Below are 112996 nucleotides of genomic sequence, written 5' to 3'. Positions count from 1 at the left end.
CAAAATCCTGGAAACACTTTGACTGGTACTCCACCCACCATCATAAAAATGTCTTAGACAATAGACAATAGACAATGGACAATAGATGCAGGAGTAGGCCATTTGGCCCTTCGAGCCAGCACCGCCATTCAATGTGATCATGGCTGATCATCCACAATCAGTACCCCGCTCCTGCCTTCTCCCCATATCCCTTGACTCCGCTATTTTTATCTAACTCTCTCTTGAAAGCATCCAACGAACCAGCCTCCACTGCCCTCTGAGGCAGATAATTCCACAGACTCACAACTCTTTGTGTGAAAAAGTATTTCCTCATCTCCGTTCTAAATGGCTTACCCTTTATTCTTAAACTGTGGCCCCTGATTCTGGATTCCCCAACATCGGGAACATGTTTCCTGCCTCTAGCGTGTCCAGTAATATTTTATGTTTCAATAAGATCTCGTCTCATCCTTCTAAATTCCAGTGTATACAAACCCACCCACTCCATTCTCTCAGCATATGACAGTCCCGTCATACCGGGAATTAACCTCGTGAACCTACGCTGCACTCCCTCAATAGCAAGAATGTCCTTCCTCAAATTTGGAGAGCAAAACTTCACACAATATTCCAGGTGTGGTCTCACTAGGGCCCTGTACAACTGCAGAAGGATCTCTTTGCTCCTATACTCAACTCCTATGGCTATGAAGACCAACATGCCATTTGCTTTCTTCGCTGCCTGCTGCACCTGCATGCTTCCCTCCACCATGAGCACATCATGGCTGCAGTGTGAGTTATCACATGCAGGCCGATGTGATCAGTTTAACTTGGCATTATGTTCGGTGCAAACAGTGTGGGCCAAAGGACCCATTCCTGAGCTGTACTGTTCTATGCATCAGTTACTTACCTGGGTTACTCCTACTGCAGCTCCCAAACCTGTGGCAGGCACCTTAAAGACAAGGGTGGCACTTACAGTGGAACACCAAGTGTCGACTAGCTGTGCACCATGCTGGCTTGGAAATAATTGTCTATTCATTCACCGCTGCTGTGTCCACATCCTGGAAAACCCCATCCAACCATATCATGGGAGAGTTGTCATCAGCAGGGCTGCAATAAGTATGACTCATCGACATCTGCCAAAGGGTAATTAGAGAGGGGAATCATTGTTAAATAAATAATGTATGTATATAAAGAGAAAGAATGAAAAACAAAGGCAGAAATTAATGTTATGTGCAGTCCCATATTGTAGGATAAACTAGTGATAAACACATCACAGCAAGCTAATTGCCAGGCTGTACCAGACAATATTAAATTAATTTTGTCATTCTAATCGAATCAGGTTTGTGTTTATTTTCCATACTATATTATTTTTTTCCTTTTTTTAGCAGTTCTCGGCCTCACGCTTTTGCAAGTGTGTGTGACCTTAGGAATATGTGGAGGACGTTTACGGGAAGTGTACGGTAACTGTTGTTGGTGTTGACGCTTTTAGACTCACTGTGAGCTCATTTCTTCCATAAAGCTCTTCCAAAGGTCACTTTGTATGGCTGGACTATGGAAAGCAGCTCAAATCCCCTTCTGCTGGGTCAACATTGCAACAGCAAGTGGCTGGAGATTAGTGCAACAAGGACTAAACTGCCTTTGGCACCAGTTAATTAATATTCATATCTCCCTATAAATCTCTTTCTGGTGCATTTGTGCAGTGGTGACTCATTGGGCGACTCTGGGCCGAAGCTTCAAACCTGGCTTCCAGCCCTGTGGAAAATTCAAACCACACAGACGAGAAAAAACAAACAAACAAAGTAACCCAATGCATCATTGGAGTTGCTCTAAGAACCTTAATAATGCTGTGAGGGGTTGCTCCCACCAACCTGGGATTGCAAAACCTTCATGAAAACTAGTAGAATTCTGCCAAATGATCATGTCCACCAATTGGCCAGAGATTTTTAAGCACACGACTGTGCCTGATCAGTTAGGCCAACATTTTGCTCTCTTCATAATCACTTGCATGTCTTGGCCGGTATTGCTCCACCAGGAATCCGCAGATCAGTTGCTGGTAGAGCTGAACATAGTAGGCAAGTTGGGGACACCCGCCATTCCTGGAACTCCCATAACCAGCCCCAAAACGGCTGAAGTCGAGGAAGAGCTTCCTTCACACAGTCCAGCCACTGTCACAGTCTCCTCATGCAACCAGACTAGCCTTGTGGGAAAAGAAACGCAGTGAAAACCGCCAGCACGTAAAGATGCCAATCCCAACCAAGGAACAGCTACCACCTGGTCACAGGTGTGACTGGAAGGCCTGGAAGTCCCTCAATAGGCTTCATACAGGGATGGGCCGATGCAAGATCAATATGAGCAAATGGGGCTTCGCGGATGCGGCAGACACAGAATGTGAATGTGTAACATCTGTACAATCCATGCCACACCCACTAAGATGCCCACTTCTTGGTGAACAATGCTGCCTGGAATCAACATGTATTTCCGAAATCAAACAATATCTATGATTAGAAACTGAAATCTGGGAAGCAAATGCTTGTCTTTGCTTGATGACTCACCATGATAACAAGTGTAAACTTAACTAGAATAATAAACTGGTCAGACATTAATAGTAAGATTAAACGTGAACTTACCAGTTTGAAGTTTGATCTGTATTTTATGTGGAGTTACGATGAGGGATTACGTGAAGACCCCGTCCAGCACATACTTCATGCGCGACATACTTCAAAGCAGCGGTGTGGAATCACAGAAACAACACAATAATTGAAATAAACATAATAAAGATAAGGAGAACTAAGTTACCAGGTGATCTCTATAATTGAGGGTGGGAGCAGAGGGCACATAATCCCTCATCGTAACTCCTCATAAAATACAGATCAAACTTCAAACTGGTAAGTTCACGTTTAATCTTACTATTTTACTTCGGAGTCACGTGAGTGACTACGTGAAGATTTTAAAGCTCTGTGATTTCAAACCGTGTAACAGTTCATACTTCACTCGCTGCCGAAGTCATCCAAGGGAGGAAGTATGTTATCGTAATCAACCATGAATCTGTTTGTAAAACAATAATGGTATTTATTTGAAACAATAACAAAAATAAAATAATGCTCCCCCGGGCTTAAATTATATGTTTGCAGTCCAAAATTCTTTCTGCAAATAAAACAGGTTCTGCTAACGGCTTGTCGTAGAACATTTGGAATGTTCTCTCCATGGACCATCCCGCTGTTGCCAGGATGTGGTCTAATGGGACGTCCATCCTTTTAGCCGCCGACGTGGATGCTGCCCTGGTGGAGTGAGATGTATAAATGTCAGTATCCACTCCCGCAGCTCCCAGTACCTGTTTGAGCCATCTGGAGATGGTTTGGCTCGACACCCGACCATGTAGTTTCTTGTGGCTGACCCATAAAGCTTTCTCTCTCCCTCGGGAATCTTTAGTTGTGTTGATGTATAACAGCAAATGAGTCATGACACATAAACGGGGGTCAGGTGGGTACGCCCGGAATTCCATAACAAGGCCTGAAGTTCCTGGTCTGCTCTGTTTTACCAGCTCCTGAATGGTGAAAGTTATTTGGTCTGGTGTTATGACCATGTTGTCCAGTCTGAGTAAATGGAGGGACTGGACCCTTTGTGCTGAGACTAGCGCCATCAGCATGACCGTTTTCAGGGTTAGTTGTTCCATAGTGAGGGATCTGGCTGGTGACCATCCCCTTAGGTATGTCAGGACAACACTGACATCCCAGATCTTAGTATACCTAGGTCTTGGGGGGTTTGTATTGTAGATCCCTCTCATTAATTTGATCACCAGCGGATGAGACGCTATGGCCTGTTGTCCTGGTGCCTGCCTTAGGTAGGCTGACAGTGCACTCCTAGCACAATTGACAGCACTATAGCTCAGTCCTTCATCGTGGTGAAGGCTGGCCAGGAACTCCAGTGCGTTTGTTACGGTGGTTGTTGTGTAGGTTGTCCCAGTTCTTGAGCAGTATGTTTCCCATTTTCTTATGCTCGAGAGGTATTGTTTTCTGGTGGAAATATGGTGGGACGCTGTCATCGTGTCCATGGTCCTGCTAGATAATCCCAGGTCCAGTAAAGGTCTTTTCAGAATCTGCAACCCAGTAGGTTAATTCTATCATGGCATGGATGACTTTTGCCTGACACCGGGTGAATCAGTAGATCTGGGCTACTGGGAATGGTCATTGGTGTTTCGATGACCCTGTCAAGGACCACTAGGAACCATGTCAGGTACTACCAAAATGCCTGAGGCAGAATCCATCTGTATTTTGCCTAGTACCCGACTGAAAGGCATAGAAAAATAGTTCCCCCAGTTCAGCGTGAATGCATCTATCGCTGCTGCCTCAGGGTCTGGTTCCCAAGCGACATACATTGGTACCTGGTGATTCAGTCAGGATGCAAAGAGATCGATATCTGGTGTGCCATATTGCTTTGTAATTTAAGCAAATACTTTGGGGTTTAACATCCATTCGGTGTTATCATTAAACTTGCGTGACCTGGTGTCTGCCACTGTATTTAGCTTACCTGGTAGGTAAGTTGCTGATAGCCAAATATGTTTATCGACACACCATTGCCAGATTGTGTTGGCCAAATTATCACATGATATCGATTTTATCCCGCCCATATGGTTAATATAGGCCACCACTGTGGTATTGTCAATCTGCAAACGAACATGCAAATGGTGCATATTTGTACAATATGCTTTTAAACCATAGAACGCACCCAACATTTCCAAATAGTTTATGCCCAGTGTCTGTAGTAGTGATGATTCTAGGTTAGTCCATCTACCACCTGTGCTGGATATAGTATTAGTTGCTCCCCAGCCTTGAGCACTGGCATCTGTTTGTATAGTTAACGTTGGGTTATTGATGATAATAGGACTGGAACTATGCCAAATGTTCTTTATCCACCATTGTAACTCTGATATTACTTCAATGGGCAATTTCATGGTTCGGTCAAAATGACCTGCATGTCGTTTTAACGCTTGCACCTTTGCTCTTTGTAAGTTTTGATAGTGCAAAGATCCAAACTGGGCAGCTGGAAATGCTGCTACCATTTTCCCAATTATTCTTGCCACTTGTCGAATGGTTGGTCGATTGTTAACCATTAATGTGTTGCAGGTTTGTGCCAATTCTGTTGATTTCTCTTTTGGCAACGTTACAGACATGTGGACTGAGTTAATTGTGAATCCCAGATAATCCATAGTTGTGGATGGCGTCAACTTAGATTTATCTGGATGTATGACAAATCCCAAGATTTCAAAGAAATGTTTAGTAGCTACCACAGTTGAGTTAGCTAATTCCATGGTTTTGCCTATTATCAAAATATCATCAAGATATGCCATGACAATATGTTTTTGTTTTCTTAGTATTGCCAAGGCTGGTTTTAATATCTTGGTAAACAATCTTGGGGCTGATGTTAGATCATTAGGCAACGACTTGAACTGCCATTTTGCCCCATTCAGGTAAATTTTAGGTATCTACGATGATCCTTGTGAATAGGTACTGAATAGTAGGCATCTTTTAAGTCGATGCTAGCCATAAAGTATCCTTTGGAAATCAGTTGTTTGGCAGTCACAAATGTTTCCATTTTAAAGTGTATATACTTAACGAAAGTATTCAATGACGTTAAGTCAATGATGATGCGACATCCACCATCTTTTCTGGTTTTAGTGAATATATTTGAGACAAATTCCAAAGGTTCATGTTCAGATTTTTCAATGATACCCTTTGTAAGTAACCTCACCAGTTCTGCTTGTCCCTCCAGTTTTTCTTTTAGTGAGAGGGTAAAATCCCTTTGGGGTGCATGCTGAACTGGTATAACTATATATAACTATCAAGTGTGATAGTCCTCCATGCTTCCATGAACAGGTGCAGTCTCCCCCCTGTTAGTACAGTTCCCCCACTTTTTATATGCTGGTAGGAACCAGACCCACCTACCTCCATTGTTATTGGTGTATTCACTTCTTGTGTTTCTGGTTCTTCGTTTGTCGGGGTGGTGCTGGGTGGGGGTGGCGCATTTTCCATGGGGCCCGCTCTGGGCCCTGGCCTAAAAAAGGCCTCCGGGGATGGTGTGCGGGCCCCGAGCTTTCACCAGTCCCATGGGATTGACGTCGACTGGTGGATGCGATGGGGTACTGCCGTCTGGGTTGAGTGGTTCTGCTCGTCCCGGGTCCTGCCCTCATGAGGCCAAATGCTTTTGATTCCTCATCCAGGTCTTTGACTTGTTTGGGCAAGTCTTTGCCGAATAGCAGGATCTGCGGTTCTGAGGCTGGTGTTCTGCACAGTCCTGCAAATTTCGAATTGAGGGCAGGCCTTATTGCTTCCTTGCGGAGGTTATTGATCTCATACTGTGTGTTACACAGTAGTGCCAGGGTATCTTGCTGATTTGTAGTCATGTCTACCCCGTCCACGGAACGAGCATAGGATGTAATTGCTGACGTCAGGAGCTTCAGTATACGCTGCAGTTTTAATTCCTGGGTTCTGATACCCTGCCCAATGTACCCCCAGATTTGACTGTTGACGGCAGGTACATTGAGCGAAACGCAGTTCTCTGGAGGCGAGTAGAGGTCCAACGCCTCATTGACTACCTGTTCTTGCAGTGGTTTAAATGACAGGTAGTCAATGCTGGCCGCCAGCTTGGGCTGCAACGGCCGCCCCGCTCGTGGTGTAGCCACGTAGCGGTTCACGACTCCCAGCAGCTCTTCCTGTTCCTGTACCCTGTGCATATTCCCGATATCTTCGGCCAGTGACCCCTGTTCCTGACCAGCCCAGTCCTGGTCGCCAACGCTCCCCTGTGCTGATGGAGATGCGATGGCCAGTGCATGGTATTGCACTGGAGCGGGAGTGCCTGTGCTCCTTTGGCGAGCTTGCCCCATCTCTCGGAGCAAATCTCGCTGGAGCATTTGCTCCATGAACCTCTCCATCCGGCTCAAGCGGCCACCTTTGCCGCTCCCGTGCGGCGAGTCTTCCTCGTCGGACTTGTCCGAGAAAACCGGCCGGTCCGATTTCCTTTTTGCCTTACCTCCAGCCCGCTGCTGTTGTTCAGGCTGCGCTAGCGGCGCTGGGCTCGGCTCGGGATTGCTGTCGATGACTGTGGACCGCAGCGTGTGCGGTCCAGGTGCCGCCTGTCGCCCCCCCACTGATGGAACTCTCCTGTTCCGTCAGAGTCAAACGGGGAACGACCTTTTTCCCTTGTTTTGCCTTGTTCATCCTGTAGTATATAAACGAGAACAAGGTATACCAAAAACCACGACCTCAGAGTAAGTTACTTACCTGAAGGTCCCGTTTTTAAACTTGTAGCGGGAGCTCCTGTACTCCCGTTCGTCGCTGTTGCACTGCGTGAGACGCTATGTCGCGCATGCGTGCTGGACGGGGTCTTCACGTAGTCACTCACGTGACTCCGAAGTAAAATCATACAACGTGGAGCTCTGGAGGTACTTCAATTACCATTGTGGACCAAAGCAAGTTCTGCTGTTCTGGAAGTAACATCTCCAGAGATGTAATAGGCATCCTTCTTGCCACTTACATCTCCAGCAATAACGTGAAGGTGGCACAAAGTAATCTCCATTAACATTTGATATTGCCATTCTGGGAAAAAGATAATCAAATCTGAATGCTCGCAGATACTACAACAAGTGTATATGAAGACCTAATGTTGAGGTGAACAGTTTCAGATCATAACCACTGTACCCAAACTTTGAAATGACAGCGGCTGGTAATGTTCCTGCTGCAACGTTTCCTCTGGCCTCATGACCACTGCAGCCTAGCAAGACTGACCAGCAGCTGCATGGGAACACCATCAGTGGCATCAAACTCTCCAACTGCTCACCATGCCAGCCTGGAAGTAAATCACCATCCACATACATAGGCATTGCATCTAAATCCTGAAACTTGCCCACCCAGCTGCACAGTGGCAGCTCACCATCACCTTCTCCAGCAACATTTGTGGTGGACAATTTGCTATATATGCACTGCAAAAATTAATTACAAAAATGTTCATTCTATTTTTGTTTCCTTACTTGATCCAATATCACCTTCCTTCATCTTGTATCTTATATCCATTATCCCTTTTGTTAACAAATGTCTTCTATTTTTTTTATCCTATCACAAACATTCTCATTGGCTCTTTTCTCTTCCCCCACATATTCACTTCATCTGTATTTGAATAAATCTTGTTCTGTTTACCATCTTTTTCCCCAACTGATGAAACCCCGTTGAGCTTAAATATTCTCTCTGATTGTGCAACACAAGTCTATCTGATTGTGCAATGTCCCAAACAATTTATAGCTGATGGAGTATTTTTTGAAGTGTGGTCTCTTTTGGAATATAGTATAGGAAGTACAGCAGTTATTTGCTCTCAACACATTCCCAGAAACAACAATGTGTTAATAGTTAAACCATCTGTCCTGTGGTGATGGTGGTTAAAGTATACATTTTATCCAGAACACTTCAGAGGTTTCCTTTGTTCTTCTTTGCTCGCAAGCACAGGGTAATTGGCCACTGTAAGTTGCTCCTGGCATGCAGGTGAGTGGTAAGTTGTGGAGGAGTTGATGGGAGTGTGGAAAGAATATAATGCGATCGGTGTGGATTTGGAGTGAATGGGTGCTTGATGGTGGGCGTGGTCTCATTGGGCTGAAGGCTCGGTTTCTGTGCTTTATCTCCTGGTGGTAGTATGATTTCTTCAAAATAGGCTGTTCGGGATTGCTAAAGATTCACCTGGGAGTACTGGCAGTGTAGACCTCTGTCAGCGTAGTACTGTGCAGTGGTGTCAGTCAATGGGTGCTACAGGTAACTAGAGAGCTGCTATCTCCAGCTCACACTGCTACATTGATCTAAGTATTAACTCTATCATGTGGTTCCCACCCTCGAGAGCAACAGGGTATCTTGCTGTCTGAAGAAGGGTCTCAACCCAAAATGTCACCCTTTCCTTCTCTCCAGAGATGCTGCCTGTGCCGCTGAGTTACTCCAGTTTTTGTATCTATCTTCGGTTTAAACCAGCATCTGCAGTTGCTTCTGACATACAAGCTATCTAGGCAGGCAGGTTCCAATTCTCTGTCTTTAGCTGTGCGCTTGCATCCTCCAGGCATGGCTGCCCGATTTACTCTGTTCTGGCGCTGATCATAAAACATAGTTTTGAGGAAGGCACTGGAGAAGGTGCAAAACAATTACCATCATGAACTGAGGTTAAACGTCAAAGGAATATGTTAGGCGCTTCCCCCTCCTGGTGAATGCAATGTACTTACCTTTCTCTGTTTCTCTCCCAAGTGCAGGCCTCGTGGCTGTGAGTTTGGAATCGAGGGGTTAAAGGCTCCTGTACCCGATTGGCCAAGCTGCGTCAGGTGACGGGTGACTCATTTGAAGTATAAATACCAGAGCTTCCCAGGATTCTCTCTCTTCTTCGTCGACCCTGACTGATGAGCAGACTGCTGGTGTGGGCCGAGGAAAGCCTGACCACATGGCATAGAACTTGGTGTACTTTCACCATTCCTTGTTAACAGATATTGAATTGGGACGGATAAGGGCTGACCTTAGAGTTTTCGTGTATTTTGGTTTCAGGGTTGTATCTCTTTGGGCAGGTTTTGGAGTCTCCGGTTCGACGGCCCATTGCGTGGCTGGCTGGAGCATTGTTAAATTGTTTGTCAGTTTATCCATATCCCTGACTGGGTTGTTTAAATCAGGTTTGGGTTTTGTGTTCCAATGAATAATTAAAACTGTTTTTGAACCTGAACCTGGTTTTTGACTTGTGTTACGCGGCTCTGAAGTACTTGCATTCGGGAGTCGTAACAAAATGGGGGCTCGTCCTAAGTTTTGAGGACCCTAGACGTTTTTAGGGGGGTTTTTTGGTAGGCTTCTGGACTGAGGAAGTCTGTGTGTTGTGAGGGAATTTTTTCTTCCCTGTTTGTGGTAGCATTAGTGCCCAAGTTTTAGCTGGTGGTTTGGTGCTACATTAGAAATGGAATTTAAGGTGAAAGAATTTGTTGAGGCTCCTAGTCGGGAGTTGTTTGATAGATGTACGAAGGAGCATTTGATTTTGCTGGCTGAGAACTATGCCGTGACTATTGACAAGCATTCAAAGAAACACTCCATTAAATCGGAGTTGTAGGCTGCGTTGGTGGAGGGTGGGGTTTTGCCTGGTGGTGCAGACAGTCCCCCACCTTCTGTTCAGCCAGTTCAGAACATGGAGGCCGTCATTAAACTGAAGGAGATGGAGCTTGAGTCACAGAGAATTGCCTCTTTGTTAAAAGAGAAAGAGCTCATGCATGTTCTTGAAATGAAACGGCTTGAGCTTGAGGAGGAAACCAAAAGGGCTGAATTTCAGCTGCGGGAAAAAGAAATAGATAATTCCCGGGTTTCTTCTAGGGAACGGGAGTTTGATATGAGCAAGAACATCCGCCTGGTTCCCCCGTTTCGTGAGAAGGATGTGGACAAGTATTTCACAGTGTTTGAACGGGTGGCTTTGTCCTTGAAGTGGCCTAGGGACGTGTGGACCTTGCTATTGCAGTGTGTCCTTGTGGGTTAAGCACGGGAGGTGTACTCGTCTTTATCTGTTGAAAGCAGTCTGGACTATGAGTGTGTGAAGTCTACAGTATTAAGGGCTTATGAATTAGTTCCAGAGGCGTACCGGCAGAAGTTCCGGCGCTTTAGGAAGTTTGATAGTCAGACTTATGTGGAGTTTGCTAGGGAGAAGGAGGCACTTTTTGACAGGTGGTGCGCTTCTCAAGGAGTGAAGGATTTTGAGCTACTGCAGGCCTTGATGATTATGGAAGACTTTAAGAACTGTCTCCCTGAGAGGGTTACTACTTACCTTAATGAGCAGAAGGTGAATGAGGTGTCTAAGGCTGCGGTGTTGGCAGATGAGTATGTATTGACTCATAAATCTGATTTTGTTGGGCGATCCTATAGTTTTGGTGCACGGCCGGTTGATCGTGGTGGTGTCGCCAGTGGCAGTGTCAAAGCTGTTTCTGTGCCTGCAAGTGGCAGCACGTTGATACAGGGGGAGGTCCGAGCTGATAAGGTTGACGGAAATGTGAGGACTAATGAAGGTCCTGTGTGCTACTATTGTAGAAGGAGAGGGCACATGTTAAAGTCGTGTCCCGTTCTGAAGCAGAAAAATGCAAAGCCTGTGGCTTTGGTGGGTGCACAGGAGGCACCTGTCGTACCTGAGGTGCCTGAGTCTGATGAGTGTAGGAATTATTCTGCGTTCATCATGAATGGTTTTGTTTCTCTAGAGGATGGGGGTGATAGAGTTCCAGTATCCATCTTGCGTGATACTGGTGCAACTCAGTCCTTTATATTGGATGGTGTACTGCCGTTTTCTGGGGAATCATCGGTTGGGTCAAGTGTCCCAGTGGTAGGATTCGGGATGGATGACATGGTAGTGCCTTTGCATACCGTGCGTCTCGAGTCCGAGTTGGTTTCAGGCCGGGTAACTGTTGGGTTACGGCCGTGTTTTCCCGTTGGGGGAGTTTCTGTGATTTTGGGGAATGACTTGGCAGGAGGTAGAGTTTTAGTCACTCCTGAGGTGACGGCTGTTCCGATGGTGCAGAGTCCTGATAGATTGGCTATGCAGCATCCAAAGGTCTTCGCAGCTTGTGCTGTCACGAGGGCTATGGCTAAGAGCCAGGCGAAGTTTGAGGATGTGGTGGACCTGAGTGAGAGCATTTTTGGGGATCAGGATGATAGATCCTGTGTTGTGAAGGGTGTTTCTCCATCTCAAGATGGGATAGTGTCTGGAAATGTGCCGGTGTCACTGTCACGTGACCGGCTGGTTGAGGAGCAAAAGAGTGATCCAGGTTTATCTGATCTGTTCGACTGCGCAGTGCCTGAGGGGGATATGGATTCCACAGCAAAGGGGTATTTTCTAAGGGATGGCTTACTGATGCGAAAGTGGTCTCCCTTGGATATATCTGGGCATGATGATTGGAGCGTGGTTGATCAGATTGTGATGCCTCGTCGGTATAGGGACGAGATACTCTGTTTGGCTCATGATGGTCCTCTGGGTGGACATTTGGGGGTCAATAAGACGTATGACCGCATCTTACGGAATTTTTTTTGGCCAGGGTTGAAAAAGGACGTGAAACAGCACTGCAGGTGTTGTCACATTTGCCAGGTGGCAGGAAAGCCGAACCAATCGATTGTTCCTGCGCCTTTATATCCAATCCCTGTGGTCGGTGAGCTGTTTGAGCGGATTCTAGTTGATTGTGTGGGCCCTCTACCTCGGACAAGGGTGGGCAACAAGTTTTTATTAACTATTATGTGTGCGACTACCCGCTTTCCGGAGGTGGTCCCTTTGCGTAGAATTACTGCCCCTGCAATTGTTAAGTCTCTCACTAAGTTTTTTTCGTTGTTCGGTTTGCCCAAGGTTGTGCAGAGTGCCCAAGGTACCAACTTCATGTCGAAGGTTTTTGGTCAGGTAATGAAGTTGTTAGATATTAAGCATTGTTACTCCAGTGCGTATCATCCTGAGAGCCAGGGAGCTCTCGAGAGGTTTCACCAGACTTTGAAATCTATGTTGAGGACTTACTGCCTGGAGTTTGAAAAAGACTGGGATGAGGGAGTTCATCTAGTTATGTTTGCGGTGCGTGAGGTCGAGCAGGAGTCTTTAGGGTTCAGTCCTGCTGACCTGGTGTTCACGCATACTGTACGTGGTCCGTTGAGGGTCCTGAAGGAGAAATGGTTGCAGGAGGATACAAAACGTAGTATTTTAGACCACGTCTGTACTTTTCGCTCTAGACTGAGGAGGGCATGCGAACTGGCAATGGGTAATCTTGCCTCTGCTCAGTCTAGGATGAAGGACTGGTTCGACAGGAAGGCTTCTAGTAGGAATTTTTCTCCAGGTGACAAGGTCCTGGTGTTGTTGCCTATTCCTGGTTCCAGTCTGCAGGCTCGGTATAGCGGTCCCTATCAGGTGGTTAAGAAGGTTGGTGAGAGGAATTACGTTATTGGTACCCCTGATCGGAGGCGTAAGACTCAGCTCTGTCATGTCAACATGATGAAACAGTACCATGAGCAGGAGCCTGTGGAGGTTGATGGGTCGGAGCTATGTCCTTCTAAGCCTGTTTTGGCTGCAGTGGTGCTGCCCCCTGACACGGGTGGTGATGTGGGGGAGGCACGGTTGTCTGTGGCAGTAACGCAGGGAAAGCTGAGTAACTCTGAGGCTTTGGAGACGCTTCCCTTGCGGTTGTCTCTTTTGACTGGCATATCCGTGGCAAGGATAATGTATTGGCTGATGCATTGTCGCGCCAGTGATGTCTGTGCTACTGAATAGTTGCTGAAATTTGGTGGTGTTTTTTAGTTCATTTTCAGAAACTTATTCAGTATCTTTGGGTGGGGGTGTTAGGCGCTTCCCCCTCCTGGTGAATGCTATGTACTTACCTTTCTCTGTTTCTCTCCCAAGTGCAGGCCTCGTGGCTGTGAGTCTGGAATCGAGGGGTTAAAGGCTCCTGTACCCGATTGGCCAAGCTGCGTCAGGTGACGGGTGACTCATCTGAAGTATAAATACCAGAGCTTCCCAGGATTCTCTCTCTTCTTCGTCGACCCTGACTGATGAGCAGACTGCTGGTGTGGGCCGAGGAAAGCCTGACCACATGGCATAGAACTTGGTGTACTTTCACCATTCCTTGTTAACAGATATTGAATTGGGACGGATAAGGGCTGACCTTAGAGTTTTCGTGTATTTTGGTTTCAGGGTTGTATCTCTTTGGGCAGGTTTTGGAGTCTCCGGTTCGACGGCCCATTGCGTGGCTGGCTGGAGCATTGTTAAATTGTTTGTCAGTTTATCCATATCCCTGACTGGGTTGTTTAAATCAGGTTTGGGTTTTGTGTTCCAATGAATAATTAAAACTGTTTTTGAACCTGAACCTGGTTTTTGACTTTTGTTACGAGGCTCTGAAGTACTTGCATTCGGGAGTCGTAACAAATAACTGTACAAGATCAGGCCCTGAGTTGATCCAACAGAATTATTTTCAATGATTACGGTATATGATGAGGTTGACAGAAAGAAAATATTTCCAAGATTAGGGGCTATTGGTATCATATTTTCTTACGATTTGGAAGGGGGCCGTTAGACCCTTTTAGTCTGTGCTAGCTCTTTGAGAAATCCCGTCAATCCCAGACTCCTACTTCTGTGCAACCTGTTCTCTTGACTGATCCATCCCCGATTCTCCTCCCACCCACTTACTGCAAGGGTAATTTTCTGCTAAATAACATATCAATCTGCACATGCTTGCTCGGCAAACACACACAATCGCAAAGAGAGCATGCAAACTACACACAGACAGCAGCCAGGGACAGGATCAAAATCAGGTTGCTGGAGCTGTGAGGAAGCTGCACTACCTGCCACACCACTGCGCCACCTGGTATAAGATGGTGGCTGATAAATTCAGCAGAACATTCAGAAAACAATGTTTTTATCCAGAGAGCATGAGAATATACAGTAGAGTTCACTTGCAGAAGGAATGGTTTAAGGCTCCTGCCAACATGGTGCTACTGGGAAATGGTATAAATACATGCAAAGGAAAGGAATGGAATGGATATGGTGACAGAATGAGGTGAGGAAGGCTGGGAAGAGGTTCATAAACATAGAACAGTAAAACACAGAAACGGGCCCAACGGTATGAACGGTATGAAAATTCTCCAATTTTAGGTAACTCTTTCAGACATCTCAAGGACACCTTACATAGATTAATAGGAATAAAAACATATAATCAGAATAAAATAAGTAATAAAGACATCACAGGGACACAAATTAAAAACAGAATTCAATCCAAAAACAGAAAATCAAAAACATAATGTGAAGAGAGAGCAGCGGCAGCCAAAGCGCGCCAATGTCCACTTTCTCTTCACGGCAGCCATCTTGGACATAGACTTACAGGATTACAATAGACAAAAAAAATCATCCCCCCACAGTGGGTAGCACTGTGGGGGAAGGCACAATGTCCAGTCCCCACCCCAAGTTCACTCCAAAGTCAGGCCTATTGAGGCCACCGCAATTGCCTCTACGGAGGCCCGATGTTCCTGGCCGTTCTCACCGGGTGGTCTTGCCCCGGCGTCGGGAGAGTACACTCAGCGGCTGGGCCACCTGGAACGGCCGCTACCTGGTTGGAGACCGCGGCTGCCGAAGCCGACAAGGCCGCGCCGGTTTGGAGCTCCCAGGCTCCCGATGTTAAAGTCAGCGCCGCCTCTCCGCACTGCCGCCTCTCCGCACTGCCACCTCTCCACTCCGCAGACCCGCAGCCCGGAGATGTTGCTCTCGGTGGTCCAGCTCACCAGAGCTCCAGCGCGGCGACCCAGGCAAGGCATCGCCCACTCCACTCCGCTCCGCGATAGCGCTCCAGGGCTGTGCCGCCACCGAGGCCGAGGTGCTGGGCGGTCCCCGCCAGGAAACGGCGCTCCAAGCCCGCTGGTAGGCCACGAGGACGGGTCGACGGGCAGCCCGGAGAAAAAGCTGCCACACCGACCAGGTAGGGACCTAGAAATAAAGTTTACACCTACCCCCCACATTAAAAAGTCCATATCCCCTACAAACAAAAAACAGGACTCACTAAAAACTATAAAAAAAATAATTAAAACGGACGGCTGCTGGCTAGCAGCCGTTCACCAAGATGGCTCCTCCTCCTCCTTGACTGAGGTCATCTGTTGCCGGCCCCGATTTTTTTTAGTCCAGTTTTTTCCTCTACTCTCCCTACTACAATCAGTCTGAAGAAGGGACCCGACCAAAACGCCAGTTATCCACTTTCTCCAAAGATGCTGCCTGGCCTGCTGAGACTCCACCATTTTGTGTATATCTTATGGCTAAATGACATATTTCTCTCCCCTGCATTCTGTATGATTTACATTGTTACAAAGCAGAGCTAAACCAAAGGCACTGATTGCCAATTCAGTTAAATATTTGAATGAGAGGGAAAGCAGAGTCTTAGGTTTTCAACAAAATTGTAAATATTTCAGAAAAAAAGTCATGCCAAAAATAATCTGTTTGCGACGCAGAATAGTTAGTCTTGGCATAGCTCCAAGAAAACTTGGGGAAATGGAATAATGTTATACAATGAAGTGTCTGATATTTCAAGGAAGGGTAAGTCAAACAACTTTAGCGTGTGGAATTATATTTTATAAGCCCTATCAATCTTCAGAATTACTGTATCTATTAAAGGATATTTGTTTTCTACCTCTAATTGATGCCTATGCTTTGCTTATATGTTTGCGTGTCTGTTTGTGTGTGCACCCATACATGTGTGCACTTGTGTGTGTTTGAGCATGTGTGTGTGTATAATTGTGCATGTGTGTGAGTGAATGTGAGATTGTGTGAGAGTGTGTGTGTGTTTGAGTGTATTTGTGCGAGAGTGTGTGTGTGAGAGTGTGCGTGTGTTTGTGTATGTACATGAGTGTATGTGAGAGTGTGTGAGTGTGAGTGTGTGTGTATGTGAGAATGTGTGTGAGTGGGTATGTGTGTGTATTTCAGATTCAGATTCAGATTCAGATTCAGATTCAACTTTAATTGTCATTGTCAGTGTACAATACAGAGACAACAAAATGCAGTTAGCATCTCCCTGGAAGAGCGACATAGAATATGATTTCAATAAATAAATCTGTTTACATGCATACAGTCATAGACTTCTTTTTTCCTGTGGAAGGAGTGTCCGGGGGCGGGGGGGGGGGGGGGCGATTGGCAATCACCGAGGTACATTGTTGAGTAGTGTGACAGCCGCAGGGAAGAAGCTGTTCCTGGACCTGCTGGTCCGGCAACGGAGAGACCTGTAGCGCCTCCCGGATGGTAGGAGGGTAAACAGTCCATGGTTGGGGTGAGAGCAGTCCTTGGCGATGCTGAGCGCCCTCTGCAGACAACGCTTGCTTTGGACAGACTCAATGGAGGGGAGCGAGGAACCTGTGATGCGTTGGGCAATTTTCACCACCCTCTGCAGTGCTTTCCGGTCGGAGACAGAGCAGTTGCCATACCATACTGTGATGCAGTTGGTAAGGATGCTCTCGATGGTGCAGCGGTAGAAGTTCACCAGGATCTGAGGAGACAGATGGACCTTCTTCAGTCTCCTCAGGAAGAAGAGACGCTGGTGAGCCTTCTTGACCAGAGTTGAGGTATTGTGGGTCCAAGAGAGGTAATCGGAGATGTTGACCCCCAGGAACCTGAAGCTGTAAACACGTTCCACCTCCGTCCCGTTGATGTGGATGGGGGTGTGCGTGCCGCCCCTAGACTTCCTGAAGTCTACAATGAGCTCCTTGGTCTTCTTGGAGTTAAGGGCCAGGTTATTGTCAGCGCACCATGCTGCTAGGAGCTGGACCTCCTCCCTATAGGCCGACTCATCGTTGTTGCTGATGAGGCCAATCACCGTTGTATCATCTGCATACTTGATGATGGTGTTAGTACCATGTACAGGTGTGCAGTCGTAGGTGAAGAGGGAGTAGAGGAGGGGGCTCAGCACACAGCCCTGTGGAATGCTGGTGTTCAGGGTGAGGGTTGAAGAGGTGTGCTTGTCTAACCTAACAGACTGGGGTCTGTTGGTTAGAAAGTCCAGTATCCAGTTGCAGAGGGAGGGGTCGATGCTCAGGTTACCGAGTTTGGTGATCAGTTTAGAGGGTATAATGGTGTTGAATGCTGAGCTGTAATCGATGAACAGCATTCTTACGTAAGTGTCTCTGTTGTCGAGGTGGGAGAGGGCGGAGTGAAGTGCCGTTGAGATGGCATCCTCCGTACTCCTATTCTTGTGGTAGGCAAACTGATAGGGATCCAATGTGAGGGGTAGGCAGCCTTTGAGGTGTGCCAGGACCAGCCTCTCGAAGCACTTGGTGATGATGGGGGTAAGTGCAACTGGGCGGTAGTCGTTGAGGCTTGCCGCAGTGGAGTGTTTTGGCACTGGCACGATGGAGGTGGTTTTAAGGCACGTGGGGACAACTGCTTGGGCAAGTGACAGGTTGAAGATGTCAGTCCAGACGTCTGTCAGCTGCGCAGCACAGGCCCTGAGGACGCGCCCGGGGATGCTGTCAGGGCCAGCAGCCTTACGTGCATTAGTCCTAGACATTAGTCGTGCGAGTGTATGTGCGTGAGAGTGTGTGTGTATTTACATGAGAGTGTGTGTACGTGAGAATGTGTGTGTTTGTGTATGTACGTGAGTGTATGTGAGTGTGTGTGTTTGTGTATGCGAGATTGTGTGTGTGTGAGTCAGGCACATGCCGTGAGCACATGCCGAGTGCCTACCCTACTCAGGGTAGCCACTACGCAGTCAGTCGACTTCTAAAAATCGTTAAAATCCGTGCAAGTGCAGAAAATCATGAAAATCATGAAAACCACGCATGTGCAGGTCGGTCCTGTAGGCAGTCGCCTCTTAAAAAATGTTAAAACCGCGCATGCGCATATTGATCTCTACTGTCCACGGTGCAAAGGCAGAATTTCAGCTGCCTTTATTGCCCGTTGTAAGTGAAGGCTTGAAGCAGCGTCCACGGCACGTGAGTTGAACATAGTTAAGCGTATTAAATGTACTGTGGATGAAATGCACAGGAGAATTATGCCTACCTAAGATCGATTGTTAAAATAATAACCATTTAATAATAAATACTGAATTTAGTAAATGAATTGGAAATCTTTACTATTTATATTTAATAATTACTTTTTTATAATTTTAGTCAGGGTAGGCACTGCCAACTTTGCCTTCCCTGACGGCACGTGCTTGGTGTGAGTGTGTGTGTGTGGGTGTATTTGTGCGAGTGTGTGTGTGTGTGAGAGTGTGTGTGTGTACGTGTGTAAGTGAGAATGTGTGTGTGAGATTGTCTCTGTGTGAGTGGGTGTATTTGTGAAAGTGTGTATGCACGTGAGTATGTGTGTGTGTGTCAGTATGTGTATGTGAGATTGTCTGTGTGTGAGTGTGAGTGTGTGTGAGTGTGAGTGTGTGTGAGTGTGTGTAAACACTTTCATTTCATTGGAATTTCATTGGAATATGTCCCTCCCATGAACCTGCAATTAACCAAGACAATATTTCTATTTAAAAATTGTTAGATTAAGATCTAGTCAGAAATAGAAATAAATGCCTGAAGTCAATGGGAACATGTAGCTTGCCAATGCTGATAAAATTGGACCTGTTTCCATGACACTGACTGAAATGGATGATCTGCCTTTCTTATTTAAATATCACTTCCCAGTTTAAATGAATGCTCTGTACAGAGACAGCATGTGCATGGACACAACTCCACAGGCAAATGGGAAGTTAGTGACAAAATTAAACCAAACAATTGCCGGTAAAGAATACTTCCCATCATTAGAGGGAGGCTGGGGGCAGTGGGCAGTATTATAAGGAAAGGCAGCGGTGTGGAGTGGTGATTGAGATGGGGATACGGGCAGAAACTGAAGTGGAGGTAGGGATGGTAGAAGTGTGTATAGAGATGAAGACTGCAGTGGAGGTAGTAGATGATGGTGGACGTGAAGACAGAGGGCGGAACAATTCAGGGGGAGATATGTGAAAATTGTAATAACTGGATAAGAGCTTTGATGCTTTGCCACTTCTCCTATGTGAAACAACCTCAGTTTGGAGGAAAGTGCCTAACTTTAAAATCAGAGAGATAAACTGCATAGGATCAGAGAGAGGGTCTGTCAGTGGAATCTCTTTGCTTCAATTTAGCTGGAAGCCATAGGTACAGCAACTATGTTGCATCAAATAAAATAGCCGGGCAAACGTTGGGAGCTTTATAGAACTGCAGATGCCACACCAGGAAGACTACCTTCCAGACACACATGTTTTCTGTTTTGCAATGTACCTTTCATCCTGTTGACTACTTGCAATTCTGCTTGAGCCAACACCTCTATGAATAGATCTTTTGATGGGATACCCAGAAGGGAATTGTGCGAGGTAAACCAGAATATAAACTTTGGGGTAGTGTTGCAGGCAGTCAGGGCACAAAAATGTCATTGAGATGGCTCTGCCAGTTGGCATGTTCATAAGTCTAAAGGATATCAAAACTAGGGGCCATCAATAAGAAATTCAGGAGAAACTTTTCACCGCAAGGGTGGTGAGAACATGGAACCTGCTTCCATAGGGAATGGCTGAGTTGAATTGACAAGAGAGAAAGGAAGTGACTATGCTGATGGGATGGGATGGGATGAAAAGGTACATGAGAAAGTTCATGCGAAATATAAACAGTGGGAGTTTCTGTGTTTAGTTAGTTTAGTTTAGAGATATAGCGCAGAAACAGGCCCTTCGGCCCACCAAGTCATCACCAACCAGCGATCCCTACATATTAACACTATTCTACACACACTAGTAACCTCAGATTCAGATTCAGATTCAAACTTTATTGTCATTGTGCAGTGTACAGAGACCACGAAAAGCAGTTAGCATCTCCCTAGAAGAGCGACAAAGAATATGAGCAATAAATAAATATATTTACGTGCATACAGTCATAGTAGTGCAATTATTTTTTTCCTGGTGGAAGGAGTGTCCGGGGGGGGGGGGGGGGGGGGGGGGGGGGGGGGGGGGGGGGGGGGGGTGATTGGCAATCACCGAGGTACAGTGTTGAGTAATGTAACAGCCGCAGGGAAGAAGCTGTTCCTGGACCTGCTGGTCCGGCAACGGAGAGACCTGTAGCGCCTGGTAGGAGGGTGAACAGTCTGTGGTTGGGGTGAGAGCAGTCCTTGACGATGCTGAGCGCCCTTCGCAGACAATGCTTGCTTTGGACAGACTCAATGGAGGGGAGTGAGGAACCGGTGATGCGTTGGTGCAAACATGTACGTGTTTTGAGTGTGGAGGAAACCGAAGATCTCGGAAAAAACCCATGTGGTCACGAGCAGAACGCACAAACTCCTTACAGACAGCACCCGTTGTCAGGATGAAACCCAGTTTTCTGGCGCTGTGAGGCAGCAACTCTACCGTCCTGTGCTGTAAACTTGGTTTAAACATTGTGCTATGCCCAAAAGGCAGGATAATCTACCTTCCGTGAACAAGGGCAATGAGAGGATCTTCTCTAAACAACCACCTGGCCACGGTTTGCGAAGCTTTGTGAAGGAATTGGCAAATCGCCCCGTTGATAGTGAGTATTGTAAATGCCACCCACCATTCCATTACTGTAATTACTTAGGGATCTTGGCAGAGGAACTTCTGCTTTGATCCTTGTTCCCACTTATTTTGGAAAATACTGTCTTGGCCAGCCCTTGTAAAGCCTGGTCCTTTCCTTTCATTGTCAGGTACATTCAGAGGCATCTATCACTTCCATTGCCAGAGCCCTGAATCAGGCATCACAGATCAAACACAGTGCGGCATGCTGAAGATTTTGGCAGCATGTTGAGCAGTAACTGGATTACGTAGAACATGGAACAGCACAGCATGAGAACAGGCCTTGTGGCCCACAATGTCGGTGCTGAACCTGATGTCAAAACCAACTTTTATCTGTGGGCATAATCCATATTACTCAATTCTGTGCGTATCCATGTGCCTTTCCAAAAGTCTCTTCAATGCCACTATCGTATCTGCCTCAACTACCACCCCTGGCAGTGCGTTCCAAGCACTTACCACCCTCTGCGTAAAAAACCTGTCTCACGCATCTCCTTTAAAGTTTACTTAAAGCTATGCCTTCTATTATTTGATTTTTCTATCCTGGCAAAACGGCTACATCAGGATGTCCAATGCAAGACCTAGGTATTTGAAAGGGATTGCAAGAAGGAGTAGTAATTCTCCCTCCATTCTCTCAAGGAAGGATCCGTCTTCACCCGCAAAATAGTTGACTCATCAAGGCCGGCAACAAAGAGGAATAACAAGTGAAAACACACAAGAAGGGTAAAGGTCCAATACAAAAGGGAGAGCATATCTGCACAGGAAATATAACTCTGTAGGTGAATAATATAATTGGGGGGGGGGGGGGGGGGGGAAGATGATATGAATATGTGGAGAGTAGATTTCAGGCGAGAAGAGAAAAACCTGAGGGGCAACATTTTCACACAGAGGGTGGTGGATATGGGGACGAACTGCCAGAGGAGGTAGTTGAGGCAGGTGCTATAACAACATTGAAAAGATATTTGGTCAGGTATGTGGATAGGAAGGATGCAGTGGTTCTTAACCTTTTTGGCACCAGTATGCTCATACGTGAACCAAATACTGTATGTGGTATGTACCTTTGTTAGGTTCCTCAAATTGTTGGGCTCAACAAATTGATATGTTATTTGTGTCCCCTTCATGACCCCTGGCAAATCCCCAAATGACCCCCATAGGGGGGTCATGACCCCAGGTTAAGAACCACTGGTTTAGAGGGATGTGGGGCCAACACAGGCAAGTGGGACCAGTGTTGATGGGGCATTTTGGTCGTCATGGGCAAATTGGGCAGAAGGCCCTGTTTCCGTGCTGTATGACTATAAATAGATTATAGGGAAAATGAATGAGGAATGGAATTGCTCTGTGGGCTCGCAAGGATTTAATGGGTTAAATGGCCTCATTTTATGTAAAAAGACAACATGGCAAAAAGGCAAAGTCTGAAAAAGGGGTCGAGACCCGAATCGTCACCCATTCCTTCTCTCCAGAGATGCTGCCTGTCCCGCTGAGTTACTCCAGCGTTTTGTGTCTATCTTCGGTTTAAACCAGCATCTACGGTTCCTTCCTATACGATGTGGGCTGCAAGTTCAGAGCAAGTAAGTGGGATTAGGCTGGGTAGTTTTCTCCAGCAGGTATGGACCGGACCACCACACAATATCCCTCTGGACCATGAATTCCCTGCAGACTGCATGCCAGCCGTGACAACCATTTCTCCCTGTGTACATTTTCACTGTCATCGCTACCATCACAGATTCATCTCCCAGACACAGCAAATGCAAGTTGGAAGCCTTTGAGGAATTTGGATGCAGTTAACTATAATTATGTAGCACATTTCAGTCGGTGATCTAGCTGTGAGGAAGCAATGCCAGTGGCACCTGGCCATTTGAATGCACTAAAATCCATTGCTGGCATTGCATCAGTCTTTGTTCCCTTGACCTCACCGCTATTCTAATAACATACTGAGACCACCCACTTCTTGACTTGGCATAAACAAGTAAGAACTAAAGGTGACATTGTAAATGGGTTGGAAGGTTGTTTCCGGGTTTAACCTAGACAAAACATAACGGATTTCAGTCGTGAATGTGTTAACAGAGCTGTGAGCAGTTAAACCTGAATGCACAAAAGCACTGTTCATGAATCTCACACCATATCCCTGGCTATTCACAATGGGAACTCGAGTTGGAAAATGTTTTATGCATTAGTGAGAAATCATAATGCTACTGGATATAGTTATGCTGGCAAGGGAGTGAAGCAGCTCTGTTAATCACATGGCAGCCATGTACATTACTGCATTAGCTACTCTCTCCTCCTCTGTCCTGATGTTGGCCATTTGCCTTTCCAAAGTATTGACCTAAAATAACAGACGCACCATTGGCAACAGAGTGAAGTATAGAACTACACCCTCACGGCCCAGCAGCAAGTTGTTCTACCAATTGAAGATTAAACTCTGACACCAGGCCCCCTGAGTGTGCCCGGTACATTGAATCATGAGGAATATAAAACACTGAAACTATATGCTTGGTCTGTGTGTTTCTATCCGTCCATCAGCCTGGCCTCAACATTACTTTCTCATCTCTGGTCATGCAGCACACAAGCAGTTCCTTCAGCCCACCTTGTCTTGTGCATGCCGATCATTGTACATCTCTATCCACGTCCCAATGAATCATTTTTGGTCTATTGCTGTGCTTTTTCTTGAAAGTACCCATACTACTGGTATGTAGTTTCAAAATCGAACTATTCCACAAATAAAGAAAATAATGCTAGTTTCTTTATTGATTTTATTTATATAATATAATTGTATTTTAGGGCGGCTAAGTGGTGCAGCGGTACTGAGTTGCTGCCTTACAGCGCCAGAGACCCGGGTTCGATCGTGACTATGGGTGCTGTCTATGTGGAGTTTTACGTGCTCCCCGTGACTTGCATGGGGTTTCTCTGCAGGCTCCGGTTTCCTCCCTCAAGACGTACGGGTTTGTAGGTTAATTGCTTTGGTAAAATTATAAATTGTTGCTAGTGTGCGTAGGATATTGCTAGTGTGCAGGGATTGCTGGTCGGCACAGATTCGGTGGGCCGAAGGGCCTGTTTCCATGCCGTATCTCTGAACTATCTCTAAACAGATATGATTCTACAATTCAACCCATCATCCTAAACTGATCTCATCTACACAGGGGTTATGGTCTGGAATTTGAGCTGTGGTTTCCACCATACTGCTTGCAGCTTTATGTTCTGAGCTGAGAGAGTGTTAAACCATGGTAGATCCCATGATCAAATAATATGTCAGACAACAATTTGCTGTTTGTTTTTCCTGTGAGGCTTTGGCTTGTTTATTATTTGCATGTCTTCTCTTGTAGGATGTGGGCATCATTGTTAGGCCAGCATTTAATGCTCTTGGCTAGCTGCCCTTGACAAGGTGGTGGTGAGCTGCTTTCTTGAACTACTGCAGAAGGGAATCGCAGAGTTCAGATACAATGATCGATATATTTCCAAAATTTATGAATTGAGTAATTGCATTCACTGCCCTTGTGCTTGTAGGTAGTAGAGGTCATTGGTTTATGAAAGCACTATTGAAGGTGAAAACAATGTTGAATCATAATGTGCATGGTACACATACCGTGTGTACATAGAGTCGAAAGGATGAATGCTTTCTCCAGTATAACGTTAATCTATTTCAGTGCACTCATCCAGGCATTGGCCAACCTCTCAGCTAATCGTTCACATTCTACCTACTCAAAACTGAAAACTATTTGATTCTACTTGGCTCTTTGTGTTCTGATAAAAAAAAGTCCCCAATATTTTGATCTGTCCATTTCCCTTCACAGATGCTACGTGACCCACTAAGTTCCTTCAGCAGTTTACTTTTTGCTCACGATTCCCGCATCCACAGCCTTTTGTGTCCACAACCTTTGTAATGTCCACCATCACCCTAGCGACTGGACTCACCATCACTGGACTCTCTGTGTCCATTTGTTATCCTCATGTCCTCATTCTTCAGTGTCCACGATTTAATATCCTCTGCTTTTAACCAAAACATAGTATATCAGTTGGAATGAAATATATTGTTCTCCATTAGTTAAAAAGACTTGCACCTGTGGAGTTTTTTTTCCCAAATACAGGACATCCAAAAGAATTTGCAATCGCTTATGTGTTACTACTGTCTTCTATCTTTGCCTACAACAAGCTGAATATAGCACATTTAAAAAAACAACTCTCGTTGGCCAAAGTGCTTTACATTTGTTATAAGAATAGTATAAACAAACAAACTACATACATATATACATATAGCCCTCGCTTAGTGGACGTCAGGAAAGGCTTGGGAGTATAGATAAGTTTTTAATCTTGATTTAAAGGAGTCGATGGAGGGGGCAGTTCTGATGGGAAGGGGAGATGCTGTTCCACAGTCTAGGAGCTGCAACCGCAAAGGCACGGTCGCCCCTAAGCTTATGCCTAGATAACATTGCTACTTAACAAGAAGTTACTTAACAGGTTATTGGAAGCAAATATTTACAGTGCTTTTGGAAATGCCGCAAGGAGTAAAATGAACCAGTGAACCGGAAAGATAAGAAGGCTATCTCCTGCCTCCCAGAGTTTACAGAATCCGCTGCTGAACCCTCTGGCTAGTCTTTGATATCTCAACTATTGTAATTTCCTCAAGGCCAGTCTCCTATCTCCCACCCTCTGTAAACTACCAAATCTCTGTTGCCCATATCTTATTTTACACCAAGTGCTGTTCACACGTCACCCTGTGTGTTCCCTTGTCTACATCGGCTCCCAACACCGCAACATTTTAATCTTAAAACTGCCCTCTCAATGCTTCATTCCAGATAAGCCCACCCCCTCCCTATCTCCAAATCCTGACCCATGGTGAGATTTGAATTTATGACACCAGATTATTAATCTGATTTACTGGTTTTGCATTATTACCGCAAATAAGACTTTGCTGATTATTTTACACTGGTATACTGATCTTAACTCCTAATTGGGCTTCATTTATTTCAACTATGAACTTTTGAAGAATATACCGTTCCCCCCATTTAGGCTCCTCCTTTACATTGTAGTGGAGGTGAAAGCTGATTAACTCAAACCACAGACACAAGGATCTGCAGATGTGATTTACAAAAAAAAACACAAAATGCTGGAATAATTTAGCACGTCAGGTAGCATCTCTAGAGGATTTGGATAGGTAACGTTTCAGGTCTGGGTCATTCTTCATTCTGATGCTGCCTGACCTGCTGAGTTACTCCAACACTTTGTATTTAACTAAAAACATGTCTTTGACTTATGTAGGACTATGCCACACATATTGAAAAGACCATGTCCAATTCTTCATCTGAGCTGTTTGCCCATTTAAACTAAATCTGTACCAAATACCTTTACTGTATGGGTTAAAGTAAATTGTGTAAAATGTCGAACCCTGTCACAACTGGAGGACGTCCTGAAGTGGTTTACAACATTCTCGTGATAATTATTTTGCTTGTTTTATTATTGTTTTAAACGTGAGGAATTTAGTCATCCTAATCTAAGGACTGAGCATAAAGGAATGAAATGCATTGATGAACAAATGGCAATGACACTATCACAGTATAAATTCTCCAGCTATGTGTAATGGGGATGAGATCCACTGTGAATGCAAACAGATGAACTAACGATGCTCCCCCTCAGTTTCCTTTGATCTTTGTGAATTTGCTGATGCGCAGATTAATTGTTCACTCTTGTTTGTTGAATGAAAGATCTAATAATTCTGTTGTAGGAGGAGATTACCAGTTGGTCAGAGCAAATTGTCTTGGGAAGAAATACACCAGCCCCATTGACGCCTATGGATGTGCAAAGTGCGGGACAATTCACAATGGCGCTGGGAGCCTCTATTCCGTGTATCTAGAAGGCACGGAGAGCCCGTGCCGCCTCATGAACGACCTTCCTGCCTTCCTGTGCATCACCACCACCCATTTGTGTCACATCAGCCACCCCAGCAAGTCACTCACAGTGCCGAGGAACTCCCTAAGAAGTTAAACGGACATGAAGCTGAGGGCTCAACGAACCTTCCACACTATCAACCACTGGGTTAGCTCTTTAAGAATGGAGACAACTTTAGCATTCAAAGCTTGGCTCGATTCAGCAGATCACTCATCAAAATCCAGTGATGAGATTATGGCTTTCCTCTGTGAATACCGCAGTGGTCTTTAAGTGTTGATGAAGTGAGATAGTTAACTCCACATGGGGTTTAGAACTCTCTGTTACTAATTTGGGCCAGGAATAACAATATCGTCCAAAGAACCATAAAACCCCTACATAACTGAAGAGTGAGTTCCATCACAAGGTGGTCACACAATACCACAACGTGAGGAGATGTTACGATAACTGTATTCTTTTACTGTTACCCAGATCACAGCCTGATACGTGATGTGTAGTTACGCTTCACAAAACAAAGGAGCCAGCATGAGTAGAAGTGGGTTGGGAGAAGGAGAAGTGAAGGCAATGACAGCATGTTCCTAAGAAGTATGTTTTTAAAGCTGTGGATAATAGGAATAGTGGGATATAATGTGTTTAAGAAGGAACTGCAGCACCCGCTGGAGAAACTCAGCGGGTGCAGCAGTATCTATGGAGCGAAGGAAATAGGCAATGTTTCGGGACGAAAGTCTGAAGAAGGGTTTCCGCCCAAAACGTTGCCTATTTCCTTCGCTCCATAGATGCTGCTGCACCCGCTGAGTTTCTCCAGCATTTTTGTGTACCGTGGGATATAATGTACTTGATTCAGGGAATGCTTTGGACTCCATAGGCACAGATTGACTGGATTCATTCCTGAGAAAAGGAGGTTGTTCTGTGTAGAGAAATTGAGTATGATTGATAGGAGTTTAGAAGAACGAGAGATTATCTAATTAAATCACTGAAAATTGAGGCAGGGCTTAGCAGGGGAGATGCTAAAATGCTGCTTCATCTGACTGTTTATTCCACACTAGGGACATTGTCGAAGGAAAATAAATGAGCTATTTATGACTAAGATGAGCAGGGATATTATCATGGAAGATTGCAGGTCTTTGTAGTTATCTGCTGCACAGTGCTGGTCCATTTGAAGCTGATGTGTGGATTTGTGGCCTTCATAAGATTTGTGGGATATGGGACGCAGGCAGGAACATTTATAAAATCAAAGAGCAGCTGTGACCGCACTGATTAGTGGGACAAGCTCAAGGACTTAAAGTTGTCCGGCTTCTGATTCAGACACTTACCTTTAAAAGCATTCTCGGTCCTACAAGATTGCACTGACCAGACCACCACGCCAGAATGAAACACTAAATGAGATACCAAATTACCCAGACGTACAAATTAGCTGGTTAGTCACACAAAGCTCAACAACCAGTGACTGGAGGTAGAAGCCTCCAGTGGGAACAGCATGAAACGTTGCAATTTCAGTAGACTGTTGGAGATGAAATGCAGAGACTTAACTAAAGTATTATAACAACGGGGCGCTTAACTTCAGCTACCTAAACATTGCTAAAGCAATCTCATATGAACAGTGGCCTTTTATGTGCACCTAATAATTCTGAATTCCAGATGTATCAGTCTTGGCAAAGGGGACACCTTAGGCAAATAAATGATGTGCTGGGTCCAAAATTGTCTGAATTGATCAAAGTTCACATTCTTTCTAAGCCTGGGCCAATTTCACTGCAGGTCATTGGAGTGGCATTATGTAATTGTAACCATTCACGCTAAGCTAATTGATGGGCCATATTGTGTAATTCTTTTTTTTTTTAAAGGGTCGTAGCAGATAGATCATGTAAAGATCAACGGACCTGTTTCCTTAGCTGTGTTAAGCATATAATTATTTGTTTTGCAATCTTTCGAATTGCATGATATAGAGATCCACATGTGCAACCGGTAATCCTCACATTGGTCAGGCACTGCACACACCATTGTGGTGCAATCAATGGCAGATGTTCAGAAGGAAAGAAAATCCTGAACTTTCAGTCCCTGAAGAGTTTCATGCAAAACATATGTCTTGTTAAACACATGGCCAATCATGTCCACAGAATGAGAGGAAGCCCCAATTGCAATTGTGGTCTTAACAATCAGACGATGTCTCATATCCTGACTTCTTATTGTAAATGTAGTGGCATTGCATCTATCCAGGAGAGCCGGCCAAGAATTGAATAATAGTGCCAGGAACATGAATTGGTTTTGATGGTGATGGGAAATTCACAACCTCATTCAATTCTGCAACTAGTCCATTTCCTGGTGACAGTTCTGACTGGAAACTATGCTTGTACACGCAGAGAGCAGAGCCTAGAAACATCCTATGTCCACATTGGCATTCTCATGTGAATGGAAAAGATCCCATCAAATTATTTAGACAGTCAACTCAGACAAGAATTATTCCAGTGCCCAGCTTGATATTCATCCATCATATTGCATGATGAGGCTCATGTTGCATGTTATCTCGAGATTGAAACATATTTTATGAAGTTCTTTAAGTCCCTGATGTAATGCAAACCCACAAAGATAGCACTGGGTGTGAAACCTTTTATCAGTAGAGAGGCTGGAGGAGCTGAAATTGTTTCTCTTGGAACAGAGCAGTGAGATAAGGAGGAATCCAATATACTGATGTCTTTATGTTAGAATAAATAAGAACCGGCTTTTGATGGTATATGTATTGTGACAACATACACTGGTTTTTAGAAATTGGCAAAAGAACTGGGGAAGTTGTGATAGCAAGGCCGCAGGTCCGGTGTTTTGCTAAAGGCTAAGAAAACAACCACACAAGCCACCTCTACCGAGCCTGTATCTCTCCAATGCCAGATCCCTGGTTCATAAAATGGATGACCTGGAATTACAACTCGCTGGAAATCGATATGTTCGTGACTGCTGTGTTTTGATTATCACCGAAACCTGGCTTTACCCGGGGATACCTGATGCTAGCATGCAGCTAGCAGGACGCTTTCTGCTCCGTTGGGACAGGACTATGGACTCCGGTAAGAGCAGGGGAGGGGGCCTCTGTATCTACGTGCATGAGAATTGGTGCAACAACGGGATAATCATAGACAATCATTGTTCCCCTGACCTCGAGTACATGTCTGTAAGATGCCGGCCTTTTTTTCTACCGAGAGAACTAACAGTAGTGATTGTCACGGCTGTGTATATTCCACCTGACGCCAATGTAAACACGGCGCTCTCTCGCCTGCTGAACACCATTAATGAACAGCAGCGGGACCACCCCGAAGGTGTTCACATAATTGCAGGGGACTTTAACAAGGCCAACTTGAAGACTGTACTGCCGAAATTTTATCAACATGTCAAGTGTTCTACTAGAGGGGTGAACACGCTGGATCATGTCTACACCAATATTAAGCACGCGTATAGAGCCATCCCCCTCCCCCAACTCAGCCAGTCAGATCATCTCTCCCTCCTGCTCTCCCCAGCCTACACCCCCCTCAGACGCAGTGCCAGGCCCACCATAAAGTCTGTTACAACCTGGCCTGAAAATGCACTCTCCAAACTACAGGACTGCTTCATACAGACAAACTGGGACATATTCGAACACCAGGATCTGGAAACATTCACAGGAACGGTGCTGGACTATATCAAGTTCTGCATCGGAAACGTGACTGTGGACAAAAACATTCGGGTTTTCCCAAACCAGAAACCCTGGATGTCCAGCCAGGTCCGCACACTCCTCAGAGCCCGCGATGCTGCCTTCAGGTCAGGTGACAGAGCTCTGTACATGGCTGCTCGAGCCGATCTGAAAAGTGGAATTAAAAAAGCCAAGGTGGACCATAAGAGGAGCGTAGAGTCCCACTTGTCCAGCAATAATACACGGGAGGTATGGCGGGGCATACAAGACATCACAAACTACAGAGGCTATGCCACAAAGTCAGAAGACCTGAGTGCGCCGCTGGCAGAGAAGCTAAATTGCTTCTTCTCCCGCTTTGAAACATCACAACAGCAGCACTCATCTGCTATAACCCTGCTCCCACCCTCACCTGGCTCCTGTACTACTCCACTCACTGTCAGGGAGCACGATGTCAGACGGGTGCTCCTGGCAGTGAACCCCAAGAAGGCTGCCGGCCCAGATGGAGTACCTGGTAAGGTACTCAAAGCGTGTGCCCACCAGCTCACTGTCATCTTCACCAGAATCTTCAACCTCTCCCTGGACCAGGCAGTTATCCCGTCCTGCCTAAAATCAGCCACAATCGTCCCAGTGCCGAAGAAGTCTCCCATCACCAGCCTAAATGATTACCGTCCCGTGGCCCTCACTCCGGTAATCACGAAGTGCTTCGAGAGATTGTTCTTCCAGCACATCAAGGACTATCTCCCTCCAGACTTCGACCCCCACCAATTCGCCTATCGCCCAAACAGATCCACAGAAGACGCCATCACCGTAGCTCTCCGCTCTGTGCTGAGCCACCTGGAGCAGGGGCAGAGCTACGTCCGGATGCTCTTCGTGGATTATAGCTCAGCTTTCAATACTATCATTCCGGACATTCTCATCGACAAACTGGTCACTCTCGGCCTCCCCACTCTCACATGTGCCTGGATAAAGGACTTCCTCACCAACCGGCCCCAGACGGTGAGACTCGGCCCCCACCTCTCCTCCACTCGCATGTTGATTACCGGCTCCCCACAGGGCTGTGTGCTAAGCCCCCTCCTATACTGTCTCTACACCCACGACTGTAGTCCGGCCCACAACAACAACCGCATCGTCAAGTTTGCTGACGACACTACAGTAGTCGGACTCATCTCAAGGGGAGACGAGGCAGCCTACAGAGAGGAAGTCCTGAAGTTGACAGCCTGGTGCTCAGAAAACAACCTGGCTCTGAACACCAAGAAAACAAAAGAGCTCATTGTCGACTTCAGGAGGCACAGCACCGACTTAGCCCCCCTATACATCAACGGCGAGTGTGTGGAGAGGGTCTACACCTTCCGGTTTCTCGGCGTCCTCATCTCCACTGACATCTCCTGGACAGACAACATCACAGCGGTCATCAAGAAGGCTCAGCAGCGGCTGCACTTCCTGAGGGTCCTCAGGAAGCACAACCTGGACTCCAACCTGCTGCTGACCTTCTACCGCTCGTCCATCGAGAGCCTGCTGACATACTGCATTACAGCATGGTACGGCAGCTGCACCATGGCAGACAGGGAGAGGCTTCAGAGGGTAGTTAGGGCAGCACAGAAGATCATTGGCTGCCCTCTCCCCTCCCTGATGGACATTTACACCTCCCGCTGCCTCAGCAGGGCGAAGAACATCATCAAGGACAGCTCCCATCCTCCATTTGGCCTGTTCGACCTGCTGCCCTCAGGGAGGCGCTATAGGTGCATCAGAACAAGGACAAACAGACTCAAGAACAGTTGCTTTCCAAAAGCCATAACCTCCCTGAACTCACACATGTACTGACTTCACAGCCTAACCCCCGGACTTCCATCTATCCACCTACTGTAATTTGTACTGTAACTGTAATTTTTTTTTTTTTTTTTTTTTTTTTAATTTTTAAAAAAATATGTGCAATAACCCATACTGTATATAGGAATCCTATTTATTCACTCTATTCATCCATTGTCTTTTTATAGATATGTATATAGCGCCGCAGAACTGTGCACCTTATCCCCCCCCCCTTTGTTTTGTTTTTTGTTTTTTGCACTAATTACATGTCTGCACTGAGTAGGAGCTGCTTTTAATCTCATTGTACATGTGTATAGTGACAATAAAATGGCATTCTATTCTATTCTATATTTAATACACCTCCTTTATGTAATGATAACCCCAATAATTGGCAAGCCAGGACAAAATAACAGCAAGACCTGTGTAAATAAGCATCACTTTCTACATCTTTAGATGTAATTACTTTCTTCTGAGTCTATTCTTAATGTGGTGGACGCAGACGTGTTGCAATTGTTGCTGCTACGGTCAGGCAGACGCCTCCATTGCCATGCTGTGAAAACAGAGAGGATGAGAAGGAGTTTCTTCCCAGAGGCCATTAGGACTGTAAACTCCTGTCTCACCAGGGACTAACTTTATTGTACCAATTTACTGTTGTGTGGTGTCTTTTTAAATTGGTTTCTTCTTTTTTTTCTCTCACAAATATGTAATTCCATTCTGTTTTGTAGTCTTTTTGCACAATCCGCAAGCATTGCCACTTTTCATTTCACTACACATCTCGTACGCGTATGTGACGAATAAACTTGACTTGATTTGACTTATGTTATGGGACCAGCAATCCGTTGACCTGGATCAATAATAACTTTAATTTAGTTTAGAGAACCTACGCTGCACTCCCTCAATAAATGTCTCATTCGATTGACAGTGAATAGATAGGCAAACTGAATTTGTTGAAAATACATAAGGAATATCATTATCATATTCTAAATTTAAGCTTGCTATTTTGAATTGGGCTGGCAGCTTATTTAATGATATTTTGTGGCTGATTTGCAAAGGGTATTCCAGATTGCAATCACACTTTGAATTGTTCTGCCTTCTGTGACTTCAACCATGAATTCAGTAAACATTGCCGTGGATTAAAGAAGAACAGATTGGGAAGATGTGGCCACTTGCCACCAAATGAGAGAAAGTCCAAGTTGCAACAGTGGTCTTGCCGATCAGGTGCATGTTGAGTTCTTATTCTAAATGATACTTTAGCGGTGATAGGCTTTCTGTCCATGCTGGCTCACCAGAAAAATACAATGTGAAAACAGGCCCTTCGGCCCACCAAGTGAATGAATGAATGAATACTTTGTCACATGTAACAAGTCACAGTGAAATTCTTTGCTTGCATACCCAAGGTATGCAAATAGTCGCCACAGAAGAGCGCTGACTAAGTTACAAAGTATACACAGTGTCCGTGCCAGGTCCCCATTTGTTCTCCTCCTCCTCCACCCCCACCCCCTCCACGCCGGGTCCTCCTTTGTTCCTTCCCTCGGCAGCGGCGTCCTCACTTCCACGTGTCCGTGTCCGTCCGTCGGGGCCCCCATCACCTGCTACGCCTACCTCTCCACTATCGCTGCCGTCTCCTCTCCAGACGCCTCCGTGTGCCGACTCAGGCCCCAGCCACGGGCTCCATCGACTCACGGTGCGTGTGCCCCGACCTCGGCTGCAGGCTCCACCGACCCAGGCTCCGTCAGCCACGTGCTCCGGCCTTGGCCACGGGCCCCACCAACTCCGCCGGCCGCCAGGCTTCGACCCGCGGGGGCTCCGGTATCACCGACTCCGCGGCTCGCCAGGGTGGTCAGAGGTCACCCCGTACACTGGCACTATTCTACACACTAGGGACAATTACAATTTTATACCAAAGCCAGTTAACCTACAAACCTGTACGTTTTTGGAGTGTGGGAGGAAACCGGAGCACCCGGAGAAATCCCACGCGGTCACAAGGAGAACGTACAAATTCCGTACAGACAGCACCCATGGTCGGGATCAAACCCGGGTCTCTGGCACTTTAGGGCAGTAACTCTACCGCAGCACCAATGTGCCGCCCATTGAAGATGACCTAGGAGAGGACATTCATGTTAGTATCCTTATCCAGCCAGTTGAATTGGAGGACTTACTGACACAGCATTTCAATGGTTCGAGGTGTCTCTGTAAGTATCGAAAGCATCCAGGAAGGAAGCATTGCGGAGTAGGCCATAAACTTATTGTTGGGAAGGAAGTCTTGATCTTGACTGAAGCCCAACAACCGATCAAATCTATTTAACCTTATCCACTGCCTCGAGGATATGGTGTTGGATGGCCCAAAACTTCCTCCAACTAAACAAGAGTAAGGCTGAGGTTATCCTTCCTGGCCCCTCGGACTCAATCAAAATGATAGCAGGCAGTCTTGGAAACCTTACCCCATTACTCAAACCTCACGTCAAAAACCTTGCCGTGATATTTGACTAAGTATTGTAATTTGACAAACAAGTCAATGCCGTGGTAAAAGCTAGCTTCTTCCAGCTTCGGACGATAGCTAAAATAAAACAATTCCGCCAGTTTGATGACCTTGAAAAGATCGTCCACACGTTTATCTCCTCCCGTCTCGATTACTGCAACTCCCTTTCCATTGGCATTAGCCAATCTTCCCTGTCCCGCATCCAAAACGCCGCAGCGAGACTCCTGACGGGCACCCGATAAAGCGACCACATCACTCCTATTCTGGCCTCTCTCCACTGGCTCCCTGTGCGGTTCCGAATAAATTTCAAGCTTGCCCCCACTTACATCAAAAGTCTGCTTACCCACCACACCAGATCCCTCAGATCGGCCGACTTGGGGTTATACTGAACATCCCGCGGTCTAGGCATAAGCTCAGGGGAGACCGTGCCTTTGCGGTTGCAGCTCCTAGACTGTGGAACAGCATCCCTCTTCCCATCAGAACTGCCCCCTCCATCGACTCAAAAGAGACTCAGTCGAGACTTAAAACTCATCTTTACTCTCAAGCCTTCCTTGACATCCTCTGAGGGAGGGCTATATTTATGTACGTACTTAATCAATGACCCACTGTTGTATAACGTTAGTTCCTCCACTAATGTAAAGCACTTTGGTCAATGAGAGTTGTTTTTGAAATGTGCTATAGAAATAAAAGTGACGACTTGACTTGATAAACTCTTTTCATCGCACCACCATAATCTGTAGAAACTGCTCTGAGGGAGCAGCAACATTCATCATTGATCTAAACTAATGTCATAATTGAGGTTGCTCCCAAGGTATGAAACGTGACCCGGAATTTCAAGGTTTCACAGTGAACATTTATTATCAAGGATGCTGTGCAACTGGGGAGAGTGTTTTACCGATGTTTAGGGTACGATCCATTCTCTCAGTCTGTGATGTCTGGGCACTCGGCCTCTGAGAGTGCACATACAAATGTCATTTGAACACTGCAGCTTGATGACTGAATTTGGGGTGATCACAGTTCTAGAGTGGAGGCAATAGCGCTCGAACAGTTTCACGCTCATCCTGTGGAATAATCTTAAATTCAGATGTTGGTAATAAGGTCCAATTTGTGCTGGGAAAAATTGCAAAGAGAGTTAGAGTGATGACACAACCTTGAATGTTCCCTGGGATTGGGTCTGTAGGAGATGAAGCTGTGAATTTTTTATCAGGTTTAAAACTTCAATCGGTCAACTGGATACTTTTCATTTGGACAGAGCTGTTTTATCTTGTATGGACCCCTCATAATATTATACACCTCCAAATAAATCTGTGATCAATTATGTGATGATCTAATTTACATGACAGCAAGGCAGGCCTGCCTGCATTTTAACATTGCACTCATAAACAACACACCTCCCACACACTCACCGACCAACCACACATCCAAAACAATCACACACATACACAAACATCCGTACCACACACTATACACCTGTCAATGACACACACGCGCACGCACACCACACATGCGCGCACACGCACACACGCACACACGCACACACGCACACACGCACACACGCACGCTCGCTCTGGCCCCATACACACACACACACACACGCATAAACAACCGCTTCCCCACACACACAATATCCATCCATCCACTAATCACACACCCAACCACACACCCACACACACCCATTGATGAACATAGACAACCCCTTCCCCACACAAAATATCCACTAATCACACACAAACATTCGTGCGCACACACACACAGAGGACAAAGGTAGCAGGAATAAGAAAATGGCATCTGCAATTTCCCTCCAAATGACACTTGACCTTATATAAAGTCATCACTGGGCCAAACTCCCTAGAATGGGAACACCTTCACCAGAGTTATCAGTTGAAGAAGGCAGCTCAGCACATCTTTCAGCAGGAAGTAGAGATGGGCAGTGACATCAACATCCCATAAATGAGGAAATAAACCAGGATTACTTATTGTAAGGACAATATTCAAGCATAGATGGGGCACATCCCTGACACCCAAATCTTAATTTATTTACCTATGACCCCCCAGGGTCTGGCATTGTTACAAAATATTTTGCATCTTTAACAGAATTTAAACTTGATTTTTAATAAACTGAGCGCTGAAGAAATGTTACCGTTCCAGTCAAATAAAAAACATACTTTTCCAATTCATAATACCAAAAATTGTAAGGGTTGAGGGAGGTGGGAAGGGGAGAGTGGGGAGGCAGCAAATCTAATGGAACATGGATTACACTAATCCTAATGGGCCCATTTAGGAGATTTTTCAGGTGACTGTCGGTGACTGTCAAGTTACCGGCTGTCACCTGAAAAGACAGCTACTGGAACGGCGACTGTCAGAGTGGAACACACACACACACACACACACACACACGCACGCACGCACGCACGCACAGCTTCCTTCACCAGCCCGCTATGCAGGTGGGGGACAGGGCAAGCGGGGGAGTGCTGTCTGAATGAAATTCACACAGTGCAAAGCCAAGGTGACAAGCTGTAAAAAGACGGCTAAAGCACAGTGCACGGTAAGTCCTTTAAAAGGAGGGAGGGGGGGGGGGAGAGGGGGGGAAAGGGTGGAGAAGGAGAGAGAAGGAGGGAGGAGGAGAGAGAAGGAGAGAGAAGGAGGGAGAAGGAGTGGAGACAACTTTTAAGAAGCCAGACTTACACGGCTGTGAAGCTCGGCGGACATTTAACATTACCAGTCGGTTATCCTTGGTTCGGAAAACTACTGCTTACGTTTTTTTTCCCTAATGAGCCAATGCAATTCACCGGTAGGCACTGGCTACAACCTATGAGAACCTACGAGAACCTTCAACCTCCTGGCAACCCACCTACGGCACAAGAATTCTTGCTACTCTCCATGGCGGCTTCATTCCGGTCGCCGCTAATTATTCAACGTTAAAAAATTCGCAGCGATCATAATGAGGCTGCGACTAGTTCCCAGAATGTGGGAACCCCTCACGACCATGAAGGCGACTCCCCGGCAACCACCCGCTAACATGTGGCGACCATGTGGCGACTGCATAGTCTCCTGCAGTCGCCTAAAAAGTCACCTAAGTGGGACAGGCCCATTTGGATAGCAGTGTTTTATTAACTATATGAGAGTGGGCAAGTTATGCCTTCATTATTTAGTTAGCAAAGAAATGCAGTACATAATCAAATGTTAACTGAAATTAAAACTGTTAAAATCAACGCAAAACTAAAATACACTCTGGTACTTCAAAAAGAGAAAAGGCTTCTCTTTAATCTGTTAACTATTCATGAGGAAGACTTCAGGGTTACTTTGAGCAGTTAGGGATTGGGTTGGACAGCGGGTTGAGGATCCTCTTGAGTTCCGAGTTGGGGTAAATGCCACTCTCGTCCAGCCAGGTGTTCCGGCCGCAGTGACGATAATCATCCCTACCCACAAACTGTGAATGGTACTTCCTGAAATCAGTTATCTTCTCCGGCTCCTCTTCCTGCACAAAAAGGGAAAATGGAAAGGAAATAAAATAAAAACAACAGTTACAAAAAGTCACGATGAGCTGGGTGGGCTTTTTCTGAACTGTACCAGTCTATATGATTCCAATCAGGATCACCAGGAAGTCATATATTCCGAGGATATAAAACAAGGTTTTGCTTTGGTGTCACCTTCTCCTAGCTAACAATGATCTATTCTACATTTTACTTGATCTCCTCCCCCTTTGATGTCTCATTCTCACACCTTACACTTCCTTATCTCTGTATCTCCCCCTCCCCTGACTCTCTGGCTGAAGAAGGGTCTTGAACCGAAACGTCACCCATTTCTTCTCTCCAGAGATGCTGCTTGTCCTGCTGAGTTACTCCAGCATTTTGTGTCTATCTAAGGTTTTGCTGCATCCTTACATGGATGATTTTCTGTAATTACACCATTGAAACTGAGCTGAGCACTGATATTGACACATGTTACCAAATCCTGCTCAATGAGGTAGGTTTGCAAGACTAATCAAAAAGGAGATGAGCGTGGAATGATAAAGAAATTACAGAGCTCGTGAGCCGAACATGCTAACCAGCTGGAATGGTTTCAACAGCCAAACATGGTGAGCTTGGTAATTAATATTTTTTCTAAAATACTATTGCCTTTCCCAAAAGATTAGCTGGGAAGTGTGGTATCTTTGGTCTGGATGCTCCAGCTATCAAGTAGTAGAATACTCAACAGATCAAATGGACATATCTGGTCTGTTAATTACTGTATGCCCATTTATGAGCCTCAAGATTGCTTGCACTTTCGGAGAACTCGGTGGTCAGTCATTCCGAAGTAATTTTGTCTTCATCAATGCCAGCAAAATTAAATGCTAGGCAATGTAATAACAGTGTAGTTGCTCTATTATTCCACAGCCTGACCAGAAGGAGACAAAAGATTGAATTTATCCATAGACTAGGCTGCAATCCCTTGATTTATAAGGAATTATTCTTCAATATGATGTCAGAAATGAACAAAGTCAACGGTGATTAAGCATAACCTCTAATGTCGGAGGAGTGGTGGACATAATAAGCCACGTCATTTTAAAAACCTCTACCAGGTCATTGAAGAGTGATGCCTCGAAGCACAACTGCATGCAAAGGATTGTGGAAACCTGAAGCTCTTCTCCCAGAGGGGTGCTGGGGTTTGTTAGATTATCAGTCAGGCAAAGTCACAAAACTAAAGCAAACAGATCAAATCAGCCAGGATCTAACATTTATAGTTTAGTTTGGTCACGGCATGGAAACGGGCCCTTTGGTGCATCAAGTCAACGGCGACCATCAATTGCCCATTCACACGAGTTCTACGTTATCCCACTTTCATATTCACTGCCTGCGCATTAGGAACAATTTTATAGAAGCAAATTAGCTGACACACCGAGACATCTTCGGGATGTGGAGAAAACCTGAGCACTTGGAGGAAACTCATGCGGTCACAGGGAGAATGTGCAAACTCCACAAAGACAGCTCCCAAGGCCAGTATCGAGCCACAGATGTCAATACGGGTTCAGGATTACATCCAATATTTAACTGAATGTCATGAGATAGTTAACAGTCACCCAGGAGGCTTTACATTTACAAAGAGCAGAAACGAAATTGGGAGATGTTGTAATTTTATGTGGATTTAAAAAAGGCCTGTCTATCCAAAGTAGCACTGGCACTGCAAGAGGAACCAGATTCAAAGGAACATCATATGGTACATTAAATTAGTTTCCTTTTTTTGGCTTTTAAGCATAAAAAATTCCATTTGGCAATGCTGAGATGGAAAAGATTACAGAGGTGCCTAATCACTTGTGTCATAGTGGTCTGCTGTTGATGGTAGCCAGTTTCTGTTAGCTATTAAGCACGGTAGTTTAAGCAGATGCCAAGATAACCATCAGTGTGACATATGGAAAAATAAATTCCTATATTTAGCAAGCCCCTTGCATAAAAAAAAAAAAAATTTCAGGAACAAAGTTTGCAATGGTTGCTTCAAACTTACAGAAGTCGGAATGTAATGGTAAGGCGGAGTAAAGTCGTAAGTATACGTTGTTTCCAGTAACCTAAAAAAGACAAAGACCAGCATGTTTATGGAAAAAATATAAAACAATTCACAAAACATCCAAGATGTAGCAGAAGGTGTGCATGGCCGAGGCAGACATCTGTTTATATGATCATGTAATTTTCCATTTTGTATTTCAAAAGACCTTCGAGACTGGACCACAGAAAAGTCTGAAGAAACACAAGCTGGAATTTTCTTTTCACTTTTTTCAACTGTATGTAATCCAACATGGAAATATAAATGGGTTCTCCCTCAAGAATCCATTTTTTTGTTATCCATATCCTGTGAAGTGATTTCACTGGCATGTGCAGCATTTATTACTTGTGTGTCAAGTTTTCCAATTTACAGTAAACCGAAGATCTGAAGTCACATGCAAGTGTTCATTCCCTGAAAGATATTAACGAATCGGATGGGATTTTCCAACAAAACTCAGAACTCATGGATCAATGAGTTTTAGAGGGACATGGGCCAAACACAGGCATATGGGACTAGTTTGGATGGGCAACTTGGTCGACATGAACAAGTTGAGCTGAGAAGGGCCTGTTACTGTGCTGCATGACTATGATTCTATGACTCAAAAATAGTGGTTGCATAGACCCTAACTTTACTAGCTTTTTATACAGCATTGATTTATTTAACAATTCCTAATCACTACAGTCACTAGATTATGTAGTTCTTGTACCAAGCTAACTGGTAAACTATTAACTGTACTATTGGAATATTGCACCGAATATGCATTGCAACAGTGCAACTTGTTGTGTTCAATAGGACTTTATCATTGCATGCACCTAGGTAAAGTGAAATTCCTTTTTTGCCTACAATTCCATCAAAATCGTATACACAAGTACAATCTTGATACATGTACATGTACAATCACATTTAAGTATAAGAGTGTAAGAATAGGGGATTACAGCGAGGCAGAATGTACCTTGCTATCTTGCATCCATCAAGTTACAAAGTTCTTCACAATGTAGTCTTAACTTAAAGGGCCGTTGTCTTGGCGGCGGCACTGGGTTGAGTTGCAGAGGTCAGCCTCCACCACTGCTCCTTATATTCGGCAAATCAATTAATGCCCATATTGTATTCCTAGAATCTAGTGCACTCTCCATGGATGAATTTAGGATAAGGCAACAGAGGAGCATATGGACACGAGGAAGTCACTGCACACTGTTTCACCACTTAATTAGGTCTAATTGGAAGGCTGTGACTACATGACCTGAACTTTCTCATTAGATTAAATAGCTTATCTCAAAGTACCAAATGATAGGGCATGTCTAGGTGGCCTCCTGACTGCATAAGGCTGCGATGAAGCTAATGCCTCAAATTTTGAAAAATAAACCTGAACGTTATGCAAATTATTGAGGGATCCTGTGGAGAGAGAAACAAAGCTTATGTTTCATGCAGTGAGATTAGAAACATTCTCTGTAGTTTGTATTTTATCCTGGAGTTCATGGTTGGAAGAGATCAAGCACGACATGAGATTAGTCATGCAAGGCGACGCAGTCCAGAATCTTCCAACTATATCTTCCATCAAAGAACATATAAAGTTCAATGTATCCTGTTAATGTGGACACTGAACCTGGAAGAGATGCCTAAACTGGAAAGAATGTAACTTGTGAGAGCAATCTTGAATAAGAAACAAATACACATGAAGTGCAGTTTTTCAAGAGAGCAATACCTTTTCCTGACAGAAGAACTATTTATTGTAATTGGGATGTAGGGCAAAGGATATGAAAAGAATGTGGTGAGGCGAAGAGTGTAGCATTTTGTACATGGCTGGAAGTTCCCAGAATATATATATTTTTAAATTTAATTCTCTCCCCAAGTTCAATGGTAACTCAGATAACCTAAATACACCCCCACTGTACTATTTAACATATCATTATGATACTTTGATGTTTTTCTGCAATTCAACACTGATCCCCACTTCCATTTCCAACTCTGATGTTATTGAGCATTTCAAATGCAACAGAAACCTTAAAAGTTTTTGATCAAATCACATTTAACTTCCTGGATACCTACTTTTGTAATATCTTTTTGCGATTTAATCCTTGGAGTCCAGTTATCAGTTTGATAAATTGAAACTGTGCGTACCCCCCCAGGACAAACAGACCTTCCCAAGGATTAGTGCTTGGAACACCTCACATGTTCCAGTTGTGGTCCACCAAGGACTTGAGATGGCCAAGGCAAAGTTAACACATGAACTATCTTGGTGTGGAAGAGGACGGGCCAAGTGCTAGAAGATGAGATTAATAGATTGATGCCCACTGGTTGACATGGATGCGGTGGGCCACATGACTTGGTTCCGAGCCATATGACTGATTCTACCACATGAGGGAAATAGGAAGAGAAGGGTAATTTAAGTAAGGCAGGGAAGGTGGGAGAAGTTCTCGTGGAGCATCAGACAGTTGGCCTAAAGGAACTGTTTTGGTATTGAAAATGTTGGTTCATGTCATGGAAAAAAAAGGAGCTAATTAATTCTCCTCCAAAAGAAAACATTCCACCAATCAAGACTTTATTCATTACAAATAATCTTGGAGAAAGTGTAGTGGAGATTTAGTACAATGGTACAAGGCATGGGAGACTTAAATTATGAAGAGAAATTGGGATAACTGGGGTTGTCTTTCTTATAGCAGAAAATGCCAAGGGAGATTTAACAGAAGTTCATAGTCATGGAGAATTTTGACATAGTAAATGAGGAGAAACTGTTGTCAATAACTGAAGACTCTGTAACCATCAGACTCAGAGTTACGTTTGACAGAAGAATCTGGAGATGAAGAGCTATACTTTTTATACAGTAAGTTAATTTGATATAGAATCCGCTGCCTGATGGCTTCATCAATTTCTTATCATCTGATTTCCAAAATGTCCTGTTTTTTTTATCCAGAGATCTGCAATTGAGGCTAAAGTAGGTGGTATCATAGACAGTGAAGGAGGTTATCAAAAATTACAGCAGGATCTTGATTAGCTGGGCAATTGGGCCGAGGAACGTCTAATGGAGTTTAATATAGATGTGTGAGATGTTGCTTTTTGGGAAGTCTAATAAGGACAGGGCCTACACAGTGAATGGTTGGGCTCTGGAGAGTGTTGTAGAGCAGAGGGATCTAGGACTGCTGGTACATAGTTCCTTGAAAGTGGCATCACAGGTAGGTAAGGATGGTCAAGATGGCTTTCAGCACATTGGCCTTCATCAGTTAGAGTATTAGATATAAAAGTTGTGAGGTCATGTTGCAGTTGTATACGATGTTAGTGAGGCCACATTTAGAGTATTATGTTAAGTTTTGATCACAATGTTATCGGAAAGACTAGACTAGGTGGGACCCGTTGGGTCCCAGCATTACACGGGAGGGCTGGTCCCCCAACCCAATATTCCATCTCTCCACCAATCCCAATATTCTTGCAGAGACTGACTGAGGCACTCAACACTTCCGGGTTTTATAGTCCCTCCGGAAGGGGCGTGGGCTTCAGGAGAGAGAATCTCAACATTTTCTAAACATTAATAACTCTTTTATTTTTCATCAATGGGAAAACTCCTCTTGTCCTGCGCAGCGGAGGGGGGCTCTGAGTAAGATGGCCTAAAATCACAGCCGTAAGTGGCAGCGTTTTTTCTAAAATCAATATACAGAACAACAGGAAGTGGTCAAGATCAGACTTTTAGTAATATAGATGTTGTCAAGCTGGAAAGGGTGCAGAGAAGATTTTAGAGGATGATGCCAGGATTCGAGGGCCTGAGCTATAAGGAGAGGTTGAACAGGCTAACTTTATTCCTAGCTTGGAATACCTCACATGTTCCAGTTGTGGTCCACCAAGGACTTGAGATGGCCAAGACAAAGTTAACACATGAACCACCTTCACCTGGAAGAGGAGGATGAGCGGTGATCCTATAGAGGTGTACAGGATCTTGAGAGAAATAGATTGGGTAAATGCACGAAGTCCCTTGCCAGAATTGTGGAATTGAGAACCAGTGGACATAGGTTTAAGGTAAAGGGGGAAAGATTTAATAGGAACCTGAGGGGTAACTTTTTTACACAAAGAGTGGTGGAATATGGAACGAGTTGCCAGAGGAGGTAGTTGAGGCAGGTACTACCATAATATTTAGGAGACATTTGGACAGGTACATGGATAGGACAGGATTAGAAGGTTATAGGCCAAGTGCAGGCAGGTAAAACTAGTGTAGATGGGGCATGTTGGTCGGTGTAGGCCAGTTGGTCCGAAGGGCCTGTTGCTACGCTGTATGACTATGACTGTATGAAAGGCCAATATTTATTGCCAATTCTTAGGTTCTGTTGCAAAAATGGGGACGAGATGTCATCCAGAATCAATGCAATCGTGTTGTGTTGCTGCAATTAAGAATTTCAAAGTTTCTGCTTTGATACATATGACGATAAAACAGACATGACTCTTAACTCCTTGCATTTAAGTTGTTTGGACAGATACATGGATAGGGGATACATGGATAGGAGATTTTTAGATGGATATGGGCCAAATGCAAGTAAATGGGACTCGCTTAGATGGGCTTCTTAGCTGGCATGGATAGGTTGGGCCAAGGTAGACAAAAATGCAGGAGAAACTCAGTGGGTGTGGCAGCATCTATAGAGCGAAGGAAATAGGCAACGTTTCGGGCCGATACCCTTCTTCAGATGTTGCGCCAAATGGCTTGTTTCCGTCCTCTATGACCCAGTGACTGGGTCCATCCTTCCATTTAGTGAGGGTCCCAAACCTCAGGCCACATTCAGTGGACTCAGATAAATTGTTCATCATTATTAAGAGGCAGAAGTGTAAATCTATATTACTAAAACTAAGATCTTGACCCCTTTAGACTTTCTGTTTCGTGATTTCCGAGAGAACACCGCCACTTAGGGCTGTCATTTTTAGCCACCTCACCGAGAGTCACCCTCCCCCAGATTGGACTGGAGGATTTTTCCCATCGATGAAAAATCAGAGAGTTATTAATGTTTTTTAAAATGTGACCATTCTCTCTGCTGCCTCCACTGGCGGCAGGGGGGAGTCACTATAAAACCCGGAAGTGTCGTGCTTCACTCAGTCTCTGCGAGACGGAGGAAGCAAGAGGGTCACGGCTCTCTGAGCTGCGAATAACACTGAACGCACGTCTACTCCACGGTGAGTCCCCTCGATGTGGTTGTAAAGTGTTTGCCAAATTGTCTTGGCTTTTAAAGACTTTTCAGAAAATGTGTTTGTTGCTTGCAAAGTGTTTGCAAATTGGCTTGGCTTTTAAAGACTCTTCAGAAAATGTGTTTGTAGCTTGCAAAGTGTTTGCCAAATTGGCTTGGCTTTTAAATTTGTTGCAAAGCGTGATTAAACATTTTATTAGATCAGGACTGTGTTTAATTGCAAAATTGGCACTCATTCCGTGACTTCCGCTTAGTTGCAAGATGGTGCCGATGACGTAATTTCCGGTTAGCTGGCGCTGAGTGCATCATTTCTGGTTCGTAGCAAGAAGCGAGTCGTCAAGATGGCGCCGAGTGCAGACGCCGTTGAATAATTCAAGAGAGCTGACGGCTCTGTCTATGGTGAGTGTGTTTGTTGGACGTTATTTAAAACATGTTTTTGCTTCAGCAGCAGCCTCTACAGCAGGCTTTAAACGTTTGAATCATTCGGTTTACACACTGTATGTTCACCACGTTCTGAAGTTACTTGGCATTTTAGTATTGGTTCTGAGTGTGTTTGTGTGTGTGTGTGTGTGTGTGTGTCAGTGTGTGAGTGTGTGTGTGTGTGTGAGTCAGTGTGTGTGTGAGTCGGTGTGTGTGTCTGTGTGTGTGTCAGTGTGTGTGTGAGTCTGTATGTGTGTGTGTCAGTGTGTGTGTGAGTCTGTATGTGTGTGTGTGTGTGTGGGTCTGTGAGTGTATGTGTGTGTGTGTGAGTCTGTGTGTGTGTGTGTGAGTCAGTGTGTGTGTGTATGAGTCAGTGTGTGTGTGTGTGTGTGTCTGTGTGTGTGTGTGAGTGTGTGCTTGTGTGTGTGTGACTGTGTGTGTGTGAGTGAGTGAATGTGTGTGTGAGTGAGTGAGTGTGTGTGTGACTGTGTGTGTCTGTGTGTGTGTGAATCTGTGTGTGAGTGTGTGTCTGAGAGTCTGTGTGTGTGCGTCTGTGTGTGTGCATCTGTGTGTGTGTGTGTGTGTGTGTGTGAGTGCGTCTGTGTGTGTGTGTGTGTGTGTGTGTGTGTGTGTGTGTGTGTGTGTGTGTGTGTGACTCTGTGTGTGTGTGTGTGTGTGTGTGTAATTTGAAAAATTCTCAGATTTTCTTTGTTAAAATTTGACCGCTGAATCTCTCTATATTTAAATTGTCTTTTTTTTAATCAACAGCAAAGAGACATAAAGATGCAGTGAGCAGCAACAAGAGACACAACAATAAATAACTTAATAATTCTCATCTTTAACATTTAAATTGTTCTTATATTTTAAGAGTCATTCACATTTTAAACTTTAATAAATCCTTTTTTCCACTTTTCATGCCTGCGTGTTCTTCATCACAATGGAAACCTAATGGGCAGGAATGGATGCTCTGTGGGAGAGCCACTAAGAGTGCATGGGGGGATGTTGTGGGGAGATGGACTGAATGCGTGGGGGGGGGAGGGGAATGGCAAGGAGCAGAGTGGGAGGGTGAAGGGAGCAGGGGTGACTGAGTGAACTACCAGTGTACCAGGCATGAGTGACTGCACTGCCAGCCCACCAGCTGTCAGTGACTGCACTGCCAGCCCACCAGCCGTCAGTGACTGAACTGCCAGCCCACCAGATGTGACTGCACTGCCAGCCCACGAGCCGTGAGTAAGTGAACTACCAGCCCAGCAGCTGTAAGTGACTGAACTGCCAGCCCACCAGCCGTGAGTGACTGCACTGCCAGCCCACGAGCCGTGAGTAAGTGAACTGCCAACCCACCAGCCGTGAGTGACTGAAGTGCCAGCCCACCAGCCATGAGTGACTGCACTGCCAGCCCACCAGCCATGAGTAAATGAACTGCCAGCCCACCAGCTGTGAGTGACTGACTGCCAGCCCACCAGCCGTGAGTAAGTGAACTGCCAGCCCACCAGCCGTGAGTAAGTGAACTGCCAGCCCACCAGCCGTAAGTGACTGAACTGCCAGCCTAATAATCCATTCAGTCCACCCTTCCCCCTTTTCTCTCACAGAGTCTGTCATCTGTTTTGGGCAGAATTTCTGGCAGTTTCTCAGCTGCCAGCCTGCCAGGTCTGAGTGACTGTACTGCCCAGGCCTCAGTGACTGAGCTGTCTGGCCTCACTGACTGAGCTGCCAGCCCAAGAATCCATTCGGCCCACAATGTCCATACTATCCCTCTGGAAACCAGTCCCTTCAGCCCACATCACCCATACTAGTGCAACAGAAAGCCCCCCCCCCCCCCCCCCTCGACTGGCCAGCAATATTGGAATTGGTAGAGAGGTGGAATATTGCGTTGGGTGACCAGCCCTCCCGTGTGATGCTGGGACCCAACGGGTCCCACTTAGTCTAGTATAGACTAAATATTTAAACAAATCTTATTTTAATCTACATCAGTGACAGTTTAGATTAATTAAAAATATAAAACCATGAGCTGCCAATTTTCCTCCAATCTTCTCATCTCCTGTTTCAAATGTAGTGATTCATATTAATGAATCACATGTAACCTCATGCAAGGCCAGAAGAGGAGAGCTGTGTTCCCTGTGGTGGTGAAATCTCTTCACCACCACAGGGACCACAAGTCCCATTGTCTGCTTGCTCAGGACTTTGATATGGATTAATGAGACAGCAATCGAAAGTATAACATTGCCTCATTTCCCCCATGATTAACTGGAGGTCTAGATGCCAATTAAAGACACTGTGAACTGCAAGTTAACTTTCATAGAAAATGGAAAAACAATTTGGCAGTTAGAAAATGTACAAGTTCCAAAAACATTCAGTGCTCAAAAAGGTTGAGAAGGCCCATTCAGGCAGAAGGGCCTGTTCCTCCAAACAATTACATTTTTGACTTTTGACTCCAATCTGCCTTCTTTGGACCCACCTTTGTCTCAAAACAATCAATCAATCTCAAATCGGAAAATCTTAATTGTTCTTGGGTTCTGCATTTTATTAGCAAGAGTTCCAGATTTCCATATAACTCCATGTGAGCAACTGTTTCCTGATATCACCTTGGCCAGTCTAGGCATAAAGGCATATGGGCTACAACACCAGGCACATCTAACAATACAATGAAGGCTGCATTCACAGTTTAAGAATAAGGGTAGGCCATTTAGGACCGAGATGAGGAAAAACTTTTTTACCCAGAGAGTTGTGAATCTGTCGCATTCTCTGACACAGACGGCAATCGAGGCCAATTCACTGGATGTTTGCAAGAGAGTTAGATTTAGCACTTAGGGCTAATGGAATCAAGGCATATGGGGAAAAAAGCAGGAACAAGTTACTGATTTTGGATGATCAGCCATGATCATATTGAATGGCAGTACTGGCTCGAAGGGCTGAATGGCCTACTCCTGCAACAATTTTCTATGTTTCTGCATGTATGTTAAATAGCAACTACGTAAGCACCAACTAATGAATCGAATTGAAGCTCTGCAGTCCTATCACATCTATTTGCGAATATATGTGAAAAACTAAACAATTAATGGGAAGAGAAGACTGAAAGAATATTCCCAGCGATAATGATGTCAAGGTCCAACATCAGAGAAATAGAGGCAATCATGAGTGATCTTAGCTTCACCTTCAAATCCACATCATTACAGAAACTAGGCTTTAATCAATTCACTGTAGATATCAAATCACGACTGAGAACACTGGATAAAGCAGATGTTATGGGACTAGGAAATGGCCCAGACGTAGTACTGAAGACATGTGCTTTAAAATTAGCTGCCCATCCATCCAATACTGCCACATATTTACTGTGGCTGCATGAGCTGGTGAGAGGTTGTGAGTGACTCATCTGTTAATTCAACAAAGCCAGACCACCAGCTACAAGTCAGGATTATGATGGAATTCCTCCCACTTGGTTGCAGGAAAGCAGTTCCAACAATTTTCAAGACGTTCCTAAATTTGAGAAAATGCTGTGAATCTGACTTGATCAAGCTGGTCACCCTCAATACTGAGCTAAGATGAAATAGGACGAAGTAGGATTATGTGGAGTAAGAACACTGGTGTGGAATAGGTTACTTTGAATGACCCATTTCTGTGCTGGAAAGTTCAATGTAATTCTGTGCCAGAAGAAAGCAATACATAGATATTGACTTCAGAGGGTTAAGGGAAATCAAATACAACATCTGATCCATCACCATTGATCCAAAATCAATTGAGCAGCACAGCATGAAAAATAACGTATAAATTTGACACAAAGATCAATACTTTTCATGTCATGATATTAAAGTGATATTAACCTATGTTATATGAGTATCATTTGCTAAAATTATGTGTTTTGCACATATTTTTAGTTTAATTTGGCATAGGATTTGAAAATGTCCCTGTGACTTTTCCATAATGTTTTACATCAGTACATTTCGATGCTGGAGGATCTCAGCCGGTCAGGCAGCGCCTGGGAAGGTATGAATAGACAACATTCTGGGTCAGGCCCCTTTAGTTTAGGTGAGAGATACAGCATGGGTTCAGGCCCTACGGCCCAGCGAGTCCTTACCGACCAGTGATCCCCCCCCCCCCCCTCCCCCCACATTAACACTATCCTGCACACAGTAGGGACAATTTACATTTATACCAAGCCAATTAACCTACAAACCTGCACATTATTTAGAGTGTGGGAGGAAACTGAAGATCTCGGATAAAATCCATGCGATCATGGGGGGAACGTACAAACTTCGTACAGACAGCACCCGTAGTCGAGATCGAACCCGGGTCTATGGAGCTGTAGGTGCTGTGAGGCAGCAACTCTACCGCTGCGCCACCGTGCCGCTCTTACCATGTTCAGATTGGATTACATTTCAAAGGTTTGACTGGGCAGAAGCAATTCTTTTGCTACTTATCCTCCACATGAGCCTCCTCCCATCCCACCTCACATCAACTTTTCAATCTGTTGATGACAGTTTTGGCTCCCCAGATGCTGCCTGATCTACCAAGATCCTCCCGCACTTTGTGGGTTGATTTGAAATGTATTGATGTAAAACAATATGGAAATACTGCTTCCCTGCATTGACTTAGTCATGGGGACATTTTAAATTCCATACCAAATTAAGCAAAAAAAATGAGCAAACAAATAATTTTAGCAAATGGTACTCATTTAACAGGTTAATGTACGCACTTTAATATCATGTCTTGAAAATTATTGATCTTTGTGTCAAATTTGTAATTTATTTTTGATACTGTGTTGGTCAATTGATACAATGAAATGATGGTCTCTCCTCGGCTCCTGATGATGGCTTGGATGTTGTAATTATTTCCCCTAACTCTTTTATGGCCCAAAAGTATTAAAATGGTCTCAGTAACTAACACATTCCAACACTCCATTATTATTTTTTCCCCATTAGGCTACTCACCAGCTTTCTTTCTCATATATAGCTCATGTTGGATTTTGTATCTCTGGTATCGTTGCCGACAGTGTTGCACCTCATGCCACGGTACAAAACATAATTGGAGCGATTTAACCATGACCATTGCAAGCAGTTAAGGAACAGTTATCTTAATATCTTTTGAGTTAAATCATGTTCACTGGGTATTCCTTTAGTCAAGTGAATTGTACAAGTGCTTTTTATTAATGAACTGGGATACAGGTACTCACATTTTGACGTGGTCTGGAAGGTGCCTTGGTATAACGTTATAATGACTTGCTTCGGGGCAACCAGATGTTCTAAAAGTTTGAAAAGAATCTTGCACCATTTAGTGAACACTAAAAACAAAACTTACCCCACTCATTATGCACTCCATTGCTAATAACAACAGTTTCTAGTCAAATATTCACCGCCACTTCTAAGCCGCAAGGCTGCTTGGCTAACTCGTTGATTCCCACATCATTTCCAGAAGCTGGAAAGCGTGAAGAGATGATTTTAAGCCAGACTGAGTGCAGAGAAGATTTACAAGGATATTGCCAGGACTTGAGGGGTTGAGCTGTGGGGAGAGGTCGGGCAGGTTACGACTTTATTCATTGGAGGGAAGGAGGCCGAGGGGTGATCTTATAGGAGTATAAAATCATGAGGGGAATAGGGCGAAGGCACAGAGAGTTTTTACCCAGGATAGGGGAATCAAGAACTAGAGGACATTTATTTAAGGTAAGAAGGAAAGATTTAATACAGACCTGAGGGGCAACTTTTTCACTCAGAGGGCAGTGGGTATATGGAACGAGCTGCTAGAGGAGGTAGTTGAGGCAGGTATTACACAGCATTTGAAAGACACTAGGGCACATTCATGGACAGGAAAGGTTTTGAGGGATATGGGCCAAACATGGGCAAATGGGACTATCTTGAATGGGGCATCTTGGATGAGTTGGGCCAAAGGGCCTGTTTTTGTGCTATATGACTCCATGACTCCAAACAATCTACCCCAATTGGTAAATTGTTAAGCATCCTTCTATGTATTTATGGGAATATTGTGTAATGTACAGAACATTATTCTGAACCAATGTTCGTGTGTACTGAAGATCTGGCTCAATCAAATTAGTCTAATTTTAATATTACCATGATTTTCATCAATGATGTGAATTTAAATATAGGGGGATTTTATTAAGGTGTTTGTTTGCTGACAACACAAAAATGGTTATCTTATTTGTTTCTGAGAAAGAAAGTGAAATGCAGGAAGATGAAGTGGGGAGTAAAGTGGATAATAGAATTCATCTGGAAAATTGTGTAATCTTAATTTTAAGAGGGCAAAGGAATCTGCAATAAACCATAGGAAACTGAGAATTGCAGAAGAACATTGGGTTCCTGGAGTATGTGTGCACAGATCCCTCATGTATTGGGACAGACAGATACGGTGGTTAAAAAAGCAGAATGGATATTCTATTTATTGGCCTATGCAGAGATTACAAGGGCAGGGTCATTATCTATAAATGTGTAAAGTGCTTATTTGACCAACATTAACGTATCATTTTCAGATGTGTCATCATGCTGGTGAAAGGATGGGCTTCATGGGGTTGTTGCTAAGGCAGGAGAATTTAAGATGCAAGTAGAGATTGGCTAGACGGGATTCGATTTTTTTCAGTGGTTAAAGGGAGATTTAGCTACTATGTAGAAGCCGAAGTAAAGTGAACGGTGAAGATCATTTTCACTCAATAGGGGGATAAGCAATCGGGGTACAAAAATGAAAGGCAATTGGTAGAAAGATAAATGGGGCAAATGATCCTTATTCTGTGTTGTATGACCCTATGATTGTGATTGTGAGAACCACAAAACCATGAGTTAATGTCACATTCCAGTGCACTGTGAGGGAGAGGAGGAGTATGTGCGATAAGGCTACACAAGCTCAGGATGTGTTTGGGTTCACATGATTTGAATAAGGTACTGAATAGGAACGATTATCCGACAAAGATAAACGAAGAAACTGAGCAAATAACTTCAGTGCCAAGACTAGATGTTGCCATGTAGAAGTCCACGGTGGCAGTTTGTTTGCAGTTTGTTCCACATGGGCAGATATTGTGGCTGAGGACATCTTCTGGCAGGATGACTCACGCAAAACAATTCACAAAGGCTGAGTTCAACTGACTTGTTCACGTAAAGATCAGAGTGGATAATACACTCTTGCTTTGGGGAAAGACAGACACAGAGATTGACAATGACAGAAAGATGAGAGCTCTCGTAGATAGACATAAAGAGAAGCACTTGACGTGTATTCTGCAGAAAGCAAATAAAAATAACAAAATGTAGATACTGGGAATTTAAAATTCAGTCATAGATTTGTACAGCACAGAATCAGGCCCTTCGCCCCAATTTATCCATGTTAACTGTGATCTACACTAATCTCATTTGTTGGCCTTAGGCCTCTATCCCTCTTGCTCATTTTCCATCCAACTATCTGTTCCAAATGCCTTTGAAACATGGAAACTGTATCTGCCTCAACCACTTTCTCTGACCGCCACTGTCTGTGTGAAAATCTTACCCCTCAGACTCCTTTAAGGTTCTCCCCTCTCACCTTAAACCTATAGATTCTTGTGTTAATCTCTACACCGCAGGAAATGAAACTCATTCTGACCTATCTATGCCCCTCATAATTTTACCAACCTCTGTAATTTATATCACCTTAATGTATGGCAATATTCCTAACACCCCTTTCTTAACATAGTCGTGTTTACCTATATCAGTGTACCCTTCCCCTAATTCTCCCTCCAACACATCCTTCTCCCTGGTGAACACCAATCACAGTTATTCCTGACCGCTCCCAGCATACAAGGAACCTATACCTTCCCCAGCTACTCACTTGTTTCTTGTATATGGTAAAAGATCAGAATCACACAAGATGTTGGTATTCTTAATCCTGCTTGTCGGGGCCTTTTCGTGACCTCTTACATCCCTTATAAACCTCAATGGACTTACTCGATACCAAAGGCCTGTAACTGATAAATGCTTCCTTCTGATTTCTGATTTAAAAAACCTTCACATAAAAACAAAAAAAATCAAGTCTTCAACCTGAAGTGTTAACCCAATTTCTCTTTCTACAGATGCTGTCCGACCAGCTGAGTTTTCCAGCATTTTGTGTTTTTACTACAGAAACTAAACTTGAGATTGAGGTCGAAAATAAAGTGTTGGAGGAACTCATCGGCTCAGGTAACATCCGTGGAGGGAATTGGACAGACAATGAAGAGTCATCTGAAGAAGAGTCCCGACCCAAAAATTTGGCCGTTCATTACCTTCACAGTTAACGTTGAGTTCCTCCAGCACTTTGCTTTTTGCTCAAGATTCCAGCATCTGTGATTTCTTGTGTTTCCAGGCTGAGGGAGGTTTTGTTTCACTGGTTCATGCAGTCATAATGCAGCGGGTCAAATCAGATCCCACAAAAGTGAAGTTGGAAATATCAAGCCTGGTAAATATTGATGGAATCTTTTATATATTGAGATTTGTCGATGAATTAAGCTAATTCTGCCTTAACTAAGAGAGGTTGTGAATCAGAGGCAACTGACAAGGAAAGATGTTGAATGGTGTTGCATGGACATCCGTGAGCAGGTTGTCTAACAAGCCGAGGTGGTGGCAGCAGAGGCAGTAATTCTCAATTATAGAGAGTAGATGATACTACAAGCAGAGTGTCAAAAAGGGGACCGCAGTTATTATGTGAGACAACAAACCATATATTTTTAAAGCAGAACTCCAACAGAAGTTGAGGCATGCTGAGCTTAAATCGAAAAAGAACTACTAACTGTGACACTAGAGGTTCCAGCAGTACACATCGTTCAGTAAGGGCGACACAGTGACCCAAGCAAGGTCAGCACGGTGGCGCAGTGGTAGAATTGCTGCCTTACAGCGCTTGCAGCGCCGGAGTCCTGGGTTTGATCCTGGCTACGGGTGCTGTCTGTACGGAATTTGTACGTTCTCCCCGTGACCGCGTGGGTTTTCTCTGAGATCTTCGGTTTACTCCCACACTCCAAAAACGTACAGGTATGTAGGTAAATTGGCTTTGTAAATGTTAAAATTGTCCCTAGTGTGTAGGATAGTGTTAATATGCGGGGATCGTTGGTCGGTGCAGACCCAGTCGGCCGAAGGGCCTATTTCCGCGCTGTATCTCTAAACTAAACTAAACTAGTACCAGAGACCCGGGTTCAAACTTGAGCTTGGGTGCTGTCCATGTGTTGTGCTTTCTCCCTGTGACCGTGTAGGATTCCCTTGTGCTTCCATTCCAACGCCTTCTGGTTTTCCCCCACATCCTAAAGATGTTCAGACTGGTAGGTTGATTGGCTACAGTAAATTGCCTCTAGTGAGTCAATAAAGGGTAGAATCTCAGGGGAGTTGATGGGAATGGGGCAAGGATGAAATCGTGATTGGTGTAAATGGGTGGTTGATGGGGAGTGTGGACTCAGTGGGCCAAAGGGCCTGTTTCTGTACTGTATCTTTCTATTACTCTATGAGTATGTGGGAAAAGTAATCACTACCAATTGGAGACTGAATGTAGACATCTGATACATACATTGTCTAATTTTGAGGCAGCAGGATGTATATTGCCATAGACAGATTGGTGCGTGTATATCATATTGCATGTATTACAGACTTCAGAATTATAGAACCAGAACAACCGATTGTTCCAAATGATCCTATTGTAGCAAAACCACTGAAGCCAAAGCTACAGATTAGCACATCACTTGAAATAACACTGCAACAATTGCAGGAGGTTCCAATGAGGAAGTGGTCAGACCAGCAGCAGAAGATTCCACATATAGCTATATTCATGATGAGTCAAGCATTTGAGGAATATTTTTTCAGAGAAAAGAGGATGTTGGTACTAGATCTGTGAGTTGACAAATGCCAGACGAAGAACCCTCACCACACTTGTGAAGAACATCGGTGTGTGGAAAGCTCGTACATTAGCATACTGCCCAAGCATGAATGCAAAGGAGATAGACTTCACACAAAATTATGATGTGTGCAGATCTTTATAGGCGAGGCAACAGATATAGTCTTTGTTTGAAAAGGAAATGCTGGATATACTCTGGGCAGAGGGTGAGAATCTCTGCACAGTGCCAGCCAAAATCTACTTGATCATTTTTCTAAGAAATAGACTACCGGGATTAACTACACCTTCGGTTGTGATTTATGAACTGACGAGGTTATAAATATACATAAGCCCGCAATTTGCTATGGACGACTTTGCAAGGTTTACAATTGGGATTCACCCAACTAAACATCATGATCAACTATCCAATGAAATGGATCCAATGAATTAAAAGAAAAGGGGGAGAGCTATAAAAACAGCCATATTATTTCTGTTAAAAGGAAAATAAGCTCACATGGATCATAGCTCAGTGCCCTGGCGTATGGAAAGATATCAATGCCATAGTTCACTCCTCACCCTCCCGAGAAGCCGATGAACCACCAAACCAAAACAATACTGTAAACAACTGCAAGATTTTGGAAGCCCAAAGTTCCATCTGGAATGAGACAAAGGCAGAGATAGAAAGCATAGGCTATGTCCTACTGCAACGGGACAGCTATAATGAAATCTCTTCTGCTACATGTAATGAAAATTCAACCACAACATCAACAAGAGGTTTAGCAGAAAGCTACAGTCAGCCAACAGTTGCCATGAACTGGATCCTGTGAAGTAAAGACTGAGGAGGGTGGAATGTAGCACAGGAATTGTCTCTTTGGAGGAAGTATTGGAAGACTGCAGAACAGGACACCTCAGACAGGCTTTAATAAACAGCAATGAATGATAATTAGATTTGTTAGAATAATTTAACAACCAGAGTGGCATTGTGGCACAACTATAGAGCTGCTGCCTTACAACACCAGAGGCCCGGGTTCAATCCTGACTATGGATGCTGTCTGTATGGAGTTTGCACATTCTATCTGTGACCGCATGGGTTTCCTCCAGGTGCTCCAGTTTCCCCCCACACCCCAAAGTTGTGCAGGTTTGTAAATTAATTGGCTTCTGTAAATTGTCTCTAGTGTGTAGGATAAAACTCGTGTATAGGTGCTCGCTGGTCGATGGGCCGATCGGTTTGTTTCCAAGATGTATCTGAAAAACTAAACTAAAAATAAAAACCAAAACGTCTCATGTCCTTTATGGTGTTGCAAGTATTTAGTTGGATTAGAAACTTGGATGGAACCTTTATGCAGAAAGCACATTCTATGTTAAGGGGTAATTTAAATTGCGTGACCTGAAGTAGGGTAGCTAAAATGAAACCTCTTACGCTACACGATGTAATGAGAAGTCATGATTCAACTCTATGGAACGTTAGGTAGATGAACTTTACGTTTTATTGAATGGTGAAGCTGAAATACATGTAAACAGATTTAAAGGAATCTAAGTGATGTAACACTGCCTCATTGTGGCATAACAGCCACAAGCATAAAGATCAGAGGTCAGAAGGAGTTACAACATGGAGGACAATTAGAAGGTAGGTTTGTAAATAGTTAAAAATATTACAAACTTGTGTGAAAGAGAACCTCATTAAAAGGAGAAACAAACTATTGATGGGAGCATAAACACAACAGCTTCCTATAATTCCATTAATTTTTCATAATTCTTCTGAAGTTTCTCAATGGTCTTGGTTCTCCTTATCTTTGTCACCTCCTCCAGCCCTACAATAACCAGGATATTTCTGCATTCTTCCCAGGTTTTGTACTTTCACAACTACTCATCATGCCTGCATCCATCTGTGCTCTTAACCTCTCTTAAACCTCTCTACCTCTCTTGTTATTTAGTATAACTTTCAATAGCTGTCCTGTCCTTATGGGATTAACCAAATCACTTTTCTTATTCTTTTCGGAAGATGTCGTCAACATAGAGAGGCTAGCGTTTAATTCTTGATGCAGGAGTTCTGATGAAGGTACCCGGTAGTGAGTTCCAAAAATTAGATCTAGCGATCATTAAAGAACAGTGATACATTTAGCACAGTATATGCCTTGGAAGAGAACTTGTAAATGATGGCATTCTGATGGGTCTACTATCCTTCTAGGTTGAAGAGTTGGAGACACAAGAAACTGCAGATGCTAGAATCTTGAGAAAAACATAAAGTGCTGGAGGAACACTTCTTTGCCTCCCGACCCACCTGGTCTAACCTTTTTTTTAGACATCTGCTCTACCATCAACTATTTTCTGTCATTGAGATACATTGACTCTGCTGTGACCACTTTGGATGCCACACTATTCAACATCTTTCTTTGGAAGGGTTTCGGCCTGAAACATTGCCTATTTCCTTCGCTCCATAGATGCTGCTGCACCTGCTGAGTTTCTCCAGCATTTTTGTGTACCTTCATCTTTCTTTGTCAGTTGGTTCTGATTCACTACCTCACCTTATTAAGGTAGAATTTGCTTAATTCATTGACAAATCTCAAGAAATATTAGATCCCAGCAATATCTGTCTGGATTGGCATCCCATCATTGCCATCATTGCCTTTACCTTTGCGGGGTCCGGTTTTGAGCTGCTACAGGACTTAATGATCCAGGAAGAAAACCTCCCTCACTCAAGACACAAGAAACGCCACAAGCCAGAATCAAACTGAAGATAAGTTCCAACTCGAAACGTCATCTGTCCATTCGCTCCACAGATGCTGCCTGACCCACTTATTATGATATGATAACGTTCCTGAGGGTAAAAAACATGTCACTGGTGCTGCATGGTTTTTTCACAGATGTACCTGCTTTTCAATTTAACCAGGGCAAGATCAGGTAGGTTTACTTTTGATACTGAGACAGTTACAGCCAACCTTTGATCCCCAGCAGGTAAATACTGCAGGAGGGCAATTTTCCTCGGGAGTATCTGCCAGAGGTGTGATATCATCCATGCCTTCATCTCCTCCCGACTGGACTACTGTAACTCTCTTCTCTTTGGCATTAATTCCAGCAACATCAACCGACTCCAACTGGTCCAGAATGCAGCCGCCCGACTCATTACCCACACCAAATCCTGGCACCACATCACCCCAGTCCTCAAAGAACTTCACTGGCTTCCCATTTCCCACCGGATCATCTACAAAATCCTGGTCCTCACCTACAAAGCCCTCAACCACTTGGCCCCCCCTTATCTCACTGACCTCCTCTCCCCCTACAAACCCTCATGGTCCCTCAGATCCATTTCAGCCGGTCTCCTCTCCATTCTGAAATCCAACCTCTGCACTTTTGGAGACAGAGCCTTCTCCAGGGCAGCTCCCAGGCTCTGGAACTCCCTCCCACAATTGATCCGAACTTCTGAGTCCCTCACCATCTTCCAGTCCCGCCTCAAGACCCATCTCTTCACCTCTGCATACCCTTAGTCCCATGTCCCCCTCCCCTTTGCATCTCTGTCTTACTGCTCTATTTAGTTTTGTTCTTGACTCACCATGTAAAGCGACTTTGAGTCCTTGAAAAGCTCTATACAAATAAAATGTATTATTATTATTATTATATCTCAGCCACATTTAACCTACATAAGGCACAGAAGACAGGCTCCTATGAACCTAAAGGAGGGGTCTTTCAATTATACTCATTTCTGAAGGCAGAGCACAGTACTAACACCATTTCCGAAGAGAATGTGTTCTTATTTTGATGCCTGCCACTACAATCACAAACTGTTAATGTGCAAACAAGGATTAAAATCCCTTACTGCAGCACCACCTACAGACATGAATTTATATAGAACTTTTCATGGTATCATAACATCCCAAAAATACAAACAAGAAAGCACTTTCCGAACCGTAAATACACCAGGTTCCCACAAAAAGCAATGAACAAAAAACTAGGGACAATTTTCTGATCTTCTTTTTCGAGCATTAGACCTATACAGCACAGAAACAGGCCCTTCGGCCCAACTTGTCCATGCTGACCAAGATGCATTACTGAGCTACTCCAACTTATCAATGCATGACTCATACCCCTCCAAACCTTCCCTATCCATGTTCAATCGTCTGCTAAATGTCACAATTGTACCCACCTGTGGCAGCTGTGTGGAAAAAGTAGACCCTCAGATCTTTTCAAATCATTTCCCTCTCATCTTAAAGCCATGTTTAGACATTGTTATAGATCACTCTACTCTGAGGAAAAGACTGTAGCTATTCACTTTATCTAGGACCCTCACCATTATGTAAAACCTCTATAAGGTCACCCTCTGCTTTATACGCCCAAAGAAAACAAGATCCAGCCTCTTCTTATCACTCAAATCTTCCAGACTTGGTAACATGCTCATCAATCTTTTTTGCACCGTTTCCTATGTAATGGCATCCTTCGGTATAACAGAGCAACCTGAACAGTACATGGTGAAAATATGGAGCTGATTGTGGTGAAAGCATTAAAATCACAACTTAGGCACGGGCCACATTTGGAAGAGCACATGGACATTGCAGGGTTGAACAGAGAAAGGAATGGACAGGGACATGGAGGAATTTGAAAACAAAGATGAGGATTTCAAAAGCAAGTCATTGCTGAACTGGGAACTAATGTGGGTAATCACAGGAGCAATGGATTGAACGGGACATTGGTACAAGTTGGACACATGAGGCAGAGGTTTGGATGACCACAAGTTAGTGAAAGTAGAAACGGAAGGCTTGGAAGAAGAGCATTGGAATAGTCTGAGTCTAGAGGTAGTCAAAGGTATGGATGAAGATTTCAATGACTGGTGAGCTGAGGCAGTGACACCAGGATTTTCGAATGAAGATTTGGTGGGTCTTCAATATAGCTAAATTATAGCAAAGCTACATTATACAAGTATACAATAGTTGCCCCCTCCCTGCACAACTTGTACTTTTGTGTTCAATAATAAGAGATCAATGTGATCTTTATGTACACGAGAATCCCATTTAAATGAAAAGGAGTATAAAGTTGAACTAAATTTACTTCAAAATAATTGATTGTAAAAATGCAAGGAAAATTAAACAATAATTTTTGTTTTGGTTTGCGTGTTACTGATGAAGGAATTCAACATATTTTTGCGATCTAATCAGTGTCCTCCTAACCTTCTCTAACCTCCCTGTATATGATTGATAATGTACTTTGTGCAGCAGTTTCAATCACTTTAATAGGCTAGATCAGTGATTCCCAACCTGGGGCCATATGGCCCCAGAGGGGCCATGGCAAATTTCAGGGGGGCCACAGACATTTTTTGGGATTTAGGGGGCCACAGGTTCAATGAAGGGGGCCACATAGCTACCACCCTGTTGCCTCCTAAATTTCAGTTCTAATAAATTTAAATCTATGTAGTTGAAATATTTTTGATGTTTGTGGAATAGAATAAAAGAGAATATATGTGCAATTAATAGACAGTGATATTTTTATGGAAGGTATTATAACAGACTGATTCCTGGGATGGCAGGACTTTCATATGAAGAAAGATGGATAGACCCGGCTTGTACACGCTAGAATTTAGAAGATTGAAGGGGGATCTTATAGAAACTTACAAAATTCTTAAGGGGTTGGACAGGCTAGATGCAGGAAGATTGTTCCCGATGTTGGGGAAGTCCAGAACAAGGGGTCACAGTTTAAGAATAAGAGGGAAGTCTTTTAGGACCGAGATGAGAAAATCATTTTTTACACAGAGAGTGGTGAATCTGTGGAATTCTCTGCCACAGAAGGTAGTTGAGGCCAGTTCATTGGCTAGATTTAAGGGGGAGTTAGATGTGGCCCTTGTGGCTCATATGGAGAGAAGGCAGGTATGGCATATTGATTTGAATGATCAGCCATGATCATATTGAATGGCGGTGCAGACTCGAAGGGCCGAATGGCCTACTCCTGCACCTATTTTCTATGTTTCTATGTAATATTGAAGTACTATTTTTCCGCTAATAATGTCAGGGGGGGCCACGGAAAAATTAAAAGATCCCAAGGGGGCCATGAGCTAAAAAAGCTTGGGAACTACTGGGCTAGATAATGAACCTTCCCAGCTCACATGAGAGAGAGAGGATGACAGATCCAAAGGAACTGCAGATGCTGGAATCTTGAGCAAAACCCAAAGAGCTGGAGGAACTCAGCGGGTCAGGCGGCACCTGTAGATGGAATGGTCATGGATGTTTTGGGGCAGGTCCCTTCTTCAGACTGGAGGGAGAATAAGGAAGGGTACATTGCTTTGCCAGCATCCTTCACTTTGTGTTTAGGAACACAAATACAAAGGAAAGGGAGTAGAGCTACACCACAGAAGCTACACCCTGTGCACCACACTCTGAAGGGTCGATTTATTCTCTGCAGATTTCACAAATGCACATTCTTCTGATACAGAACCAAAAGAACTACCCACTGAGCGGTAGTTCACTATCAACATAATTAAGAATTATATTTACTAAAATGTACTTTACCCTTAAATGCCTTAAACGTACCTCTCCAAAAGTTCCTTTATTGTATCTTTCATATCCAATATTGGCTTTTTTTCCCTTAGACGATAGTCATCCTTTAAATTAATTTGTGACATAAATGACTCTGTTGTGGTCGTCCACTCCTGCAACACAATGTGATCAGTTGTTGATGACATCTGCCTCTGCTCTATTTTGAAGTATTAATTTGTCCCAGGTAATTCCCACAACCCCAAATTTCAGCTAATTCTGATCAATGTGTAAGAACTGGAACGACGTGAATTTACTACATTGAACCCTGAGATGAGAATGTCAGAGTGATTGAGTACGATCGGCCTCGACTCAGTGGGGTTTAAAAACATGAGAGGTGATATCATTGAAACATAGATTTTGAGAAGGATTGATAGATAATCAGATTTTTTTTCTCAGGGCAGAAGGTGAAATGCCAGGGGATCACTGTTTCTGGTTAAAAGGTTTCAGATTAAAGATGAAGAGAAATTTATTTTCTCAAAAGGATTGTGAATCTCTGGAATTCCCGAGCCCAGATGTTCATTTCAAGAACGAGACCACTGGATTTTGCATCAGGAACATGGGGTCAGGCTGGAAATAAAACTTGAAGTAAATAAACAGACATGATATTCCTGAATGACAAGGATGTGTCAAATGGTGGCTTTAAAGAGGGCAGTCACTCCTCAAACTGTTCCACCATTCAATTAGATAACAGCTGATCTGCATTTTAATCCTATCAATACATTTTGATACCGTAACTCTTAATACCCCTGATGGCTCATCCATCTTCTCCAGCGCTGCGACACTCGCTCAGGAGTACACTGGAGCAACAACTGAGATTTATTTTATGACCAAGCCCCATAAATTTAATGAACTTGTTACTTTCTGTCTCACAGCTGAGTGATCACTAATCACCGAGTTGTAACAAACAGAGCCCGTAGGGATACGTTATCCACATAAATAAAAGTATGTTTTGTCGTGCCTTTAGCCTAATAAAATGTCCCAAAGTTCTTCACAGGAGCAGTGGTAGAGGAGTTTAATGTCAATGACTACTACTGCTAAGACAATGCTTATTTTAATCGTGAGGTTGATATGCTTTTGTTAACTGGAGAATACGTCTTAGAGTCCAAGAGTCATTGAGATATAGAATGGAAACAGGCCCTTCGAGGCTCTTGAGTCCACACCAATCATCAACCACTAATTCTATCCCAACACATTCTATTCTCCGCAAACTTCCATTAACTCCCTCCATCCTTGCCCCAGGCTCCACCACTCAATTGCACACTCGAGGCAATTTACAATGGCCAGTTAAACGAACGACCCACACGTCATCAGGATGTGGTCACAAACCAGAACCTCCAGAGGAAACCCATGCGGTCACAGAGAGGATGTGCATCCTTCACATTGGCAGGGCACCCAATGTTAGGATTGAATCCAGTTTGTTACATACCGTGAAGTAGCAGTTCTACAGCTGCACCATTGTTGGGAAAAGACGCATGGAGTTAAGGTGCAGATCCGCCATTTTTACTGAATGGTCAAAAGAGGTTGTTGGAAGGACTAAGAGGAATATGAAAAAAAACTATGCATCAGAGATATCTATCCTGCATCCTTCTGCAGGCATCAATGGCATTTCCACCAGTACTCCAAACCCTCAGTATTGACACTAGAGGTTTCTGGAGCAGCGAACCCACAATCTTTCCATCTGCTGATCCATTGGTAGGAATCAGAGCTCACTATTTTCAAAGCAGTCGTTTAGTGTCTTCTTACTAAAGACACTTAAAAAGCATATTTTTGGGTGGCACAGTGATGCAGCGGTAGAGCTGCTGCCTTCCAGCACCAGAGATCCGGGTTAGATTCTGACTACGGGTGCTGTCCGTATGGAGATTGTACATTCTCCCTGCGACTGTCATGGTTTTTCTCCAGGTGCTCCGGTTTCCTCCCCCATCCCAAAGACATACATGTTTGTAGGTTAATTGGTTTAGGTAAAATTGTAAATTCTTCCTGGTGTGTAGGACCTTAGTATACAGGGTGATCGTGATTGGCACGGACTTGGTGGGCCGAAAGGCCTGTTTCCACGCTGTATCTCTAAAGTTTAGAGTCTAAAAATCTAATGTCCTACCAAAACACGACAATCAATATTTATTGTTTAAGAAGGAACTGCAGATGCTGGAAAATCGAAGGTACACAAAAAAGCTGGAGAAACTCAGCGAAGGAAATAGGCAACCCAGCTTTTTTGTGTACAATCAATATTTATTTATTGACCAGTCTGAAGAAGGGTCTTGACCCGAAACATCTCCTATTCCTTTTCTCCAGAGATGCTGCCTGACCCACTGAGTTACTCCAGCATTTTGTGTCTATTTTCGGTGTAAACCAGCATTAGCAGTTCCTTCCTACACAATCAATATTTCATTACTGCTCAAAGGCTGTTGTTAAAATGGGGGAAATGTTTACAAGCATCTTTTATTGGCAGGATTATACCCATAAATCTGCTGCCAAATTTTAAGGCTCAACTGAAACTTTTGCCCCAAGCAAAAATAAATGTCACCATGTCAAAATGCAACTGGTTTTGTGTGATGACTATTGGGCGAGCTGGTTCAAGGTTAAGTTTAATTACAGGTCGATTTACTTATTTATTACTCTGATTGATTGCTTACCCCATCATTAAGGTTTGAAAAACGTTTATATGTTGATCGGTGCAGGTTTTTCGCCTTTCCCCGTGGAATTGCATCTACATCATAATCCTTGGGTTCTGCCTCCCTGTGCTGGTACCTGCAGAGAAATTACTTATTAGAGCAGTTTCTATTCTATTTTGAAGATGATGGGCTTTCTCCCCAAATGCTAGGGCCAATGTTAACAGCACAACCAATTTTTCTAGAGACAGGCAACCTGATTATTTCATATTGCTCTGTGTGTAATCTTACTATATGCAAGTTCTTTGCTGTTTCCCACAAGTGGGACGTCTGAACGATTTCCATCGAACAGACATTGACTGGAAATATAGTGAGAGATGGGGCAGTGATGCGGTGAGAAGGTTGGTGGTGATGGTTAGAAATGTGCCGTGATGATGTTGAAGGCAAGAAACAATCTAATTAATGCTGGAACAGTCCTAAAGAGCCGAGTGGCTGATTTCCATTCCCATTTTTTAAATTTTCTTTAAAAAATGTAATGAGGTGCACATTTTGTGGAGAGTGCTCTGCATAGCGAGGTCCAGGATTCTTCGGCAGTGCAGAAATAAAGTGAACAACTGCATCACAGCCACCAAAGAAATGTTTATCCACTCCGCCTCGCGATCCATTGATCCAGTCCCTTTGTACTTGAGGTATTCCATTTTATATTACCATATATCACCCAAAGAGTCCGCGTGGAAACTGGACCGAGCACACGAATCAGATGGACTAGATTTGTTAAACATGGTTCTCTATGTTCCTGTTCTGAGGTAAACTTAGAAGAGTCAGCAATTTCTAATGTTCTAAAGATAGCCTCAGAAACCCTAAATGTTCTCAACGATGCCTCAAAGAGACTCTAAAGAGAGCCTTAGAAATCTCCTATGCTATCTTGAACAACAATATACAGCAGGTTTTGATACAGTGCATTGCTGTTTTAGACAGAGGGTACAGACACAATAACAAAGACCACTTGACACACTGGATCCAAACAAACTTATTTTATATTTATTCTCAATATGTCCTCAAACTGATTTGAAACAAGTGACCGAATAAGCAAGGACTCAGTGAATGATAGAAGGCGTTTAAGAGTCAGCTATGCTGGCGTTAGACATGTCAACAAGGAAGGTTGATCCTGATGGTCTGTTTACCCATGTGGGGAATCCAGAACTAGGAGAGGTCATTTCAGATTTAGGGTTGGCAGCTCAAGAAAATATGAAGAGGAATTCCTACTCTCAGAAAAAAAGGGGCACAAAAGAGAAAAACAAAATACTTTTATTTTAAATTGTACAATTTTTAAATATCCAGCAATTAAGTTGTAAGAATCAATATTTGATACCAGACAGGTTGAGCAGCAGTGATGCATACGTTATATTTTTAAAAGAGTGCATAGATTGGAGTGGACAACTAGGTTTTGTGCCTTCTGCACGAATACATCAATTTTGCAATTAGCAAGATGGCAGCTGCACAAAGCTAATGAATACACATCTCAAATAATAACCTATATTTCCAATTTTGCTATACATATCAATCCTCAGCAGATTTGCTGGACCACTTTGCATCATTGCAGTTCTGGTCGGCCCTTTTTAAGGAAGGGAGTAGAGGCTTTGGAAAGAGTGCAGAAGATCACCAGAATGCTGCCTGGATTAGAGGGAATTAGTTACAAGAACAGGGTGACCAAACTTGGATTGTTTATAATGGGGCGTCAGAGGCGCTGGGAAGATCTTATATTAGATTAGAGATACAGTTGAGAGATACAGTGTGCAAACAGGCCCTTCAGCCCACAAGTTCACGCTGGCCATTGATCACCAGCAATGGTTATTTTATTCCACTTTTGCATCCTACACACTAGGGGCAATTTACAGAGGCCAATTAACCTACAAGCCTGCAAGTCTTTGGTATGTTGGAGGAAACCAGAAAACCTAGAGAAAATTAACGAGGTTACAGGGAGAATGTATAAACCGCACAGACAGCACCCTATAGTTAGGATCGAACCCAGATCTCTGGCGCTGTGAGGCAACAACTCCACTGCTCTAGTTTTAATTTATAGAATTATCAGAGGCATAGATAGACAGTGAGAACCTTTCTCCCAGTTGTAAGTGTCAAAGACTAGAGGGCATAGCTTCAAGGTCAGTTGAAAGTTTAAAGGAGATGTACAGAGCAAGTACTTTTTTTAATACAGAGAATGGTGGGTGCTTCAAAGAAGCTGCCAGGGGTGGTGGTGGAAGCAGATACAATGTGGTGTTTTAAGAGGCTTACAGATTGACAGATGGATATGCAGGGAATGGAGGGATATGGAGTTACATAGAAAGATAGAAAATAGGTGCAGGAGGAGGCCATTCGGCCCTTCGAGCCAGCACCGCCATTCATTGCAATCATGGCTGATCGTCCCCAATCAATAACCCGTGCCTGTCTTCTCCCCATATCCCTTGATTCCACTAGCCCCTAGAGCTCTATCTAACTCATGCAAGCACAGGAGAGGAATTTAACAAGGTAAAATATTAAGGCCTGACATTGTGGGCCGAAGGGCCTATTCCTATGCTGAACTGTTTATGCTCTTTGTCTCCCTGCCCTTTGATGGTTTGATCTAGTTGCAACACATTAGCCCCAGCAGCATAGAACTACTATATTTCAAAATATTCAATCCTAATTTAGCCAAACAATTGCTGAAATTCTTGGCACTTTACATTTAAAAACATATTCAAAGTTTTATGAGACTTTTTCAGATTTAAATACGTACCAATTGCAGACTAGGACTGGTCTGTCATACGTCTTTTGAGTTGAGCGGAGTGTAAGAGAGCCTTTGCGATCATCATTGTCAATTCGACTGTCCATTTCTTCTAGTTCCTCCGCCTTTTTGACTTGTTTCTCTTTTATACACCTCGTTTGTTCCCACTCAAATACTTGATCGTCCTCTGCTCCTTTTTCTCTCTGCTCCACTAGAGTACGCTGTCTTTGTCCTTCCCCCTTGATCCTAATGTCCTCTTTCCCAGTGTCCGAGCTACTGTCTGCTCTCAAAGCTTCTCATTACATATCTCTCTTATCCTCTGGTCATTTCTGGCTGTTTTATTTAAGTACCTAATCTGCCTCAAGGCTTTAGTTGTATTTTGTCTTTCTGTAACTATAATTTGTTTCCTGTCCTTTCTTAACAAGTGTTCCTATTTTGATCTTCGGTGATTTTCACTCGTTTTCACTTTGGGCCTCAGCTCGTTTCCATTTGACATCACTTTCAGCTTTGCTCTCTTTTTAAATTGTCTCAATATTTCTCAGTTGCCTCTCTATTCACCTCTCTCTCCACTTTCAGTACTCACTCACTTTCTCACTTCTCTCCTCTTCCTATCTCATTCTCATTTTACTGTCCCTAATATCTGACACAATTATCTTTATAATTCTCAGAGATCTTTCTTTCCTGAAGTTTTGTATTCTGTCTCCTATCTCAAGCTCAGATGTTTCCTGTGATTTCTCCCAGCTGTCTCTTAGCTCTCAATTATCTTCTCTCTCTTACTCTTATTTTGATGTTGTCTCTAATCCTTGCTCAGTTACACCCCCCCCCCCACCACCTCACTGCTCCCTTCCCTCTGTTTCCTCCTCTGCCACTTTTCTCCCTTTATCTGCTCACTCTCACTCAATTTCTCCTCAATCTCACTCAGTTATCTCCTCTGCCTTCACCTCTTTCTTTTCCTCCTCTTTTTGTTTTTCTCTCCTTTCTGTTTCCCCTATTTATTCCTCTCTGTCTGCTCCTCTTTCTCTTTATGAACTTATTATTCAGAGTTTTCTCCTCTCTTCCTCTCTATTTGTTTTCTCCTCTCTGGCTCTCTTTTTGCCCAACCTCTCCTCCGTATCTCTCTATGAGACCGTCTCTGTTTTCCTCTCTGAATCTGTTTTCTTCCTTCAGTGTTTTCTCTTCTCTCTGTCCACCTCTGTCCACCTCTCTCCCTACTCTCTCCCTACTCTCTCTCTGTCCACTCCTCTTTCTCTGTCTACTCTTTCTCTGCCTACTCTCTACTCTCTCTCTGTCTACTCCTCTCTGGATACTTCTCTCTTTCTATCTACTCCCCTCCCTATCTGTCTATAGTCTCTCTCTCTCTCTCTCTCTCTCTCTCTCTCTTCCCGTCTCTCCCCTCTCTCTCTCCCCTCGCTCTCTCTCTCGCTCTCTCTCTCTCTCTCTCTCTCTCTCTCTCTCTCTCTCTCTCTCTCTCTCTCTCTCTCTCTCTCTCTCTCTCTCTCTCTCTCTCTCTCTCTCTCTCCTCTTTCTCTATTTCCTCCACTCTTTCTTGTATCTCAATTGTTTCCTATATATCTGTTATCTCTCTCTTATCACTGTTTTCTTTCCTCATTGATCCCTATCTTTCTCTCAGTTGTCTCCTGTCTCAGTTGCCTTTCTTATCTCCCATGGGCATCTCCTTTCTCTCTCAATTATTTCCCTTTGTGCCTAATTCAATGTGCCTTTGCCCCTGATACTTTCCCTTATTTATCACCTTTTTATCCCTCTCTCAGTTATCTCCAACCCCTCCCAGCATTGAATGCTCTCCCCGTTATATGTTTTTCTCTCTTCTATCTCAGTTGATTCCTATTTCGCCTCTTTTCTCTCTCAGCTCAGCTGTCTCTCAGATCTTGATTTTGCTTGATTGCATCTCTCTCTGGGTTGTCTCCTATATTCTCTCTCATATGTACCTTATATCTCTGCATCAGTTGTTTCTGATCACTTCTACTTCAATCCCAACTCCCTGGGTTGATTGGTTTCTCTTATATGTCCCTCTTACTTCTCTCACTTTTCTTTCTATCTGGTTCTCAGTTGTATCTTATATCTTAGATTCCCCCCTTAGCTATCGCACTCTCAAATCTCTTCCTTATTCTTCTTCCAGTTACCAATTTCCTAATTCTCTCAGTTGACTTATCTCTCTTGGTTCCCTCTTATTTCTCTCAGTTCCCTTCCACCTCACTCTCGGTTGCCTCTGAGCTCTCAGATGCCTCTTATCTCGGTTATCTTCTAGCTCACTCCCATTGACTTGTCCCTCTCTGTTAGTTCACTTCCACCACAGCGGACTGTGCCCTGTGTAATCTCCCACGGTCAAGTAGTACCGCTTTTACGTTGTGCTTACGAGGCGCCGGTCGGGAGTTGTATCACAAGGAGGAAACGTCACCGAAACAAAGGTCGACTTGCATGTAAAGAGCAAAACCCAGCGGTAATCGCTTTTAATTTTTAAACCCGTTGCCATGGGCGCGGGTGTCATATACACCGATGAGGCTTTACGGAAATCCCTCCGCAGACCCGCTATTGTATCGACCTATTTTGCCAAGGGATTTATATTGGATAGTTGGCAACAAGTTACAACTTTGGTAGATAGCATTTGAAGCCAAACAGCATACTTCGCTGCGTACGGAGAATTAGTCATGTCAATCATTTTAGTTTAATCCTATATCGTTACAATAAATATATTTACAGCAAGTGGCCATTTAATTCCAAGACCTTTCTTCAGAGATATTTTCAAGTTAGAATTAGTTGGTATTTAATTGCATATCGAAAGGCAATGTCCTTCTACAATAAAACTGTATCTTACTAATATCTTAAAATCTTAATATCAGTATTTACATCAAATGCTCAAAATTCACTATTACTTTTCTTGAAGTATATTTTCCCCCTAGTTAAAATGTGCACCAGAAAAGTAATATTTCCCACAATAAAGTAGCATGTCAAATATATTGAAATGTGTTAAACTATAATAAATATTATGCACACCAATTCATATGTTTCAATTGAAATGTATATAAATACAATATCTTTATGGAAGATAATGTTCTTCCCAATAATGACTGACTGTATTAATACTGCACTTCAAAAGATGCTTTCTATGTTACATCTATTGGTGAGAGTCATTTGAGACATGCTGAATTTCCAAAGTCTTCTGGGGCAAAAGAAGTGTTGGTGTGGTTCTTTGCTATTGTGTTAATGTGTTTGGACCAGGTCAAATTTTAGGAGATTTTTATTCATAGAAAGTTGAACCTCGACCATGTCCATCCACTTCAGCACTATTATGTGTGTTTATCACTGAAGATGATGACAAGCTCTTTCATTTTGTCAACTATGAGGGAGAGGTTGTTGTTTTGACATTTGCTCCTCCCTGTCAGTTCACTCCACTTCATCAGTGAGCTACTCGTCTCTATATCCTTCCTGTACTCCATCTCATCATTGTCGGAGATCTGACATACTATACTGCTGTCATCTGCAAACTTGTAAATGGAGTTGGAGCAGAATATTGGCCACAAGGACATGAGTGTAGCGAGGAGCTGAGAACACAGCCTCATGGGGCACCAGTGTGGAGAATTGTCGTGGAGGTAATATTATCACCAATCCTAGTTTACAAGAATGATTCCAGGAATGAGTGGGTTAGCATATGATGGACGTTTGACAGCACTGGGCCTCTATTCGCTGGAGTTTAGAAGGTTGAGGGGGGACATCATTGAAACTTACAGGATTATGAAAGGCATAGATAGAGTGGATGTGGAAAGGATGTTTCCATTGGTGGGAGAGTCCAGGACCAGAGGTCATAGCCTCAGAATTAAAGGGCACTCTTTTAAAAAGGAGGAACGTCTTTAGTCAGAGGATAGTTAATCTGTGGAACACATTGCCACAGAGGGATGTGTAGGCCAAGTCAGTGGATATTTTTAAGGCAGAGATAGACACAATCTTCATTAGAATGGGTGTCAAGGTTATGGGGAGAAGCAGGAAAATGGGATTAGGAGGCAGAGATCAGCCATGATTGAATGGTGGAGTGGGCTTGGTGGGCCAAATGGCCTAATTCTACTCCTATAACCTGAGAATTTGTGATTGCAGTTTATAGGTCAGGACATCAAAGAGAATGCTGAGTTTGGAGTTTGGAGATGAGTTTGGTTGGAATTATGTTGTTGAAGGTGGAGCTATACTCAATGAATAGGAATCTGACGGAGATATTCCAGGAACCGAGAGTAAAGAATCTTGAGTGTTTAATCATCATGTGTACCGACAATGGAATAATGAAATCCTTGCTTGTAGCAGCTTGATGGGTTTGTAAAGGCAATGTGCACAGATAAATAAATGTAGGGGGTTGGTTGGTAAGGTTGCAGATGGCACCACAATTAATGGAGTTGCAGACAATAAGGAAGGCTGTCAAAAGGTACAGTGAGTTACAGATCAATTACAGGTGCAGATGGAAAATTGTAGATGGAATTTAATCCAAGCAAGTATGGGATGTTCACATTGAGAGGTCGATTGTAAGGGGAGAGTAAGACATACAATGGGATCTTGGGCTCCAAGTTGATAGCTTCCTGAAAGAGGCAACACAAGTAGACAGAGTGGTAAAGAAGGCATATGGTCTTCATCAGTTGGTGCATTGAATATAAGCAGGGCTGCCAACATTGGGTGAAAGTCGGGAGCGAGAAATTGCGAGAGACCAAACCTGAGGGAGCATAGCGACTGAGGGGGGCAGAGGAGGATTTGGGAGGGGGATGCCCCCTTACCATGGTACGGAGCTTTTGCATTTTTCAGCTTGAAATTGTGCAATCTGGTGCATACTGTAGTGAATCTTTTAACTTACACTTGAATGCAATATTTATGCTTTAAATTGGATTAGCTATGAATGTTTGTCTAAATTACATTCCTAATTATATTCCACAGTAGAACCAGGCTCTGATCAACAGGTGCAGCACATGAATGATCTTAGTGTATTCATGTATGGAAATCAGATTATAATCAAGCACTTGGCCCATGTTGACCAACCTGGGTCTCACTGCACACCTGGTACTACTCTTGACACTGACTCCAGTTGCATACCTTCTCTCATTCCTGACCCTGGGTCCATCCGTACACCTGGCCCCCTATTCTACCCTGATCATAGCTGCTTACCTTCTTAGTTTCCCAGTGCTGAACACTCCCATTGTCCCAGCTTTGACTGCACACCTAGTACTATTCAAGCCCTTGACTGTGGATGCACACTTGGCCTTGCTCCTAGCCCCTCTGCACTGACAATATATCTGGCCCACATATAAAGCCCTATATCTGACCCCTTGGACTTAACCTATTACGTTCAAGTCCACAGGTGCATATCTAATGCGGTAATATTTTATGGGGCATTTCACGGACCAAATTTTGTATAACATTGGCTTCCTTGTTACTGGTGAAGAAACACATCTGCGCCTTCCTCCCTCGGAACATGGACCCGTTGCAGTTCGCATACCGTCCGAACAGATCCACGGACGATGTGGTCTCCCAGGTCTTGCACGCCACTCTCTCTCATCTTGACAGCCAGAAGGGGGGCTACGTGAGGATGCTGTTCATAGACTTCAGTTCAGCCTTCAACACGATAGTCCCCACCAGACTGGCCGGGAAGCTACTGGAATTGGGGCTCAACACCTCCCTGTGTGCCTGGGTCCTGGACTTTCTCACCGCCAGGCCCCAGGTAGTCAAGATGGGAGGAAATACATCGAAGTCCCTCACCCTGAGCACAGGATCGCCCCAGGGTTGCGTCCTCAGCCCCCTATTGTACTCCCTGTACACACATGACTGTGTGGCTAGGTTCAGCTCCAACTCAATAATTAAGTTTGCTGATGACACTGTGGTGGTGGGCCTGATCTCAGACAACGATGAGAAGGCCTACCGGGAGGAGGTGGCTGATCTGGCACTCTGGTGCCAGGATAACAGCCTCCTCTTGAACATCAAAAAAACGAAGGAGCTGATCGTGGACTTTAGGAGGGCACATCATCCGAGCACGTACACACCATTGAGGATAAATGGGGATCCTGTGGATAGGGTGAGCTGTTTTAAATACCTGGGAATCCACATCTCTGAGGATATGACATGGACAGCACACGCTTAAGCACTCGTGAGTAAGGCAAGGCAGCGCCTTTACCACCTCAGGCAATTGAGGAAATTCAGTGTCTCCGAGGATCCTCCAGTGCTTCTATGCAGCGGTTGTGGAAAGCATCTTGTCTGGAAATATTACCACCTGGTTTGGGAATTGCTCTGCCCAGGACAAGAAGGCTCTGCAGAGAGTAGTGCGTTCAGCCGAACGCACTATGGGAACTTCACTAGCCCCCCTGCAGGAACTATACATCAGGAGGTGCAACTCCAGGGCCAATAAAATCATAGGAGACCCCTTCCACCCCTGCAACGGACTGTTCCAGCTGCTACGGTCAGGCAAACGCCTCCGTTGCCATGCTGTGAGAACGGAGAGGTTGAGAAGGAGTTTCTTCCCAGAGGCCATTCGGACTGTAAACTCCTATCTCACCAGGGACTAACTTTACTGAACGTTTTTCCTTCCAATATTTAATATGTAAAAGAATATGTGTGTGTTTATGATTGTGTTTATAGTTTGTTTGGTTGTTTGTTTGTTTGTCTTTTTGCACAAAGTCTGCGAGCATTGCCACTTTTCATTTCACTGCACATCTCGTATGTGTATGTGACGAATAAACTTGACTTGACTTGACTTAACATGCAAGTTACTTTGTCAAAGAAGTCATCAATTGATTGAACACGGTTTCTTATCCATAAAATAATACTCACTCAGCTGTATAAATATTCTGTTACCATTTCCTTCATTTTCCTAACAAACTGGCCTGAAGTCATTTTCACCCCCAATAATTTCAGTATTTTGCTGTCTTCCTCTCAGCTGGGACTTTTCCGAAATGCAAATTCCAATAACAATATATATTTAAGCAATAATATTTTATTTAATGTGATCTTGAGAGTACATAATATTTTCTGTGGTATTCAGAACACAACAATGATAAAAAGATCTTTGTTTTGTTTGCACCTACCAACATTCATACATTATTATATTACAGTTAATATGTACCGAGGGCAAATTTTTGTTCCAATGCTCCCCATTCCCAATTACTTTTACATTGAAGTGATTGAAATCCAAGTGAAGTTCAAATGGCATCAGAAAAATAAAACCTCCGGAATGGATGATATTCATTACGTGGTTGGTTGGAGTCAGTATCAGCACAATTACTATATTAAACTTTGAATCTTCAGATGTCCTGGTTCAAGCTAAAACGAAAGACAAATAATAACCTCCTCACACATTCCCCTGCAAGTATATCTGTCACTCCTTTAAAATATGCCCATTCTTTGAACAAACTCTTAAACATCACATCTGAATCAGTTTCCATCTGATTACACTCCTTGAGGATGTTCCTCTACGTGTTCAATTAATAAAACAACAAGATTGGGGACATTTCTATTCAACCTGTCAAAGGAATTTGGGGGGGGGGAGGGGGGGGGAGGGGTTAGAAATAGTCAGTGAGGTAAACAAACAAAATAGTTGAGTGAGAAATGACAATAGTGCTACCTTCCCAATATTTAAATGAAGGAAATAATGGGTTATCGGGGCTGTATGTTGAGACAGGCAGCCTGACACCTCACATGTCATTTTAATATTACACATATCCCATCCCCGTGGGTATTCCGGATTAATAAATTAAGGTTTTGTCAACTAATTACAAATCAGGCTAATTACAAATAAATAACATTAGCCAACTCCGAAACACGAAGCGTTGAGCATCGGGATCCAGACATCACGGACAACTGGCCTCAGTTCCCCGCTCACATCTGGCAGTGCTCTCCATCTGAACCAGGGGCCGCGGAGCGTTTTTGAAAGTGGAGCGGCTGAGTGATCACTGATAGGGTCAGAACCTTTTTTCCCAAGATGGAAATGTCAAAGACTAGACTTTAAGGTGAGCATGGTTAAGTTTAAAAGAAATGTTCTCGGCAAGTTCTTTACATGGGGAGGGGCCTAGAATGTGCTGCCAGGTGTGGTGGTGGAAGCAGATACGATAGTGAAGTTTAAGAGGCATTTAGATAGGCACATGGATGTGCAGGGAATGAGGGATATGTGTGCTGACACAGGAGATTTGGCTGAACTGGGCATCATGTGCGGCACAAGCATAGTAGGCCTAAGAGGCTGTTCCTGTGAGTACTGTTCTATGTTTTGAGGCACACTATTTTGGACAACAAAAACTCATATGTCAGGCTGTTATTCATTGATTACAGCTCGGCATTTAATACCATCTTCCCCCCCAAGCTGGTTACCAAATTCGCAGAACTGGGTCTCTGCGCATCCCTCTGCAATTGGATCCTCGACTTCCTCATCCACAGACCACAGTCTGTTCGTATTGGTGGAAATGTGTCAGACTTGATAACAATCAGCACAGGAGCACATCAAGGCTGCATGCTCAGCCCCCTGCTGTACTCACTCTATACTCATGACTGCGTAGCCGGTCATAGTGCGAACTCCATCATCAAGTTCGCTGACGACACCACTGTTGTGGGACGTATCACTGATGGGGATGAGTCCGAGTATAGATGAGAGATCGAGCAACTGTCCATATGGTGCCAGCACAATAACCTGGCCCTCAACACCAGCAAAACCAAGGAACTGATTGTGGACTTTGGAAGGAGTAGGATGGGGACCCACAGTCCCGTTTATATCAACGGGTCGATGGTTGAAAGGGTCAAGAGCTTCAAATTCCTGGGCGTGCACATCTCTGAAGATCTTTCCTGGTCCGAGAAAACTGATGCAATTATCAAGAAAGCACATCAGCGCCTCTACTTCCTGAGAAGATTACGGAGAGTCGGTTTGTCAAGGAGGACTCTCTCTAACTTCTACAGGTGCACAGTAGAGAGCATGCTGACCGGTTGCATCGTGGCTTGGTTCGGCAACTTGAGCACCCTGGAGAGGAAGCCACTACAAAAAGTAATAAACACTGCCAAGTCCATCATCGGCTCTGACCTTCCTTCCATCGAGGTGATTTATCGCAGTCGCTGCCTCAAAAAGGCTGACAGTATCATCAAAGACCCACACCATCCTGGCCACACACTCATCTCCCTGCTACCTTCAGGTAGAAGGTACAGGAGCCTGAAGACTACAACAACCAGGTTCAGGAATAGCTACAGTACTTCCCCACAGTCATCAGGCTATTAAACCTGGCTCGGACAAAACTCTAAACATTAATAACCCATTATCTGTTATTTGCACTTTATCAGTTTATTTATTCATGTGTTTTGTAGTCAATGCCTACTATGTTCTGTTGTGCTGAAGCAAAGCAAGAATTTCATTGTCCTATCAGGGACACATGACAATAAACTCACTTGACTTGACTTGCTTACCTTTGGTCTTCTTGAAGCAGATTGGAGACTCAGAATGGAGCAGGGAAAAGTTAAAGATGTCCAAGCAAATTCCTGCCAGCTGGGCTGTGCAGTTTCTGAGGTCCCAGCAGAGACTCCTACCAGGCCAATTGCTTCCCCAGGCTCACCCAGGAAGATGGACACAAAATGCTGGAGTAACTCAGCGGGACTGGCAGCATCTCTGGGGAGAAGGAATTGGTGAAGTTTCTGGTCGAGACCCTTTTTCAGACTAGAGTTAGGGGAAAGGGTAATGAGAGATATAGACTGTGATGTAGAGAGATATGGAACAAATGAATGAAAGATATGCAAAAAGTAACGATGAAAAAGGAAACAACGCCATTTAGCTGTATCCTTTATCATCTGTAAGGGATCGCAAGCTCCAAGATGGTAAGTCTACGCCGTGCCCGCGGTTGAAGCGCCGGGTCGGTCTCCAGGAAAGACCGTGCCACTCCATGATGTTAGGCCGCAGTGGGGACGGAGATACAATACGGAAAAGGTAACAGATTTTTAAAAGTTTCCCCAGCCCCCCAGTCCACAACCCCCCCGCCCATAAAACAAACCAAGGAACACTAAAACATACTCTTTAACACGTACTTAAAATACAAAAACAGAAGGACAGACAGACTGTTGGCGAGGCAACCACTTGCTGACGCCACCCGGTTTGCTGGTGAGAACGAGAAGTTGGTGCAACTTGGGTGGAGGAGGGATGGAGAGAGTGGAGGGATGCAAGGGTTACTTGAAGTTTGAGATATCAATATCATACCACTGGGCTGTAAGCTGCCCAAGCGAAATATGAGATGCTGTTCCTCCAATTTGCATTTAGCCTCACTCTGACAATGGAGGAGGCCTAGGACAGACAGTTCAGTGTGGGAATGGGAAGGGGAATTAAAGTGTTTGGCAACCGGGAGATCAGGTAAGTCCAGGCGGACTGAGTGAAAGTGTTCAGCAAAACAATCGCCAGTCTACGTTTGGTCTCGCCGATGTATAAGAGTCCACATCTTGAACATCAGATACAACAGATGAGGTTGGAGGAGGTGCGTGGACCTCTGCCTAACCTGAAAGGATTGCGGGGGTCGTTGGACAGGGTCGAGGGAGGAGGTTTAAGGACAAGTGTTGCATCTCTTGCGGTTCCAGGGGAAGGTACATGGGGATGGGGTGGTTTGGGTGGGAAAGGATGAGTTAACCCCTGCAGAGGGAACGGTCTCTGCGGAAGGCCTTCTCCAACCTCACCTACTGTATCCGTTGTTCAAGATGTAAACAGCTAACAAATTCCAGCATTTTGTGTCTATTCGGTTTAAACCAGCAGCTGCAGTTCCTTCCTATACATTCACTCTCATGAAGGTTGATCTGACGTTTGCAATGATGACCATGGCACAGGTGTCAGAGGGAAGGTAGATCAGGATTGGGGAAATAGGAGTTGCAGAAGGTCCCAACCCGAAACATCACCTATCCATGTTCTCCTGAGATGCAGCCTGACCAGTTGAGTTACTCCAGGACTCTGTGTCTTTTTTTTTCTCAGGAAAGGAACCCTTTTGTAACCTGGTGCCTTCCTGTATATGTATGTTTGCAGCTGACACAATGCTAAATGGCAGTGGGGGTGTTATTGAAGGGCTTCATGGGGTATACTCAGGCACAGTAAATCAGCAGATAGAATATAATGTGGAAAAATGTGAGGTGTTTTTTAGAAAAATTATGTACTTCTCACTGTGAGAAACTGAAAGATGATCATGTTCAAAACAAACTGGAGTCCCTGTGCATGAATGATTGATAGTTAACATGGAGGTCCGGAAGGCAATTACGACAAATAGTATGCTGATTTTTATTCCAAGTGTTTTTCAGTACAAGAGTAGAAATGCCTTGTTTCAATTTTATGGTGACCTGGTGAGACCATATCTACAATATTACACATTGCTTGAGTATCTAAAGACGGATACACTAATGATAGGATGGGGATGAAGTTCATCAGATTAACTCCTGGGAAAGCAGCTGGGTTCTAAACAGACTAGCCAGGTACCCTCATGATATAGGTGATTTCATTGAAACCTCTAAAATTGAGGTTGATATTCCACCTAGTTGGATTGTCTTGAACCAAGGATTCTAATACAGTAATACCTACTATAAAAAGGCTATTCGGATGAGAAAAACTCTTCTCCAACCAGAGTCTTTGCAATTCTCCAAGGGGGCTACGGAGCTCTATGATCTTTGGTTTGGATATTGAGGGAATTATGGGATGTGGGGAGGTGAAAATGAGGTCAAGGTTCAGTCATGATCTCATTGAATGGCAGAGTTTATAGCTCTTTGGTTTATAGTTCTTAAGTACCGTGAAGGGATCAGTGGCACGGGTGGGGGACAGTTTTGTGGCATTTGAAAAATGTATAAACTGTATTGAACAATTTGTATAGCCTCCGAAAATGTTGGATGAATTTTTTGCACGGTTCACGCATTGTATATATTTATTACTTGAATAAAGTCTATTTTGAATTTTTTTTTTTTTTTTTTAAGTGAAAAAATAATCACATTTAAGGACTCCCTCCAATGATGGCCATCGTTCACTGCAGAGAATTAAGCAACTAATAATTACACCCCCAGTAAAACAAACGTACTTGCTTTGTGGGTCAAGTGGGTCGGGAAAGAGATTCAAAACTTGTAACATTAGTGGCACGTCCGATCGCCGAGAAAAATGCACAAATTCCAGATGACAGGGCATAGCTGAGTGGGTTGAAGAATACCAGTAAATCCCCATCCCCACTGATCCCTTCTCGTTTCTGTCTCCCCTACCTCCTTACCCCATCTTCCTTCCTCTCCCTCTCCTCTCCCCCCCCCCCCCCCCGCCTTGCTTTTTAAGAGTGGGCTGTCCATGCACAAATTAAGCAACGAGTATTTTGCAACCGTACAAAAAAAAATCCCCTCTCCTTCCCCTCTTCCAGCCCACCTCCCCTCCTTCCCCACTCTTGTTTTTCAAAGAGTGGGCTGTGGTTTTGCATGCACGCACAAATTAAGCAACTAGAATTTTGGAACCTTTCCAAAAATAATGTAGCGGTGGGGAAGTTGATTTGCGAATAAAAAAACGTTTTGAAGCATTGCACATTCTGCAGAGACTGGAAGGGGTGCAATTAAGGGAGCAGCAAACTCGAGGCTGTCCCGCCGCCCATAGATCCTATTCGTTTGCTCTTGGGTGCCAAGTGAAAATTGCATTTTTGTTTGCCTGTGGGTGTTCTTTAAAAAAAATGTATTTTTCACTCTCTCTCACTCTCAGCCTTGCCCCGGAAGTATTGCAGTCGGCGAGGGGGAGTGAGGAAGATGGCAGAGTCGGAAGAGGAGGTGAAGTTTTTGGTTCAGAGGGTTGTCAAAGACATTGCCAACGCTTTCAGGAGGAACCCCAACATGTAAGCAGCAGCCGTCGCCCGTTCCCGGTCCCCGCCGGCCCAGGCGCCGACCCAAGCAAGCAGGAACCGACGGAGCAAGTTAAAAGGATGGGGTTTAATAATAATAAAAAAAGAAGCTGGGAGTGGTGGGTGGAGGAGGGGGTATTAAAGAAAAACTAGACTGGGTGAAAGAGAGCTAGGGCGGAGCATGCATTGGGGAGGAGGAAGTGAGCGAAGGGTGGGGTTGATTACAAAGACTGCAATCAGTTAAATGTGGAGAGAGGAGAGGGACAAATAAATTGCATCGTTTGTGTTCAGTTGCTTGCAGGCTGCTGGTTTATAGGCCGTCTGTGTACAATGCAGTTTCCTGTTCTATGGCTTGTGAAGCTCAAGAAAGGGGGTTAAAAAGAAAAGACCCCTTCCTTGTTGCACCAGTGCCCCAACCCTACTGTTGTTAAATGAATTCTATGGGGTTCCTGTAATTCAGGTTTAATGCTTCATTACAGCTACCCGCTTTCCTGCAATTGGAAGTCGTGGATGCATTTCAATGCCTGTGTGTTTTGGCCTATGCTGATATTGACTTTCTGTTGGTGTTTTGATGTATTTTCACATCGGTGAATTTGTGGTATTTGAATTTACAGTGGGTATGAATATTTGCAAAGACTCCAATTTAGCAAATAAATGTAAAGGTGTCCTTAAAATTCTATTGTGCTATGGCTCCAGTGTGAACGTGGGGTGATTTGCTTTCTCCCATGTTTTCTGTTTGCAGTGATGAGATTGGATTGATTCCATGCCTTGAAGCCAGGTACAACCGGAGTCCTGTAGTACTGGTGGAAAATAAACTTGGTCTAGAAAGCTGGTGCGTTAAACTACTCTTGCCCTTCGTTCATAGTAAACTTGTTCTCTACAGGCAGAGAAAACTGTGGTTAGACAGGGATGGTAAGTGGCAGATATTTTGTATTAAATGTTGACGTAGACATTACCATCAAAGAATAAAACTAATATTCCTCTGAATTGTCTAACCTCTGTGTAGAGTGGGATTACAACTATTTGAGTTTGTCTAATTCTTTTAATATAGTATAACATAGCAAGGCATTACTTGAAATGCATTATCAAACAAAGCGTGACACCAGTGAACAGATGGCAAAGTGTGATAGAGCTTGAAGGAGGTGCTTGAGAGAGGCAGAGACGTTTATGGAGGGAATTTCAACGTTTAGGGCTTAAGCTTGTGAGGTCATAGAGATGTGCAGGACAGAAATGGGCCCTTTGGCCCACCATGCCTGTGTTGACCTTTTTGCCCCTATACACTAATCCAATTTTCCTATATTAGAAATATATTTGCATTCACTGACAGTGTGTTCCTGACACTGTGTCGTTTAAAAAAATCCCCTTTAAAACAAATTATTTTCACCTTAAACATATCCCTTGTGTTTGATACCCCAACCGTTGGTATAAGATTATAACTAAGGTCAATTGGCTGCCTTTCATGAAACAATTTAAGAACAGGTACTGGGGATGCACAAGAGGCCAAAGGTATGGTTTAAAGATTTTGAAGCATTGTTGTCTTGAGGAGATTGGAGAAATGGAGGTGACCATAATAATTGGAGCAGTGCATTTTAAAGATCTTTTTGGTTTATGCGGCTGGAGGCAGTTGCCTAGATGGAGGAAAGCATTTAAGTTTTACCTGATATTCTTGGGTCACGAGTCCAGTCCAGGGCATGGTTCATATGGATGTGACTGACTGCCCAGAAATAGGTGGCATCATCTTCTTTCATCTTGGCCTACTAGCTTTGCCTACCATACGGGAACAGCTCATTGTCTAAGCTTTACATTGTTCTGTGCTGATTTCTATTCTATTGCTCATTCTGTTTACAAAATGTCACTACGCATGTCTTTGCATCAGGTTTCATCTATCCATCAATGCTACTCTGATCCATGTATTCACATGTGGGCCAATTCCCCATTCATATTTTCTGTTCAACTCTTGTGGCAAGCAGGTGGTTGGTCAGCGCTTGAGGCAGTATTATTTCTAAATGTGTTTGGGCCTTGAGGAAGGCTTCGTGGGGAGCAACTTTTGCGCTGAAGTCATGGTCGTAATGTCTGAAGAAGGTTCTCGACCGGAAATACCACCCATTCCTTCTCTCCAGCGATGCGGCCGGTCCCGCTGAGTTACTCCAGCATTTTGTGTCTACCTTGTCGTAATGTATGAACTCCAGTTATTGTACACATAGTAACCCCCACAAACAGAAATGGGCCCTTTGGCCCACCCATGCCTGTGTTGACCCCCACAAACAGTTGTGCGATGCTGAGCAGTTTAAGAAGGAACTGCAGATGCTGGAAAAACCGAAGGTAGATAAAAATGCTGGAGAAACTCAGTGGGTGAGGCAGCATCTATGGAACGAAGGAATATGTGACATTTCGGGTCTGAAGAAGGATCTCGACCCAAAATGTCACCTATTCCTTCGCTCCATAGATGTTGCCTCACCCGCTGAGTTTCTCCAGCATTTTTATCTACCTTGTGATGCTGAGCTGATCATTTGTCCGAAGAAGGGTTACGACCTGAAACGTCACTTGTTCCTTTTCTGTTGTTTGACCAGCTGAGTTACTCTAGCGCTTTGTGTCTATCTTCAGTATAAACCAGCATCCTCGGTTTCTTCCTACACATGTTTTAATCGTGTTGACTGTAGGATAAATGTTTGCCTGGACCCGGGTTAGACTTTCCTGCTCTTTTTCAAAACAACATTGCATCCAGATGATTAAACTCTCTTCGGCTCAATCGTTTGCCTGAAGGATGGGGCGTTGAGCAGTGTGCGTCTCCCTCGGTACCATCTGGATTTTTGTGCACTGGTGTGGGTCCTGAACCAACAACCTTATTCAGTAGGTGTGTTGAACCCTCTGAGTTATGGATATGTAAATATCTGCCGCATTTCAAGCCGCTCCTATTGGCCAGTTATCATGTTCCAACTTTTTTTAAAATGTTTTTATTAATATCAACATAAAATTTTAAAGGAAAGAGTTAATTTCATGGAGCCATATGTGTAGGTTTTAATGTTGTCCAAACGAAGTACAGTTTTGTTAGTTTTGTGGCTGTGAACAGTAATTCCACATAATTTGTTCAAAAACAATTATCTTTTATTGAATAGGATCTCTTTTGTACCAATGAAGTTTATGAAAGAACCAACTGTTCGTAACATTTTCACCCACCCAGTCCCCAGTGAGTCCCGTTTTAATTAAGTTCGCTGGTGCTCATCAGGAACTATTTGAACAAGTGGGGCTTGTTCCTGACGTAAGACTTAATGGCTTGATGATGGCTTCTTTCCTCTTAAGTTAATATCTTGTCTTTAAGGAGCATGCAGCTATCAAGACTGTTGTGAGCTCCGATGACTCTTGCTCCTGTTCCTTTGTTTTAATTTATCCACTTCCTCCCAATTACTGAACCAATTTTTGCTCCACCTGCTCCTGCAATTATTTGGCATATGTCTCGTATTACTCAGATTTCTGTGGCATAGAAGGACACCATTTATTTCCCTGTGGTTTCTTTTCCTCTCTCTGGCGCATCCATTTCGTCCTGATTACCCAATCACCCTGCTACACCCCGGGTCATTTACAATCAGCAAGTATCTTGCCAACTAGGAAGTCTTTGCGTGAGGAAGGAAATGGGAGCACATGGGGGAAACCCTACACTGTCACATGGGAATCATGCAAACTCCACGCACGCAGAGCAGGATTAAACCTGGTTTGATGCTTTGTAACTTTCCCAGCTGCAGTAGTTATTGTTCTCGCTTCTGAGTCGAAAAATTGTGTTCAAATTCCTATCTCTCTATTTTGTTTCCTTCATTCTGTTTCCAAAATGCCTGATGCTCATTTTCCTAGGATCCATCTATCCATCGGCCATTGCAACAACCCATGCTGATGATGCAGTATCGAGAGGAGGCAGCACTGAAAAAGTTTCTATCTTGTGGATGATGTGTTTAATGTGATGAGATGGTTAACATCTTGGTTGAATGCATGAGAGCCAATTGCAATATTTTTTAATGTATGAGCATTCTTCCCATTGTCCTGAAAAGATTTACCCCACAAATATCATTAGTTTAAAAATACAAACATTCTGGTTGACTGCCACAGAGCTTAGTACAAAATGATTGCAACTTCTCCAGCATTATAGCATATCAACTCTTGTTCATTGGTTGTGAAAGTACTATATTAGTAAAGGTTCTTCATGTTGTAGGTGCACTCTGTGCTACAAATTAATTAAATATCTAGAATTTGAAACGGCAGGAATCAGTAGCAGTGGCCATGAAGCTATCAGACTATTTTTAAACGCCAGTCTGATGCACCAATTTCTCTCTCAAAAGAGATCTGCCATCCTCCTTTTCTGTCCCATTTGTAATTCCCAAACCAGAGGAATAGTGGTTGCCTGTTGACTTCCCTGACAAATGGGCCAGGGTAATTTCCTCTTCATGACAAATGTATATTTAAACTAAAGCATTAATGATCCCAACTCTCTGCCAATGCAGCCCTTTGACCTGTACAATCTTTTGCTTTAAAAAAAAAAAGGAATAATTAGTGCACTTTACATAGGAATGAGCTGGATTTGTGCAATGTATCTATTGATTTTTTGTACAGTACTATATTAGAATTGACTCCAATCAAATATTGATGGTTTTGATAATCTGCCATAATCTACTCTCTTTAGTCAGATGGTGGTGAATCTGTGGAATTCATTGCCACAGAAGGCTGTGGAGGCCAAGTCAATGGATTTTTTTTTTGTTAAGTTGGTGATTGACAGATTCTTGTTTAGTACGGGTGTTGTGGGTTATGGGGAGCAGGCAGAAAAATGAAATTGAGAGGGAAAGGTAGATCAGTTGTGATTGAATGGCAGAGTAGACTTGATGAGCTGAATGGCATAATTCTGCTCATAACATAATCATTCTCAGTAGCTATGGAGTGAGGGAAAGTGCTTTAAGGTCAATACTCTTGAGTCTTCACCTTTCATAATAGTTTTACCCAGAATCAAACTGAGCAGCTTATCAAATGTGTAGGAAGTTGTTAAGAGTCCTTAACATGTGGAAGAAATAGTTTCCTCCAATCATGAGTATAAATTCTTCCCTGACCTTCCCTCCTTGTCCACGTGTACAATGGTGGTGCAGGGGTCAAGTTCACCAGCTAGTAATCTGGACATCTGGATAAGCAATCTAGCGAATTGAGTTCAAACCTCACGGACGCAGAATTAAAAATTCCAAATTCCAGGTTATGAGTTTATTTTTTTAAAGAGAAGCTCACTAATGAAATCGTTTATATATTTTTTTTAATTTAAAAAAGGTATCGATTGCCAGTGAAAATGGTAGTGTGTTTCACTCGTGTCCTTCGGGGGAGGAAATATGCCATCCATGTCAGTCTGATTCTTTTGTGAATCCAGAGTAGGCTGGGACTCTATTCCTTGGAGGATGAGGGGTGATCTTTTAGGAGGGTATAAACTCATGAGAGGAATAGATCGGGTCGATGCACGGTCTCTTGCCCAGAGTAGGGTAATTGAAGACCAGAGGACATAGGTTTAAGGTGATGGGGAAAAGATTTAATAGGAATCTGAGGGGTAACTTTTTCACACAAAGGGTGGTGGATGTATGGAGCAAGCTGCCAGAGGAGGTAGTTGAGACTGGGACTATCCCAACATTTAAGAAGCAGTTAGACAGGAACATGGATAGGACGGGTTTGCAGGAATATGAACCAAATGCTCGCAGGTGGGACGTGTAGCTGGGACATGTTGGCCGGTGTGGGCAAGTTCGGCCGAAGGGCCTGTTTCCACACTATCATTCTATGATTATCTCTTAAATGCCCTTTGACTATAACCTAGCAAGCAACGTGGTTGTACTGTTATCACCATGCTCTGTCAGCCTGCAGTGGTTTGAGAAGGCTGTTTATCACATCTTCCCAAGGGCAGCAGGTGCAGGCCTTGCCTGGGCTACGCAGATCCTGAAAGATACAGACAAGAAGATAAGTTAGTTGTACTGTTGACATGTGGAAATGAGTGTGCATTTCACCGCAACAGTCAGGAAGTGTAGATTTGGTTGTTTAAAATAATCTACAGATACATGATAGAATGTCAGGGTTCCACACATAGCTCAGAAATGAAGCAACATAGAAGTCTGAATGTTTTCATGCAAGTTGCACTCCTTATGTGTTTTTTTCTAAAATCCCTATAGGTAGCCGTCCACAGCCTAAAAGGGACCCATTTTAATTTTTCCACTTGATTTTTTTTTTCTTTTTTTCTCCCCAGATCTATTTATGCAATTCTTTGCTGAGAATTTCTTGAGTTGGTTGTTTTGAAATCGGGTTTGTGTCGCAATTCAAAGTTATATCCAGCACTACCTTGCGGTAAACAATGAGATATAGAACATCCCAAGAATGACGTGTTACTCGTGCTGAGCTCAGAAACAAAATAACCTAGAAACCTGAAATTCTGCACCCGTTGGATGTGTGCTACATTCTTTGTTTCTCTAAAACCCCTGATAGGAAGTTTCTCCAAAGCCCAAAAGCAGCCTAATCTTAGCTTTTCCATTCAAATTTGATAGACTTTTTTCAAATCTATTTTTCAGCTGCTAAATATTTGGGTGGACCGTTGTTCCAACCTATTTTATAGAAGTGCCAAAGATGTGCTTTGCATACTGTTACAGAGGCCAAGGAGTCACTTTGTGGATACTTTCGTTGAATGACGGGGAAAAAACTTTCCCTATTAATTTTCCTTTTGACTAAAGTTCAAAGACAAAAATAATTGCCCAGGCTGTGGCATAGTCAGCCAGTGCTTCACCACCATGGATGTGGGGAGGGTGAAGGGAGAATTACACATTTGGGGTTTAAATTTGACAAATGCAGAGACTCCAACACGTAAAGTTGGTTGTTGAACTGCAAAGAGGAAAATAATCAATAAGTTTATCATCTTTAATCTTGGATGAATACACTGTGACTTAAAAACAACCATCAAAGCAAAAGATTGGATGTTGCAAGTTCTTAATCACAATAATAAATAAATTAGTTACTTAAGTATGTGCTGGAGATTTTCATCAAATGCTGTCAGTAATTCCCTGGGCACTAAAGCAGATAAATTGAAATATTAAAATAAAGCTTTGTGCATTTGGAAAAATGTTAAAACATAGAAAATAGGTGCAGGAATGGGCCATTCGGCCCTTTGAGCCAGCAACACCATTCAATATGATCATGGCTGATCGTCCAAAAACAGCACCTCATTCCTGCTTTCTCCCCATATCCCTTGATTCTGTTAGCCCTAAGAGCTATATCTAACTCTCTTGAAAACATCCAGTGAATTGACCTCCATTGCCTTCTGTGCCAGAGAATTCCACAGATTCACAACTCTCTGGGTGAAAACGTTTTTCCTCATTTCAGTCCTAAATGGCCTACCCCTTATTGTTAAACTGTAACATCTGGTTCTGGACTCCCCCACCATCGGGAACATTTTTCCTGCATCTAACCTGTCCAATCCCCTTATAAATTCCAGTGAATATAAACCCAGTCGATCCATTCTTTCTTTTAAAGATTATGCTTGAAAACCAAGAAGCAGGCACATTTGACAGGCGATCCATCCGCAAGAAATCCAAAGTGTTGGATACATTCGGGGGATCAGAATCATCTTTGGAGGGAATGGATAGGTGATGTTTCAACTCTGGACCCTTCTTGAGTTTGTTTCAAATTCATACATATCAGGAAATGGAGAAACTGAAGACACAACTCAACAGGAATGATATTGATGAAAAAGTTGCGTTAAATTGTTACTTCACTTCATGATCTGATGTTAGCCTTGATCTCGAGAAATCAACCTACTAATGCAACAGGTCCATAATGGCAGCATCATATCTGTGGTCCTACACTCATCCATGGAACATCTGTATAACTAGGATACCAATGCCAGACTTGTTTTGACTATAGCTCTGACTGCAACAGCAATTCCAATCAAACATCTGCAAACTTCTGTACCAAGGACTCGGCACCCTCCTCTGCAACTGTATCTTTGACTTCTTGAGTCATGGACCATGATAAGTGAACATGGGTGACAAAATATCCTAAACAATAATTCTTAACACCTTATGGAGGCTATATTCTTAACCCTTTACTGTATTCCCTGTGCAGTTTCAAATATGCAGCCAAATTCTACTCTAACTCCATTGACATGTTTGCAGATGACACATCTATTGTGGGTTAGATCTCAAACACTGATGAGATGGAATACAGGAAGGAGATAAAGAGCTCAGTAGCATGGTGCCAAGACAACTTTTCCCTCAATGTTAACAAAACAAAGGAGCTGGTCATTGAATTCAAACAGCGAAGTGGAGTTGTCTATCTGTATGAGTGTTGCTGAAGTGTAGATGGTCGACAGCTTAAAGTTCGTAAGTGCAAATATCGCATACAAGTTGACCTGGTCCAAACACATTGATGCTATGGCCAAGAAAGCACACTAATGCTTCTATGTCCTCGGAAGACTAATTAGGCACGTTTCCAATGACTCATGAATTTCTGTAGCTGCATTATGGAAAGCAAGCTATCAGGATGCATCATCGCTTGTTATGACAACTGCTCTGCCCAGGACCATGAGAAATTGCAGAGAGTGACGGATGCAATCCAGTTCACCAGGCAAACCAGTCTCTTCCCCTGCCCCCTCCCCGCTCCCCACCATTGGCTCAGTCTATACCTCACATCATCTCATCAATGACTTGAACATGGCCATTCCCCCTTCTTGTCTCTCTTTACAAGCAGAGAATACAAAGGCTTTAAAGCACTTACCACCGGATTCAAGAACAGCTTCTACCTCGCTCCTGAATGGAGCTCTCGTATGTTGGTGATGAATTCCCAATCTTCCAATCTACCACGTTGCGGCCCTTGTGTTTTTTTTTAATCTGCACTTTCTCTGTCACTAAAATTATTGTGCACTTATCTTCTCTTTTGCACTACGTGTATGTGATGTTCAAGTTCAAGTGAGTTTATTGTCATGTGTCCCTGTATAGGACAATGAAATTCTTGCTTTGCTTCAGCACACAGAACATAGTAGGCATTTACTACAAAACAGATAAGTGTGTCCATATACCATAATATAAATATATACACACATGAATAAATAAACTGATAAAGTGCAAATAACAGAAAATGAGTTATTAATAATTAGTTTTGGCCGAGCCAGGTTTAATAGCCTGATGGCTGTGGGGAAGTAGCTATTTCTGAACCTGGTTGTTGCAGTCTTCAGGCTCCTGTACCTTCTACCTGAAGGTAGCAGGGAGATGAGTGCGTGGCCAGGATGGTGTGGGTCTTTGATGATACTGCCAGCCTTTTTGAGGCAGCGACTGCGATAAATCCCCTCGATGGAAGGAAGGTCAGAGCTGATGATGGACTGGGCAGTATTTACTACTTTTTGTAGTCTTTTCCTCTCCAGGGCGCTCAAATTGCCGAACCAAGCCACAATGCAACCAGTCAGCATGCTCTCTACTGTGCACCTGTAGAAGTTAGAGAGTCAAAGATTTTCACTCAACCTCAGTACACATGACAATAATAAACTCTAGAACAAATATCATGCTGTTTTTTAAATGTCACACAATGCCATTTGAATTACCAATGGCTGCATGAAAGAACAATTTTAGTACCAACACATGATGCTTCCCGATCAACCTGTACAATATAAATCTATTGATAGTGTGGCAGACATTGTGACTGAACATTTTCCTGTTGAATTTTTAACTTTGTCACTCCCTGATGTGCCATCATGCTGTCAATGCTTCATAAAGGTTATCAGTTCAAAAATGACAGCCACATATAATTATGGCTACAAGATGGCTGAGACTGCTGTCGGGGAAAATGTCTTCATCCCTTTGATACCAATTATTGCATCTGATTTACCTTTCCTATTCAAGCATCTTCATTTCCTATTTAACTTAGTTTTGCCTTAACCTTAAGTCAGTGTTTTCCCCCATGCTCGGCCAATATGCTGGTTTCTCCACAGTTGGAGCTAAACATAATTGATACATTTTTACATCTGATTCCAAACAACGAAATGTCATATATTCTGAAGCATGCGAAAATTGAAATCATGTAGGTTTACACAGTATGCGTAGGTACATGTCTTCTTAAAGCAAACTACATTGAATATGATTTTTTTTAATGCATATTCAGTTTTAGTGTGCAGAGTTATTTTGACAACGTCAGTTATAAGTACATAAATTTAACCCACTAACTCATGAGTCAGGAGTCTTTAATTGTTAAATGTACTGGCAACAGAAAAATAAAATTCTTACTTGCAGAAGCAGGTAACAGGCGTGTAAATACAGTATATTTCTTTAGGTTTTGTTCCATTTTAGTTGTAAATTTGTGCAGTTAATCCATACAAGATGTTGCCTTTTGGGAGATCAAAAGCAAGAGAATAATGTGCAGTGAATGACAGGACGTTTTGGAGTACCGATTTACAGAGGGATCTTGGGATGTCTGTACATAGCTCGCTGGAAGTAGCAATACAGGTGTATAGGATGGTAAATAAGGCTAATGACATACCTGTCTTCATTAATCGGAGCAGTTGAGATTAAAAGTTGAGAAGTCGTATAACTGCACAAAACTTTACTTCAAACATGTTGGAAATATTGTGAGCTAATTTGGGCACCGCACTGTGTGAAGGATATGGAGACTTTGGAGTGAGTGCAGAAGAGGTTCACCAGGATGCTACCTGGATTGGTGAGTAATAGCTATAAGGAAAAGATGGACATGGAAAATGTGAAATACTAGAGGGCGTAGCATCAAGGTTGGGGGGAGGGAGGAGAGTTTAAGAAGATTTACTCAATAAGTTTTGCACACAGAGTGGTAGGTACCTTGACATGCTGCCGTGGGAGGCGGTAGAATCGCAATGTTTGAGGCACATGAGCAGGTAGGGAATTGGCAGAAAACAGCCATGTGCAGGCAGATGGGATTAGATGGATCGGCATCATGGTCAGAGCAAACATGGTGGGCAGAAGGGCCTGTAGCTGTACTGTTAAATGTTCTACAGCATCTGCAGTTTGTTTCAACTTGACTTCAGTGTTTTTATGTAGTCTAATGCCATAAAATATCTCGAGTCTATTCTGGTGAGCCATAACAAACAGATTTTGACAGAATCCTGGTCAGAAGTAAAGTCATGGAGCCTGAAGAAAGGACAGGGGGCAAGAAGGGGTCAGGCATGGAGGTTGAGAGGAAATTCCGGAGAGTCAGAGTGGGAGTGAAGGAAATTTGTGTGTGATCCAGAATTGGAATTATACAGCAATTGAATGGTTGGAGTATATTGGGGTGTAAAGATGCAAAATCTTGATGGATTTCAGCACAAGAAAGCAAATTTTATAACCCAACCATGTCCTAACCAGGATGATTTGCATGGAGCAGTGTGTGGGCTGGACTTAGCCCATGTTAAGATGGGCAGAAGGATTTTAGATATCCTTAAATTTACACCAAATGAGAGCTAGGCAATTCATCAAGGAGAGCTTTTGGGAATGGCACAGTGGCACAGCCAGTAGAGCTGCTCCCTCACAGGGCTAGAGACCCAGGTTCAATCGTGTTCATGGGTGCTGTCTGTGTGGTGTTGGCATGTTCAGATGCTGTGAACACGTGGGTCTCCTCCAGGTGCTCTGGTTTCCTCCCACATCCCAAAGATGTGCAGGTTTGTAGATTGATTGGCCTCTGTAAATTGCTCAAATGTGTGTGGAGTGGATGCGAAAATGGGATAACATAGAACTAGTGTGAACGTGTGTCAGCGTGGACTCGTGGGTTGAAGGGCCTGTATCATGCTGTATCTTTCAATCAGTCCAATTTTATCTATATTGTTAACATTCAATCTAATTTATTGACTGGTGTTTTGTAATAAGCCCTGACCAATATTGAGAATCATAGCACAATATCAAGGTTGAGTATACATATCACCCTGTCTTTTGTACATTATTGTGTTGCAAGTAACCCTGAATGTGGTATATGTACTCGTGACTTGTTTTCCGGAATGTTACACCTCTTGATCCAAACATCGCTGTAGAGAATTAGTTTGGGTTTTTAACTGGAATTTTCTACGACTTGGTAATGTACTGGTTTTATTATGCAATTTCTGTGGATTTCATAAAAGCATGTTTGATATATGGAAAGATAACGAGGTAGCAATTCATCTGTGGCACCAAATGTGTGAGAATGTTATTGACCAGACCAGCTGTACTTCCTATTTGTTTGGCTACATTGATTTTGGTAGAGCATTTATATGGGGCAAGGTGAGATTGGCATGATTGTCCTCTGAGGAACAACATCAATTCTCTGGTATTTAGAAAAATGAAACATGATCTTGCTGACTCCCAATTCTGAATGGGATTCGCAGGATGGCAACAGAGAAATTGTTACCCATGGCCAATGACACTCAAACTAATGGACTTCCCAGAATAAAGTATCAGCTATTCGTACTGGGGTGAGGAGAAAATTCCTCCTGCAAGGGTGTGAATCATTAGATTTCTTCACCCCAGTGAGTTCTGGTGGCTGGGTCAACAAGTATATTTAAAGCTGAGCTAGGTCTTCGGCATCCATGGAAAGTTAGGAGGGTGGGCATGAGCAGAAAGTAGACTGGAGGTTGAAGATCAGCCATGTTCCAGCTGAACTGACTCGAGGCCTTGTAGCCTAGGACAGCTTCAGTGTGACTAGAGGTGGCAGACTACATGTGCACATGCAACCAGAGATGAATTCCTCCTCTGTAGTTTTTGATTGGCAACAGTGGGTGTTAATCTAGACAGCTGACAGTTCTTGGTTGTTCCTCTCCCTTTCAGCTCTTACTGATCTCACTTGTACTCTACTGCTGCTAAACCCAGACTTCACTACAGCCTGGAACGTCAGGTACGTCACCGTAAGCCAGTGTTATTTATTATCCCTGTGGTTCATTGCTTAACCTGCCGTCGGTTTAAGGACCAGTTACCGATCCTTGCTGGCATTTTTAATTTGCATGTGACTGTATCGTTTGAATGTAATAAAGAGAAGAGTAGGTTCCGGTTTTATTGCATTGTTCTTATTGTTTGGCCCAAAGAGCTTTTCAGCTACATGAACATAGCATCATAATAGTCATAGGCTCATACAGAGTGGAAACAGAATGTTGCCCCATCTATACTCGTCTCTCACCTGCCTACATTTGGCCCATATCCCCCTCTACAGCTATCCTATCCATGTATATGTCCAAATGTTTTTTAAACACTGTGATAGCACCTGTGTTTTCATTCAGCATCTTTAAAATGTAGTGATTGTCATTATATAGGAAATATATAAGGTAATGGAATATAAGGTAATGGAATGTCAAAATATATGTGATTTATAATGTTAACGTATTAATGGGAATAGCACCTAATATTCCAATCCCACATCTCCATTATCCTGAAAGAGTCTGGATTATCAGTTTTACTCTACTGTTGCTTTACTCGAGTATCAACTGAGATTTTGTGCCCAAAATTTGTGGCTCAAACTCCCAGCTTCTGGCACGAGACCAAAGTGCTACTTGCTGGCATGAATTTGAGCCTCATGTATTGACTCCCAAAGTATCGTGATTTTTCTTTCTCCCTGTTAATGGATAGATGTTGAAGAAGGGATATTGATCGCTGTCAATTGATCATGGATCTTATCTTTCATATTGGCAATGCAAGAGCACTCTGAAAGATCCAATCAATATCAGCTGGAATGTCTAAATAGAAGATGGTGAAAATGATCTGATGAGGAGAGTGGGGGTAACAAAAGTGGGTTGCTATGACAATTTGGCATAGAATGATTTTCAAGGAGCACAAACAAAATGTTACAATAGGACAGGGCAGTTAGTTGAAGAAAATGAAAGAGTGTATCTTGAATAATAGGTTGATAGGTTAATTGTTGCTTTGAGACCCAGCATCCAGTCAGTGAGCTGAATGGCCTCTTTCTTTGTCTTGATGTATGAAAATATGATCTTATGAGTTGTTGGAGGCATGTCTGGCAGTGGTGAAGGAAATTAAATTGGGGATGGGCAAGGGAGATTTGAAGAGTAGAAACAAAGAATTGCAGATGCTGGTTTATACCAAAGATAGACACACAGTGCTGAAAGGTCCGGACCTGAAACGTCACCCATCTTTTTTTCTCCAGATCCGCTGAGATACTCAAGCACTTTGTGTATAGATTCAAAGAGTTGCCAGGTACTTTGAAAGTTGTGGATCAGGAGAGGATAAGAACCAGGGAGGGATCTATGACCAAGGGTATAACTTTTATCAGCAGGTGAAATCCAAGTTCTTCCAAGGTTGTAGATTGTTGGCATATCTGGGTAGCAGGTATGGGTAGTGGATATCCATGGTGCAGCTGGTGGAGCTGTTGCTTCATAACATTCATAACACCAAAGGCCTGGGTTCAATGCTGACCTCGGCTGCTGTCTGGATGGAGTCTGCCACGTTCTCCCTGTGACTGTCTGGGTTTACTCTGGGTGCCCTGGATTCCTCCCACAACCTGAAGACATACACCTACGTAGATTAATTAACCCTGTAAATTGCACCCAGTGTGTAGGTCAGTGGCAGAATCTAAAGGGGAAATGATGGGGGTGCGGGGAGAATAGAATTGCCCAGGGTAGGGTTCATGGAGAGAAAGCTGGTTGAGGGTCAGCGTGCACTCGGCTGAAGGGCCTGTTTCTGGGTTGTTTCTCTCAATGACGCCAAGCTGCTCAGTTCAGGGGTCAATTAGGAATGACCAATGAATATGACTTTTACAGCAAAGATCACATTTTTTGGAAAAAGTCCCAGAAATGGGCCCTCTGGCCCAGTATCTATGCTGATCATCAATTACTCATTTCGCGAATCTTACGTTAATCTTTTTTTTATTCTCCCTTATTCTCATCAACTCCCCCAGAATCTACCTGCACACTAGAGGCCAATTAACGTACCATCCTCCCTACGTCCTCAACATGCGGGAGGAAACTGGAGCACTCGGAGGAAACCCATGTGGTCACAGGGGGAACATGGCAAACTCCACACAGATAGCACCCGAGGCTAGGATTGAACCTGGGTCTCTGGTGGATTGAGGCAGCTGGGCACTGGTGCTGTGAGGCAGTGGTCAAGCAGCTTCACCATTGTACTGTCCTAATGTAGTGGTCTGGAATCACCTGTTCACTTGGCTTGTTTAGACTGCCAGCCTTCCTTGAGGACAGGAAAAGGTTTTTCAACAGTCTGCTTACCACCTGGTTATTATACTAAATGTATTTCATTGCCAGAATTTAACACTCCCATCCCAAATACCCCTGGTGCAAATCGAACCTGCATCTCCGCATGTAGTCCAGGCCTCTGCAGATCTAGTAGCTTGCGCCCTGAGCCCTGACTGGACAATGATGGCAAATTTCCTTCCCCTGAGGGTAGTTGCGTTTTATCAGCAGTCGGGGTCACCTTTTCTTCTAGGTTGCGTTCATTCTAAAGTTACCATGCTGGAATTTGGTCTCTAGCCTGCTATTAAAGCTGAAACTATTGCTGTGCCAGGAAAGACCGCCTGCTGAGATAAGATTAATAATGACTGTAATTAAAATGATTTTACAGACGTAATTAGTATTTCAATGCTTTAATATACCTAAAACGAGATGTCATTTGTGTCCATGTTTTGCTTTGCCTGATTAATGACTGGAATCTGCTTCAGTGCAACAAGGGGATGACGTTGATATTATTTTCCAGAAAGGAACTCGTTCAGCTTGGAGCCTTGGATCCACTTAAAGACTTGCACCTTGGGAAATTGGCCTTAACAAAGTTCCCTAAAAGCCCAGAGACTTGGATTCACAGGTGCGCCAATGAATACTTTGTGCAATGTTTTTGAAAAGCTCTGCTCGGACGGACTCTGTCACCAAATTTTTTCTTGGTATTTAGGTCAAATTTCCTAGACAGTTTTAATGAATACTGATGGAGCTTTTCTTGTGACGGGATGGTTGAATAGCAGTTAGAGACCTTGATTTTCCAAAGGAAAAGTTGATAGGATTGTTTTCTCATAAACAAAGTACTACCCTAGCTTCCTCCTTATTCAGAATGAACAATCTTCCAGAACTATCTTTCACCTCTCTGGATATCTGCTACTCGGCTGTATGTGTCATTAAAGCTATCCCCTTCCTGAAGTTGTTCTGAAAATGAACAACACCCTGACTTATTTGTGTCATGTTAACATTTCCCTGCTAAGGTTTCCTTTCCCCAATGCCCTTGGCGAGTGGACATTAGAAATATAGACAAGACAGCATTACTGCTCCAATGTATTCAAGTCAGTTTACCCTAGTGTTGCAGATGCCATAGTTTACTGATACAGCATGGACGCAGGCCCTTTGGCCCACCAAGTCTATGCCGACCAATTCAGTTTGGGTCAATTTGGGTCAAATTCCCTAGACAGTTTTAATGAATACTGATGGAGCTTTTCTTGTGATGGGATGGTTGAATAACAGTTAGAGACCTTGATTTTCCATTTACACTAGTTTCTGTCATCCTACTTTTGCATCCCTGCTTTACACACTAGGCAATTTACAGAAGCCAACAAACACACATGTTTTTGGGATGTGAGAGGAAACCAGAGTACCCGAAGGAAGCCCACATGGCCATATGTTGAACTTGCATACTCCACACAGACAGTACCCGAGATCAGGTTCGAACCCGGATCACTGGTGCTGTGAGGAAGTGCCTCCACCATCTGCGCCACTGTGCCATCCATGGTACAGAAGGGTTTACTGTAACCATGTAGAAAGACTATTTCAACCCGAGGCAACTCATTCTCATACAGCACCAGAGATTTGTGTCCAGATTCACCATGGACTTGGGCCATTACCCACAATCACCTGCCTACTAGCTCCATCATGACCTGAAGTGACTTCCTCCCCCACATATTACAAATTCCCATTGGTTATTTGGCTTCAAGCTGACGCAATGAAAGCCACTGGCTGCAGGGGTTTTCCACTTGAAAGCAGCAAGCTCCATGACTTCTTCCCATGGGACAAGCACTGCCTCAGAGTCTCTTTGGTTGCACTGTTTTATTATCGGATTTGATCTAAATCTGTGAAGACTCAACCAAAGATTATTACAGTACATTCACTAGGGGGAAAGATTTGAAGGGGATCTGCGAGGCACATTTTCCACACAGCAGGTGGTGGGTATATGCAAGGAGCAGTTAACTGGCAGAGGTGGGTTCAAGTAAAATACATTTGAACAGGTACTTGGACAGGAGAAGGTAAGAAAAATATGAGCCAAGTGAAGGCAAATGGAACTAGCTCAGTTTGGCACCACTTGGTTGACTCTGGGTGGTGGCGCCATAGAGTGTGGCAGCCTCGCCTGCAGCTATTCGTTCTTCACCCTTTTTTTATTTTTAGTTTGTTAAAAAGTTTTGTTCTGGAGGCCTTTTAGTCTTTTTATATGGGGGGGGGGGGGAAACGGGGAAACCGTTTTCTCCAGTCCCTACCTGGGCGAGTATGCGTCCTACTCCGAGCCGCATCTTCGCCCCCTCCTCGCGGCCTACCACCTGGATTGGCGCAGCCTTTCCTGCCGGAGACCGGCCAGAGCTTCGAGCTGCAGCTTCAGTGGCGGCGCAGCAGTGAGGTACCATCGCGGAGCGGGCGATGCCTTACCTGGGACGCCGTGTTGGAGCTCCGGAGTGCTGGGACTGCCGACTTCAGCATCGTGGTGCTGTGGTTTGCGGAGCATCCAGCCGCCGCTGTGCTGACTTTAAACAAGGTGGAACCCTGGGATCTTTTGCCGAGGTCGCCAGTGTTGGAGCTCCGGCCTGTGGACTTCGGGAGCCGCGGTCTCCGGTTGCAAGCGGCCGTTTCGAAACTCCAAGCTGCTGAGAGTGTTCTTCCGACGCCGGAGTTCCATCATTCCGGCGAGAGGGCCTGAAACATCGGGCTGCTGTAGCGGCGACTGCGGAGGCCTCAAATAGGGTCCGACCACGGGTGAACATGGAGTAAGTGGACTGAACTTTGCTGCCTTCCCTCACAGTGGGAAACATTGATCCCGCTGTGGGGGGATGTTTTTTATATGTTAAATTCTATAATGTTGTGTTTATTCTATTGGTGTGCTGCAATGGCAACTCAAATTTCACTACACCAATTGGTATATGTGACAATAAATGTCCTTTGTCCTTTGTCCTTTGGTTGACTTATACAAGTGGGCCGGAGAGTCTGTTTGTGTGCTGCAGAACTCCATGACTCTACAAAGGACTGTAACAGTTCAAGAAGGCAGCTAACAGTGACACTTTCATCGCTTGTATTAAAAGAACATTATTAGTTTCACCTTCAGAGCCAATTCCTGTCCAACTCACTGTGCATTGTTGCTCTGCCTCTCAATTGTATGAGAGGGTATTAGTAGCCCGTGTAAGTGTTTCCCCACTGTGGGTTTAAAAAGTAATATTGGGTGAGAAACACATCAGCTAAGATGTGTGAATAGCACTGGAAATAGATTTTAAAATGACTTTCAAAGGGGACTTTAAATCCCTTATAGAATGTCATGGACAAGAGCAAGGGACCAGGCAACACAATCCCATAAGGCAGGCACGTGCCGTGAGTAATTAATCAGGGTAGGCAGGCAGTTGGCTTTAAAAAAAAATTTGCATGCGCAGATTGTTCTCTCCGTAAAAATTAAAAATAAAAATAAAAACAGTAACAATTCAATTTTCCCAAGGCTTCCTAGTCTCCTTTATTCTGAATTACTGAATGGGTGGGGGGGTGAAAGGTGATGGCAGTGGAGAGATGGTTGGAAAAACGGGAACACTGGGAAAAGTTGAATCAGTTGTCATCTTATTGAATGACAACACTTGTTCAAGGGACCAATTGGGGGGAGAGTTCCTTTCACAGCGTGTGGAGAGTCTGTGCCAGGGGTAAAGTTGCGGGGAGAGCAGGAGTGTTGAGAAGGGGGGGGGGGTCGGGGATAATGCGAGTAACTCACCACTGTCACAGCTCTCCGGGCGTGAAGACACCGCATTGTAGCCGGGGATAGAAGCAGCTCAGGGAGCTGCGAGCGGCCACCGGGACCCGACAGCAAAACTGGCCGCCACTTCAGCGCCTTCTGCCGGTCCGCTCACCTCTAGCAGTGCTCTCCGTCTGAACACCTCTCACCTGCCGCTCGCTCATGTCAGCCGCTTCCTGCAAATCCTTAAATTCCCACAGCCGAGTAACCTCAATCGCGGTGTCGGAATTTAAGGACATGAGTGAGGCCAGCGAGCGGCAAGAGAGAGGTTTTTAGATGGAGAGCTGCCAGAGGTGAGCGGGGGCTGGCAGAAGGCGCTGAGGTGGCGGCCGGTTCTGCTGTCCGGCTCGGCGGCCGCTCTCAGCCACCCGAGCTACTTCTCCCCCCCCACCTCAATGCGGTGGCTCCGTGCAAGGAGTGTCGCAAGTGGGTTACTGGTATGATCCAGATCCCCTCCTTCACAACGCTCCTATCCTCCCCGCAACTTTACCCCGGGCCAGACTCCCCAAATGCTGTGAAAGGAACTTTCCCCTACCCCGAGAAATACGGTATTTAAAAACATCACCAAGAAATGTACTTACCACATCATTTGGTACACGAGCCAATATGCCAATCCATATTTGAAAACCCCGCCAAGAAACTAGCGCTGCGCATGCTCAGTAGGCTGCTGCACGTGCGCAGTGCTGCATAGGCAGAATTTCAGCTCCGCTTGAAATTGACCGCTTGAGGCAGCACTGACGGCACGTGGGCTGCACAGACCTTCAAGGGTTACAAGCGTTGTGGATGAAAGGCACGGAAAATTATGCCTACCTAAGAGATTGATCTCTTAGATAGGCATAATACTCCCATGCCTTTACTATTTATATTTAGTAAAACCCTTCTCCAGGAAACCTTTCAACTGCTATCCTTGAGGGAACCCAATGATGGATTTTTTTCCCCAATGAATTGACTGAATTATGAAAGGGTAGCTCGCAATTTTTTTTTTCTTTCTCCAACTGTGAATGGTTGTAGTGAGAGGAGATAGTTAGTATCCTGCAGTTTGTGAAGTTGGCCTAGCCATTAGTACCCTGACCCACTGTTGAACTGCTTGTCACATGGGAAGTATAAAGGCCAGATTGCTTTTTAATAATCTACTTTCTATGAAGAAAATGACCCTTTTATTTTGAAATAGTCTGCTGGAATTATTTTGCTGTTTTAAACCCTTGAGAAATACTGATGGTTTTGCATCCGGTTCACCGAGTGTAGTTTGCTTCACTTGCCGTCTGCTTGCTGGGGCCTTGGTTACTCATGAACTTGCTGCATTCACTGAAATTCTGCTATAACATCTTTAAATAAAAAAAGCATTCATTGACACCATCGCTGGTGTTGGAGTACAATACTGTCATTTGGAGCATTCCAAAATTTGGGACTTTTCAACGCATTCCAAAAAAACCCATCCACATTGTGGTGTTCCATAACACGTCCTTGTCACAAATTTGAAACTTTTGTTTCTTTTGTATTTTGTGTTTATTTAGTTTTATTTTCTCTCAAATTCTGCATAGAGTGAATTCCGTATCTCAAATTTTATTTTTATTTTTTTTGGTAGTGATTTGTGAATTCTCAATGTACAGATTTCCACGACCTGACCAACCATTATGCAGGGTTACTACTGTATAAATAAAACCATCTAAAATCTGCTAGTCTGGCATCAAAGACCCGAGCTTGGCAATTAACTGTTTTACTGTAAAATGTCGCCTGGGAAGAGAGCTGGTGCCAATGTAAGGTCATTTATTGTTCAGAAGGCTGGTGTGAGTGGGATCGGTCTACATCCTCAACAGAGAAACAAATTGACTCAAGAGGGAGAAGGAGTGAGAGTTAAGGGCCTGTCCCACGATGTGGATTCTCCCAAGAGCTCTCCCGAATTTAAAATAAAATCAAACTCGTGATACCTCATTACGAGAATTTTTTTACTCTTGGAAATTTTTCACACTGTTGTAAAAACTTCACGAGTTTCCATGTTTCCCGAGTACCTGCCATTAGCATTACGAGCGTTACGAGACATCCACGAGCTCCAACGTATTTGCTACGTACATTCTACGTACTTACCACGAGTTTGATTTTTTTTAAACTCGGGAGAGCTCTTGAGTGAACTCGCATCGTGGGACGGGCCCTTTAGGAATATTCCTGTATCTGGTCTGAATATTATAGCAGAGAATGTGAGTAGCCACTTTGGTGAAGGATGTAACTTTCATGATGTTGATGAATTGGCACTCTGGCTATCTGATCCCAAATTGTAGTTGTGTGCCCTTTTATTTCCCAAAAGGCGGTGGGTGTTCCAGAAAATCATCCAGGAAATTTGTCGTCCAAATTCGAGGAATAATTCAGGAATCGTATCAACGGAACAAATGCATCGAATAATCCAGGATGAGATGGCCGTGTGCTCGGCGGCTGCTGGGAGGTACCCAAGCAATTATAACGCCTGGTCCCATCGGATCTGGATCCTGCAGCACGTGGCAAAGTGCAATCTCAAGGTAGGACCATTCAATTAAATGATACTTTATTTCTACATGTGCCTAGGTACAGTGACATTCATTATATGTGCACACAACCTGGTAAAATCATACAGCAGACTTCACCTAGGCGATACACAGAATTGCCATACAATACAATACCGTTTATTGTCATTTGAACCTCAAATGAAGTTCAAACAAAATTTGTTTTCTGCAGTCATACAACATGAAAAAAACCAAGACACACAATTAACACTATTTACACAAACATCCATCACAGTGAATCTCTTTCTCACTGTGATAGAAGGCAAAGTCATTGTCTCTCCCCTGTTTTCCATTCTTCTCCCGATGTTATAGTCCCCGGCAGCCGATGGCAAGTTCCGCGGCCATTAAGAACGTGCCGGGCGATGTAAGGCCCTGCTCCGGATCTTGATGTTGGAGCCCACGGCGGGCGATGGCAAGTCCCGCGGACGTTAAAGCCGTGCCGGGCGATGTAAGGCCCAGCTCCGGGTCGTTTTCAACCCCGCAATTCGGGTGGGAGAAGTTGCCGTTTCGGAGCTCCGAAAAACGGTCTCCCACCAGGGACCCATGAGCTCCCGATGTCACCGTCCACAGGGCTCCGCGACTGGAGTCCCCAGGTCGTTCCGGTTGGAGGCTGCTCCACGGTGCTAGGCCCCAACGACAACGGAGACCCAACAGGGAAAAGGTCGGATCCCCCGTACAGGAAAGAGATTTAGAAGTTTCCCCCGCCCCCCCCCCCCACGCAGCTAAAACAATATATAAACTACAGCCAAACTATGCACTCAACAGGACAATTAAAAAAAAAAAAAGACAGATGGACTGCCGAGGCCGCTGCCGCGAGACGCCGCCATCTTGCACTAACCTTGTTTCTGGTTTCTTCGAACAATCTTATCTCCTCACAGCGCCGAACCAGGTCTGTCGTTGCACCTGGTCTCAGGTGGCCCGCCGGGTCCCTCTTCCTACTCGTCCCCGTCCCCCCCCACCGGCCCAGTCCTTCTTCATCCTCAGCGGCCTGGCCCGCTGGTTTGCTCTTGCATTAAACTTTATTCCCAGCTTGTAACAAACGCCAGCCATTCAGCCCAACTAGACTGTGCCAACTTTTGCACCCTTCTCAAGCACGTTCATTAGCTACTATTGGTGGTCACTTGCTTTGGTCTATGCCCTGCAGAACATTTTCTTTTCTTAGCACCTGTTACTATCTACTATCCATGTGCGACAAAGGTTCACCTGTATCTCCTCCAACCTCATCTACTGCATCCGCTGCTCCAGATGTCAGCTGATTTACATCGGGGAGATTAAGCGGAGGTTGGGCGATCGTTTCGCCGAACACCTCCGCTCAGTCCGCAATAACCTACCTGAACACCCAGTGGCTCAGCACTTCAACTCCCCCTCCCATTCCCAATCCGACCTCTCTGTCCTGGGTCTCCTCCATTGCCAGAGTGAGCAACACCGGAAATTGGAGGAACAGCACCTCATATTCCGCCTGAGTTGCTTGCGTCCGGATGGCATGAACATTGAATTCTCCCAATTTTGCTAGCCCTTGCTGTCTCCTCCCCTTCCTTAACCCTCGAGCTGTCTCCTCCCATCCCCCCGCCCTCGGGCTCCTCCTCCTCCCTTTTTCCTTCCTTCTCCCCCCCATCAGTCTGAAGAAGGGTTTCGGCCCGAAACGTCGCCTATTTCCTTCGCTCCATAGATGCTGCTGCACCCGCTGAGTTTCTCCAGCATTTTTGTGTACCTTCGATCTTCCAGCATCTGCAGTTCCTTCTTGAACACTATCTACTATCTGCCTCATTGGTGACTCTCGGACTATCCTTGACCGGACTTTGCTGGCTTTACCTTGCACTGAACGTTATTACTTTACTAGACCAAGAGCAGACCTGTTGGGTCTGTTCCCCAAAGCAAGATTCCAACACTCACCTGTTCCCCAACGCAAGCCGTTCCCCCATCGCAATATTGCATCACTCACGCGCATTGCCCCCAACTGCGCAGGCGCGGATCATTTCTCCTCATCCTCCAGCACTCCCTCCCTCCCTCCTCCTTTTCACCCTCCCTCTTCAATCCCTAGAGAGGGAGGGTGGGTGGAAAGGTAGGGGGTGGAGAGGGAGGGAGGGGGGGGGGGTTGGGTAGGGGGATTGGAGAGGGAGGGGTGAGTAGAGAGGGAGGGGGGTAGAGAGGGTGGGAGTGAGGGTAGATAGGGAGGGGGCACCTCCCTCCCCCACCCCTCCCCATTTCCATCCGAAACCACCCCGTCCCCAGGGCCTGGAACTTGGCCTGCTTCTCGTACTCGGTCCGGCCCTGGGTGTAGACTCTGGCCGCCGCCTGGGCTCCAATGCAGGCCCCGACTTCATCTCCGGGCAAGTCCCTGACCCTGGGCCCAGGCTCGTCCTTGGTTCCAGCAGCGGCTTCATTCTCGGACCTGGTCATGGCCCCGGGCTCGGCCCACACTCCAGCTCCAGCACCACCCTCCCCACCGGGTGCCCGCAGCCGCCACCACTCCTCGTTCATCGCGAGCACTGGAGTGTCCCATCCTGTCTTGCGAGTGCATTGCGACGTCACTCGTTTGTTTTTCTTTCCGGAAATGGGTGAGTTTTCGGGGTGTTTTTAAAACTTTAAACGGTTAAAAACTTCGAAAATATAGGTGGGAATGCGACGGGAAGATGTCTATCGCCTCAATGGGAGAAATGCGAGTAGGATGTGTGAAAATGGAAAGGCTGTGGCCTAGCGTTTGGAAGAAAATAGGAATTAACCAGATATTGGCGCACGCACGTGCACACACACACTCAAACATACGCACACACTCACACACAGCAAAGAGTATTACTATTATAGAGATAATATATCTTTACACTGTAAATTGCTCAATTATAATCATGTATTGTCTTTCTGCTGACTAGCCAGCACGCAACAAAAGCTTTTTGCTGAACCTCGGTACATGTGACAATAAACTAAAACTAACTAGGTGACCCCTAGATCTTGGCTGGATAAAAGTACACAACACACCGTTCAGTTTGTTTCTGGTAGTTCAATGCTTGTTCTGCATTTTCTCCAGATTCTTCTCGACGAGTTGTCCAGCACTAAGTACTGGGTGTCCACCCACGTATCTGACCACAGTGGCTTTCATTACCGTCAGTTCCTGCTCAAGTCCGTGGCAGGCAATACCAAGGGCACAGTCATTACACACGCTGGAGGACTAGCGAAGACATCTGCGCACAATAACTTCCACGCTGACCTTGCTGCGCACGGGAAGGGGGAAGGTGCTTCCATGGAAGAGTACACAGCTGATGTGCCGCTCATGATCGAAGAGGAAATGGAACTTTGCTCCGATCTCATCGAGTCTTACCCTGGACACGAGGCACTGTGGTGTCACAGGTAAACTGGCTGAAATAAATTAATCAGAAACATTTCCTCTTTGCAGGTTGTGGGAATGTTGCTGGACGTTCTTGGCTGGGCAATGGAAGTGTAAAAAAGCAGGTGGCCAGCACCTTAATTCCAGCTGTTTCAGCAAGGATGTAATTTTCTGATGGTTTAGTTAGGTTGCTCCCACGGCTGGAATGTGGGCCAAAAGCCAATCCAAAGAGGTGATGGAACAGTCCAGCACAAGACCAGATCCTACAGTGCATGATGTCTATGTCAACTCACTGTAACACTCCCTTCTGCCTTGACAATCTACACATCCTCCATTCACATGTAAATGTCACTAATTGCTTCCACTGCCATCCTTGGACTTTAGACTAAAATCTTTAAACTTTTCCCTTTGCTTTAATGCTATGCCCTCTAGTGTTTGATATTTCCTCCGTCTACCCTATCTATGCCTCTCATAATTTTATAAACGTTTATTGTCTCCTGTAAGCCTCAGATGCTCCAGAGAAAACAATCTAGGCTCAATGGGCCAAATGGCTTCCTTTGTCATAAAGAAATATATGTACTCAACATTCCTGTTTGTTGGGATTGGCTGTGTGCAAATTGGTTGTAGCATTTCCTGTAATGTAACAGTGACTATGCTTCAAAATTGCATCATTAGTTGAGTGACATGCTGAGGCTTAAAAAAAAATTTTTTTTTAAAGTTTTAATGCAAATCTTACTCGCTTGATATTAGTGCTTGTTTCACAAACCTGGCCAGAGATGTAAAAAAACAAAATGGGAATGGGCAGACAATGTCCCTTCTTTGGACTTTCTTTTCCAGCTCTTCCACCCCCCCCCCCCCAACTCTACTTAATCTAAAGAAGGATCCCTGGTGGAGTGACATAGAGGGGGAGAAAGCTGATGAAGAGAGCTGGGAGTGGGGCAAAGCCTGGCACATGATAGGTGGTACGGGTGAGGAGGGTGGCTTTATTGGCAGATGGATGGAGATAGTTACAAAAGTGAGAGGTGAAAAGAAGACAAAAGGGTGTCAGATAATGAAAATAGAGGAATTAAATATAAATCGGGAGAAAGTGATATGGGTGGAAGGGAATGGGAGAGGGAATAAAAGGAAATTGGACTCTAGGATGGGAGATGAGCAGATGGAGCAGGAGAGAAGAGCAGGATAACTGGCATGCAAGATAAATGTCTACATTGGGGTAGAGACTGCAGTCTGAAGAAGGGTCTCGACCCGAAACGTCACCCATTCCTTCTCTCCAGAGATGCTGCCTGTCCCGCTGAGTTACTCCAGCATTTTGTATCTACCTTCGATTTAAACCAGTATCTGCAGTTTTTTCCTACACAAGGAACTGCAGATGCTGGTTTACCCTGAAGATAGACACAAAATACTAGTGTAACTAGGCAGGTCAGGCAGCATGTCTGGAGAAAAGGATGCCAACCCCCCTCCCCACTACTGGCCATCAGTCTGAAAAACGATCCCAATCCAAAATGTCTCTGTACATTCCCTCCACAAATGCTTGCTGACCTGCTGAAGATTCCAGCATCTGTCATCTCTTGTGTTGGCCAGATATGTAGTATTGTGTAATGTCACTAGATGGCGATAGAGTACCACTGGTAACCAACTCGGTCTGAAGAAGGGTCTCGACCCGAAACGCCACCCATTCCCTCTCTCCTGAGATGCTGCTCTCCAGCATTTTATGTCACCCACAGTATGAAGGTTGATTTCTCTAATTTCAAGTAACCCCTGCATTTTCACCTCGGGCATGTGCTGGTGAATCGCCAATATACACTCCCCATTGTAACCATACCCTTTCTATAATGTGGAGATCAGAGCTGCACACAATACTCCAGCTGTGGTCTAACTTATGTTTCAAAAAGCTGTACCAAGGCCTCTCTACGCCTACCCTTCTATGCCTTAGCTAATGAAGGCAAGTATTATGTATACCTTCTTAACCACCTAATGGAAACATAGAAACTAGATGCAGGAGTAGGCCATTCGGCCCTTCGAGCCTGCACCGCCATTCAATATGATCATGGCTGATCATCCAACTCGGTATCCTGTACCTGCCTTCTCTCCATACCCCCTGATCCCTTTAGCCACATCTACTCTTGTTCCTTGGACCTGTTCTTTAATCCCAGAAAATTACGTTTTAGAGAAACACTGCGGAAATGGGTCCTCCGGCCCACCAAGTCCATGCCGACCAGCAATCCCCGTACACTAACACTGTCTCACAAACTAGGAGCAATTTACAATTTTTACAGAAGCCAATTAAACCTGTAAGCCTTTCGAGTGTTGGCAGGTCCTTGGCAAAGGTCTTGGAGATCTGGGGAGACTACATCAACAGCACTGCCTTCATTTACAAGTTTAGGTAATGCCTCAAAATTAAACAAATTAGTCTGACAGGATTTCCCCTTAAAGTTATTATATCAGAGTCGCTCGACGTATGTGCAGGTGAAGACTTCCCAAGCTCCTTTCAGAAGCCCACCAGCATCAGCACCCACTGCAAAGTGGCAATGGATAGCAATGGGTTCTGCAGACACATCACATCTGTTCATATCCGAATGAAATGTACATTTTTCTTCCAGGAGTTTCTGAACTAAATTTAAACAGCTTCAGTACCAAAATTAATCAGTATAACCATAAATCATGATCCTGTGGGTGTTGATCTTAAAATGCTGGACAAGCGATCCCTGCACACTAACATGATCCTACGCACAAGGGACAATTTACAATTTTACTGAGCCAATTAACTTACAAACCTGTATGCCTTTGGAGTGTGGGAGGAAACCCACGTGGTCACTTCAGAGGGTAGTTAAGAGTTGCCCATGTTGCTCTGGATCTGGACTTGCATGTGTACACTAACTCCCTCAAATAAGGTAATGAAGCTATTGGATTCTTTGTTCACTATCAATATTGCTAATGCCATTCCAAATGCATTAATTATTGGATTTAATTCCACAAGTTGCTATGAGGCATGAAGTCAATATTTAGGTTTCTGGTTGTTAGTCCCATAACTACTATAGCATATAAAGTATGGTATAGTCCAATAAATACAAATCTATTATCAAGGTTTGTTTAAGAAGGAACTGCAGATGCTGGAAAATTGAAGGTAGACAAAAATGCTGGAGAAACTCTGCGGGTGAGGCAGCATCTGTGGAGCATCCTCCATAGATGCTTCCTCACCCGCTGAGTTTCTCCAACATTTTTGCCTACAATCTATTACCAAGGATCGCCACCATCCATGTCATGCCCTCTTCTTGCTGCTACCATCAGGCAGGAGGTATAAAAGACTCAAGGCCCACATCACCAGGTTCAGGAATGGCAACTTCCCCACAACCATCAGGTTCTTGAACCAACCTGCACAACTCTCATCTACCTCAACAGCTGAACACTGTGGGCCATTACCATTAACTTTTTATTTTCTCTTTAATTGTGTTTTGCTCAGATGTCTTGTTTTTCTGCAATCTTCTGTCTCTTAAAAATTAAATGTACAATTTATTTTTTGTATGTTTGAGTCATAGATTTTCATTGTACTTGCACCCCACCCTACTTGTGCATCTGACAATAAACTCGACTTGACTTGACCACTACTCATGTGTTTCCACGTGCTGCCTTATCTACCTTAATAGCGGCCCTGCTCTCTTCAGTGATGCTCCCTGTTTATCCACACTGCTCCAAGTCTTAGCCATTATAAACCCAGCTCTGCTACCTTTTCGTCTCTTGCAGGAGGTGCGTGTTTTACCTTTGGCACTGTTGGAACAGAGATCATCTGCAGGCCTCGGCCGACACCTCCAGCAGGAGTGAGGCAATGGCGAACAGCTTGCAACTGGCTGCTGCATCCGGTTACTCCCCTCGCACCATGGACGTTGTCGGGGCGGCAAACTCGTCCAAGCAGAGCTACACGCAGGAGACCAAGCGCTTGAAGCGCGGCCCCTCGCTGGACTTACACAGCCTGCTGGAGGAGCACCGTTTTGTCGACGCCATCCTCGCAGGCTGCACTAACTCGGAGCAAGCCAGGTTTGCCACTGCTTACAGGAAGTGGCTAGACACTATAGTATGCCAGTAGCAGCTGCAGAGTACTCAGCCATATTAAACTTAGTCTTAAATCCAGCTCCCCAACACAGTTTTCTGTTTTGACCGCCGGTGTTGCATGGCGCTTTTTGTAAAGGTTAATATTCAGTACTGTGAGTCCCATTTTAAAATGGGGGCTGAACTGAAACTGACCCAAAAATAAACTACATTCGTAGAGGCTTCACGTAGAGATAAGATTTGCAAACTAATATGACAAACACCAGCTGATTTTTAAAATGTTGACATTAGAGGGGCACCATTTGGCAGATGTAAAAATGTATGCTTGTACATTATCCATTTTATGTCTATAAGCAAGTTAACCAATAATCGATTTTTGTTTTGTAAATATATTTGTAACTGGATAAACTTCCAACTTTTCCTCCTTTGCTTACCCTCATGGAAATTAAACCTGGCAAGATTTCAGCCTCTCGCTACCGATAAACTAAATTACCACTGAGTAGATTTTTTGCTCACTTCTTCTAAACTGCTCTTCAGAATGAACACTGGCCACTGTTCAGGCGGCACTCGGACAGATTGAACTGGGGACCACGCAAGGTTTGATTGCAAAGCCTGAATCTTCTTTGCCTAGCAACTTGATGGGTTTGATGCTAAAGTCCCTCAAATACCTGCAAAGCCACTTGTTGCTTTCCCATTGTCATGATGATTTCTGCTCTGAAGCCGACCCAGTAAGACTCTGCATAATTGCCATCTCTGAGTTAGCAGTTAAAACTGTTTTTTGATTTTTCGTATTGTTGTTTGGCACAACATGCTTCCCCTGGTGCAGGATAGATTGCAAGCTGCACTGGCGCCTGCATTGCATCTCGTTGCAGTTGGTAGACAAGTCTCCAGTTTCACACTTTTATTCTCCCTTGAGAGGGCAAATTTAACCTTAGTTCACTGGGCTGCTGCCCCTTACTTTATTCAATGTGCAACTTGTTCGAAAGAAAAGTTTATTTTTAAAAACAAAAAACGCATTGAATGAAGGGATGCAATTGCATTAAGCTGGGGACTTGATTCACACAAAGCCAATTGTGGCCTGTGAAATAAAGTATAGAGCCTTGCAGCAAATTAATATTTGAGCTCATTCTACAGTAGAGTGTTGAACCAGCTTAAACCATGTTTGCAAAAGGATAAATTAGAACGGAGAACAGTGCCATCTGATCCCTTTTAACCATCTCCCTGCCCATTCCCCAAATAAATCCTAGTAACGGGCTTCAAAAAATGATGCAACACAGCTGGGGATCTTTGGGGCCACTGCTCAAGTACTGTTTCGTAATTTCAGATTTGAATCTTTTTTTTTCTCCACCCCCACCTTTCAGATTACAGCAAACTCTCTGTCCTTGTGAAAACATAAATTCACTGCATCTCTGGTTCTTTTACCATTTGGTAGGATTTGAAAAATAATATATACATGACCAATCCGGGACAAGCACGTCACTATCTGGGCTGTTGTACTAGTTTGTTCAATTGCTTCTTACTTGAGTAAAACAACATCGTGTTCTCCTAAAGAGCACGTTAAAGGGAACTTGATTTTTTTTTTTACTCCTTGGAAAAGGAGTTTTTTTTTAATATTGTATCGATTGGTTTGCACCATTCTATGTAGGTACTTCAATGTTCAGAGGGAGAGTTGTTGCACAAATGTTGTCTGGTAAAACATTTGTTCTATTTCAGCTAATCGTACTACATAGCATCTTAGACAATAGGTGCTGAAGTAGGCCCTTCGAGCCAGCACCACCATTCACTGTGATCATGGCTGATCATCCACAATCAGTACCCCATCCTTGTGTTCTCCCCATAATCCCTTGATCGCTATCTTTAAGAGCTCTATCTAACTCTCTTGAAAGCATCCAGAGAATTGGCTTCCACTGCCTTTAAAGGCAGAGAATTCCCCAAATTCACAACTCTCTGGATGAAAAAGTTTTTCCTCATCTCTATTCTAAATAGCCTACCCCTTATTCTTAATCTGTGGCCCCTAGTTCTGGACTCCCCCAACATCGGGAACATGTTTCCTGCCTCTAGCGTGTCCAATCCCTTAATAATAATGCTTTAATAAGATCCCCTCACCCTTCTAAATTGCAGTTATACAAGCCCAGTTGTTCCATTCTTTCAACATATGACAGTCCTTTCATCCCTGGAATTAACCTCGTGAACCTACGCTGCACTCCCTCAATAGCAAGAATGCCATTCCTCAAATTTGGAGAACAACTGCACACAATACAGGTGTGGTCTCACTGGGGCCCTGTACAACTGCAGAAGGACATCTTTGCTCCTATACTCAACTCCTCTTGTTATGAAGGCCAACATGCCATTAGCTTTCTTTAATGCCTGCTGTACCTGCATGCTTACTTTCAGTGACTGACGAACAAGGACACCCAGATCTCGTTGCACTTCCCCTTTTCCTAACTTGACACCATTCAGATAATCTGCCTTCCTGTTCTTGCCACCAAAGTGGATAACCTCACATTTATCCACATTAACCTGCATCTGCCAAGCATCTGCCCACTCACCCATCCTGCCCTTCTGCTTCTGCTTGCTACTGCACAACCACCACCAGCTAGGCTATCTCGTGCAGACTACGCTCGCATGGGCACTGGTTGCTAAAGGATTATTTAGATTTTTATGTGGGCAAGTTTGGTGAGATGATCCATGTCCAAGTTGTCGAGCTGTGACTTGAAGAGTGACAAGGTTGGTGCACACATGTTGGTGTCGGGAAGGATGTTCCACTCTGGGATAGTCCATGGATATAGTGACTGTAGATAGCTATTTTTGTTTGCTCTAATTCTCGTATAAATAAAGTGACCTGAGGACTGTCTTGTAGATTTCTGGGTATTGGATTGAATGAGGTGAGATATGTTACTGACTATGAGTCTCCTTGTAGACAGTACATAAGCGGGCTTTGGCGCGTCTTGACTCCAGTGATTCCCAGCCAAGGTGATTTAACATATCGGAAACACTTGACTGTCGTGAGTAGTCGTTATAGACAAACCGGGCTGCACGCCTCGCAACCTTGTCAAGGGTGTCAATGTTATTTTTCTGGTGAGGGTCCCATATTGTCTGGAAATATTCCAACAGTGGGAAGGCAAGTGCTTTGTACGCTGCCTCCTTAGTTGGTTTGTCACAACCGGATAAGTTTCTCCGGAGAAGTTCTGTTTGCTTTTGTGGCAATCTGGTTTATGTGTCTGTTCCAGGCTAGGCCAGATGTGAGTTCAACTCTCAGGTTTGGGTGGTGATCAACTTCTTTAAGCAGGCTCTCTCCCACCTTGTACCGGTTCATGATCGGCTTGGCTTTATCAGTAACTCTCATGGAAAAGCATTTAGTGTGATTGAAACCCATTTGCCAAATGCTAAGATGGTTTATTTCATTTTGAAGAACCTTGGCATCCTCAGCAGATTAGATTTTTCGATACACAACACAGTCGTCTGCAAAGAGTCTCACTCTTGAAGACAGATTGTCAGGCAGATCGTTGATGTAGATCAAGAGCAGCAAAGGCCTCAACACCGTTCCCTGCGGCACGCCGGACTCGACTGGAGATTGTTGTGATGTCTCACTGTCTACTACAACCTTTTGATGATGTTTGGTGAGGAATGAATCAATCCAGGAGTAGATGTTATTACAGATGTCAACGTGGTGAAGCTTGGCCATCAATCTACAGTGGGGAACGGTGTCGAAGGCCTTGCTAAAGTCCATTACAGTA

General features: G+C 44.1%; 2 protein-coding genes and 1 long non-coding RNA gene across 3 annotated transcripts; 2 read left to right on the top strand and 1 right to left on the bottom strand.

Moving 5' to 3' along the window:
* Window positions 1-34262: 34262 nt before the first annotated feature.
* LOC116971167 lies at window positions 34263-39805 on the top strand. Its single transcript, XR_004411425.1, has 3 exons — window positions 34263-34282; window positions 37937-37938; window positions 39719-39805. It is a non-coding gene; the product is annotated as an uncharacterized LOC116971167 (long non-coding RNA).
* Window positions 38127-68406, bottom strand: c3h9orf135 (chromosome 3 C9orf135 homolog). The gene is made up of 6 exons (XM_033018117.1): window positions 67622-68406; window positions 64873-64987; window positions 62237-62355; window positions 51097-51165; window positions 40318-40378; window positions 38127-38314 (listed from the first exon to the last, which is right to left on the bottom strand). Exons 1-6 carry the CDS (start codon window positions 67714-67716, stop codon window positions 38135-38137), a joined length of 639 nt encoding a protein of 212 aa, XP_032874008.1. The 5' UTR covers window positions 67717-68406; the 3' UTR covers window positions 38127-38134.
* An 11763-nt stretch (window positions 68407-80169) lies between these two features.
* Window positions 80170-109743, top strand: ptar1 (protein prenyltransferase alpha subunit repeat containing 1). The gene is made up of 7 exons (XM_033018115.1): window positions 80170-80430; window positions 81179-81348; window positions 93219-93285; window positions 96105-96209; window positions 101662-101869; window positions 104919-105238; window positions 108957-109743. The coding sequence occupies exons 1-7, from the start codon at window positions 80345-80347 to the stop codon at window positions 109294-109296; spliced, it is 1296 nt and encodes a 431-aa protein (XP_032874006.1). The 5' UTR covers window positions 80170-80344; the 3' UTR covers window positions 109297-109743.
* Window positions 109744-112996: the final 3253 nt, after the last annotated feature.

Source organism: Amblyraja radiata, chromosome 3 (assembly GCF_010909765.2).
Source record: "Amblyraja radiata isolate CabotCenter1 chromosome 3, sAmbRad1.1.pri, whole genome shotgun sequence".
Taxonomy (NCBI): domain Eukaryota; kingdom Metazoa; phylum Chordata; class Chondrichthyes; order Rajiformes; family Rajidae; genus Amblyraja; species Amblyraja radiata.
The sequence above is the reverse complement of the archived record's forward strand: the minus strand, read 5'-3'. Positions and strand labels throughout refer to the sequence as shown.

Coding starts and splice junctions, on each gene's coding strand:
- c3h9orf135 (XM_033018117.1), bottom strand. CDS start 67,716: ATGGACAGTCGAATTGACAATGATGATCGCAAAGGCTCTCTTACACTC. Junction 62,356..64,872: donor TTTCAAACCTTAATGATGGG/GTAAGCAATCAA, acceptor ATTGTGTTGCAG/GAGTGGACGACCACAACAGA. Junction 51,166..62,236: donor ATAAAGGAACTTTTGGAGAG/GTACGTTTAAGG, acceptor TCAAACTTTTAG/AACATCTGGTTGCCCCGAAG.
- ptar1 (XM_033018115.1), top strand. CDS start 80,345: ATGGCAGAGTCGGAAGAGGAGGTGAAGTTTTTGGTTCAGAGGGTTGTC. Junction 80,431..81,178: donor TTCAGGAGGAACCCCAACAT/GTAAGCAGCAGC, acceptor TTCTGTTTGCAG/TGATGAGATTGGATTGATTC. Junction 101,870..104,918: donor TGGCAAAGTGCAATCTCAAG/GTAGGACCATTC, acceptor CATTTTCTCCAG/ATTCTTCTCGACGAGTTGTC.